The sequence below is a fragment of the Trichosurus vulpecula genome, chromosome 7 (assembly GCF_011100635.1).
Source record: "Trichosurus vulpecula isolate mTriVul1 chromosome 7, mTriVul1.pri, whole genome shotgun sequence".
Classification (NCBI taxonomy): Eukaryota; Metazoa; Chordata; class Mammalia; order Diprotodontia; family Phalangeridae; genus Trichosurus; species Trichosurus vulpecula.
The window spans coordinates 228,428,137-228,572,315 of record NC_050579.1 but is presented as its reverse complement, the minus strand read 5'-3'; the positions used below and the strand labels follow the sequence as shown (position 1 = coordinate 228,572,315).

Below are 144,179 nucleotides of genomic sequence, written 5' to 3'. Positions count from 1 at the left end.
AAACAGCTTTTTGATTGGTGAAATTATAACCGCAGTTGTCTAAAACAAAAAGTAAATGTCATACCTGTTGAAACACCAGGTTTTAATGGATCGACTGCTTTGAAGAAAGGGGCATGACTGTTACATGCGTACTTGTGGTTAAACACCTCAGTTTTTTCATCTGGAAAATGAGGGGGTTGGCTCAGATTAAGGGTTCTTAACCTTTTATGTGTCATGGGCCCTTTGGGAGCCTGGTGAAGCCTATGGATCCCTTTTCAGAATAATTTTTGGGGTCTACATTCATAATTGAAGGAGATGCTAAATTTTAGTTAGAGGGTAGTGAAAAGAAAGCTATCTTTTTCCCATCCAAGTTCATGGAGCCTCTGGAATCTGATCTTGGACCCCTTGGCTAAGAATTCCTATCCTAAATAATTTCTAAGGTCTTTTCTCCCCATAAGGATTTCTGCAATTTTACTGGAAGCATTCACTGAGAGCATGCTTTATTTGGCCTCACAGCTTGGGTTAGAGCAAGGACTCAGGTTTTAGGATTTATGGAAAATCAGTATTTTGGAAGCTAGCACAAGCATGAGCTTTATTACAGCAAGTAGGTCAAAACAAAGCATACATATACACACGTATGTGACATACATACATACCCTATGTGACAATACAGAGAGAGACACAGATTCAGCAACACAGCTAGCCAGGGTCACTCCCATAAGGAAGAATTAATTCATGGAGAAAAGCTCTCAGGAGGAGTACAGGCTCAGTGTGGGGTCTGAACAGGGAAGTTTTAAACCTTAAAGATGGTCTTGGTTGAGAACAGGTAATAGATGCCAGATATGGGAGAGCACGTTCCTAACTAGGGGGAAGCCGAAGGATCAGTTAGGAGGGTATTGCAATAGCATAAGAAAGGAGGGATATGGACCTGAACTAAAGTGGTGGTTGTGTGAGTAGTGAGAATGGAAAAGACATGAACTTGTTTATGGATTAAAATTGAAAAGTTTTGGCAACTGAATGACTATGGCTTATAAAAGAGAATGGTGAGACAAAGATGGCTTCCAGGGAAGTCTGGGTGACTAAAAGGAGGTGTCCTTAACAGAAATAGGAACGTTTGTAAGAGGAGTAGGTTTGAAGAGAAATGCGAATTCCACTTCAAACATACTGAATTTGAAATCCCTATAAGACATCCAGGTAGAGATGTCCATCTGGCAGATGGTCATGTAAACCGATACTCAGGAGAGAGGTGAGCCCTGGATATAAAGATCTATGAATTATCGCATTTAGCTGTATAATCTCTCGTAGATTTTATGCCTATTTTTTTTTGCAAAAAAAGTGGGGTGTGACCATCATGCAAAGCTTTTAAAATATGCCAGTATTACTTAGAAATTGTTAATTACTAAACTGCCTTTGGTGCAAGATTAGAATGCACAGAATACTTGTGAATATATATTAAAATTGAATACTGACAATGCTCATGCACTGAGAATTCTAGGCTCTGAGGCTGTGAGAGATAAATGCATATTCATAGGCCGCTGATGAATACATTGCTGCTCAGTTTACCTTTTAAATGGTGTGATAAACAGAATTATATCATCAATGATGATTATGCAATGAAAGGTCTCCTTCAAGATAGAAATCAATATGGCCCATCCTCTCCTTCCTCATTCTTCTTCAGAAGAAGCAATACAAGGACACTCTCAATGTCTCTCTAAAGAACTTTGGAATGGATTGTGTGACATGGGAGATGCTGGCAAAGGACCGCCCAGCATGGTGTGTCTGCATCGAAGAAGGTGCTGTGCTCTATGAGTGAAGCAGAATTGAAGTAACTCAAAAAAAAATGTGAGATGGACAAATCTAGAGGCATCTCCACGCCAAATGTTCATGTGAACTATTTGAGTTCATGTTGGTTGGATCAGCTACAGTCAGTCAGATGCACTGTACTTTGACTCCAACATGGTGTCATTTTGGTCCTCTTCATATATGAAGGACAAAAACCATGGTTTTTAAAGCCAACCCAGATACTGGATTCCTACCTTAAGTGCTCTTGTCACCATTACATCATGTGTACTAAGTTAGCTCCCAGTTGGAATTCTTTGATAAACTACAGTAATTAGACCCACTTTAATATGGACTTCAGTTTTAGATACATTTGTTTATAATTATATATTTATATATTTATTTTAAATATATTTATTTATTACATATTACATATACTATATATTATTTATATATAATTATATATTTATAATATATAAATATGTCCAATAAATAATATATCATATATTAATACATAAATTAAATATAAATATTTAAATAAAACTTCAGTTTTTGTTTTCTAGGAAGACAGTCATTCTTAATATTGTTTCTTGGGCATGCTAGAAGAAGTCTGAGTTGTAGCCTGTAGAGGAATGAGACAGTGGTAGCAAATTTGAGCCCAGGTCCTCAGATTCCAAATCCAGTGCTCCATCTACTATAGTCCTATTTTCAACTATATGCAGAATTGGCATACTACTATATAGATCTAGATAGAGAAGCCATTTTGTGTGAGTCTGTGTAGAGGGTCATCCCACTTCTTTGGAGGCTTCCAGCATCTTCAACAATGCAGATCACAGCTTCAGACCTAGAAATAGTAAAAAATAATGGCCTGTGGACACTCCAAATTCCCAAATGGTTGTCACACAGACACTATACTTGATTCCTCAAGTCTTCATTCGGAGCATGACTCATATAAAATATATTCCTGAGAAAGCCTGGTTATCTGGTTTCTGAGCCCAACAAAAATTAGAAGTGATAAACTATAAGGGAAAAAGAAAGAGCATGTATCTGTGGGGAATACAGGGTGAGAGAGGGCATGGCAGTGAGTGACAGAAGTGGTGACTACTGACATCACTCTGAGAGGGGAGAGAAAAACATGGATATTGACAGGGCTCTGCGTCATTGAGAAAACATGAGATGATTTTAAAGTCCCGATTAAGAAGGGAAGGAAGTTTGTAATATATTTTTAAAATATGTCCATCCAAAATGGTCAAATATTTGTTTTGTTTTGTCTTTTGTAGAGGTAAGCTTCAGCCACCTGAAAAATTAACTGCCCCAGTCCATTGCAGTTGCTTCGAATACTTGGAAATCGTTCCCAGAAGAGGCAGACCAGCCAGTAATGCAAAAAAAAAAAAAAAAAGCATTAGTTCTTTGTTGTGTGCATAATTTAATTCAGTTCAGAGAGGGCTTGAAGTCTGAAATAGCACACTAGGGGGTGGGCAGGGGCAGCCAAGGAATACACCCAGGAGGAAAAGATCAGAATTTAATCTGGGAGGTTGAGTCAACACTGACCTCTCCTAATTTGAGTGATTTATCCTTCATTCATGAGGGCAGCTCGGGGCAGTGGAAGACGCATGGTGGATCCACATATATATTAGGACATTCCATTTACCCCAGCAGCAATGACAATCCAAGCCTGGATTATGCATTTCAGAGGGAATCTCTAGTAGGTACGTTTGATTGGTTTTCTGCCTCTGATCTCTGAGGTCACCTGCAAGGAGCAGAGGAAACATAAGAGATAGGCTAAAATTATCTTTTTTTCCCATCAGTATACTACTTCAGGAATTTATGTTGAAGTAGGTGAGTAAGAAGGGATACAACATGTAGACAGAAAAGCAAATAAAAGGTAATTTGAGGAGGGAGAGAGCCTTAGCAATTGGAGGGTATCAGGAAATGGTAACTAATCTAAGCCTTAAAAATGAGGTTTCTAAAAGGCACAGGCGAGAAGGGAGTGCATTCCCAGAACAAGGTCTAGAGATAGGCTACAGAGTGCCAAAGTAGGAGGAACAGCTAACTGGAACATAACACATGTTAACCAGAAGAATAGGAAATAAATCTGGAAAGGTAATTTGCAGCCAGGTTATGGAGGACTTTAAAATACCAAACATTTTAGTCTAACTAGGAATAGGGAACCATTGACGTTTCTTGAGCAAGGGAAGGACATGGTCACCACGGATTAAGAAGATGATTTAGTAACTACAGGGAGGATAAATTGGAGATAGGGAAAATCTGGAAATAGGGAGACCAATTAGGAGGCTGTTGTATAATTCAAGACAATTCTAAAAGACTTACAAAAAATGTTATCCATCTCCAGAGAAAGAACGAATAGAGTCTGAATGCAGATCAAAGCGTATATTTTTAAAACTTTCTTTATTTTTCTTGGTTTTTTTAGGTCTCTGTTTTCTTTTGTGTCATGGTTAATATAGAAACATGTTTTACATAACTGCACATGTATAATCTATATCAGATTGCTTGCCTTGTCAAGGAGGGGGAAGGAGAAAGAGGGAGGGAGTGAATTTGTTACTCAAAATTTTTTTAAAAATGTTAAAAATTGCTTTTATACACAATTGGAAAAAAATAAAATATAATTGTTTTAAAAGGAGGCTATTGTAATAGTCCAGGCATGAGATAATCAGGGCCTGAACTAGAGTGATGAGCATATGAGTGGAGAAAAAGAGATAGGTATGAGAAATGTTGTCAAGTCAATAAACATTTATTAAGTATTTACTATATGCCAGGTACTGGGCTAAGTGGTAGGGATACAAATACAACCAAAAAGAAAGGTAGCCCTTGCCCTCAAGGATCTTACATTCTAATGTAGGGAGGCAACACACAAAAGGAAACTGGAAAGAGTGGGGGAGGGGGAGAATAGACGTATCCATGCAGAGGAATGGTGGTGAAGCCTAAAGAATGAAAGATGTTTGGTCAGGGCCCTTCCTCAAAATGGAAGTTCTAGGAAGAAGTCACCAATGAGTGAGAGATGATGGAGGCTCCAAGTGTAGACAGCTTTCTCCAGGAGTTTAGCTATCTACAGGGAGAAGAAATATAAGATCATGAGAAATTATAATATAATGGAATGGAGTATATGTAATATAAATATATAAGACTAAGAAGAAATATAAGCTAGCGGGGATATTCTGATCAAGTGAGTTTTTTTAAGGATGAGGGAAATGTATGTGTGTTAGTAGGCAATGGGAAAGTAGCCAGTAGATAAGGAAAGATGGAGGATTAGTAAAAAGAGTAGGTGTGATAATGGAGGCAAATTGTTGGAGAAGACAGGATGGGATGAGATCAAGGGTACATGTATAGGATTTTGCCTTAACAAATGTAGGGCCACCTCTTCATGTGAGACAGGAATGAAGGCAAAGATTGTGATAGAAGACATTTAAGTAATGTCAGGTGATAAAGGAGGAGAGAAGAGGGAGCCCTTAGAGAATGGCTTTAATTTTTTTGGTGAAGGACATTGCAAGGTCCTTTGCTGAGATGGGGGCAGGGGTAGGAGAAGAAGAGTTTCTGTGCAAGGCTAGAGATGGGATGAAAAGGTTTGAAATCACTGTTGTAGTTAGTGAGACAGAAAATTGCTGGGTCTTGAAGAGTCAGACATGACTAGAAACAATTGAACAACTAAAGAGTTGAGAGGAAACTTTGTGTAGAAGAAAGAGGAATCAGAAACCAGTTGTAATGTTAATGTGATTGAAGATCTTCCCCACCCATTCATAGGCCTCATAGTGGAGCCCCATAAGGGAAACTTGATTAGGGGAGCCCACATCTTTTGCTAATTTCTAATTAGGCACTGGGTCACAAGGTTTGTGATGCCCTCTGGCTCTAAAAAAGGGTATATATACTCTGAGGTTAGCATTTTGCTTTGGAGCTCACTCATGGGAAGAATGTGTGATTTGGCCAGATAAGATTTGGGTAGTCATTATGGAGCATACCACCCCACCACACACTTTGAAAAACCCAGGTGTTGGTGCTTTTCTCTCTGGTAACTATGCATGTATCGTTATGGTCAGTTAGAAGTCCTGTCGGTTTTTATGTCTCTGCTTGTAATTTCTGTTTGTATTTTCTCTGAAGTTCAGGGTGCTGACTTCCTGTGAACTAAGTGAATGGTATATATGTTTAATTAAAGTAAGATTGTTGACCCCTTTAAAATTGCTTTTCTTAGAAAATCAGATCAAAGAATCTGTGCTAGCAGCCCTCTTGTGTGCTGGTGCTGTTGGTCTTACACCTCCACAGCAGCTGCAAGTAGCATTGCTGTTACACCAGTTATAGCTAGGATGTGTCCATGTTCATAGGATCCTTGCTGCATGATTACGGTCACGTCACTAAACCTCTCAATTCTCCAGACAGGTCTCTTATATTATGAGTCACAGAAGATTTGATAATTTACAGCTGTGCATTGAGTTTCTACACTAGGATTTCCCGCCAACTACCTCCCCAGAACAATTTTGGGCAAATCATTCAATCTCTCTGGGGTTCTGAGGAAACCTAGTTTCCTCATCTTTAAAATGAGGGAGATGGACTAAATGACCTATGAGATAATTTTTAGCTCTAGATCTATGACCCAATGAACCTATGGAATTCTAAGATTCTCACTTCCTTCGTTCAGATCTGGCCTCAGACTCTTACTAGTTGTGTCACCCTGAGCAAGTCGCTTAACCCTGTTTGCCTCAGTTTCCTTATCTGTAAAATGAATTGAAGGAGGAAATAGCAAACCAATCCAGTATCTTTGATCATAAAACCCCAAATGGAGTCACAAAGAAACAGATATGATTGAAAATGACCGAACAGCAACAACAGAATACCTGGTATTGGTGAAGGTCGCTAGGCATGCAGTATCTTTAGGATGCATGCAGGTTTCCATAAGTGCAAGAAGCTAGAGTGTGAAAGGTAAAAGTCTAGGATGAAGGAAGGCTTGTTAACAATAGTTGGAATTCCACAGAGCGTAATGGAAATGTGGGGAACAAGGAGGTTAGGGCTAGGAATGAGTCAGAGAGAAGTGAAGGCGGAAGTTGTAGCAGGGGGAGAGGGTTTTTTTTTTTACCTTGGTGGGTTGTGATTTTGAATTGTAGGAATTAGGGAAAGATGAAGTGAGTGTTTACAGGGAAATACCATTTGACTGAGGTCCCACTTTTCAAGGTTTCCTGATTATTATAGATCATAGATTTAGAGCTAGAAGGGGCCTCAGAGGCCATTTGGACCAACCCCTTCATTTTACAAATGAGAAAATTGAGGCCCAGGGAAGTTAAATGACTTACTCAAGGTCATGTAGGTAGTAAGCATCAGAGGCAGGATATGAACTTAGGTCCTCTGACTCCAGAATTTGTGTTATCTTCTGCTGAGCAATGATATCATCCTGTTCTCTCTTCCAGTAAAAAGGAATAGGAGATGCAAGGGGATTGATTAGTTTTATGGGTTTGGAAAAAATTCTTTGCAGCATACTTCCTTGTTAGGAATTTCATTTCCAAGATATATAAGGAACTGATTCAAATTTGTAGGAATGAAAGCCATTCGACAATTAATAAATGGGCAAAGGACATGAATAAGCAGGTTTTAAAAGAAAAAATCCAAGCTATCAATAACCATATGAAAAATGTTCCAAACCATTAATAATTAGAGAAATTAAAATGAAAATGACTGAGGTTTTACTCCAAACCCATTGGTTTGGCAAAGTTGACAAAAAAGGAAAATGAAAAATGTTGGTGGGGCTGGGGGAAAACAGGCATGTTAATGGACCAGTGGTGGAGCTGTGAATTGGTTCAATCATTCTGGAAAATAATTTGAAATCCTGCCAAAAAGTTATTAAACTTTTGATCTAGCAATGTCACTACTAGGTCTATACCCCAAAGAGACCAAATGAAGAGAAAAAGGACCCATAGAAACAATATTTATAGCAGTTTGTGTGTGTGTGTGTTGGCAAAAACTAGAAACTGGGGGAGGGAGTATCCATCAATTGGCAAGTGGCTGATCAAATTATAGCATATGAATATACTTGAATACTATTGTGCTGTGAGAAATGATGAAAATGAAAAGGATAGTTTCAAAGAAATCTGAGAAGATGTGCAATGAGACTGCTTTTTTGCACACTCAGATTATCCTATATGGAGAAACCCACATGAGAGATGCCAGGGACCAGAAAGAAGACATTCTGTTTCCCTATCCCGTGGGTCAGAACAGCTTCTTTCCTTGGGTTACATACATCCAGAACAGATGGACTGGGAGAGTTGTCTCTTTTCCTGGCAGTATCCAAAGAATGAAGGTCCTATTCACATACAGCATAGACACAGTGAACAGTGGTAGGAGAGGGGAAGGACTACCTTCCCCCCTGTCCCTTTCAGGCCCTGTGGCCTTGGGGTTTTGGTTGGGTCTGTTTCGTTTGTCCTTTCAGTTCCAGATGCAGACAGTGGATTCCCCAGATTTGGACTCAAATCTTGGCACGTTTGGAGGAGGATTCTAAGCTGGTTATTGCTGCCAGACTAGCAGGGAAGCCCTGAGAAGCCAGTGTGGGCTTGGGATTCAAGTCCAGGATGGCTTTGGACTCAGAATTTTGTGGGAACTGAGTTAAGCTGTGACCTAATCACCCTCCCCAGAGACTAAGGTGCTATAAAGGGGGATTATGCATCCCCCCCCCATCTTGGGAGGGTTTATCTATAAATCCGTTCTTATAATACCTTTGAAATGAATTTGTTTTTTAGTTTTTTTTGGCAAAGATACTGGAGTGGTTTGCCATTTCCATCTCCAGCTCATTTTACAGACGAGTAAACTGAGGGAAAGAGGGTTAAGTAACTTGCTCAGGGTCATACAACTGGTGTCAGTGGTTAGACTTGAACTCTATCTATTGAACCACCTAGCTGATCCTACTGCATTAAATAGAACTAAGGGGCAGGGGACCCTTTGAAAGAAAGGGAAGTGAGGATTTGGGCCATGAAAGAGACTAGAAGCCCCCAAATCTCTTTAAGGGTACCAGAGAACCTTGAGGGAGGGGGGAATTGTAATGCACCTACCTTCAGGCAGTAGGGGTCAGGGTGGTCGCTGCTCCACTTGCATAAAATGATGCAGAACAATTAATACAATAACAGCAACATCGTAAAGACAACTTTGAAAGACTTTAGAACACTTGATCAGTGGCAGTGACCACTCACAATTCGGGAGAACCAATCATAGACATGCTACCTACCTCCTGACTGAGAGGTCATAGACCCAGGGTACTAAATGACACATACATTTTTTGGACACAGTCAATATAGGAATTTGTTTTCCTTGACCATGAATATTTATTCCAAGGGGTTTTTTTTCTTTTCTTTTTTAAATGGGGGGGGAAGAAGAGAGAAAATAGGTGGGATTTTTTTCAATTATAAAAAACAAAAGATACCTAGTGATTGGGTTCCTAGGAACCTGCCTGAATTCACTTGAATCAACTTCATTTCCTCTGCCTCATCCCAACATGGAAGGAGATTATGCACACCCAGAAGATATCATGTGTGCATAGAAGGCATAGAAATGTGCACTGAGCTGCTGGCCTAGTCTAGTCAAGTGGTTGGGACAGTGTCCTTCCTGCTGGAGTCTGGGCTGGGAGGAGTGAAGCATTGCTGTTTTTCTCAGCCACTTTGGTGAAGCAAGGCAGAGCAGACACTACTTCCACATATGGTAGTCGATTCCAGGAGGAAGAGGAGGCCTCCATATTCTTTTTTGTTTGTTTGTTTCGTTTTGTTTTTTGGAGGGGGGATGGCAGGGCAATTGGGGTTAAGTGACTTGCCCAAGATCACACAGCTAGTACATGTGTTTAAGGTCATATCTGAACTCAGGTCCTCCTGACTCCATGGCCAGTGCGCCACCTAGCAGCCACGAGGCCCCCGTATTCAATTCTGGAGAGAGGTCAGGGCTGGGACCTTACCTTCCTGGGCCTAGAGAAGGTCAAATATACATGCTACAGTTGTCACTTTTTCAGGGCTACCAAATAACCTCCATTTGAATGAATGAAGCATTTATTAAATGCTTACTATATGCAAAACACTGTGATAAGTGTAGGGGATATAAATAGAAACAGAAATTAGACAGTATCTGCCCTCAAGAAACTCACATTCTGGTAGGGGAGACAATATATATGGAAGGTTTTAACTACATGTCAGATCAAAAAGTTCCCTGAGTTTTAGAGTGCAGGGCAAAGCAGATTTTAATGCCTCTTCTCTGATGTCATTTCCAAGGGAAAAATCATATGTTTCTGTTTGAATCTGTGCATTATCTATGCATTAGCTTTGAGGGCTTGTTACACAAACTCAGGAATCAAAAAGCCTAGCAGGGGTGGGGAACCTTTGGCTTCCAGGCCACACGTGGCCCTCTAGGTCCTCAAGGTTGGCCCTTTGACTGAATCCAACTGTATTCAATTGGCTGTACTTGAGGACCTAGAAGACCACATGTGGCCTGGAGGCCGCAGGTTCCCCATCCCTGTATCCCCAAAGGTTATATAGTATAGTGGGAAACATTACTGACTTGGGATCAGGCAGGCCCTTGGTTCAAATTCCGCCTCAGACATTCGCTTTTTGACCAAGAGCAAGTCACTTCAGATTCAACAAATATTCATTTAAGTGTCAAGTAGTCAAAAAGGAAATAGCACCTACCCTCAGGAAGGTTACATTCTAAGGGGCCTCAAATTGGGACAATAATACTTGTGGAGCATACTTACCACGGTTGATGTGAAGATTAGAGAAGATTTAGGTAAAGCACATTGTGAACCTTAAAGAGCTTCGAAATTTGGGGGCATTTCTTTTTTTCTTAACTTTTTAAAAAAATTTATTTTTCCCCCTGTTACATGTAAGAACAATTTTTAACATTTGCTGGGTTTTTAAAAGTTTTTTCTTTTTTTAAGTTTTGAGTTCCAAGTCTTTTTATCTGTCCCTCCTTCCCCTTCTCACTCCCTAAGGCAGGAGGCAATACATGTTGGGCATTTTTTTTAAAACTGGACCTGTGACTTCATTGGTATAAGGAAGTCTTAGTGAGGAAACTTCCTCTGTCACTACATATTGATGCCTGCTCTGAGACCTTTAGTCCTTAGAAAGTTAGTTGCCTAGGATACTGAAAGGTTAAGAGGATCTGTATGGGACAGAGACATTTGATAATTATAATAGCTAGCATTTACCTGGTGCTTTAAGGTTTCCTAAAACACTTTACATCTATCATCTCATTTTATCCCCATAATGATCCTGGGAGGCAGGTGCTATCATTACCCCCAGTTTACAGATGATACAGACAGAGGTCAAGTGACTAACCAGGCTAGTAAGCACCTGAGGCTGGATTTGAACTCAGGTCCTCCTGACTCCCAAGTCTAGTGTTCTATACCACCACAGAGGCCAATTTTCTATTCATTATTCACATCGCCTCTAAGTCACTTTATATTATTTACATAGTGCTTAACAGTATTTTGAAATGCCTTGACATTATCTATGTGAGAGTGCTCCATAGTTCAAATTTCATTACAACAGAAATCCTTTCATAATGAAAACATTTCTAGAAGCAGAAAATGATCCACCTACTTCAGTTAACATACAACACAACCAATTCCAGACCAACAAAAAGATTTCCTTGCATTCACTGAAAGTTGATATGCTTACCTAGGATTTTAACATCTTTTGATGATGTTGACCTTGCCACAAGTGGCCAACTCTTGATACTAATGCTAAGCTTTGTGATAAAGTGTGGGGGAAACCCTCTCAAAAAGCCAAAACATCTTGGGAGCAGAAGAGAGCCATGGGGAGATTCGGAAACAAAAAATGCCGCTTGATGGCAGGTGATAGATGGCTTCTCAGGTGATAGGTGACTTCTCAGCAACTCAGACATCATGAAAGACGCTACAGAGTCAGATGGCTGACACACTTAAAATGTGTATTCATTCTAATTGGCTGGGTGCCCCTCTCCATTAGTATGGCCTTTATGCAAAGAAGACAGCCTCCTGGTTCTCAGAAGCTAATGTTTCCTCTCTGTCAATGACCCTGTTTAGCTCATGATGGGAATTTTGTCCCCATACGTGTCAGTTTTCAAAATTCTCCTCCTCTTTACCTCCCCCAACCCATACAAATTAGAAAGAGTAAGAAGAAGAGTCCCCTTGGGCTAGGCAAGTATCAGGAGTCATCAGTCTGAGCCATTCACTTCTTTATTCTCTTGGGTATCTCTTCCATGTACAGAGGTCCCATTGACAGCTCTGGCTGGTCCTTAATAGAGCCAAATTCAACTACGGAAAAGATGAGTTAGGTTTTCTTGTGTAACTCTGGGGGAAGTCGACTTTGACAAGCTGCTTCTGTCGGACTCTAATTCCAGAACTGCTTTGGAATAAAGAGGCAGAAATAAAAAGAGTCTGGTGTTTAAATCCTTGGGTGTTTGCTAGAGTTCTCTGGTTTTGAAGAGAAACCACTCCTCCCACCACCGCCCTCTTTAAGTCAGCTCAACAAGCACCTCCTGGTTTGTAAGGGAAGCCAGGAATTTATATGCAAACCATTCAGATGGAAATAAATGGACCATAGAGCTCTCCGATGCTATTTTAAAATACATACACATTCAGTCTGTTATGGTAGTAACTGTGCCCTAAACATATGTAGCTAAAGGAAGGGCTGGTCTCGAAAAGTCTCCATAGTTTCATTTTGTCTTATTTTCGTTCTAGAATTGTAGGGAAGGGGCACAATTTAAAATGTTCAATCAGGCTTTCACCATCCAAACCCTTTCCACATTCTCAGCACCATTGAGTTCTGAAGGGACCTTATGTTTTCATTCACTCATTCAACAAATATGTGAGTACCTTCCATACACAAGTCACTGTACTAAGAGCTATTTAATTTGAATATCCAATAAAAAAATCTTTCAATTCATGGTCACATTAGGTTCCCTCAAGAATAATATGTCAGGCTTAGCTATTCTCAGCGATACAATGATCCAAGACAATTCCAAAGGACTCATGATGAAAAATGCTAACCACCTCCAGAGAAAGAATTGATGGGAGTATGAATGCAGATTGAAGCATACTAATTTTCATTTTCTTTATTTTTTTTCACAGCTTTTTTTTCTTTTGGCCTGTTTCTTCTTTCACAATGTGAGTAATATAGAAATACGTTTTACATGATTGCACATATATAACCTTTATCAAATTGCTTACCATCTTAGGGAGGGAGAAGGTGAGGGAAGGAAGGAGAAAATTTGGAACTCAATTTTTTTAAATGAATATAAAATTTTGTCTTTACATGTAATTGTAAAATAATAAAATAGTAATAAAAAAAGAATAACATGTTAGGCCTTCAAGATGGAATGGGAAAAAATGGCTAAGTGGATGATAATGTGGAAGCAATCACCAAGGCTGGTATATTCAGAATACTAGCACTTCCTCTCTCTTTTCATTTTTTTTTGGAGGGGGGGAAGGCAGGGTTAAGTGACTTGCCCAAGGTCACACAGCTAGTAAGTGTGTCGGGTATCTGAGGCCCCATTTGAACTCAGGTCGATGCTCTACTCACTGCACCACCTAGTTGCCCCACTTTTTCTCTCTCTTTTCAAGCAATGAAGATAGGCTTTTGAAAGTCAAAGACATTTGCCAAGTCCCCCCAGCCAAGCCTACAGAGTCTTTTTTTTTTTTGAGATACTCATTTGTACCTCATCTCTAAGAGGAGACCTTGTGGAAGCTGTGTGAATGCTCTAACACCAAATAGGCGACAGTTGTTTAAGACATTAAAGTAAATGTGGCCTTTGTGTCAGAAGTTCTAATATGACACAGCCAAAGTATACCTCAGGGGATGGGAGGGAGGAATCTTCCACATCTCTGGCTCATTGCTTTTACTCAAATAACCTGAGAACTTCAGCAGTGGGTGTTGTCATAAACTCCCTGGTAAACGCATGGTTCATAAGCCACAAAGGAGAAGATTTATTTAAAGATCAATTAAAACAAACAGACCTCATCATTACAGTTTATAGAAAAATGACAACTCCCCCTCCAGAGCCTTCCCATGAGGGGGGTCGGGAAGCTGGTGGGGGCACGGGGGGGTGGGGGTGGGAATCACAGTGGCTACTGCCTTTAGTATGGTGCTCATTGTGTCTACTGACCACCTGCCTACTCCATGGTGTAGCTTACTGATCAATCTGCGTGTTTCCACAGCTGATGCCAATGGTGTTTCTTCCCTTTTCCATGAAAGTAGCTCCCTGTTGGTCAGCTAGATAGCTTAATGGATAGGGCACTGGGCCTGGAGTCAGGAATACCGAAGTTCAGATTTAGCCTCAGTCACTTAACAGCTATGGGACCCTGGTCAAGTCACTTAACCTATATTTGCCTCAATCCACCAGAGAAGGAAATGGAAAACCACTCTAGTTATCTTTGCCTAAAAGAAACAAAAAATCCCCCACGGACATTATGGTCCGTGGGCTCGTGAAGAGTCAGATGTAACAACTCTATCATGGGCTTCAAAAGGGAAATTGCTTCAGATACTTTATTGTTATCTTCAGATAGCCTATCGAAATCTTCCTTTTATAATGGGTCCTATAACCTCTGGTCTCACGTAAGGGTTTTTCCAGGGTAGGTGAACACAGCCCCTCAAAGCAGTTATACATTCTCAGTACTGGATCGGGTCATGGTGACTCCACAATCTAATGTCTTTTCTTTCCGAGTATGTAAACAGTGTCTTTCCTGTCTGTGTAAATACCTCCCACAGATCTAAGGCTCAGGTGAACTCCCTATCCCAACTGTCCTTTTTTGAACCCTGAGGCCCTGGGGCCTGCTTCCTTTCACCTATGTGGTAAGAGGAGGGAACTGGAGGAACCAAGTAATCCTCCTGCATTATAAATTACTGAATATTACTAATATTAATACCATTTCCTGTGCGTGTCTTAGTTTGCCAGGTTATGAAGGGCAGTAGGTATGGGGATAGGGGGAGAAGCAGGATGTCAGGAGATTTTTGCTTGGCTATATGTATTCCTTTTCCAGCTCATTTTACACAGGAAGAAACTGAGTCAAACAGGGTTAAGTGACTTGCCCAGGGTCACACAGCTAGTCAGTGTCTGAGGCCAGATTTGAACTCAGGAAGATGAGTCTTCCTGACTTCAGGCCCAGCACTCTATCCCCTGGGCTACCTTGCTTTCCAGGAACATGGTTAATATGTAAGTATGTTCAGCACAATTTCGTACGTATAATGGATATCATAGTTCCTGACTTCTCAGTGGGTGGGGGAAGAGATTGCAGGGAGGGGAAGAATTTTTAACTGAAAATAAAAATAAAATTTTTTTAAATTAATTCACCTTCTGGATCAGAAGGTTATGTTTTACTTTTGACTATTTCCCAATTTGATATCATCCTCTCTCTTAACACCAGTCCCACCCTTGAATCATTTTTTGTTTTCCTGTTGAGTTTGATATATTTCTACAGTGTGTGTGTGTGAGAGTGTGTAATCAATTTTCCTTTGTCCATCTCAGATAAAAGGAGGATTCATCTGGTACCTACTGCCTTCACCTCTTCCACTATGTTTGTATGCTCTTCACTTGTTGTCCCACTCATCATCATTCCTTTTGGGACTCCTTTGGATTTCTCCATGTTTCTAGGAACCTCATCATTGGGAATCTTGTCATCTGTCAAGATCAATTCAGCCTTGGTACAGCCTTGATCAGTACCCTCTGACCCCCTGATTGGAGCTCCGAAACATCCATTAAAGGAGGAGACCCGGGTCAGCCCCTGCCTCATTTTCCACCACCTTCACTCATTTGTAACTGACTGACCAGATGACTGACTCTTCACCCACCTTAATTATTAGAAATAGCAAGTTCTATCTCCTTCTTTCTACACCAACGTATTCCTTTTAATCCTCCCTTCTCTTTCTTCTCTTAAAACCTTCAGAACAGAACCAATCCACTCTCAGGTCCTCTGTTTTTCTTAATGAACTCCATCGATACCCTTTGGAAAAGATGCTTATTTTTCCTCCTATTCACATGTAGCACTCACTCATAAAAAGGTCCCTTCCAATTGCTCAGATAAGTTTCCCTTTCTCAGTTTTTCTTGACTTTCGGGTGCTACAGCAGATAGAGTGCTAGACCTGGTAACAGGAAGACCTGGATTCAAATCAAGTCTCAGACCCTGGGCAGGTGAATTAACTTCTACTTCTGTAAAATGGCGGTGATAATAGCCCCTACCTCCCAGGATTGTTGTGAAGACAAAATGAAGTATTTGTAAAGTGCTTTGTAAGCCTTAAAGGGCTATATAAATGCTAACTGTAGAGCACCAGGCTTAGAGTCAGGAAGACTCATCTTCCTAAATTCAAATTTGGCATCAGATGCTTACTAGCTGTTTGACCCTGGAGAAGTTGCTTAACCCTGTTTGCCTCAGTTTCCTCACCTGTAAAATGAGCTAAAGAAAGAAATGGCAAACCACTCTACTATCTCTGCCAAGAAAACCCCAAATGGGGTCATGGAGAGTCAGACACAGCTGAAATGACTGAACAACATTATTCCCATTCAGCGTTAGCATTTTGATCTTCAATTTCATCATTGTGGATCTTTCCACTAATACATACTGCATGAGCTCTTCAGATAGAGGACCCGGGTCCAAATTCCTCCTCGGATGCTACCTGAGCCACCCTGGACAAATTACTTAATCTCTGGAGTTAACCTCAGTTTCTTCACGTATCAAATGAAATGATTCAACGAGATCAGGGGTGAGGAACCTGTGTCCTTGAGGCCACATGTGGCCCTCTAGGTCCTCAAGTGTGGCCCTTTGACTGAATCCAAACTTCACAGAACAAATCCTTTTAATAAAAGGATTTTTTCTGTGAAACTTGGACTCGGTCAAAAGGCTGCACCCAAGGACCTCAAAGACCACAGGTTCCCCACCCCTGGACTAGATGGTCTCTCATGGTCCTTCCTGCTCCAGATCTATTATTTATCTTTGCTTAGTAGGCAGTTTTTCATAAGTGGCTGTGGCCAAAAAATATTTCATCCCCTGGTGGCAACTTCCAGCTGCTAAGCCTCTTGGCTGGGTCCTTAGGCAACAGATACACGGTCTGTTGCTGGGCCCAAATTCAAAGCTTTTTACAACTTGATAGGTCCTGTCAGAGCTAATGGATGCTTCATGGACATAGCCCAGGCTCATTTCTACTCTCCACCGAGGCCTTGGTATAGAATTCAGAAGGAGATATTATATTTATTGGGTTAGACTTAACTTGGCTACTCGCTGGATCTGTGATCTCCCAGCTGATCTCACATGACTCTTGTCTGGCAATGCCTTCGAATAAATCCTCCACAGGCTATCTCTCCATTCTGCTATGTGACTTGCCCAACTCCTTTGCTGGCCATGTGTTTTTATGATAATGTCATTTACACCTATCTCCTCCAAGGCTCTTTGTTGCTAATATGCTATAGCCTCTTCGTGCCTATCCTGCATCTCTCCTTTGGCCTTTGAGTGAACTGTAACATTATTTTTTTCAGGACTGTGGTATTACCCACAGCTCTAGTAGATGAATATTGATGCTAAAAAGCTAGGCTTTTGTTTCAGACAGAAGCCTGGGAGTCATTAAAAGCACTGCATCATATTCCCATTGCAATCCAGCCCAATTAACCCTGAACAATTAGTATCATTAGCATATATAAAATCATTTAACATACATTTCAATCCAATGCAAACTGAAGTGGGACTTCAGATTGTAATTTGTGTTAAATGATTTTATATATGTGAATGACTCTAATTACTAAGGTTTACTTGGAAATGGGTTAAGAAGAGAGGCCCTAGGAGAGACAAATGGCTCTGGGTCCTGGTTCCCATAGAGGATTGAAAGTAGGACCCATGTTTTCCAGTGGGAAGCACAGAATAGTTAGGGAAGAGTGAAAGGGCTAGTTGGAAAGCTGAGATCTATAGAGAAATTGTACTAATGGGACTTTCCAAATTAAATCAATTTGCACATAGTTATTAAGTGCCTACCATGTGCTAGACAGGGGCAACTAGGTGACTTAGTAGATAGAGAGCTAGACCTGAAGTCAGGAAGATTCAACTTCCTAAGTTCAAATCTGGCATCAGATACTTCCTATCTGTGTGACCCTGGGCAAGTCACTTAACCCTGTTGGCCTCAGTTTCCTCATCTATAAAATGATCTGGGGAAGGAAATGGCAAACCACTCCAGTATCTTTGCCAAGAAAACCCCAAATGGGGTCACGAAGAGTCAGATACAATTGAAAAATGACTGAACAAATAAAAAAAATGTGCTAGATATTGTGCTAGGTTCTGAGGATACAAATACAAAGAATGAAAAAATCCCTGCTGGCAATCAGCTTGCATTCTAAGGTGGGATACAAAACATAAATGTAAACTGAATATATAAAATTGTTTAATAAACGAATTACTTGAATCAAAAGGAATTTGGTTGGGAGGGCACTGACAATTAGAGAAATCAATTAGTCAACAGCTGTTACCATGTGCCTCTCATTGTGCTATATAGGAAAGGGTTCGTGCAGAAAATTATTCCTGAGCTTTACCTTGAAGAAGGAAGGAGACTGTATGATGTGGGGGAAGAATATTTCAGGAAGAATGGGCATGGACATGGGAGATGGAGTGTTTTGAATGAGGAGCAGAGAGGAGAGTAGTTTGGTTGGATCACAGAGTGCTGGGAAGGGGAGTAGAGCCCAATGAGTCTGGAAAGATTGGTTGAGGCCACGTTACTTAGGGCTTTCAAAGTTAAACAGAAGGGTTTCTATTTAGTCCAAGAAGTCATAGGAAACCAATGGAGTTGGGTGAGAAGGGAAAACATATGATCAGATATGCTTAAGGCAGGGCTGTCCAACCTTGGGTTGTCTTGGGGCCACGTTAAAATAAAATAATTATTCGAGGGCCACACCCAGAATAAAAAATACAGTACACTAATAGAAAGTGGGGGGACGCGAGTCATCAATATCACAGGTGAAAGCAGGAAGCGCGTGAAAGCAAACACAAAACAACAAAGTGACCACACGACAGTATAAAGGTAGGTACATACTGACTAGTCTGCACCATAGGGACAGAATGCATCCCACAGATTGATCAAAAATTCTGTGTGATATGTTCTGTCTGTAATACTGCTTAAAAACACCAAATAAAATTAACATAAATAAGAGTATTTATTAGTGATGGAATTAAAAAATCTAATATGCATTCCATGCAAATTATTATTTTATTTTTTCACTTGTGAAAATTAAAACCCACAGGCGGGCAGCATAAAATTGCATTGCGGGCCACATGGCGCTGGCTGTATTTTGGACAGCCCTGGCTTAAGGAAAATTATTTGGTGGTAGTATGTTGGATGGACTACAGTGGTAAGAGACTTGAGTCAGGAAGATCAAATTGCTTGCTGTTGCAAGGATCAAGGCAAGGTGATCAGGGTCTGAACTAAGGTGGTAGGTGAGTTGATTCAAGAGAGGTTGTGGAGTATGTTGTTGTTCGTCCTTCATTTCTGAAGAGGACCAATGATATCACAGGCGATGTCTAGACTTTCAGGTGAATTGCATTTAAGTGAGGCAGAGTTGCACAAAGTCATCAGACTCACTCTCTCTTGCAGAGTCATCCAGCGGCAAGACAAAAATCAAGATAACTGTTAATGGCCTAGGATGCAGTGGACGACCTTGGTGTCTATGATGTCTGACCAAGCTCTAAGCGCTCTACAGGTCCTGCTTTAGCCAACTTCATGTTCTTTGAAACAAATTGTTTTCATCTGCTCATCCTGCAGGAGAAAGTCTTCATGTGCTTGGGGTAGACATCCTCCTAATTCACTGATGGGTTTGAAGTCTGTTGGTTACCCTCAACCTGGGTTCGCATATAAGGTATTCAGGGAGGACTAGCACCTCTGGTGTGAGGGTTTCCTGAGCCCTTTTCAAGGCTGCTTATCTACCTTTGGGGCTCACCTGTCACTCAACTCTCACCTGTGGCTCCAAGAAGCTACAGCATGGGCAGGGGCCTCACCCTGGTAAACCATCTCAGCAGAGGGGGCCTCCAAGTTTTACAGAACAAATCCCTTTATTGAGGGTATTTGTTCTGTGAAGTTTGGATTCAGTCAAAGGGCTGCACCTGAGGACCGAGAGGGCCACATGTGGCCTTGAGGTTGCAGATTCCCCACCTCTGGGCTAGACTCAGAAAGTTGGTCAGACCAAGAGAGAGGTAACTAAGTAAGATACTTCTCCCAAACTAGACCCAATCTACCCCATGGGCTTGTCATTGGCTAGGTGCCCCTCTCCATTAGGACTGCGTATAATGAAACAAGCTAGGTTTGTGGTTCTCCTCTATGTCAATAAAATTGTTCAAATGCAGCCTACCTGTGTATAATGCATCCCCTTTTAAATCCTCCCCAATGTAAAATAGATTTCATTACAATCAAGAGTATTGGTCTGAAAACGCACAAATGCTGAAGGCCGCCTATAGGCAGAAACGTTGTTGCTGAGTTATGGTGTTTGAAAATCATTACTGAGTGAACTACAACTATTAATGGAAAAGTCAGAGGGCCCCAAGGTTTCTGGGTACCATATAAATTGGAAATTAAAAGGCACTTTTTAAAAAAAATAAAAAATCATGTATTAAAGTCCAAAAGTCTTGAGGCCTCTATTTTCTCAACTGTGCTACTTCTTTCCTACCTGTGTGACCTTGGGCAAGTCATTTAACCTCTGGACCTCGGTTTCTTCTTCTGTGAAATGAAGGAGTTGGATCAGATAGCCTCAGAGACCCCTTCTAGCTCCAAGTCTATGGTCCTATGACTGCTAGATGATGGCTCAGGTTGACCTTTTTATTCTATAAGAGGTAATCTGGAGTGTGCTCCAGAAAGCACATTAGGCTTGGAGTAGGGTGAGATTTGAGTTCAAATCTTGACATTGGCATTAACTGTGTGCCCATAGGCAAGTCATATAACCTTAATAAACCTCAGTTTCCTTATCTGTAAAATGGGAATGCTAATGCCTAGAGTACTTACCTTATATAACCATGGTAGGGCCCTATTGAGATAGTTACTAACTGTAACTATTATAATACTCTCAAATGGATCTGTGGTCTCATTGATTTTAGCAGTTTCCTCAAAAGATTGCAGCCCACCCACCCTTGCCCATCTGGTGCAACTCTTGTCCATGTCCTCCTTCAAGTTCACTATAGGAGATCCACCCAACCTTTGGCAGGGAGGGGAGCAGTTCTTCCATTCCTCTAGACATTAAGAGGTTACCATTGGAGCACTCAGGCTGTCCACTTGTTACTCTTTGCTTTTGCGATATGACTACCCCATCTTCTCTTCTGGTCACGTTGCCTTACTGATATCTTTTACTCTTGTCGTTCAGAGTTCTTCGCTGGTCATACATTGCAGCCTGCTTTGCAGGCAGTGTGTCTCCTTCCATTACCTTCTACATCATATTCATTTTAATTTTTAGAGATTGTTGTATCCCATGTCTCACGGCCGTATAGTAACACTGGTAAAATGTTGTTATTCAGAAGACGGTGTTTTGCTTTCATCAGAAACTGGGGTCAGTAAAGGAGGCAATTCAATGGACTCTCCTTTTCCTATTCAACTCTGGGCCCAACCAGTTGGTTGTCTATCTGTAATGACTAATCCAGATATGCTGAGGGACAAGGTGCTATAGGTTTTCTTTCCAAATGAATGTTGAAATCTGGGCAATGGACATTCTTCATCCACTTTGTCTCTGATGTATGGATAGTTAGGCTAAACTCCTTTGAGTAATTACAGATCTCTTCCAAGAGACTTTGCAGTGTTCTGGAGCTTATCGAAATTAGCACAACAATGTCATCCACAAATAGGTACATCTGGAGGAACTCAGCATCCACAGGGAATCCCACTTGGACCTGGTCTCTGTACTAGATTTTTTTTTTCCATCATAGTGGTGAACACCCTTGACAAGTTTAAATTTCCCTATTTTATGATGTTTATAATCAGAGGTAATGTTTATGATCGAGGGTCACTGAACAGGATTTTTTCTGTTATTATATCTTCTAAGGAACCTTGAATTTGTGTATTTTAGCCAGAGCAGATTGCAGGAGAACCAAGGGAGGAGGGAGGATGGGAGAGAGAATAGGGGGCCCTCACTATGCCCATTATATCTGTAGAATAGGAATCATAACACTTTCCTCAGAGGGTTTTACAAATTCTAAAATGTGACCTAGTAGCTATTTTTATCATATTTGTAACCCATGAAAAACCTGGCACGGAGTAGATAATAATGCACCCTGAATGGTTGAATGAAGAGGACTCATAGGCTAAATTGGATCTTTGATTTTGCATCTCAGAATGTATTAGTTTATTTGGGTAGTTGAAGCATGCATGCTTGTTCATTCTCAATAAAGAGAAATGGATTTGGCTGCTTCCCTCACACCCAAACATATTCTCTTGAGTGATTTTGATGGATGGATGGGAGGCATTTTGCTGTAAAAAGAGTCTGTAAGGTGGAGTTTTGTTCTGCCAAATCAAGTGTTTTTTTTCTATTCAGGCACAATGTGATCTTATATTAGCTACATCTTTCAGTTAATTGTGAGATCATAACGATGTGGTCTGCTATTGAATGTCTCTTGTGAAAGCCTGCTTATTCCCTAATAATAGCTCCATAAAGGATGTTCTCAATCCATGTATAGAGGACTCTCATAAAGACTTTGTACAGATGAGAGAGAACGAGAGGGAAGGCAGACGTTTTAGTACTTACTGAAGGGGTTTTTTGGCCACTTTTTTTGTCACTGTTAATGAGGACTGAGATTTTTTCCATGTCTTTTTTGTATCTTTCCCTCCCATCCACAATGATGTCACCTCCAGCACACACACACACACACACACACACACACACACACACACTCTCTCTCTCTCTCTCTCTCTCTCTCTCTCTCTCTCTCTCTCTCTCTCTCTCTCTCTCCAATCTGGTTGCTTTTCCCATCTTGTTCTTTTTATGCTATGTGCTAGGTACTCTGGTGAAATGCAAAGATGAATACAGCAGCTTAATTACCCCCTGCCCTCAAAAAGCTTATAATCCAACAGGAGAGGTAAGGGGCAGTCAACTACAATACACACAGTATGTGATAAACGCCATAGGAATGGTGCAAGCAAAGTAAAATGAGAATTCAAAGGAGGGAGACATTACTGTTAATCTAGAGGAACCAGGAAGGCTCTTTTTTTAAAAAGGTGGCATCTGTTCTGGACTTGTGAAGGATGAATTAGGCTTCATATTCGTAAGACAATTTCATTAAGAAAGGATTTTTGTATTTTAGCAGCACTGGTCTTAATCCTTGCTTGGCTGATTTTATATGGAAGGGCTTCGGCAGGACCTGAGCCCTGGAAATTTAAAAGTTACTTGGTCTAGTTGTGGCTTTTCATGACTGTCCTAGAGCTCATATGCTGACCTGGATTGTGGATTTTGTATCTAAGAATATATTCGTTTATCTGGGTAGATAAAATATGCACCTCCTTTGTTCTTAATAAGGAGGAATAGATTTGGCTACGTCTCCAGTGCTCAAATGTATCATCCTCTTAGCCCAGGAGCAGGCAGGGTGGACAGCTTTTTCTGTTGTAGGTTACCTGGTGACTCTTAATGTTGATAACCGAGAGTATGGGGAAAGGTGCAGCTGGAATGCAAGAGCCAGATTTTGAAGCACTCTCAATCTCAAACCACGAGGGACATTAGCAATCAAAATTTTTAACAAGTCAGGGAAAGGGATTATATCCTGAGGGTAAAATAATAGAAAAAAAACAAAACCCTCTTATTTTTGCGATTGTTGTTATTTTATGGAATTGACTTCCTTGTTCTCTACTCAGCACATAATCAGGAATCCTCTTCATTCATCCATTCGAAATGCATCACCGAGCAGTCGCTACTGGTATGGTTGTTTGACCTTCATTCTCAAAGGGGACCATGAGCCGCTAGGTGTTTTAAGGCTTGCAAAGGTGCTGAAAACTTGCTCACATTTGCATAACATCTTAAAAGGGTTTGCAAAGCACTTTATATACACTATCTCCTTTCAGCAGCTATGGTAGGTGATATTATCTCCCTGTTTTACTGATATGAGTACAATCAGGGCTGCCTCTGTTGCCCCAAACCCATTCTGCTTTGGATAGAGCACTGACCGCCGGAGCTGAGCTGGACTCCCATGGGTGACTTCTGCTCTGGGCCACAAGACCTGACTCAGCACTCAGGGATTTGGTGCTTTCTCTATGATGGCAGAAGGAGGAGGGGGTTGCAAAGAGGACTGGTCGCTAATGTAGGAAGAGCTGCTCACTCAGTAAAATTTAAAGAGAGAAACAATTTCTTTTTTACTCTCTTCTTCCTTTCCTCGAAACATATGGCATGGGGCAGCTAGGTGGAATAGTGAATAGAGCACCAGCCCTGGAGTCAGGAGGACCTGAGTTCAAATCCAGCCTCAGACACTTGACACTTATTAGCTGTGTGACCTTGGGCAAGTCACTTAACCCTGATTTGCCTGGCCCTCCCACCCCTCCAAAAAAAAAAATATGGCATGGAGCTATTGAACCATTTTCTTCTCTCTCTTTCTCTCTCTGTTGGTCTCTTTGTTTTTCTCTCTGTGTGTCTCCATCTTTATTGCAAACTCCTAGGCAATAACTAGGTCTGCTGTCCACGTGTGTTGACTGGATGAGCCTGAGTCTGGTGTGGTAGCCATTCAGATTTGAAGGTCTTTCCCACCTATTGATAGGCCATGTGACCTGCTTGTGTCACAGGAAGCCCAAGTTACATGGTGGGAGAAGCATCCTGACAGGAAAAGGAAGTTATGTCACTGGAAATGGAGAGAGAGAGAGAGAGAGAGAGAACACGAGTAGTCATGGCTGCTAATGGCCGCCGTCATGATAGGTAGGGCTGAACAGACTGACTTAGCTGTACTGTGAGTTTGTTTTTGGGAAGACCCCAGCAGGGGGTCAGAGAGGTTTTGGGGTGGCGAGGCTCCATGTTGTGATATTGTGTATTGAATGCTTTACTGCTCTGATAGATTGGGTAGATGGCTTGTGGGATAGGGTTCTCCGGTATCTGAATAAATGGCTTACTTCTTCTACCTTCCATGTGGAGAGTCTCTTATACTTTGCAATGCAGAACTACGCAGGCATTTTGACAATTATCATCTACATTGTTTTGATTGCCTTACTGATACACCTGGGCCTCAGGACCCTGGCTGTCTCCATTTTGTTTTTCTCACCCTGAGCATAGATGACCAAATAGTGATCCTGAGACAGACGTGTCTAGTCTTGGAGGCAACCTCCTGAGTCCAAAGAGTTGGAAGCTCCTACATCTGCCATTTGGAACTAGCCACACTAAGGCAAATACTCCCTGCAGCCATGATAGTGCTCTTCAGAGAAGATAACCACTGACGGGAAGACGAACCCAAGTTCTGGTCTGCCTTGCCTGAAGATACGGACCCCAAGGGAATGGTTTGGACAGTGCACAGGTGAAGGTGAATTGTCTATTCAACATTTTCACCAAGTGTCTCATGTTTTAGCATTTTAAGCATTAACCTTCTAGAAGAGTTTAATTGGAAGCAAAAATAGCCCTGGATTTGGGATCAAGGACCTAAAAGGTCCTTGCTTATTAAAGCAGGGTCCTTGATTCCAAATCCAGTACTATTTTCACTGTACCATGAAGCTGATGTGTGAGTTGGTTTGTCTTGTTTCAGATTTAACTACTATGATCTTTTGAGGTTACAAGAACCCAGGGACAGGAACTCAAGTAAGTTCCTTATGTCAGGTACCCAGAATCTCACTCAGCATTCTCTCTACCAAACAGGAGTCACATCTTCCTTTGCATTCACGGAAGCATAATACTGTCCCTCCTTTACCCTGCCTGGGTAGGAACTAGTTTACACGTGTATTCTCTTTTCCCTTGGAAATCAGCATTAGAAAACTAACTCTTTTGGTCTGGCATGTATGGGACAGTAGGTAGAAAGGAAAGAGGAAACAAATGCTGGAAATATACACCAGGATAGATCAGGCTTGGTCAAGAGGTAAACCAAAAAGATAAAGGCCAATGGTGCAGGGACTCCACTACTAAGCATACATCCTAAGGAGGCCTGAGACAGAGGGAAATAGCCCATATTTTGAAATAGATAGATAGATGGATAGATAGATAGATGATAGACAGATAGATAGACACACACATTTGTATATATCAGCACTTTTTTATAGTAGCAAAGAAGTATAAGAAAAATAGCTGCCTTTCAATTGGGGAATGGCTGAACAAATGGTGGTTTATGGATAAAATGGTATTGGCTGGAAGAAATGAAGAATATGAAGTATTCGAAGGAACTTGGAAAGGTTTAAATGAACTAGTACAGACCAATGTAAGCAGATCCAGGAGAATAATTCACATGATGACCACAATAATATAAACACTGGAAGACTTCAAAATTCTAATCTGCACAATGACCAGTTGTGATCAGAACGCTAATTGTGAAGCATGTCTTCCACCTCTTGTCAGACAAGTGGGAGAATATGGGGGCAGAATAAGGCATTCATTAGGGGTTCTTAATCTGGGATCTGTGAACTTTTAAAAAAAATTCTGATAGCTGTATTTCAATATAATTGATTTCCTTTGCAAGCCTATGTATTTTATTTTGTGTATCTTAAAAAATTGTTCTGAGAAGGGGTCCATTGGCTTCACCAGATTGCCAGAGGGTCCCATGACACAAAAAAGATTAAGAACCCCTAGCATACATCATCAAACGTGGCCAATATGTTGATTAGTTTAGTTTAACTGTGCCTAATTCCTGGTAGGGAGTATTTTATGGCAGGAGAGATTAGAAAGTAACATCACTGTTTAAAAAAATGTTTAAAAATGTTTTAAAAGGTTTGTTAATGTTAAAATGTTTAATGTTTTAAAAAAGTAAAATGAAAAAGGAATTTTTAAGTAAAAATTTAAAAAGTGAAATAAAACATTTTGGGGGAAAAGCTATAAAGTGAGACATCAAATCGCTGCAAGAAAGAAGTCTACTGCCTTCAAGGATGGTACAACAAAGGCGCTTTACCTAAGGCACTCCAATAGTTCTCTTACTCTGGAGAATGGCCCAGAGAATGAATGGGGGAATGGATAATGGGGAGACAACATTCAGCAGTGGGGAAGCCTCTCTGTTGGGTGCTTAGAGTATTTGTCACCATTGCATAGATGGACCTTTGATCTATAGAGATGATCTGTAGTCACTGGTAGCCCTTCCAAGAGGCACCAGCTAAGCCAGCTTTGATAGGATGGTGGTATGGTGTTAGTAAGGTGGATTTTATTGTCAGTAAAGTAGATTTTAGTGTGTGTAAAGTGGATTTTTGTTATCATTTCTTAGAGTTGTTTCCCAGGATCTTTGGGCATAACAACCTCAGTTTCCTAGGATCCATGGCCATAACAATCTCTGTTTCCCAGGTATTAGATATGAGTTCCCAGGCTCATGGTTCAAAACATCTTTACCATGCTTGTGAAGCATTATGTAAGGATAAATAATATAAACATGTGTGCTGAAACTGTAAACATCCACTGGGACTGCACAGTGAGATATAGGGATGAGGTGATGTAAACTTGTGAGGCTATATTGGCTATATATTGCTGGCAATATGCCTTCTTTGTCTGATGTCCTATAAAATAGGTGGTCAGTTCCCCAGCGAGTTGGGGAAACTTTATGGTTGAATGCACAAGCTGGAATTCTGTGTGCCTTGATCAGCCCCATCAAGGCTTGGGAGAGGGGAATCTGGGTTTGACTCAACTGGCCCCCATTGAAGTTTAAGGGAATTTAGGGGAACCCTTTAGGGTTGAATGCACAAGTTGTGCCTGTCTCGATTGACCCCATTGAGATGTAGGGGTAGTTGCCCCCCCTTCTTGCCGGCCCCTGCAAGAAGGGTGATTAGGGAATGCTATAGGAGTTTGTGGTGCTTCTGTTATCAGCAATGCTGTGTTAGAGAAGACTAGACTAGAATAAAGCTTATTATTAACCCCTTTGAAGCCATCTTTCCTGTCTGACCAGATCAAGAATGAACCTGTTAGAGGCTGGAGTCCAAACCTCCAGTGCCTCCTGTGTGTTATTTGTCTAACATATGGGATGTACCTAGAGAGAATGCTATGTATGTGCACCACACAGAGAAGGGCTTTCTCTGCTAGTCTTACTTGGAACGCCAAGGATTGATGAGGAAAAACAGTCCAATTACTTGACTGTTGTTTGAAGTCAAATTGGTGCCTCCCTGGAACTCAGAATCCAGGAGCCTTCTTAGTACAAACCCCAATTGTATATTAACTTTAGCAAACTTAAAAAAGGCAAGACAACAGAACAGATGCAACATGGGCTATTTTTTAAAATAAAAGTTACTTGTAAGAAGAGAGAGCTCTCTGATCCTCAGTTTCCATAGCTGTAAGATGCAAGAGGGTGAAACAGATAACCTTTAAGGTTCCTTGTAGCTCACGATCTATGATCCTATACCTTCACTGGAAGCTGCCTATGGGAGATCACTTCATTATGTGAAGTGATGGATCAGATAGGTAGAAATTGGCAAGGAGAGAGTGCAGGGGGACATGGAAATCATCAACACAGCATCCTATCCCCAGTCTGTCACCCTGTACTCTTGATCCCAAGCCAGCAAACCTGTCCATGAGTAACCTAAGACAGGGCTTTAGAATTAGGCATCTCAGAAGTCTCTATGGAGATCTTTGTCAAAAAAGAAACTTTCCTAGAGTTCTGTCTGAAGAGACATCTTTGCGAAAGGGAATGACACAGAAGCATCCGGTTACAGCTTGGCTACAAGCTATACCAGTAACAGGGAGAGGCCGCAGTCATTTCCTATTCATCTCATCAGACCTCAGAGCTTTTAAAGCTTCACTAATTGAAAGCTTAAGCCTCAAAGCCAACAACATTAACTACTTGGCTACTGGAGAAATATACAAAAAAGATTCCTGATTTGAATTCTCTCTACATTAAATCATGACACATTAAAAGGCAGCCAAAAAGAGGCAGAGTTAGCCAAGAGTCTGGCTAAGCCCACACTCCGCCCTCACTTACCTTACCTCGCAGATCCTCCAATGTTCATTCTTTTTTCCAAAAGACAATTTTTTGGATCCACCACAAAAGACTTGTTAGAGCAAGCAGCTTCTCTAGGAAGTAGGGAGAAAGGTGAGAGAATAGAATTGTCTTTGTCCCTTGGGATTACTGTACTTCAAGGTTTAATACAAGAATAACCTTAGGAACGAAGTCCCCCTTGTCCCCCCTGTTGTTATCCTGTCTCTGAAATTATTTTGTATTTGCTTTATAGACATATTTAGTTACTCATGTAGCTTGCTTAAACTCTAAGCGCCTGTAATTTAATGGGGGGGGGGTGTAAGATCTTCCCTGCCCATTAATAGGCCTTATGTGGAGCCCATTAAGGGAAGCTTGCTTGTAGGAAGGTTCACACACCTTTTGTTAATAAGCTAATCAGGCAATGAGTCGGGTTGTGATGCCTTCTGGTTCTGAGTCTGTTAGCTCAAAGAGTATATATCGTGAGAGGTGAACTTTTGCTTTGGGGGCTCAGTTGTGAGAAAGATGTGATTCCCTGGTCGAGACTCTGAGTGACTGTATGTTCAGAGCTCCCTGACTCCTCGGAGGTAAAGGCTCTCTCCATTCAATGGTGAATGTAAAGCTTTGTTTCAGGCAGCAGAGCCCTGTCTGTTGGTCTTTGTTTCTCATCTCTGGGTATTTTTTTCTGTTTAATTAAAGATCATTGACCCCTTTTAGGTTGCTTTCCTAGTAAAGCAGATAAAAGAACCCACACTGGCAGCCATCCCGGGTGTGCCAGTGTGGTTGTTATTGTAGCACCCCATCCCAACTCTCTGCTCTCAATGACAAGTCAAGTCTCCACAGTTTCCATGTATCTCTCCTGCAGGGTCCTAGGGATACTCCTGAGAAATCAAGAGGAATTCTCTAGGGCCAGTGGCTTGAACACCCCACTGGTATGCTTCTCCCCAAGACTATCAGTTGAAAACCAATTTAGTTGGTTAGCCTTAAGCAGCTTTTAGAAAAGGGTATTTACTCAAGTGGTGTGGTGAGAGGAGTCTGGGGACACACAAGTATTTACAGAGACCCGGGCAAAGTGGGCTCAAGATTAGAAAGCAAATAGAGCAAAGGGTAATACAGCTCCTAGCTGCTGAAAGCCCTTTTCTTTCCTTCGTGAGATCTTCAAAAAGGTCCCCTTAAACAGAGTGAATCTGCATGCATCTCTTCTTGATAGACAATGCTGTCAGATGATCTGGGAATGTAGCTAGGGTACCAGTGGGGAAGTGGGAGGCCCAACGTCCTCTGGATTCTTTTAAGCTGCAAAGGTCCTACTCCAGGAAAGGAGGTGGGGGAGGGGGATTGGGGGTTGGGAAGAAACACTTGGCTAAGACCAAAGCTGAGGCCTCTCCTTCTCCCCAAGGTGGTGATGTGATGGAAAGACACACTTGCTTCAGTTTCTCAGGTGACTCCATTTCCCTAGCTTGATAATTTATGGATAACCCCAGGGGTATGCCAAGTTTCCTCAAACCTGTGTGAATATGATTATTATGTAACTTCAGTAAGACTTCCCTGAACTTACTCTAAAGCCTATGATTGATTAATTTCTTAAGCATCTTATCATCTACTTTAAGTGAGGTGGGAGAGAGTAAACCAATCAACCCCACACTCACACCCATCCATTTCCAGATAATTTTTCCTCTGTAGAATGTAAACTTCTTGAGGTCTGATACCATTTTGGGTTGTTATTGCTGTTTTTTAAAATTTTGTGTGCCCAGGACCCAACACAATGCCTTGCATATAGTAGGCACTTAATAAATGCTTGTTGAATGTCTATTTTACAAGGATACATATATATATATATGTATATATATATTCAGAGATCAATGTATCATAGGACTCAGAGTTAGAAGAAACCTTAAAAATCATCTAGTCTAGGGGCCTGTATATGTAATATATATGCTATATGATAAAATATATGAACTTAATTTAATGAAATATATAACATTTATTACATAATTTTAATATATAGTTGACATTTTTTGTTTAAAAATGTAAAAACTATTCTTAGCTTGTAGGCCACACAGAAATAGGTTAACAGGTTGAATTTTGGCCTGTAGTTCATAGTTTACCAAGCCCTGAACTAGTCCAAACCTCTCATTTCACAGATAAGGAATTTGGCGATGTGACTAATTATAGGGATACCAAAAATTATTATATCTTTTTATAAAAGTTCATTAAAAAGATGTTGCTCCTTAAAACAAACCAATTGGGATTGATTCTCTAACAATGTAATTGGGGAGGCGGGGACTGGCTGATGATGGCCTAGTCTTTAAAACATGCCCAGATATTACCTGCCTGGCTTTCGTTCAAATGACTATATGAAAATTTTGGAAAGCTGTTTTTTAGACATGTTTTAGACATGCTGTGTGATAATTAAAAAGTCTTCTAATTGGCTATGGAGCTGGAAGACTCGATAACTCAGCAGGTGCTAAACCAGAACTGAATGTGCTCATCTCCCCATCTCTGCTCTTTTCCTTGGCAGCTTTGAGTGAGGGGGATTGTTTTGATCTTCTAGGTACAGCAAAGGACAGCGGACCTATGTCCCACTAGGGCAAAATACGTCCATGAGCACAGGGCACTTGTGTTTATTTTGTGTTTGTTATTTTCTGGTTTTAGGCAAATGAGTATTCTGAGATCGGAGCGCCCAGGGGACCTGGCTGAGTATGAGAAATCCAGGGATTTCATCAAAGGTCCCAGTGGTGACTGGAGTTGGCAGCTATTCGTGGCTGTCAGTTGCAGTAGTGGTAAACAATAGAGGAAGTACCTAAAGATGAATATGGAAAAATAGTCACCTGAATATGGTGGCAGCCTCAGGAATCATGAACCCTGATAGTGAGAGAAGAACGAATTATAGACTCTAGAAAGGCATTGATCCTGGGAACCCAGAAGAGAGCTATACTTAAGCAGAACTTCATGAGGACTCCACAAAGGGAGAAAATGATGTCCAGGGCCATGAACAGGGAGGTACCTTTGGCTACGTGTGTTCTCATTATGTATATCTTACTACCATTGTCTTTTAAGTTTGAACCTTTTATCCCCATAGACCTTATGTGCGAGGAATTATAGTGCTCTTTGTTCAGGAGGAAGATTTTGTACTGACCATTCCTGCTATACTCAGTATCTCTTTCTAAAAAGATAAGAGAAGCTCAAATGGTTGATTGATATTAGGGAGTATACCAGTGGGGGCTCAGGAGCAACAGTGTTAGAAGCCACAACTCCTCAAGGTTACTCTTAGAACTCTGGGAGAGAAGTGATAATAATAACTGAGCCTTTAGGGACCCCAGACTGGGAATGTGAGAACACTTATGCTAAAAATTAAATGCTCTATGGTGTTTTTTTAAGCTATTGCCTCTGACACACACTTGCTATGAGATTTGGGGCAAATAAATTATCCTCTCAGTGCCCCAGGCAGTAATTTAAGACTATGAATTGTAGAGCAGATGCTGACCTGAAATGTTAGAGGGAGTTTCTTCATCAGTAGTTCCCTATACTAATAAAATTGTGGAATTAAAATTGTCCAACTTACAATAAAAAGAGACTGAGATAGAGCTCTGAGCTAGTGACACTTTAGTGAAGTAGACCTCAGATCTTCCTCATGATCTGAGATGGCCCCCTCCTTCCAGGGCCTTATTTTTATAAAGTTTGATACCAGATTTGATACCTAGACATTCTGAAGAGGCTATACAAAGTATAGAATCTCATTGGTTGATAGATCTTGCTTCATGGGCCAAAAAATGATGCATCAGCTAAAAATGGTATGTCAGCAGTGGGGTCTCAGATTGGGCAAAGCAGTGGTCATAAGATGGTCACCTGCTCATGTTGGACAAGAGAGAATGGTCTGGAAGTACAAAAATAAGTAATTGAGTCACCTCCTCTAAGCTGGGCTTGGTCACCATAACAAGAAAAAACAAGGGTGGAGAGCTTCCTATGATTAAGCAAGTGAACTTACTATCTGCAGCTCATAGCCCTGGGGCCTAATATACAGAACTTATAACCACTACCCCTGTGAAATCACATCAAATTGATTAATACCTATTGGAATAGAGAAGGGGTCCAAATGAATTAATTCTTGCAAAATAATAGGTTTGATCTAAGAACAAAAGACTATGTAATGCACGTAGTTATTTTTAAGGTCCCTCAATATCTCCACTGACTCATAATTAAAGCAAACTTGTATATGTTTCCCCTTATAGTCAACCCTAATGGATTCTTTGGTGAACGAATAGTTAACATGTTCTTTATTTACAGGTTTTCATGTATTATCATGCCCTGTATTTTGGTCTCAGCTTTTTCCCTCAAGCTCTTATTAGCATGTTTTTCAGGCTACCCATGTTTATTTTTGTCTGATTCTCCCTGGAAAATGTACTAAGGAGGTTTTGCTATCATTTAAGAAATTCATCTTTTAATAAGTGCTTTTCTGGGATACCTCTACTAAAATCCCATCTTGGAGGATTACCCTATACTCAAAGTGTTCTTGGATTTTCAAAGGCTGTGTCTTTGAAGTCCCAATTCTAACATTACTAAGCTAGAAAACCTCAGAGATACATTGTGGGCAGCTAGGTGGCACAGTGGATGGAGCACTGGGCTTGGAATCAAAAAGACTTATCTTCATGAGTTCAAATCTAGCCTTAGATACTTACTAACTGTGTGACCCTGGGCAAGTCACTTAACCCTGTTTGCCTCAGCAACTCATCTGTAAAATGAGCAGGAGAAGGCAATGGCAAACTGCTCCAGCACCATTGCCAAGAAAATTCCAATGGAATCACAAGGAGTAGGACACAGCTTAACAATAAGAACAAAGCTAGAAAATCTGAGTGAAGGCTTATTATCATCAAAGGGCTAGTTCAGTTAATTAGGAAACTCTCTTCACCAGAAAGCTGACCGCCACTTGAATTTTTTCCCCATTAGAGCAGCTGATGACACTGTCTAGGACAGCTTAGAAAAACAGTTGTGATCTGAATTGGTAAAAAACCTAGCCACTCTGCTAAAATCACAGATCTTTGAAGTATTCAGCAAAGTCACATTAGCATAAAGTTAAGAGGTGGATTTATCAGCTCAGGAATCAATGATTCCTTCAAGTGGACCACGTCTGCTGAGTTGCCAGGTGTTACCATAAAAAGAAATTTTTTTTTTAAAAGAAATTTAAGGAGCACAAATCTAGCAGCTTGGCCATCTTGTCTATTCTTCCAATCTGGGGGTGTTCCTAAAGTCTGGACACATAGGTAGTTGATGGCAATGTGGGGTTATTGCGTTGAGTTCACGTGAATCTTACAAAGCGCCTCAGCCTTTGCATCACAAATGATGGAAATCATATTGAAGATGTTATTTGTTAATATTCCAATTAAATAAAAATTTCATTCATTTCAGTTTTTGAAAATATGCATTTTTGCCTATGTGTCCAGACTTTAGGAACACCCTGTATATTTCGTGCTATATATTTTTATGTATGTGCTTGTTGTCTTTTCCATTAAAATGTAAACTCCTTGGGAGTTGGTATTGTTTCATCCCTTGTATTTGTATCCCCGCTGCCTCATACAGTGCCCATGCACGTAAAGAAATGCTTATTGGTTGATTGAGATCCTCATGGTATCTGAATATGTGGTACTCACAATTTGTTATATAAAATTGGTAATTTTTTGTTTGTGTTTCTGATGCAAAGTGTTAAGAAGATATGGTTAAATTCACCTTCCCAGAGTGATGTAATGGATAGAGAGCTGGTCTTGAAGTCTCAAACCCAAGAAGACCTAGGTTTAATCAGCTAACAAGCATTTATTAAACACTTACTATGTAATAGGCATTGTGCTAAATTCTGGAGATACAGAGAAAAAGCAAAATCGGTCGCTGCTCACAAAAAGCTTACATTCTAACGGAGGAGACGTTACAGGGAGTCCCAGAAGTCTTAGTACAATTTTAAGCTTTTGTAATATAATGCTGTCTACCCTGGCCCTCACTGCCTGAAGACCAAGTATGTTATATTGCACTCCTTCCCCAGGGTTCTCTAGCACCCTTAAAGGGGTTTGGGGTATCTAGACTCTCCGAAAATGATTCCAGCCTTTTTTGAGGGTATCGTTACCTCAAGTGTAAAGGGGTTCCATTGAACCGCTAACAGTCCTTTTTACAAAGGAATACTTACTTCAAAAGGTATAATCACAAATTAGTCCCAACACAAGGGGCCAAATCCCTGTTCCCTTTGTACCACTCCAGTCTCTGGGAAGGGGAACATTTATAGCTTAGCTCATTTCTTATACAGAAGTTCCAAATTTGAAACCCCTCTGGGGCCCAAGTTCCAGGTACCCTGGTTTTTCCAGGCTTCCCTGACCATTGAGTTGCCAGCAATATCCCACCTGGAATCGGGCTTCCCAGGTCACCATGGCTTGAACCCCAAAGTCCAGGAGAATCACCACTGGCAATTGAAACTGATGACAAATGCCACAGAACAGAAACAAATACCCCAGCCAGAAGGTATGCAAAAGAGAAAGGGGGGAGAAGGATCCTCCCATTGAATTCATGGAGCCTATGCTGTGAGTGAATTGGAATCTTTACCCTGTGGAGCAGCAAGAAAGAGTGCAGAGGAAGAAGAGAGCTGGTCACAGTCTGACCAGTTTTAAAGATGCAACCAAGGTCATCAATACCATACGGTAGGAAATGGCAGGATGCCTCCGTGTTAGGAGATCTGAACACACCCAAGTCAAGCCCCCTCACAATAATTTCAGAAGTATAAATGCTCTAATAGCCATTTAAAAGCTTAATTATTTACATCTCTTTTATACTTATTTAGTTTTTAGGAATTTTGAGTGTTTTTAATTTTAACAAGATGGGAGACCTTGTCATTTACATTGCGTTTTCAGGTTTTGAAGATACTTTCTCAGTAGAAGAGGTCCTCTTGCTTGGCCACCTCCATTACCTGCAATATCTCCATTAGACTTTTTCTTGTGGGGCCACATCAAAACTGTCATGTATACATTAAAACCTAGTTTTAGAATGATCTTAAGGCTAGCATTACAGATGCAATCCTTTCAGTCTCTGAGGGGCAGCCAATGAAAGTTTTTACAAAGTTCAAAAACTGACCAGGGCAATGTATAGCACGAGATGGTGGTTATGTTGAATTTTTATAAGAAACACGTCAATATTTTAGAATTGTGAATAATCTCTCATGTTTAATTTTTAAAAAATTAAACTTAAAACATTTTTTGAAATAATAAAGTTATTAAAGGTTAAAACTGCACTAAGATTTTTGGAACATCCTATATATAAGATAAATACAGTTTACGCACAAGATAACCTTAGAGGAATAGATTAGTTTTCTCTGCAATCTAGGTTAACTTTTTAAAACATCCCAAACATCCCAAATTCAGCAGGAGGACAAGTAGAGAACGGTAAAGATTGTAATACCCTTAATATTTGTCTTTTACTCTCATGTGAGCTACTTTTATGGAATGATGTTCAATATGGTTTGCCCAAATACGATGAAGTTGTCAGTGTTTATTTTCCTTATGTGTCCAGTCTAGCAAGAAGAAATCCATCCTTCTATCAATATTACTTTAAGGAAAAAGAAGTAACTGGGAAGAGCCAGAGGCTCTTCCTTGCTTTGCACATGCAAACATGGTATCAGTTAAGAATAATTATTTTCTTTAAAAAAAAAAAACAACCTAGGTACTATGCAGAGCAACTCCAATCATGAAAATAAAAATTCTCAACATCTGAAAAAACATTACAGAGGATATAACGAAGAAACCCATGAACTAAGAGCAGAGCTAAGCCCTGCTCTGTCCAGAAGCACTGAGTGACCACAACCAGTCACACAATCTTCCTTTGCTTCAATTATTATGCCAGCTGCAAAAAGCAAACATCACATTATTATATTGCAGAGTAGTATCAAGGGATAAAAATGGAATAAATTCATATGGCATCAGTAACCATGATGATTTTATAGGTATTATTTACTGATATACCATGTTCCATATTTATATAAAATATAAATATATATTTAGCTTTTAAAGTTCTTATACAACTTGGCACCAACTGATCTTTCTACACTCGGACATTATTTCCTTTCTCGCATTCTTGATCCAGCCAAATCAACCTTCTCTGCTCCTCACATGTGACTCCTAATTCCTTGTCTTTGCACTGGCAATCTCCCATACTTGGAATGTATTTGATCCTCATCTCTACTTCATGGAATCTTTCTCTTCCTTTGAGATTCAGCTCAAGCACTAGCCTCTGCATAAATCCTTTCCTGATCCCCCAAATTGCCAGTGCCCTCCCTCCCAAGCTACCTCATATTTAACTGCTTTGTATAGATTTGTATTTACTCACTTTATATTTTTGTTGTATATATTTTTATATATGGTTGTTTTCTTTCCCAGTAGAATGCAAGCTTCTTGTGAGTAGGAATTGTTTTGTTCTTTGTAGTAGCATCTCTTAGCCCTGTGCCTGGAACATAGTAGATATTTAATTCATATTTGCTGATTGACTGAGATCCTCATTATGCATCTAAACATGTGGTACTCCTAGTTTCTGTTATATAAAATTGGTAACCTTTTTTTGTGTTTCTGATGCAAAGTTTTAAAAAGATAGGATTAAATTCACCTTAGTTATAATATCACCTTAGTCACAGAGACCTGGTCTTCAAGTCAGGAAGAGTGGGGTTTAATCAACAAGCGTTTATCAAGTACTTAATATGTGCTAGGCACTGTACTAAGCTCTGGGGATACAGAGAAAAAGCAAAAATAGTCTCTGGCCTCAAGATGCTTACATTCTAATATGGAAAAACATAGATGTAAGTTGTTCAGTTGTTCAGTCGTGTCCGACTCTTCATGACCCATGGACCATAGCACACCAGGTGCTTCTACCCTCCACTATCTCCTGAAGTCTGTCCAAATTCGTGTTTGTTGTTTCCATGACACTCTCTATACAATCTATCCTTTTTCCTTTGCCTTCAATCTTTCCCCACATCAGGGTCTTTTTCAAGGAATAGTTATATACAAGATACTGTTAACATGGGCTCTGTAATGACTATACTAACCTGTCAGAGTTATACAACAGCTAGCCAATCAGAAAGACTTCTGAGGTATAAAATTGCTTGACGTACCGGTGATCCTTTGCGAATGAATTCTAGCCAAATTTGGAGATGCTTGTAGCAATCAGAAACCACAGAACTAGGTTTGACTAGTTCAAGGGCAACCATGAACAGAAGCTGTACAACTTTCTAAACATGCTGCTGCCTGGCTTATTGTGTCTACAGATGGCTTCTCCCTTAATGTGCTTCTCCCCACCTGCCCAAAACCTCGAGAAACTATATTGTCTCACTGTTTTCCACTCCCCTTTGAGCAGCTAAGAACTCTCTCACTCACACTCTCTCTCTCTCTCTCTCTCTCTCTCTCTCTCTCTCTCTCTCTCTCTCTCTCTCTCTCTTTCTCTCTCTCTCTCTCTCTCTCTCTCTCTCTCTCTCTCTCTCTCTCTCTCTCCCTCTCCCTCCCCCCCCCACTTTGTAATCTGTGATTATTGTGGTCTAGGGGTGCTTGGAACCCCGATATACAGGAGTACAGAACTGGGGTCTGCCTTGAAAGAATTCTATCTCTCAAGTCTTCTTTCAGTCGGAGATAAGGTTTATTGTGTCACCAACAGAAATGTGCAGGATTCTAAGAATCTGTGGATTTGATGAGGTTGGGACTGATATTTTTATACAGAAAGACACCTGGATGCAAGCTAGGAGTGCCAAGTAGCCTGAGGTGGTCAGGAGGTGACCAGAGAAAGGGATCTAGACAGGATTAAGGAGTGTCAAGTAAGCTAATTAAGTAATCAAGGTAGGCTGGAGTGGACCAGGTGCCTTGGGTGGAGGCACCAGTGATCTGGGCTACTGAAATATATGGGAAAATTCAGAAAAACCGTTGCTTTCAAAGACATGGTGTTTTAATTTTAGGGGTTCAGATCCCATCCCCATCAGGATCAGACTCTTTCAGGTCTTCCTTTAATAATACATACAGAGTAGATTCAAGGTTACCTTAGAGGGAAAAACATTAACAGCAGAAGGGAGCCAGTAAGACCTCTGGCAGAAGGTAGTATGTGAATTGAGTCTTTTAAGAAGCCAGGAATTCTAAGAGACAGAGATGAGAAGAGTGTGCATTTCAAGCTTGGGGAACCACCTTTTTTTACTGATAAAGAAACTGAGGCTCAGAGAATTTACCAAGAAAGGGAAGTTATGAGATTTTTCTAGGTAGGTGACATTTTACTTTCTCTAACTGATAACCAACAGTGAAAAGAAGCTCTAGGTTAGGGCAGGGGTTCTTAAGTTGGGGACTGGGTTTTAAGAAATAGGATAACTCTGTGTGAATATAATTGGTTTTCTTTGTAATACTACGTATTTTATTTTATGCAAACAAAAACATTTCCCTCCATCCTATCCTGTCTCCCTTTATTCAGTTTCCTCCCTTGACCTTGTCACTTTTCAAAAGTGTTTGCTTTTGACTATCTCTTCCCCAAATCTACCCTCCCTTATATGGGCTTCACCAGACTGTTAAAAAGTCCATGACACAGATAAGGTTTAGAGCCCCAGTAGAGTTCAGTATATAGAGTCAGTAATTAAAAAACAAAACAAAATAAAACTCTGGCTGGTGACTTCAATGATTTCTATTAAAACTTAAGGCAAAAGAAGAGTACTACTACAATTCAGCTATTTGACACCTTGAACAAGCTCCTCCTATAATTCACAGGATCTTTCTCCTAGAGGTTATCTGATACTAGTGGGATCCCAGAGAAAGCTACTTTTTATTTGTTAATGTAGCCTGGCACAGTCTGAGTTGGCTCTTTTGATCCAGAGGGCACGCATTCTTTAAAAACTGCTGAGAAACAAAGCCCCTCCTGATGTGATTGGAATAATCCCACCCAGAGAATAAAGGGAGTGAATTGAGAGGGCTTTGTCAGCTTGGAGATAAACTGGGAGCTTTTAAGGGAGAGATGGCCAATCTTAATATCCAGAACCCAGGATAGATGTCAATTTTGGGATGAGGTGAAGAAAGCAGAGGCAATTTCTAAGACTTGGCAGAAAAATTGTTAATATTAATTTTAATATTACCTGTCACTCCCCCTCAATGATCCTAGTAATGTCAGAATTGTAGTAATGTCCTTGCATTCTGATTTATGAGATATTTTAGATTAGGTTGAGCTAAGCCATAGCCTAAGTCCCACTCTGGGACCTTCCCTTGGAAACAAAGCTAGCTTGAGCCAGACCAATGTCCAAAGTAGTTTCTGATAGCCTTACCCACTTCAGTTTGGATTCATGGCACGAAAGATAAAACAGCCAGAAGGAAGTGGTTTTCTTTGCTCAGATTGTCAAGAGTGGCTGGCGTCTCATGACCAGGCCTTGCTACTTAATGTGATGCCCTCCCCCTTTTCTCCTAAAAGTATAAGAATCTTTCATGGGTAGCTTGTTTGCTATTCTGCTGTCTCCACTAAAGATGCCTTATTCCCATACACACTCAATTAGGTATCTTACCCCACAGGAAAGTAGGGGGAAGGGGATAAAAGGGAGGGGATGATAGAAGGTAGGGCAGATTGGGGGAGGAGGTAATCAAAAGGAAACACTTCTGAAAAGGGACAGGGTCAAAGGATAAAACTGAATAAAGGGGGGCAGGACAGGATGGAGGGAAATATAGTTAGTCTTTCACAACATGGCTGTTATGGAAGTGTTTTGCATAACACTACATGTGTGGCCTATGTTGAATTGCTTGCCTTCTCAAGGAAGGTGGGTGGGGAGGGAAGAAAGGAGAGAATTTGGAACTCAAAGTTCCAAAAACAAATGTTCAAAAAAAAGAGTTGTTTTTACATGTAACTGGGAAATAAGATATACAAGCAATGGGGTATAGAAATCTATTTTGCCCTACAAGAAAGAAGGGGATAAGGGTGGGGGGGGGGTGACAGAAGAGAGGGCAGACTGGGGAAAGGGGCAATCAAAATATATGCCATCTTGGGGTGGGGGAGGGTAGAGATGGGGAGAAAATTTGTAATTCAAAATCTTATGGAAATAAATGTTGAAAACTAAAAATTTTAGATAAAAAAGGAAGGCAAGCCATATGATACCCATTATACACTTGAAGTCATGTAAAACATATTTCCATATTAACAATCTTGCAAAAGAAGCAATAAAGATAAAGAAACCCCCAAATAAAGATGCCCTATTCCTCCTGTTGAAAGGAAAATTCTTCATTTGGGCTTTTACCCTAGTTAACAAGGCAAAACTCAGGCCAAAGAAAATTAAAAGGATTTTATTAGAAGTACATCAAGGAAGGAACACATTGACAGGCTGATCTCTGAAGATCAGCAATGGCTTCAAGGTGGGAACAGCTTTTATAGGTAACTTTAAGACAATCCAGATAGATCCCCCTCAGCATAAGAGGTTAGGCCCTTGAATCTCAGTTCCTCCCCAAGGTAGCTAGATGTGACAAAGAGCAAGTAATACAAAAAGCTGCAGACTTAGAGTCTCCTTCCCTACCAGAGCTTATCCCAACACTTATTGATAAGCAGGACTGGGAATAATGGGATGCTGAGTCAACATAACTTTCAACACTCCACTTATGAGTTTGATTTATTTCAGAACTTGACAGACTCTAGATGTAAAAGGGTCCTCAAATGCCATGTAGTCCAACCTCACTCCTTTTTCAGATGAAGACATTGAGATTAAGTACCTTAGCAAAGGTCACACAGATAGGAAACATCTGGTTGTTGTCTGTTCTCAAAGAGGACCAAAATGACATCACTATGTTAGAGTTAAGTTACAGTGCGTCCGACTGTGGCTGATGAGACCGATACAAGCCTGGAATGCTCTACCACAGGTCAGGCACAAATATGTGAACATTTGAAGCGGATTCTCTAAATTTGCACATCTCGCTTTTCTTTTGAGCTACTTTGATTCTGCTTTGTTCGTAGAGCACAGCACCTTCTCTGATGTGGGAACACAATGTCTCCCATGTCACACAAGCAATTCCAAAGTTCTTAAAGAGAGACCTTGAGAGTGCCCTCACATTGCTGCTTCTGACCACCAGATGAGTGTTTGCCCTGTGTGAGTTCTCCATACAACAGTCTCTTAGGCAAGCATACGTACATTTGGCATTTGAACAGCATGGCCAGCCCATCATAATTGTACTCTCTGTATTAGAGTTTGAATGCTTGGCAGTTTAGTTCGAGAAAAAACCTCAATGTCTGGTATCTTATCCTGCCAGGTGATCTTCAGAATCTTCCTAAGACAATTCAGATGGAAGGAAACATCTAAGCTCAAATTTGAACCCAGGTTCTCTGACTTCACAAGCAATAGTCTTTCCACTAGACCACACTGCCTTACATATATGTAGCCCAGAAAAGGAGAAGCGAGGAGTTGAGTCCAGTGGACAGTTAATGTCATAGAAGTTCAGCTCCCGGTTGAATCTTGGTATTCATGGTGGAGATAACCTCAAGAAAGGGAAATTCCTGATCTGGCATTTCATTGATGGGAGTATAAGTTTAATTATAAGTAAACTGGAATTGGAACATTGAGCTAGACTATAAGAAGAACTCTAAGGCACAGCAACACCACATTTACCCAAAGAGGACGACATCAACCTAATGGCCAAGCAAGAAGACAGGGGAGACCAACGCAAAGACGTCACCAGATGGGATTAGCCACATGTAGAAACCACTGAGAAGAGTGAAGAGGACTATGATGTTGTTCAGTTATGTCTGACTCTTTGTGACTCCTTTGGGATTTTCTTGGCAAAGATACTGGAGTGGTGGCCATTTCCTTCTGCAGCTCATTTTACAGATGAGGAAACTGAGGCAAAGTGACTTACCCAGGATCACACAGCTAGTAAATACCCTAGGTCAGTTTTGAACTCAGGTCTTCCTGACTTCAGAGCCAGCATTCTATCCACTGCATCACCTAGTTGCCCAAAATATTGACAATTATTTTTCCCCTTTTAATTCTGCTTTAATTACAACTAAAATAGAGCGTATGAAGAATTCAGTGAGAGAGAACAGGTTTACCTGAGTAGATTAAATGGTACTTCTGAGTTGAGCCATCTTGTTTGTGTCCTATCTTAAATTATGCCCTCACATAGGGAGAGAAAAGCCTGTATTCTGGGACAAGCTGTGTGTCATCACAGTTCTCTCCTAATTGAGCTGCTGGGATAGAAGATGGGAAGGTGATCTCTGCTGCTCCAAGTAAGGGATTTCCAACTCAACTTCAAAGAATGTGTTTTGGGGCCTTAAAGGTATCGCTTCATTTCAGTTCAGTTGGTCTTGCAGATTTGAAGACAGCTTCTTGCTGACGCTGAAGATGAGTTGTTTGTGTGCCTCAGTATCACAATACTCTAAGTTTGAACCCGCTCTGCCCGCCTTCTCTAGTGTGGACTGGGGAGGGAAGAAGACAGTTTGGAACTTAAAATGTAACAAAATAAATAAATTTTAAAAATTTTAAGGTTTTAACTAGGTTTATGGGGTGAATGTTTTGTGAACTATTATTCTTTCTATGCCATGTGAATGAATAACTTCAATAAGAGCTAACTGAATCTATTGGCTGGTTATTGATGGGGAGCATGACAGGTGCTTGTGAGCTATAGTGTTAAAAGTGCAGTATCATAAATTTACCATTAGGACTTGAGAGCTCAACCTGTGAGTGTGAGTACAAATAATATCTGACAAATAACATCTGTAAGTATTCACTTCACATGTCTACTGTGAGGCTGAAATAAGATCATATAATCAAAGCACTTTGCAAATCTCAAACCACTATATAAATGTAAGGGGAGAGGGCTTGATTCCTGCAACCCCAACTTTTTATAGCAATGAATGTCATAGAATAAAACTATGAGGTGTTAATGGGGCATTTAACTGTAAATAATATAAACTCATCCTTCTAGAAGGGATGCAAATGACCTCTCTGACTGGGTCAAGAGAGGAACAGTGCGTAATTGGCTGAATAAATAGAATTGCCCATGATTCTAGGGAAGGGATTCTTTTTTAAAATTTTATTTATTTTGTTCTGAACTTAAGAAATAAATCAAGCATTTCCATAACATACTAGGATAGAAAAAAAAGATGATTGTACATGAAATGGCAAATCTATTATGTACAGTTTGATGTTCCCTTTAAATATATAATAAAGATATCATGTCACATTCTTTTTTCCCTCCCTTTTTCCCTTCCCCCCAACACAGGGCAGGGATTCTTAAGCTTTTTTGTGTGATAGACCCCTTTGGCAGTCTGATGAAGTCTATGGACCCCTATTCCAAATGTTTTTGAATTCATAAAGCAAAATACATAGGATTGCGAAGGAAACATTATATTGAAAGGGAGTTAGCAATTTTTAAAAAGCAATTTCACAGAACCTCTAGGTTAAGATGTTAAAATTTAGGGCTTTTAAATTGCTAAAACTTGGATTAATTTTAGTTGTTCTTCTCCAGGACCTTGTATACCAAGATCTTACTATAGAGATCTCCTCTATAAGGAATGATGAGGTGAATTTCTCTGTATGTCTTTTTCATACCAGCTGTGTAGGTTCAAAGAACTACTAGGCCAGCAGAAGCTACTGCATCCAGTGGGGAGTACATTCTCCAGCCAGATGCAGACACAGAAAGACAGTAACCTGAAGGAGGAAGCAGTCTCAAGAAGAATGGGCCCTGGAGATTGAGAGTCAGGCTGTGAAGGGGAGTGGCCTCTGGGGAACCAGCTTGAAGACTTTCTAAAGAGAGAGAGGGCTTCTAGGCCCCACAATACATCCCTGCAGTTGTAAATTGCTTTGCTATGCACATAGCCTACAAGTGTGCCTCACTATCATTATACCCTAAGCTTGAGCCCATTCTGCCCATAAATACTGTGTCTATTGGTAGAAAAGTACACCCATCAAATGGTGGCCTTCTCTAGTGCAGGCTGAGGAGGGAAGGAGGCAGTTTGGAACTTAAAGTGTAACAAAAATAAATTAATTAAATTTAAAAAAAATACAGGTTTATGGAGTGAATGTTTTGTGAACTATTATTCTTTCTATTCCAGTGGAATAAATCATTTTGATAAGAGCTAATTGAATCTCCTGGCTGTTTATTGATGGGGAGCACAATGATGGGTGTTTGTGAGATGTAGTGTCAAAAGGGCAGGACCATTAATTTACCTTTAGGACTTGAGGCAGCAGCCATCTCCTGAGGGCTCAACCTGTGAGTGTGAATATAAGTTGAGGGAGAATTTCAGAAGAGATGCTACAGAAATATCAGCTGTTACTATACAGAGCTTCCAAGTTAGCCAAGCACTTTATTTACATTATCCATCTAATGAGATAATATTTGTGAAGAGCTCTGCACAGTGCCTGATACATAGTAGGCGCTTAATAAATGCTTATTGCCTTTCCCCTTATCTCACTTGACCTCCACAACAGCCCCACAGGGTAGGTGTTTCAAGTATTAGAAGTCCTAGGCTACCTCTGGCTAGTCATGTATGACTCAGGGCTGACGGGCTTGGCTATTGGGATAGGATGAAACAATCTCCTCATTGACTACTGAGCAAGAAGATGGAGCAGCTTCATCATTGCTAATGCACCCAAGTTCTAAGTCAGGACACATGGTTTAACTGGAGGCAGGAAGGCTAGTTCTGTACATGCCCTGTTGCATCCCCATTTACAGAGGAGCAAACATAGACTCATGGTAAGTGGTTTGCCCTGAGTCATGTGGAGCTTGTAAGCGGCTAAATGTCTTCCTGACTCCAAATCCAATTCGCTATCCACCATTCTATAGGTTTGCATAGGAGTGCATATCTATTCATGCTTAGGACTGATCAAACAGCATTTATACTGTGCTTTGGGTTTGCAAAGCACTTTGCAAATATTATCTCCTTCTATCCCCACAACAACCCTGGGAGTTAAGTGCTATTATCACTCTCATTTTGTAGAGGAGGAAATGGGCAAACAGATTGTAACGTGCCCAGGGGTCACACAGCTAGGATCTGAGTCTGAATTTGAACACAGGTCTTCTGACTCCAGATCTAATGCTCCATTCACCCATCTACCTAAGAAATGATGAGAAGAGGGAGCTAGTGAAACCTGTAAAGACTTGTATGGAGTGAATCGGAATAAAATGAGCAGAACCAGGACAATTTGAACATAGCCATTGTAAAGGAAAGCAACTTTGAAAGACTTAACTCCGAATAATACAATGTTGTAACAACAAGGTTACTTGCGGCTACTGTCAAGGTGTAAGGCCAATAACACCAGGACACAGGAGGGCCACTAGCACAGATTCTTTGATCTGCTTTTCTAAAGGAAAGCAATTTTAAGGGGTTAACCATCTTACTTTAATTAAACATACATATATCCTTCACTTAGTTCAGGGGAAAAAGTCAGCATCCTGAACTTCAGAGAAAATACAAACAGAAAGTACAAACAGAGAAAATAACATGAATCAACAGACAGGCTTCTAACTGTCTGACCATAGCAATACATACATAGTTACCAGAGAGAGAAGCACCAACATCTGGGTTTTCAAAGCCAGGGGGCTCTTTAACGGCTATTCAGTCTTGTCTGGCCAAATCACACAAACACTCTTCCAATGAGTGAGCCCCCAAGCAAAATGCTAACCTCCAAGTATATAAACATACATACATACATACATATATATATATTTTTTTCTTCAGGGTCAGAGGGCTTCACAACTATGTGAATCAAACTCATGTGACTTAGGCTGTCTTGTGACTTAAGTAGGTCATCAAAGACTCTTGATTCAATAAAAACTCTTGATTCAAACAAAGGCTAGACTCAATCAAAGACACTTGATTGAAAAAACAGCAAAAAGTCCCACTTTGCTTGCCATTACAAATGTCCAACCCTGACTCCAAGGGACCAATGATGAAGCATGTTCCCACTTCCTGACAGAGAGGTGATGGATTTGAGTTGCAGAATGAGACATATTTGGATCTTTCCAGTGCTCAACTTTTTTTTTTTGCTTTGTCTTAAATGTTTATTGGTGAAGAGAAGTGATAGTGCTGCACATCACCCTGTACCACCCCCAAAAAGGAGGAAAAGAGAAAAAAAAGAACATCAATGAAGCATTACAAGAATAAATGAGAGAAGATTTAGAGGGAGACATGGATAAGCAGGACAACTTTGAAACTAATGTTGTATTTTTTCTATACTTTAAAAAAGGAAACAAGCCAGATGTAGTAGAGATTTGAAATCCTCATTTTTTCTGTTTTATTTTTTTTTGTACATGGAAATGTTCATTTTTGTTGGTTTGTCAAGTTCAGAATAAAAAAAGGGCAATGGAAAGAAGACATCTCATCCATTAAGTGTCCCAGACTCACTAGAAATGGATTATGAATTATAAGAGGATATCTCACGCTGGAACTATACTTTACTACATACTGAGTCTTTGTGGGGTTTGGAGTTATTGCAATTTATTGCTTAAAGAATATGCAGGATATCTCAAAAGTCTTAGTGTCATTTTAAGCTGAAAGTTTTAATAAAATTTTCTTTTAATATATATCGTTTGTCCTTCATTTCTGAAGAGGACCATGACATCAAGAAGATGTCATGACTTGCAAATGAATTGGATTTAACAGAGCTGTGCAAAGTCACCAGCCTCACTTCCTCCTCCGGAGCCATCTGGGTCCAGTGGCAAGATATAGATCAGGGACAAGCCTTTGAGGCGCTGCCTGAAGCAGATGCGCCCTTGAGCCTTGGGGGCCCCATTCCCTCTCTCCCCCGCCTGTGGGTGGGTTCCTTGAGGCCACGGGTCCTTACCTGCCCAGGTCCTCCGAGGCCTGCCTGGTGTGTGGATCCCACAGGCTGGCAGGCTGAGCAGCTGTGGCCAGTTCATTTGACCAGTTCTGACTGAGCAGCCTGCCAAGTCATCAGAGAGAATCTTTGTAGTGACCGGGATCATCTTCTGCAGGAAACTGTAGCTGTTACAACTTTGAGGCCCAAGCCCACTGAAGCATGAACAGAATCTACAAACTGGAAGTGTGTTTCAACTTCTTCATTTTGAAAGTCCCTTCCATGACACTTCCATCATGCGAGAGCGCATGACTCGAGCAGTGGAGAATGGAACCATTTTTATGCTAACTCCATGACCCCTGTCACTTTAGGAGGTGCCAGATTTTGAGGGTCATCTATATGGAAAACTGTCAAGGGAGCCAGCTTTGACTCAACTACCCCAATGGCAATCTGTCAGTTGCCAGGCGCCTCCTTGTATGAAAATCACTAGCTCTTCCTCCATTAAGACTATGGGAATCCTGGTCATCAACGGTACTGCTAGAGCTGATAGAAGCCAGAAAACTTAATTCTGGTGGATAATTGGTATTCCATGGGTCCTCAAAGCCACACATTTTATGAACTGTTCTTTTCTTCCCTTTAGGCTCTGGACCTCACCTCCTGAGGAGAAAACTGTGTAGCAATAATGGCCTTTGATGATACTACTTGGGTTGGAAGACACTAGCAAACTTATTCTGGGGCATAATAGGCCTGGCAGCAATTGTGGAGGTGGTCGCCATGGTGTGCCTCTGTCGTGACATTGGGAAAAAAGCCAACCTGGACCCTGTGTCTCTGGCAGCCTGTCAGGCAACCCCAGACCTTGCAACTTTTGTGACCCAAGATTTCTGCACTTAAGAGGAACCTGTAGAGATGTGGACATCAACCTCTTCACCCCAGAAACTCCTTCCCCACAGACTGAACGATGGATCTGGGAGAAGCTTCTTTGATTTGATTGGCTTCCTATCCCTCCATTCTCGGCCTCAGAGATTCTGGGGTCACTTGGCAACCACAAGTTTTAGTGGCCAAGTCTTAAAAAAAGATCTCCTTGTCATCTTCAGCCTTTAACCCAATAATAAAAGCAGGCAGTAGGGGGAAGACCAGGCCTTTGTGTTACTACTAGACCTGGAAGAAACTTCAGAGGAAAAACCCCTGCCCCTCCCCCCCATCATAAAACTTTGATTTTACAAGGATTGTAGGGATTCTTTGGCACTTTGGACTATATTGGCCGCCTCTTTGATGTTACAGCAAGTTTGACTGCCTAGTAACAAAGCAAGGTAAAGAGACTTTATTCAAATTCCTGCTAATGAAACAAAATAAAAGTGTTCTACATGTGGTGTGTGAAAAGAAAGATATAGATCAGGACAACTGAAGATGGCCCTGATAGTCAGCATGAATATAGATGGGCATTGGTTCACATTGGACACATGACACCACACCTCTACTTCTTCCACTCCAAAGTAACCCAGACTCTTGTGTTCCAGGCATTTCTGACACAGGGGAAATGCTAAAATAGGAGAAAAATGTTCTTAGAACATACTTATCTACCTCAATCCTGGTGTCCTGTGTCTTGTTACTCTCTCTACTTAATGTAGAAGGTTCTAAGTTTGGAGTGCGTGGAAGATCAAGTGTGTAAATGAACTCTATTCACACACAGAGGCTAAAGAGAAATCTAATATCTCACATTTATATAATGCTTTAAAGTTTGCAAAGTATTTTACATACATTATTTCATTTGAGCCTCACAATAACCTTGTCAAAAGGGTGTTACTATTATCCCCTTTCCCAGAAAAAAAATGAAGCTGTGGGTCAGAGAATTTAAGTGACTTGTTCACTGTCAGATAGCTAAGTATCTGAGGTGGGATTCAAATCTGCCTCTGAATTCAGCACCCTATTCCCTTCAATATACTACTTCTTGTACTGTTTTTAATGTCAAACAAACATACTTCACCCATGTTCCTTAAAGATCCTAGAACCACATCTCTTCACCTAATATTATCTACATGACAATGGTCTGCTGTCACTATAAGCTAGAGATCCAAGGAGATCAATGAGGAATAGCTTGAGCATCAAGCTAGGTAAGGACAAAAAAAAATGCAGATATGAATAGACATGTTGGGAGTTAGAGTGACTACCCTTTGGTTGCTGAAAATCTCTGCCTCAGCACTGCCTCCAGATAATACTGATCATGGTTACTGGTTACCATGGACAGAAACACTAATCATCTCTTTTACTATAGAAGTTCCCAGGAAGTCGGCTTCTACTAGAAATTCTACTAGATTTCACTATTGAAAAGGGCTTTAAAGGATCTCAAAACCCCTTGTACAGAACCAGCCATTTGTAAATAGCTATAGACAACATCTGCAAGGGTCAAGTTCTTTTCCTGATAGAGTATTCCTGAGGTGATAGACTCCAACCGAGATAGTATCTTCAGCATCCTGTAGGAATTCTGAAATCTATAGTGATTATCCCACAGTTTCACATGATTCCCAGGTCACTGTCCAAGTGGAATAGCAGATAAACTAAATTACTTATTCTAAGCCTGGGAAAAAGTTAATTTTAGAGTCAATATTTGCCCCAGGTGGTTCATTTTTGTACTTTTTGTCTTCCTAATGCCTAGTATAGTACCTGGCACATAGTAGATGCATTATTATATAATATGTATAACATAATAATTATTACAATATCATATATTATTATAAGTGTTTATTGATTGATTGGGTAGAGGGAATCCATACAAACTAAACTGTGTTTACATATTCATGCATATTATATGTATATATATATAGATATAACTATAGATGTCTATAGCTAGCTATACATATATACATATACACGTTTGCAACAGAATTCAACTCTGCCCACCTCCTTCCTCCCTGTGTCCCAGAAAACCAAAAGGCAGAAAGAAGTTTGCTCTAAGTAGGAGGTAGTGTGGCAAAGCTTTCTGTGCTGATACAGAGCTCAGTCAGAGAACTGAGGCATGGAGGTAACTGGGGCAGGGCACCAGCATGTGTATGGTGCTCCACTAGTCCTTTAGGAAAGGGTATAGGCAACCAGCTATTGTCAGCTCCATACTCCTAGAAATCACTTGGGGCAGAGACTGAGGTCAGTGAAATGTGAATTCCCCGGTGTGAGAAGAGGCTGGTAAAAAGATTGAAATTGGGCAGCTAGGTGGCGCAGTGAGTAGAGCACCGGCCTTGGAGTCAGGAGGACCTGAGTTCAAATCCGGCTTCAGACACTAGCTGTGTGACCTTGAGTAAGTCACTTAACCCCAATTGCCCTGCCTTCCCCCCTCCAGAAAAAAAAAAAAAGATTGAAATCACCAAAGATCTCAGCATAAGCAAATAAACCAATAGGGAAGATATAAATAACAGAAGGGAATATGTCCTCCAAATCAGATAAATGAGTACAGATATGTATGAGTAAATATTTGCAAGACAAAAGAAAATTAGTCAACACCTGAATCAATCAGAGGACCTTTGTGGATTCTCAAAAGCACATGGAACCAGAAGACAATATTCCTGAATGGTTTAAAGAGAAATTAGAATTGTGAAATCAGATTTTATGACTTGCACAGCAGACATTGTTGGCAGAATAGAAAAACTTGAATCTACGTTGGCGGTAAACCTCCCCGAAGAAACAAAAGGAAGAACAACTGACTGGGAATGCTAAAGGGTGATCTGGAAGAAGAGAAACAAAAAGAAATAGAACTAAAAGAAAACAAGCAAAACATTGATCTTGAAGACAGGAAGTGTAGAAACAATTTAAGGATTATTGATCTCCCTGAAGAACAAGACAAGTAAAAAAAATCTAAATACCATAATGCAAGAAATAATTTAAGGAAAATTGCCCAGAATTTCTGACCACAAAAATATGGTACTAATTGAAAGAATCCACAGATCATCTCCAGAAGACATTCAACATTTTTTTTTTACTTAATGATGCAGAATGTACCATTGTACATTACACTAGATTTAAAGTCAGAGGACCTACGTTCTTCATATCCTCACTCAGCTACTTGGGGTCTGTGTAACCTTGGGCAAATCACTTAACCTCTCTTGGCCTCAGTTTCCTTATCTGTAAAATGAGAGTAGACTAGATGACCATCTAAGGTCTCTTCTAGCTTTAAATCTATAATCCTACAATTTTAAAAATTGATACTATGGCATTCAACTTTGTAGAACTATATCCGATAAACTATTCCTTATGGAATTTAGTTCAAACTCTTTTGCCTGGCCTTCAAGGCCCTCCATAACTACTATAATTTCACTCTCCCAACTTTATCTCTCATTATTCTTCTCTATGTACTCTAAGGTCCAGGCAAACGGGAGTACTCACTGAATAGCCCTTTGATATCTTCCAACTCTACGTCCCTGCTCATACTGTTCTCCATTTCTCCATCTGGTAGTGTCCTCTCTTCCTAGCTACCTTGTATTTAACTATCTTTATTTAATTTATGCTTATTCTGTATACACTTATGTAACAGGGCATGTTTAAAGCTTCCCTGCCTGCTCCTGGATAGCCATTTATGCTAGCTAGTGGACAAGAGTCATACACAATGAAAAGGTATGGATGGGATACAATCTATACTGTTTAAAAGGAATACTGATTTCAATGGATTATTCATCACAAAGCATCTCCGGTAAATTTTGTACCACTAACATAATGCTCTGTAGACAGTAGGTGCTTAATAATGTTTATTGAATTGAACTAGATAATAAGATTCTTAGAGGCAGTAACTATGTCTTTCATTTCTTCAGATTTCAAGAATATTCATCACAGAGTCTTGCACATAGTAGGTACTCAACCAATTTCTGTGGGTTCATGTATTGGATTGATTGTCCACTTGGGACGTATATAAGAATCATACCTCTTCAGGGCAGGGCATATGAATATGTCTTCAGGTTGTGGTATAGAAGCAAACATTTTTCTGGAACAGAATATAATTTTTTTATATACCTGGAACTGTAACTCAGTTTTTCCATTCGTTGCTCAAGTTTGGTTTAACTGGCAATTTTGTTCTCACTTCTTTCTGAGACCATACCTAAGTTTTACTGCCATGTTTTGATAATGTGATTATAACCCTGAGTCCAGCCCATGAGTGTTAAAACAGAGGTCTCAGTGCCACCTGCTGTCTTTCTAGGGAAAAGAAAGCAAGAAAGTCAACTACTGGCTTCATTTAATCTGCTGAACTGGAAATTCCATTGGCACTTTGAATTAATCTTCAGCTTAGTAATTGCTGTGTATTTTTTTAATTTATAAATGTTTTTCCTCCTTGGAATTTTATTTCTTAAATTTGGTTTAAGTATGCCATTAGCAATTTGCCTTTTGGATGAGAATTTTTTGTTTTTATCTGTTTTTCCCTTTGTTCTTTGCTTCATCAAAATTCAGTATTTATTAAAAACATCCATTGTACGGAATATTTTTGTTCAATGACTTGAATCTTTCTCCCAAACTCTATCTTTTAATTACATTCCAGTTGGTTGTGTCCAGCTCCCCGATGGACTAATCTCCATTTGGGTTTCTGATTATCAACTCAAACTCAGCATATGCCCAACTATATATAGTTCATAATAAATGTTTGTTGAGTAAAGCATCATGGGTAGGAAAATAAAGAGTTATGATGTTTGTTCTCAGGAAGGTTACAGTCTAGTTGGAAGACAAGATATGAACATGTAGTAAAAGTGAATAATGCCATAACAGTGAAATCACAGTTCATAGAGTCACTGGCCATTTAGTCCAACCTATAACTAAACAGATATGCCTTTACAAAAGCTCAATACAGCAATGCAAAAGGTACCATTTAAATGTATACAATCAATTTTTAAGAAACAGTATAATAAATGCTATGAGAGCTCAGAAGAGAGTTATCACTGCTGGATGGAGTGATCTGAGAGGATCCCATGGGAAGAAAATACATTTCTTTTTCTTTTCTTTTTTAAAATTAGGGCCTTGTTTTTACATCATATTCATTTTGTATTATATGCTTCTTCATCTCTACCCTATCCATTGTAATAAGGCAGCTAGGTGGCCAAGTGGATAGAGCACTGGACTTGGAGTTTTCAAATCTAGCCTCAGACACCTATCTGCTGTGTTATCCTGGGCAAGTGATTTATCCTCTGTCTGCCTCCACTTTCTCACTTGCAACCTCCCAAGGTTGTGTTAAGGACAAAATGAATAGGTTGCAAACTTGAAAGTACCATGTAGGGGCAGCTAGGTGGTGCAGTGAGTAGAGCACTGGCCCTGGAGTCAGGAGGACTTGAGTTCAAATCCGGCCCCAGACACTTGATATGCTTACTAGCTATGTGAGCTTGGGCAAGTCACTTAACCCCAATTGCCCTGTCTTTCCCCCTCCAAAAAAAGAGAAAGTATTATGTAAATGCTAGTTATTACTGACAAATATTTTTTAAAATTCAGAAAACTATCTGATATATCAGCCACATGTGATGTGTTCTAATACTATACATGTCATAATACTGTACATCAATGTATATTCTATAACGAAAAGAGAGAGATACATTTTCTCAACTTTTCTTTGGGGCTTAAATTTGATCATTATGATTATATAATTATATAACATTATGTAATTATATATAAAATATATTTGTTTAGAATATATAATTATATAACATAATTACATAGCATTCTACTTTATTTTCTTGTTTTTTTATTTTCTGTTTTGGACTCATTGTATATATTATTTTTTCTGGTTCTACTTACTTTGCATCTTTTCATGTATCTGTCTTGCTGTGCTTCTCTGAATTCTTCATATACAATTTGTTTAGTCATTCCCCAATTGATGGACACCTACTTTATTTCTACTTTGCTACCATAAAAAAGTGGGGTCATTTTGAATATTTTTGGGTAAATGGGACCTTTCTGTCTCCACTTTCTTGGGGAATATGATTGTGGAATCTCTAGGCCAAAGGGTATAAACAACTTTTTTTTTAAAGCATATTCCAAATTTCTTTCAAGAATAAGTGAATCAATGCATCCTATTATACTATGAACTCAGAACTCCACCAATGTGTATTAGCGTGTCTGGAACCCTTTCAACATAGTCATCTTTGCCAATTTGCTGGATATGAAGCGAAGGCTCGGAACTGTTTTAATTGCATTTCACTTACTATTAGTGGTTTAGAACAGTCTTTCATATGGTTGTTAATAGTTTGTAATTCTTTTGAGAATAATAAGTTCATATCCTTTCACCACATTTCCATTGGGGAATGTTCCTTGAGGTCTTATGCATTTTATTTCATTTCCTAGATGCTAGATCTTTGTCAGATACATTTGTGGCAAAGGTTTTCCCTATTCAATGCTTTCCCTTTTTATACTCACTGTATTGATTTGTTAGGACAAAAGCTTTTCAACTTCATGTAATCAAAATTATCTGATTTATCTTTTGTGATCTACTCTGTCCTTAGTGTGGGTAAGAATTCTCCCTCTAGCCATTGTCCATTGTTGTGAAAGATACCTGCAACTATTTTCCTCCAATTTAAAAAAAAAGATATGATATTCTATAATTAAGCTATTTTTTTTTAAAGAATGCATAGAATGTGGAGAGGCAGAGACAAGGAAAGTAGTCTTGTTACAACTGCCATCCTAAGGAAAAGGAAATGCCTCGGTAAGGTTAAGTGGGATAAGAATAGACAGTTTAGTCTTGGAACACGTCTTTTCTTTTCCCTCCTCTTCTTTCTCTTCTTTCCTTTTTCCTTCCCTCCTTTTTCTTCCTTCCTTCTTTCTTCCTTTTTCTTTGTTCTTCCCTTCTCTCTTCCTTCCACTTTTCCTCCTTTTCTTTGTTCTTCCCTCTTTCCTTCCTTCTCCTTCCTTCCTTCCCTTTATCTTTATCCTCCCTCCTTTATTTTTCCTTTTCCTCTCTTCCTTTCTCTTTTCCTTCCTTCTTTCGTTTCTTCCTTCCCTCCTTCCCTTCCCTAAAGAGGTCAGAGCCAGATTACTTTTAAAATACTAGATTAAGGAGTTTTTTTTATCTTCTTCTTAAGGCAGTGAGGAGTCACTGAAGGTTTTTAATCAGGGAACTGACATAGTCAGGTTTGTGCATTAGGAAGCTTATTTGGGACACTGCTGGGTGAATAAATGACCACCATTCAATGGCAGAGGCAGAGTGGTTGTAAGGGAAAGACCATTAGATTTGGAATAAGACTTAAATGTGAGCGTCATTCATTCCACTCACTACTAGACAAGTCAGTATATCTCTCAGCCTCAGTTTTCTTAACTATATTCAGGGATGGGTGGGACTGGGGGGAGGGGATGAGGAGAATACATTGTCAGGGCTGTGGTGCAGAAGCACTACACGCTATTGAGAGCTTTTTAAGTTTTAGCTATGAGCCCCCGCCTCCTGAGCTGCAGCTAGTCTGAGGACCTGGGTTTGAATCCTCATTTGCATCACTTCTTCGACCTCGCTGAGCCTCAGTTTCCTCATCTGTAAAACGAGTGTGTTGGATTAGCTGCTCTCTGAAGGCCCTAAATCTCTGATCCTATGCATAGCACAGCATAGAGCTTGGAGAACCAGGGCTCCCTCACGAGTGTCCCGGTTACAGTACACACAATTTCCGTGTAATCCTGGAACTCTTTCCCAGCCCCAATTTATCTCCACCAGGGGGCACCCACCCCCTCCGCTGTGTCCAGCAGCGAGCTCCGAGGCCCAGAGTCGGGCCAGGCCGGGACTGGATGCTCGGGTACGGTACGATACGCAGTGGCCTGGGAGAGGACTGTGGGCACGCGGCTGCCCATGGAGACAGAACGCGGCCCGGGACGTGTCAGGGACAGACCCTTGGCCCGGGACGTTTTAGAGATAGACCCTTGGCCGGGGAGGTTCGGATTCCGCCCCCGCCCTCTCCCGCGGCCCGGGCTTCGGGATCCGGTACCAACTCGGCTCCCTTCCCCTTTCGGGCGGGGCAGCAGTGACTGGACCGCGAAGCTGGAAGGAAGGAGAGGGAGCATGCGCAGAGACAGGGGCGGAGCGCCGGGAGGAGGAGGAGGAAGGGAGAAGGAGAGTTCGGAAGGTGCTGGAGGCGGGATCGACTGCAGGGCGCGAGGTAAGTAAGCAAAGTAAGCCTGAGCTGGTGGCTTTTCTCTTCTGCAGCCGCCTTGCTGTCCGTCTATCTGCAGGCGTGGGTCCGGAGGGCTAAGTGCGGCCAATCCCCGTCGTCCCCCCTCCCCCGCCCTTAGAGTCCCCTCACGTGGGGATGCAGCCCCCGGTTCGCCCGCCGTGCACCTAAATGAAGGAGGGGGTGCGCTAAGCGCAGAGCAGCGGCACCTCGCTTTTCCCCCACGCAGCGAACGAGGCACGCAACCTCGCAAGGGACGGAAAGGTTTGTGCGGGACGGACGGTCGGATGGTGGCCGGGTGCGTTCTGCGGCCGCGGCCCCGGGAGCATCCTCACACCCGGTCCGGTTCCCAGGGAGCGCACGCCCCCGGCTCGCTCTTTCCTCGCAGACTTAGCAGCCCCTCGTTTTTTCCTCCTTTACCCCGCCCCCCTTCCTGGAGCAGACACGACCCGTGGTGTTAACCAGACCTGCTCTCGTACCAGTTGCAACACACCCTGCCCGGCACGGGGTTATTGCGGAGAGGGTAAAGGGCATCAAAGAAGGAAGCCGACAAACTTCCCTGGCGAGGGAGGGACCGGGATCCCCCGGGGAAATGGACCCGTCTGCAGGGGCCGGGGACCGCTTTCTAGCGCCAGGGACAGTTTCCCTTCCGTTTCATTTTCCCGACCGGTATAAACGCAGGACGGTCAGCCTCTTCGGAAGCACCGCCGCCGCTCCGCTCTCCGTCCGGAGTCACAGAAGCGCCGGCACCACATCCCCTCCTTCGGTGACTCGGGGTCATTTGTCGCACCATCCTCTCCCTCCTTAAAAGCAGCTTATGGGCAACTCAGGTGTATCCGCATGAGCCCTCAGCGGAAAGTGGGGGGGAGGGGCGAGAAAACCGATGCCCCTTTGTGGGGTTTTCTGTGCCCAAATAAATCAGTCAACCAACAGTTAAGTTCACGGGTCTTAACTTCCCAGTACCTTAGAATAGGGCATTCATGATAATGATAGCTAGCATTTGCAAAGCGATTTTAGATTTTGCTAATCTTCAACACTAATTTAAATACTTTATTTTATAATTATATAATTAACTTTAATATTAAATAAAAATCCTAAATGCTTCATATACAAGCTACTAAAGCTTAAAGCTGCATTGAGACTTTTGGGCCACCCTGTATTATTCCCATTTGAGCCTCACAACAACTCTGAGGTAGGTGCTGTTATTTAGTCCCATTTTACAGATGAGGAAACTGAGTCAGCGAGATGAAGTGACTTGCTTGAGTCACATAACCAGTGTCTGCTGTAGGATTTGGACTCCAATATTTACAACTCCAATTCCATCGCTCTGTCTAAGCCATGGAGCTGCCATTCGGTTCATTTGGGAGCCAGGGAGGCCAGATCTTGCAGAGAGAGCTAGGCTTTGGGTAGTGACTTTTGCAGGATTTCTCCAAGTTTAGCTCTCAGATCCAACATTAAAACAGGAACTCCCTTCGAGGACAGATCTGGCCTTATGGATGTTAATTAAGGATGAGGATGTCCAAGGGTCCTGGTTTCAGTCCTCCTCAGGCGCCTCCAGTGAATGTTGGCCTATCACACACCCCTTCTGGGTTCACTTGCCCGAATAAACGGCTTTGAATATGCTGAGCCTGACAGTTTTGCGGAGGAACAAGAATTTCAGTATAGTTGGTGGTAGTAAGGGATGGCAGAAATCGTGTCTTAATTATCTGTATCTCCCCAGCACATAGGACAGTGCTCTGTACACAGTGGGTGCTTAATAAATGGCTATTATGGAAAGCGCCCTTTTAGACCGGAGGTCAAGAAACAATCCTAGATTCTAATCCCGTTTCTGTACTAATTGTATGTACTCTGTGATCCCTAATCTGACTAGTGATAGTAATAATAGCTGACATTTATTATAGTTCTTCAAGGTTTGCAAAGACCATAAACCCACCACTTAACTGAAATCATTCTTTCCAGTATTATCAGTGACTTCTTAATTTGTCAAACCCAGTGGCCTTTTATCAGTTTTAATTCTTGACCTTTCTGTGGCATTTGACTGCATTTTTCTGGACTCGCTGTTTTTCTCTTGGCTGTTGTAATACTGCTTTCTCTTGAAAATCCCTTAGTTTCCTTCCTCCTCCCATAACCCAAATGTGAGTGTCACCCAAGGTTCTCTCCTTGATTCATTTATCTCTCATCTTTGATGAATCTAGTCCAGAGGTGGGGAACCTGTGGCCCTCTAGGTCCTCAGGTGTGACCCTTTGACTCAATACAAACCTCACAGAACAAATCCCCTTAATAAAAACATTTGATCTGTAAAACTTGGACTCAAGTCAAAAGGCCACATCCAAGGACCTAGAAGGCCACATGTGACCTTGAGGCCACGTGTTCTCCACCCATGATCTAGTCCATCTATATCGCTACAGTTATCATCATAATGCAGATAACTCCCGTATCTCTATCACTAGGTCCAACCTCTCCCCTGAGGTCTAGTTTTATATTTCCAGTAGCCTGTTGTCTATTTCCACCTAGATATTCCACCTGTATATTAAATGTAACTAAATCAGAACTCCTTCCCAACATCTGCCTCTCATCTCAGCTTACCAGTTTCTCCCAGTGGCACCAGCTTTCTTCTAGTGTCCAGGCCCCAAAACCCTACCATCAATCATCTTTGACGGTTTTTCCTCTTTCCTATCACTTTTTACTAATGAGATTGGCGTTCATATAGCAGGAAAAGTTAAGTCTGAGGGAGGACTTGTAAGCATAGCAAGCCTCAATCCTATATGGGAGGTATGTGAAAACTTTCTTTGGTAGAGTTTCTGATAGCTATGTTGGAGTTAGATGAGACCTTGGAAGGCGAAGGAACGGGGTTTGGGGTGGGGGGGAGAAGTGCTCTAAGACAGCTTCTGTAAAAGGTGGGCTGCATTGGTGCCTTAATGTAATCAGAGCATTTCAGAGCTGGAAGAGGCCTTCTAAGGGAACCTAGAAGTGTGTTCATGGTAGTTTATATCTGTGCCCAGTACTAATGACCACTTAATCCCCATTTGGGATCTTATGGGTAATAGGGCCAGAAGGAAGGGAAGATGGGGAGAGTCTGATAAAAGATCCAGAAGCTCTCTAAGTGTTTTAAGACCTATGGAAAAGTTTAGGAGTAACCCTAGGGCAGCTAGGTGGCACAGTGGATAGACTGCTGGGGTTAAGAAGACTTATCTTTCTGAGTTCAAATGTGACCTCAGACACTCACTAGCTGTGTGACCCTGGGCAAGTCACTTAACATTGTTTGCCTTGGTTTCATCATCTGTAAAATGAGCTGGAGAAGGAAATGTGAAATCACTCCAGTATCTTTGCCAGGAAGACCCCCAGTAGGGTCACAGAGAGTTGAATACGATTACAAAATGACTGAGCAACAAAAGCAGTAACCTAAAGAGTTTAAATTTTTAAAATTAATATTTTTTGGTTTTATATTTCCTTCATTTCCCAAAATATTCTTCTCATTCTCCTAACCAGAGAACCAACCTTATAACAATTAAAAAAAATAAAAAAGGTTCAGCAAAACTAATGTATTAACCAACCGTGATATAATGTGTAGTGTTCATATCTATAACCTTCCCTGTTCTGCAAAGATACCAGGAGGCAAGGTGGCATGGAGGAGGGATACATTGTTATATCTCTTTTTGGGAGGCTAGATTTGGTCATTATAATTATATATCATTCAGTTTCTTCTTCCTTCTTTCCTTCCTCCATTCCTCCTTCCCTCCTTTTCTTCTTTCCTTCCTCTGTTCCTCCTCCTTTCTTCCTTTCCTTCTTTCCTTCCTCCGTTCCTCCTTCTTTCCTTCCTTCTTTTACATTTACATTGTTACAGTCACCGTACACGTGATTTTCTTGGTTTTGCTTACACGTCATTTTGTTCTGCTTCATCTAGTCTAAAAGTTTAAACCCGATTTGTCCAAGTCAGGGGAAGCTTACTTTCCAGCTCGGTACCACAACCTATTTAACTTGGTCCTGAGACTTCTGGCACCCTCAACTGCGTGGAACAGCCAGGAAAACCCAGAAGGCCTAGAAGGAGAAGCAGAGCATCAGAGGACAGACTGTGAGGTGATTGTTTGGTTTGCGGACCAGGATGAAGTAGCCTAGCCTGTGTGAGCTCGTGACGTCTGTCAAAGCCAGCCACCCTTGGAGCCAAAGCTACAAGGCACCAGGCAATGGAGAAGAAGAAACCAGTACTAATAGGGAAGAGGTAGATTAGCAGAAGTAGCAGCAGAGATGAAAAAACCACTGTGGGTGGTGAAAAGGGACACCAGACAGCTGAGGAGAGGGAATGGAAGAAATATTTAGAAGCACACAAATTGTGGGGAAACTCACGCTAGGGACCAGCAATCTTCCATGCTTCCATAGGCCCTTATGGGTATCATTGTGTTAGGGTACCCCCCCAAACTCTACAGAATTTGATATTTGTAATGATGGCCTGGCATCACAAAGGAAAAGTTAAAGTGATATTCTTCCACCAAAGTCCTCTGGAGATGCCTTCTTTTGGCACATAGATGGCCCTGGGCTCCCACTGTCACTAGAGTGCAAGGTCTGGCAAGCCCTGACTAGCGGGAAAGGCCTGAAGACAGACTATGTGTCCATTCTCTGAGGACCATTCTAGCCAAGTCTAGAGAGTCTTCTCACCCAAAAGTTGACCATTGGGTGATAAGTTCTTTATTTTGGGTTTTTTTCCCAACCACACTAATTCATGAAGAGACTTTCTGCCAAGACATAGAAGGACTTACAATCTGCATTGGTGGAGGGAATATCCACACCGATGAAATCATGGATTCTTGAGGTATGCTTTGCTTACTAAGGCAGAGGAGTGTGGAGTGCATTTTGTAGAGTTTTCTATAAGAAAGACATTTTAAGTTTTGACAGTTGGCTTATCTGGAATCCCAACTCTCTTGAATACCTCATTCCTGGATGTTGCCAGACAAGAGAGGTGTCATTTCATATGTTGTAGGGAAGGGGGTGGTAAGGAAAAGAAGGGTTAATCCTAAGTATTTACCTACACTTTTCTTTTTTCCATAAGCAAGCTTCAAAAATTGTCGATTTTATTTTGTGTGCCTATTTTATTTTATTAATTATTTGTGTGTCTGATTCATATTTCCCTGTTTAGAAAAAGTTCTTTTTTAAGTTTTATCTTATTAATCCTCTTCATTTTCTCTGTTTCTTTAGACGTGTAACCATGAGTATCGACTGGATTGGTTTTGGATATGCTGGCATATTAGCATTTGGAGGCATTCTGGGATATCGTCGCAAAGGTAAATTCTAAATTTTAAATCTAAAGGTAGTTTTAGGAATCAGAGTTTGCAAGAACAATATGAGAACCTGTGGATAAGACAAAAAATTTAGAGACTTCTCAGTTTTAATGTTATCTTCAATACTCTTTAAATTCCCTAATTATCAGTTAGAGATCGGATTTTTTTTTCCTACTAAGACTGGTGGGGGCAGTTAGGTGGTGCAGTGGATAGCTCACCAGGCCTAGAATTAGGAAGATCTGAGTTCAAATTCAGCGTGAGACACTTAACCAGCTGTGTGACCCTGGGCAAGTCACTTAACCCCTATTTGCCTCAGTTCCTCATCTGTGAAATAAGGATACATTGGAGAAAGGAATGGAAAACCACCCCAGTATCTTTGCCAAGAAAATCCCATGGGCAGGTCCATGGAGTCACTAAGAGTAGGACTCCAGTGAACAACAAACAAGACTGATAGGAAGCTTAGTTAATGAATGTTGGCGTGGCACATTGATAAGGAAAAATACTTTGGTGCCAAGTTCGTTACTGTCTTGTTGCTGGTGTCCAAAAGAAAGAAAATCCAGCTCTTTGGAAAATTTGAAATGAAAGATAGCCAGTATCAGAATTTTATTTTTAATATTTTTATATAATTATGTGTAAGGTAGTAGAGTTGGGAGTCTGAAGACCAGGGTTCAAATCTAGTCTTTGACATTTAGACCTTGGGCAAATTCCTTAACTTCTCCAAAGGTCTCAGGTGACACTAAGACTTAATTCGTCCACTGATGAGATCCTGGATTATTTATTTTGATGGGCATATAACTGAACAAGGCAGATTGTCTTGAGGAAGATAAATTTATAGGCAAAATGTTTCTTATTTTTCTTATCACTTCCTGCTCTTTTGTAGAAGTGGAAAAATTGAGGCTTTTGGTTTTTTTTTTCCCCTGGGGAGTTTTTATATTTCTCTCAATTTTGGTATGCTAACGAGTTTTGAGTAAGGACAAAGTAGCCAGAGTTAGATGTGAGAACTTGCTTTTTTTTTTTTTTAGAGATCTCTCAGAAGACAAGGACAGAAAAACCACCTGTCTTCTATAGTTGTAGTTACTTCTCCCTTGGAGGCTATGGAGATAGATTAAAACGAATGATTCATCGCGTCCCCTTTGTGCCCTGTATGTTTATGATTAAAGCTATTTTTTCTCCTATTTTTGATGTATTTGTTAGAAGAATGAAGAAGCCATTGTAACCCCTGTTAATGATTGTACAGACTTTGAAACTTCATAGATAATCATCTGTTTTGAACTTCAGAGAAATCAAATCCTTTGCTTGGCCTAGTGGATAGAATGCTGAACTTAGAAGGAAGGAAGCTTTTATTATTTATTAATATTTATTTAATATGTAATATTTACTTATTTATTATTATTAATCACCTACTATGCGCCAAGCACTTAATAAATATTATTTCATTTGGTCCTCACAACAACTCTGGCAAGTAGGTGCTTCTATTATTCCCTTTTTACAGTTAAGGAAACTGAGGCTGAAACAGGTTAAATAACTTGTCTAAAGTCTTACAACTTTTAAGTCCTTGAGGTTGGATTTGAATTCAGGTCTTCCTGACTCCAGGTCCACATAGGTGCCTTTGACTTAGCATCAGGAAGAATTGGATTTGAATCTTGCTTCACATTACTTACTGTCTTTGTGACAGACTTAATTTCTCTGACCCTCAGTTTCCCTCATTTTCCATAAAATTAATGTGATAATAGCATCTACCTCACCCAGTTACTGTGAGGTTCACCTGAGAAAGTGTGTGTGAATTGATTTGCAAAACTTAAAATGCCTTATAAATGTGAAGGAATCATCACCGCCGAACTGCTCATAAAAATACGTTTTTTCCCCAGTCAGCAAAGTTTCCAAGTCATATCAGTTATAAAACAGTAAAGAGACCTGAGGGCAGCTAGGCAGCACAGTGGATAGGGTGCCAGGCCTGGAGTCGAGAAGACTCATCTTCCTGAGTTCAAATCCAGCCTCAGACACTTAGTAGCTATGAGACCCCAGGCAAGTTGCTTAACTCTGTTTGCCTCAGTTTCCTCATCTGTAAAGTGAGCCGGAGAAGGTAATGACAAACAACTCTAGTATCTTTGCCAAGAAAACCCCAAATGGGGTCAGGAAGAGTAAGACACAACAACAGGAGACCTGAATATTTAACTTTTTTTCCCCTTTCAAGTCGGATTATGAAAACCATTTATTCCTGAACTTCATTCGTTCTTTTAAATTCTTTGTTGCAAATGAGAGCTCCCGGGGGAAGCTTCATTCAGAAATGAAGAGGATATAAAAACAAAAAGACGTGAATAAACATTTATGTTTGAATGATCATGAATGGACCTTGCTTCTGAGGTTCCCTTCAGTTACTAGCTCCCACCTCCCCCAAATCATGCTGTATTTACTTCATATATATTATGTTTTTACCTATGTGTATAAGTAAGCCTATAGACTGTGGGCTTCTTGAGGGATGGAACTATTTTGGATTTTTTTTTCCTTCGCATCCCAAGCATCTAGGCCTGTGTCTGAGCCCTGGAAGTGTTCAATTGTTACTGTTGTTCCTCTGTCATTCCCAAAGAGGGCGAAACTTTGATTTACTCATGAATTGGATTTAAGGGAGGCAGAGCTGTGCAAAGTCACCATCAGCTTCACTCTCTCTTCCAGAGTACTGTGGCAAGACAGAAGTCAAGATGACTGGCGATGGCCCAGGATGCAAGAAGGATGCGATAGACAGAAAGATGGACAGGTGTAGATGATAGAAAGATGTGGTAAATAGACCAATAGAAGGATGCGATAGACAGAAGGATGGACAGATGTAGATGATAGAAAGATATGGTGAATAGACCAATAGAAGGATGTGATAGAAAGATGGACAGATGTAGATGATAGAAAGATATGGTAAATAGACTGATAGAAGAATGTGATAGAAGGATGGACAGATGTAGATGATAGAAAGATGTAAATAGACCAATAGAAGGATGCGATAGAAGGATGGACAGATATAGATGATAGAAAGATATAGTAAATAGACTGATAGAAGGATGCAATAGACAGATGGACAGATGTGGATGATAGAAAGATATGTTAAATAGACTGACAGAAGGATGTGATAGAAAGATGGACAGATGTAGATGATAGAAAGATATGTTAAATAGACTGACAGAAGGATGTGATAGAAAGATGGACAGATGTAGATGATAGAAAGATATGTTAAATAGACTGACAGAAGGATGCGATAGAAAGATGGACAGATGTAGATGATAGAAAGATATGATAAATAGAAGGATGCAATAGAAAGATGGACAGTTGTACATGATAGAAAGATATGGTAAATAGACAGAAGGATGTGATAGACAGAAAGAGATATAGATGATACAAAGATATGGTAAATAGACTGATAGAGGCATGCGATAGACAGAAGGATGGACAGATATAGATGATAGAAAGATATAGTAAATAGACTGATAGAAGGGTGCGATAGAAGGATGGACATATGTAGATGATAGAAAGATACGGTAAATACAGTGATAGAAGGATGTGATAGAAAGATGGACAGATGTAGATGATAGATATGGTAAATAGACTGATAGAAGGATGTGATAGACAGAAGTGTTGAATAAATACCAACTGATAAGTTGTTTTTTTTTTTAGCATTACCTTTGAAAGTTTATTTTTCTTCACGTATTTTAAATCTTCTACAAAAATCCTATCCTTACGCCTTGGGGTGGTGGGAGAAGGTGACCCCAGTGGTTGTCCGGGAACACAAAGCTTTAGCAGGCTGCATCCCGTGCTGAATAAAGGGCTTGAGCATGGGACTGGAGACAGATTATGTGTGTCTGTCGTCTGAGGTTCACCAGAAAGTGCTTTGGAGCAGTTGTGTTCTGTCTCCATGGAGAGACAGCGCACACCAACGCCGTTTCGTGAAATGGTGAAGCGATGTCATCATGTTTCGTATTTCTTTGATTTGAGTTTCTCTTGGTGACCCTCTGCCCTCCTTGTCGTTTCAGGAAGCGTTATATCTTTGGTTGCTGGTCTTTTCTTTGGCTTGTTGGCGGCTTATGGAGCTTACTGTATCTCCTGCAATCCCCAAGATGTCAAATTGTCACTACGTGAGTATTATGTTAGTCTAGACTGAGAAAGGGGAGTGTTTTTTTTTTAAATCAAGATCTTAGTATTGCACAAATCAGGAAACAATTCTGTATGACCAGGAATCAACATGGCGCAGCTGAGTACCAATTAGTATGAATAATGAATCTCATGAAGCAGCCTCAGGTATTCAAATTTACATTATTCAAAATTGTAATTATTGAAACATGGTGATTGGTTCCAACCCATTGGAAATAGGCAGTTTGAATTTGAATAACATGTCCTCTTCATGAGGATTTATTGTTCCCACTAATTGAGACCTAACTGAACAGTAGAAAAAGCACAGGCTTTGGTGTCGGAGAACTGGGTTCAAATCCCAGCTCTGACACTTCATAGCCGGATAATGTTTGGGCAGGCCATTTAAACTCCTTGGGCTTCAACTTTCTCACGTGAAAAATGAGGGAGTTGAACTAGATGGCCTCCAAGGTCCCTTCCAGCTCTAGATCTGTGACCCTAACAATGGGCACCGCCTCTCAGTAACCCCTGGCTCTCCAGATTCAAGTTCAAGGTGATCCCAGTGGTATAAGTAAAAAGCACAGTGGATTTAGAATCATGGAGCTGGGTTCCATCTTCCGTGTGACTGGGCTAGTCATTTAATTTCTCCAAGCCTCAGTTTCCTTGGGAGGTAGTAATATTCGTACCACTTCCTTCATAGGACTGTTGTCATATGCCATAAACACTGCCTGAAGCCTCCTGTAAATGTCAGTTGCTAAAAGATTGGACTGCAAAGTATATACTACCTGGCTCTTGGGCATGCTGAGTCCTATTAATTAGGCAGCTAGGCTATTTATTCTTCATGTATTAAGTTCTCCCAGGCGTTATTGTATTATAAAAGCCAGTCTTCTTTTCTTCCAGGTTTAATTGATTAATTAGGACTTCCTTTTCATGACATACCATTCTTGTTAAAACTCTATTCTTTTTTGGGGGGAGGGGTGTAGATCAGAGTCGCTTCTATGTTACAACTGTCCCATGGAAAAAATTTTAACTTTTTGCTATATTACTCCAGGTTAGCGATTTGAAAATAAGTGTTCTCTTGAGTATCGTGTCTAAGTATTGTGTAGAAGAGCCATTCAAAGATCGGACAAAAAAAAAACTTGCTGTGTCTTATGAGCGGGAGAGAGTTTTGGACAAATGAGATGATGTCTGTATTTTTTCATGTGTAACTGTAGAATTACTCTGTTGTAACTTTAGCTCATGGACTGGTTTGTTTTACAGTCACTGCCTTCTTTCTGGTCAATTTAATGGGCATAAGGTTCAAGAGATCCAAGAAACTAATGCCAGCAGGAATTGTAGCTGGCCTAAGGTAAGAAAATATATCTCTGTCCTTAATTTCCTTTGCTGAGATTCAGAAAGGATAGATCCTTGGCAATCAGCAGTTTCTAATTTTGTAAATTAAGCAATTCTGAAGGTAACAAGGTACAGTATAGGCCTTGGAATCAGAATGACCTGGGTTGAGTCACACCTTAGGCATGTGCTAGCTTTATGATGATCCTGGGCAAATCACTTGATCTCTCTGTGGGTTACACATGAGTTACCTGTCTGCATCGGTAGGGGGAGTTTCCATTCTGGTAAATTTATAGATGACTAAGTGTAATTTTCACAACAGCCTAGACACCTATGCAAGCTTTGAATTAGCATTCACTAAGTCATTCTTCTTAATTTATCAAACTAATTAAATAAAGGGACAGCTAGGTGGCACAGTGAGCACCAGCCCTGGAGTCAGGAGGACCTGAGTTCAAATTTGGCCTCAGACACTCCTGGGCAAGTCTCTTAACCCTGTTTGCTTCCATTTCCTCATCTGTAAAATGAGCTGGAGAAGGAAATGGCAAGCTATTCTAATATCAAAAAAAAAAAAAAAAGGAGCAAGTGAAGTCATATATGTAAAAGACACTTTGCAGACCTAAAGCAATATATGCCTGCCTGAACACACATGAACGTTTTTCAGAATCATGGATGCTGTGGTGAGTGAAATGAGAATGACCGACAGTTTTCACGACTGAGGATCAAATGCTGCCCTGCTACATTCAGCTTTAAATCTGTGTTCCTGTGCCTTGTCGTTGTAGTTTCGGTCATGCCCAACTCTTTGTGACCCTCTTTGGGTTTGATATTTCTTTTTCCAGCTCATTTTACAGATGAGGGAACTGAGGCAGACGGGGTTAAGTGACTGTAGCAGCAAGCGCCCTAGCATACCCAGGATGTCCCGCTAGCACAGGTTCTTTGATCTGCTTTTAAAGGGGTCAGCAATCTTACTTTTAATTACATTCACTGGTTCAGGGGAAGGGTCAGCACCCTGAATGTCAGAGAAAATACAAGCAGAGAAATTAGCACAAAGGCCCACAGACGGGGCTCTGATTGCCTGGATCGAAGCAATATTGCTATGTACTTCACATGTACCACTGGATCGAGAGAGCCTTTACAATATGGCTACTCAGAGTCTCAACCGGGAAATCAAAAGGTCCTTCTCATAAGCGAACCCCCAAAGCAAAATACCAACTCAGAATATGTATTACACTTCTCAGAGTCAGAAGGCATCACAACCTCACCACCCTCGTCACTCAGTGCCCAATCAAGTTAGTACCAAAAGGTGTGGAAGCCTTCCTACAAGCAAACCTCCTCGAAGCAAGCTTCCCTCCCCCAGTGGGCTCTGTGTGACTCAGGATGTACCACAGCTGTGAATTGGGCCAGAGCTCAGAGCAGGTCACATAGGCCTGTTAATGGTCGGGGAAGATCTTCCTGTTCCATTAACATTACAGTGACACGTCCAGGGTCACACAGCCAGTAAGTGTCTGAAGCCGTACTTGAACCCAAGAAGATGAATCTTCCTGACTCTAGGCCCAGCGCTCTATCCATGGTACCACCTAGCTGCCTAGGATCCTATGAATGGCGATTACCAATCTCTTTGTTCAATCTATGAATTGCCCACAAATTCTCACTTGAGAAGTCCCCTATTTAGGAAGTTGGAGAGTGTGTTGATAGTCAGTCACTAGAAGAGGTGTTTTTAACCTTCTCTTGTATCAGTGGATGCCTTTGGAAGCCTGGTGTAGCCTATGGATGCCTTCTCAGAGTGGTTTGAAATGCGTTAAGTAAACTACATAGGATTGCAAAGGAAGCCAATTGTATTGAAAAAAACAAAGTTCATAGACTCCCCGGTTAAGATTCCTTATAATAAAGTAAGGGAAAGCAACGTGGCAGTAATAGCATGCCAAATCTTTGGTGGGCAGAGAGGATAATGTGGCCAGTTACCCATGAGAGCTGTGTGGTTGATGGAGAGGTGGCAGCCGTCCTCCACGATTGCGGTGAGGAAGAAGGAACACGGTCAAAGGTCAACTTTTAAGGACAGGTTCTTTTTCACAACTGCCACGTCCTGATTAGCGTGTTACTCAAAATCGTACCACAGGTCATTGACCACTATCATACGGATGTGGGTTTTTTGGACATTTTAGAAATACTGTTTGATAAGGATGTCCTGAAGTATGTAGTCTCCCCCTTCTAAGCATACCTGTATTGCTAAGCCGCACAGGTGCGAAACTGTCTTATTCTTTGAAATTTTCAAAGGAGATTCTATAGCATCTCCCCCACTCCCCCAACAGATCCTATTTTCTCCCTTCCGTTAATTCAGAAAATTGGCTAAAATAACAATATTCCCACCAGTTATTTGAATTTGAAAGGAAGCAAAATTAAGAAAACCTTTTTTAAAAATTCATTTTTATTCTTTCTAATTTTCCTCAAAACTTTTGGTATAAACTGATGGGTATTGGTGAATTCTAGTCCCTGACTTCTTTTTATGGAGACTTAGTATCTGTATTTCTTGGTGCTAACCTGTTCCTACTTTTTGAAAAATCTTATTTTGTTGATATCTTCCCCATTTTTACATCACCTTCATTTCTGAATATGTCCTTTCCCCTTCCCTACTCACAGAACCATCCCTTGTGAAATTTTTAAAAAAGAGTTTGTACCTTATAAAAGCCAAACAACACATTAACTGTCTTAAAATACATGCAGTATTCCACACCCATAGCCCCTGCCTTTGCAAAGAAGGGATGGTGGTGCATTTATCAATTTTTCTTCTTGTACAAGCTTGTTTTTTTATAATTAGAGAGGGTTCCATTTTAGGCACAAAGGCAGCTAAGTGACAAAGTGGTTACAACGCTGGGCCCAGGGTCAGGAAGACCCAAGTTCAAATCCAGACTCAAACTTTTACTACTTGTGTGACCCTGGGCAAATCACTTAACCTCTGTGACTCGCCTCAGTTTCCCCAACTGTAAATCGGGGTTAATAATAGAAACTACCTCATAGGATGGTTGTGAAGATCAAATGAGATAATATTTGTAAGGGGCTTAGCATAGTGCCTGGCACATAGTAGGTGCTTGTTCCCTTCTCCTTTTTAGGAGTACCTTTTGTAAACTGAAATGTTATAATAACCAAATGATTAAATATTTTCCATGTAGAAATCCAGGGACAAGTCTATTTAAGGTCTTTCTGTGAAGCTGCCACAAATTCGTGTCCCCAGGATACCAGAAAATGAGACTGTTTGGATGAAAACCAGCCTTAGAGTTGGAAAGGCCTGGTTTCTTTTTTTTTGGAGGGGGGAAGGCAGGGCAATCGGGGTTAAGTGACTTGCCCAAGGTCACACAGCTAGTAAGTGTGTCAAGTGACTGAGGCCGCATTTGAACTCAGGTCCTCCTGACTCCAGGGCCGGTGTTGTACTCACTGCGCCAGCAGGCTTCTCCAAAGGCCTAGTTTCAAGTTCCACTTCTAATACATCCTGATTTTATGACCTCGGACAAGTCACTTAACACCCACCCCCCACTCTGTTAAGATTATAAAATTGAAGAATAGTTACTGATCTTTATTGATTGAGGAAATTGCCTCTCACTAGGAGCTCTCTCCATACCCGGGAAATCACAGGGCTGGTCTAAAATAAAATAAATTGATTGGATGGGCGAATAGCTGGGATTTGTCAGTCATCCGATATTTATTAAGTCCTTGCTGTGTGCCGGTCACTGCTTTAAGCCCTAATGATACAAAAAGGAAAAGCAGTGCCCTGGATGGGCTCGCGGTCTAAAGAAGGAGGTGGCGTCTAAACAGCTGTGTACGTATGGGATCTATACCGGGTAAATCGGGGAGAGTCTCAGAGAGAGGACACCCACATTAAGGGGAACCGGGGAAGGTGGGATTTCAGCTGAGGCTTGGAGAGAATTCTGCCCAGGTGTGTGGGAGGGAGAAGAAAACACTCGGCAGAGGGGGGGATTTTTGAGGCGGTATTAACAGCATTTATTCATTCATTCATTCATTCATTCATTCATTCAGTGAAGAAGCAGGGCATTCCCAGACACGCAGTGACCATCCTCTCACTCACTAGGCCAGGGCTGTCTAAAACGCGGGCCGTGCGCCCCCATGCGGCCCTCCCATGTCCACCACAAGCACAGAAATCCACACGAATGCTCTAGTTAAAGTGTTTATGTCCGGTTCCATGCCTGCAGTAGACACAGGCCCTGCGGGCTGCACTTTGGACAGCCCTGCGCTAGGGTGAGAAGATAACAGAGACAGAAATAACGTAAAGATGCACAGGAAAAAGAGTTCAATTCCTGCTGTTGGATTTAGCCGTATTTCCTGGAAGAGGTGGCATGTCCCTGACCTGCTGACTGGAGATAGTCCATAGCTTATATTTCTTCCTAAATCTCTTGATTTATTTTCCTAAATTCCCCTAAGATTTTCCATGCCGGTGTGCCAGTGAAGTCTGCACTCTCCCATGTCCAAAAGTCAGTTTAGTTTACAATCAACAAACACTTGAAGGCAAAATGTCCCTGACCCCAAGGAGCTCGTATGGTAATGAGGGTCACAACATGCAAACAGCTTTGTACCAACAAGATGGCTGCAGTGTAGCCCTGCGGTGTAGACTAATTACTTCTGATTTATCCTGTAGATAGCTTATCTGTATTCTATCTAGCATAATGTACTGTGACAGTATATTGCACAATTGTATGTGTTACATATACGTATATACACACACACATATATATAGACTCACGTCCAGTTTACCATATATACACATGTGCATGTGTGTGCTTACGTGTGTATATACACGTGTACTCATATACACGTGCACACATGGGTTTGTATGTATAAATTTAGGCAGCTGGGTAGCAAAGTAGATAGAGTGTTGGGGCTAGAGTCAGGAAGACTCATCTTCCTGAGTTCAAATCTGGCCTCAGACACTTAGTAGCTGTGTGACCCCGGATAAGTCACATAACCCTGTTTGCCTCAGTTTCCTCATCTGTAAAATGAGCTGGAGAAGGAAATGGCTAACCATTCTAGTGTCTTTACTAAGAAAACCCCAAATGAGGTCACAAAGAGTCTTATATAACTGAAAAAAGTGTGTGTGTGTGTATATCCTGTGTTATGTGTAACTCACATATATAACATTAGCATATACTACATAGACATTATACAGAGCACATATATAGCTAGCGTTTATATAGTATTTTAACATTTGCAAAACCCCTCACAAGCCTAGCACTCTGATCACCGTGCCCCCCAGCTGCCTCTGGACTGACTATTTTGTCTTCACTTTTTGTATCAATTATTTGCCCTCATGTTGGATTTCTTTTCTTTTAAAACAGCCTCTTGATGGTTTTGAGACTCGTCTTGATGCGCGCATGAGACTCCCCAGCGACCAGGGACGTAATTCTGATCCTTCCAACACAGCAGACTAAATACATCCTTTGTACTTGAAAGATAAATTTCAACAAAAAATGTCAAGCATCTGTAAGGAAGAAGTAACAGCTAGCAATCTGACCCTCCTCGTATTAGCATTAATTGACATGATTATTTTTTTTAAACCAAAAATTTTTTTCGCCTGCTTTCTAGTTGACAGTGATTGTTTCCTAAAGCGTACGTAACGCGTCATGTCTCATTGACCCTCATTTCCCCTTCTTTTATTTTTCACTGTAGAAGGTGCAAAGTCATTGTCCACCGGTATAAATTTTAAGTCTTTTCTATTTGTTTCCTCCAAACTCCAAACACTGATGTCACCAAACAAAAGTTTACATGACAATAACACTTGTCAGTCAATAGGATGCCTTACGTGTGATTTCACTAAAATACTAACTGATTGTCCTAGTCTCTGTTTGTCTTACAAGCTGCACAGGAAATACTTTTGTTCTGACATTTAAATTTTATTCCACCCTCTGCAGACACTGGATGTAGGAGCAGAGTGTAACTAGCATTCAAATAAAAGTTCTTCTATTTTAAATGTGTTTCCATGTCATTGTTTTGTGAGATATAAGTTTTAATTTCATTTGTGAGAAGAATTTAGTTAAACGAGAGAAAAAATAATAAGTGTGCTTTAAATACAATAATGGGCATCTAGGAGATGAAGTGGATAGAGCGCTGGGCCTGAAGACAGGAACATTCATCTTCCTAAGTTCAAATCTGGCCTCGGACACTTATTGGCTGTGTGACCCTGGGCAAGTCACTTAACCCTCTTTGCCTCAATTTTCTCATCTATCAAATGAGCTGGAGAAGGAATTGGAAAACCACTCTAGTATCTTTGCCAGGAAAACCCCAAATGGGGTCAGGAAGGATCAGACACAACTGAAAAGACTGAACACCACCACCACATACACTATAACATTTTATCCTCCTGTGAGGGGGGATATCATCCTTTCCATTTACAGAGGAGAAAAATGAGTCTGAGAAGGGCCTGAGTAACCAGCCTAGCGTCACAGAGCTAGTAAGTGCCAGAGACAGACATTAAACCCCCAGACTTCAAATCCAGTGTTCTCTCGATCAGGCCGTGCTGGATGTTTAGGCCAAAAGTTTCTCCATTTCTTCAGAAACCACTTTTCTGGGAATCAGTGATGAGTTTCTACTTTATTGTGGGAAATAAGGGTCACCTTATATAGCAAGGTTAGAGAATACTATTGTGCTATAAGAAAAACCTGGAAAGACTTCTATGAACTGATGCTGAGTGAGGGGAGCAGAACGGTAACAGCCACGTTGTGTGAAGACTTAACTTTGACAGACTTGGCTCTTCTCAGCAGTGCAAGGTTCTAAGACAACTTCAAAAGGCTCGTGATGGGAAATGCTGTCCACATCCAGAGAGAGAATTACGGAGTCTGAAAGCCGATCGAAGCACACTATTTGTGTTCTGTTTCTTCTTTCTCGTGTTTCTTTCCATTGGTTATAATTCTTCTTTATACATGATTAATGTGAAAATATGTTTAATATGAATGTATATGTAGAGCCTATATGAGATTGCACACCATCTTCGGGAGGAGAGAGGGGGAGGAAGGGGGGAGAAAATTTAGAACTGAAAAGCTTGTGGAACTGAATGTTGTAAACCAAAAATAAATAAAAGTCAAATGCTGCTTTGTAAGTCAGGTCAGGTCAGGAGAGCTTGGGCCTACTCTTGGCTTTGCTACTAACCAGCTGTGTGACCTTGGGGCAGTCATGTTTCCTCTCTCAGTTTGATTTCCTATTCTGTAAAACAAAGGGGCTGGGGCTAGGACACCTTTAAGATCCTTGACATCTCTGATATGCTTTGGTTCTAAGCAAGTCCCCTTGCAAAAGAAGAAAAGCTTGTCTGTTCATTTTAGTGTTGATGTCGTGTCTTTTGACTTTGGAAAGGCCTTTGATTCTGTTGTGCATTGCATAGACCTACCAGCGGATAGAGCCCTGGGCCTGAAGTCAGGAAGACCTCCTGAGTGACTAGCTGTGTGATCCTGGACAAGTCACTTAACCCTGTTTGCCTCAGTTTCCTCATCTGCAAAATGAGCTAGAGAAGGAAATGGCAAACCACTCTGTCATCTTTGCCAAGAAAAAATACGGTCATGAAGAATCGATCATGACTGAAATGACTAAACAACACCCCCGCCCCGTCCCCAATTGTAAAATTTTCATGTAAACTGTATTTTTTTACCTCAAGGAGCACAACTGATTATAAGACATTAGGTAGGCATTCTGTCAGTGGTTAAGTGTAGCATATAACTGAAAGAGATCAGGTCTTGGAACCAGCACTACCTAGTTCTGATAACTTGACCCTGGGTTACTGAACCTCATTTTCCTCCTCAGTAAAATCAGGGAATTGAGCAAGGTGATCACTAAGGCCTCTTTGGAGTCAAGGCAGGTGAACAAGCTCTTTTAAAGTCCCTGCTGTGTGCCAGGCATTATACTGAGCCTCCATCTCTAAACCCTGTGATTCTCCAAAACGGAATCTTAAGCTTTTATTGTGCCTTGGACACCTTTGGTGTCTTGTGAAGCCAGCAGATTCCATCTCAGAATGATTTTTAAAAAATTCATAATTGAAGGAATGTTGAATTTCAGTTAAAAGTGAACATAAAGGTGTAATTTTTCCCATCCAGGTTCATGAACCCCCTCCTAAATTCTATCTACAAACCCTTTGCGGGGGTCCGTGGATGCCAGCTTAAAAACCAATGATCTAGAACCTAAAGCAGTTTTGGTTTGTGTAAAAAAAATGCTGCAATAGAAATCTCTTGCCCTACAGGAAAATAGAGGGGAGAGGAACGGGAGAGGGGATGGTAAAAGAGTGGGCAGATGGGGGAAAGGGGTGGTTGGGGTGCATGCTTTCCTGGGGTGGGGGAAGGGGAGAGATGGGGAGAAAATTTGGAATTCAAAATCTTGTGGAAGTGAATGTTGAAAACTGAAAATAAATAAATTATACCCCCAAAATTGCTGCAAATCTGCATCTTTATATTTTTGGCAAGAGAACATTCAATGTTGTTCGGCAAAATTCAATTTAAGTTGATAAAAGTTAGGGAGGAATTATATAAACAGCATGTTAGCAAAGAAGTACTATGGTCGAGTGAAAAGCGTGCTGAATTAGGAGTCAGAAGTCCTGGGTTCAAATTCCAGTTCTGCCACCGATTTATCAGTGTGATTTTGGGTCACTTAAATCTCTCTGGGGACTCCGTTTCCTCATCTGCAAAATGAGAGGCTTGGACCAAATGACTTCAAAGGTCTCTTCCTCGTCAGTGATCGTGAACTAGATGCTCAAGTCTTCGACAGCAAAGAGTGAGAGTTGGAGATTTTTTTTACCACTTTTTGATATGACAAAAACGCATTGGCACCCAAAATCACCAAGCTGTGCTTCCCCATTTTGTGTTAGAGTTTTTAAGTAATACATGAAAAGTTCCAGCAGTCCCATGCCTGCTAGGCTGTTTCCTACGAGATGACAAATAATACAGTGGAAAAGCTCATTGGATCTGTAGTCAGAGGGTTCAAATCCCATTTATCACCCGTAGGACCCTGCTCAAATCATTTAACCCTTCTGGGCCTCAGTTTCCTCATTTGTAAAATAAGAGTTGGACTAAATGGCCTTGGAGATCCCTTCTAGCTACATGGTACAGTGGTTAGAGAGCTGGGCCTGAGTTCAAATCCAGCCTCAGACTCTTAGCAGTATGGCCCTGGGCAAGTGACTTAAAGTCTGTTTGCTTCAGTTTCCTCACCTGGAAAATGGATTGTTGTAGGGACCAAGTGAGATAATATTTGTAAAGTGGTTGGCATAGCGCCTGGTACATGTTGTTTAGTAGTTTTAGTCGTGTCTGACTCTTTGTGACCCCATTTAGGGTTTCTTGGCAAAGATGCCAGTGGTTCGCTATTTCCTTCTCCAGCTCATTTGACAGATGAGGAAACTGAGGCAAAAATGGTTAAGTGACTTGCCCAGGGTCATACAGCTAGTATCTGAGGCTAGATTTGAACTCGGGAAGATCTTCAGGTCTGACACTCCATATCTGCTGTGCCACCTAGCTGCCCCATGGTACATAGTAGGCACTACAGAAATGTTAGTTTTTATTATCTTATATATCTCTCAGTGAACAGGGCTAGTCCATATCCGAGTTGTAAGATCTGAGATGTTTTCCTTTGGTCTCCTCAGCCCCTTTTTTGTCTTCTCTTAGTGTACCTCTTCCTCAAGTGAGAGGGACTGGAAGTTACATGGGATGATGGTGATGAATGGAATCAATGGAATATTTTTTTGGACATCTACTGGGTGCCCGTTAATGTACACTTTGGGGGCTATAGAAGAAGTGTCCACATGGTCCTCGGTTCCATAGACAACTGTGAATATACCAGCCGGCATGGCACCTCACATAAGTGGCAGTGTTGGATTTTGGAGAATGTCATGTCTGGACTGGTTAGGGAGAGCTTTATGGTAGCCTTCAGGAAGACCATAAAGGACAGGTCAGAACTCTTCAGGTACAGGCTGGACTAGGGTCCTTACCAGGTCCCTTCCCACTCTGAGATTCTGTAATTCCAGAATCCAGGGTCCTCACACTGCTAGGGAGGGAGCAAGGTACAGTGGAAAGAGGGCTAGACCTGGAGGTCGGAGGACCTGGGCTCGAGTCCTGGCTTTGTCTTATACCACCTGTGTGATCTTGGGCCCCAAGTTAAAAGTGCCTGCCCTAGAAACTAAAATCACACAGTCAGCAAGAACTTACTAAGCACCTGCTACGTGCCAGACACTGTGCTAAGCTCTGGGGATACAAATCAAAGCAGAAAACCCAGCCCTTACGCTGAAGGCAGTCATATCCGAAGCAGCACCATGCAAACTGTTCAAACTAGATGTAAGCAAGATAAATTGGAAATAATCTACAGAAAGAAAGCAGTAGCATTAAGGGGGACCAGGAAAAGTTCTTGGAGAACCCAGGATTTTAACTAGGACTTGAAGAAAAATAAGGAGATGGAGAGGAATGATGGGGACGGACATGGAGGCCAGCCAGTGAACATACCTACAGTCAGGAGATGAAGTATTCTGTACAAGGGACAACAGCTTTTGGTTTGCCTAAAAAATTTTTGGGGCATTTGCACCTTTATGGTTTTATGTTTTTGATAAGAGAACATGAAAGTTCATTGGTGAAATTCAATTTAAGCTGACAAAAAAATTGAGGGGATTATGTAAAACAACATGAAAAGAAGGCTAGATTAAGAGTCAGAAGTCCTGGGTTCAAATTCCAGTTCTACCGTTTACCATTGATATGACTTTGGGTAAGTCATTTAAGTCCCTCTAGGCTTCAGTTTCCAAATGAAGTAGTACAACTAGATGGCCAAATTTATGATCACTATCTTAACCCTATCTCTCAAGATTGGAAGGCTTTGGATATCTGTTATCTAGGCTCCTTCAGTCAAAACCCCGTTTGGGGTTTTCTTAGCAAAGATACCAGGGTGATTTGCCATTTCCTTCTCCAGCTCATTTGACAGATGAGGAAACTGAGGCAAACAGGGTTAAGTGACTTGCCCGGGGTCACACAGCTAGTAAGTGTCTGAGATGGGATTTGAAATCTAACCCTCTAGTCCCAACACTCTATCCACTGCGCCACCTAGTGGCCTCATCATCTATGCTTCATTTTCTGAATAATTACATCTCAATAGGACTGAGTTTCAATGTGTGGGCTGCCTCCAACAGACTTTTGTCCCTAATTGTTGAAAGGCCTTTTCGATTATGAAAGGAATTCCAGGCATCCTAACCAGATAGGGAGGCGTGATCATTAGGGAAACTTTCACACTTCCAGTGAAATCACATTATTCACCAGGGTAGCTGTGGAGGTTAACCAGGTTAGTCATTTTAGGGTACCTGAGAAGGGTAGGGCCAGATGAAATGGGCACTGATTTCTCCCCAGTCAGAGCTTTCTCATCTTCACTGGGGAAGTGTAGAAATCTTCCCAGCTGTAGCTGCTGATGGCCAATTAATTCCCAAGAGCTGTAAAAGCTAAAAAGGATGTACGACATTTTCTCAGCTTTTTGTAGCTTCACATTTGGAACCTGAACTGAGCCCTGCCTGAAGTCCACTTGACCATCCCTCTCCTTCTAGGCCCTTCTCCAGACTTGTCTCCTCCCTTCTAGCTGGGTTTATCGTTATTCAGTTGTATCTGACTCTTCATGATTCTTTTTTGGGGTTTTCTCGGCAAAGATACTGGAATGGTTTGCCATTTCCTTCTCCAGCTCATTTTCCATATAAGGAAACTGAGGCAAACAAGGTTAAGTGACTTGCTCAGGGTCACACAGGTAGTGTCTGAGATGGAATTTGGACTCTGGTCTTCCTGACCCTAGGCCCAGTGCTTTATCCACAAGCTGCCCCATAGTAAAGTAGCTTAATAAATAGTGGGCACTTAATAAATGCTTGTTGATTATAAGTTCCATGAGGGCATGGACTGTCTTTTGCCTGCTTTTGTATCCCCACAGTTTAGCACAGTTCCTGGCACACAGTAGGCACTTAATAAATGCCTGTTCCCTTCCTCCTCCCCTCCCAGTCCCCATCACACCTAGGCCAGATGTGCAGCAGCTCCTCAGGAACCAAATCCTCCTACTGATCAGCCCTATAACTTTGACCTACAAAGTTGCTGAGCCCACTCTCTTTCACATATCCCCCACCCCAATCCCAAGGCAGTAATATTTTTTCTTTAAAAATGCTTTGTTTATGGCTGGTATTTTTCTTTTTTTCTTTTCACATCACCATTACTTTCCACTTTCTTTGTCACTCCCATTAGAATCCCCTCTCAGAACAAATAAGCGTACTCAAGTGAAATTGGTTTTGTGTTAAACTTTAGAGGCAGGGTGGAACATTGGATAGAGGCCTGGTCCCAGAGTCAGGAATTCCACCTCTGACACTGACTGCTTGTGTGACCCTGGGCAAGTCACCTAAACTTTTTAGCAATTCTAGTGGGCTTTTTTATCCCCCGCTGTGATAGATGGAGAACTGCACTCATGGAGTGAATCACCACCCTGAAGAAATCTTAGAACCTTTGTATTTTCAGGGATTTGAAACTTAAAGAGAAAAATGGAAATAATTTTTTGAAACTGGCCTCTACTGAATTGGTGTAGCCAGAGTGGCCCTTGTTTTCTTTGAGTGACTCAGTTTATCTCATTGAGCCTCACTGGGCCATACCTGGAAGCAGAGAACTTCCTGTGTGATGAGTCATGGGCCTGGCTGAGGGGAGGTGTTGACTCCAGAGCCATGCCCTATTGGGTGTTAACCTGGTCTACGCTAGGGGGAGAGGCCAACTCAAGAACCAATCAGCCCTGGTCATTCAGGTGGCGTTTGATGATGTCAAGAACTCTATAAGAGGGGAGAGGACAGCTTGAAGATCTCTCTTTCCTTTTGCGGTTGGTGTGGGAGCAGCGGGGAGCGTGACTCTGGGCCAGCCCTTGCTCTCGGGCCGAGCCCAGATGTTGATAACTATGAATTGTATTGGGTCTGTCTGTTGATATTTGTAATTTGTTTGTATTTTGGTTTTGAGGTTCGGGGTGCTGGTTTCTTTTCCCCCCGAACTAAATGAATGTTCTGAACTTCAGGGTGCTGGCTGTTTGTTCCCCTGAACTAGCTGACTGTAATCTATATTTGGCCTGTCTGTTGATGCTTGCCTGTCTGCTCCCCTGAACTAACTGAATGCTGGCGTTTTTTCCCCTGAACTAAATGAATGTTGTCTGTGTGCTAACTGAATGCTGGATTAAAGTAAGCTGGTCAACCCCTTCACCATGCTTTCCTTGTTTAAGCAGATAAAAAGAACCTGTGCTTTCCTGGCGTCCCGGCAGCCTCCTGGGTGCTGGCTGTGGGGGATCTTACGCCCCCACAGAAGCTGCTAGCTGGGTTGTTAAAACATTTGGTGACAAGGAAGGGATTCTGCCTTTAACAGGAGAGCATGGCGTTTTGGGGTGCTGGGTTGGTTGAATGTTTCCCTGTTTTTGAACTGCTCTTTGTACTTTGGAGCCTTAGGAACAAGGAAGGCCTGAAGGAAAACAGGTGGGTGGAAGTGCTGGGCAAGGTTTCCCAGGGGCTCAGAGCAGGAGATAATCCCTTCCTCCCAGGGCTTAAGCTGATAAGCCTGGCCCTGGAGGACTGTGCTGAAAAGGCCAATTTCTTGAGATTATATTGCACATGGAGTTTTGAAACAGGAGCAAAAGGGTCTTGCTCCATTGATAGAATAAACTTGGGAGCTAAGGTATGGGTAAAACAGAAGCCAGATGAAGTCATACTCGGAGGGAAGGTGACCTCGAGTGATTCACGGAGGAAAGCTTGTACATCTGGGGAAAGGCTGGGAGGACAATCCTAGTCTCCACCTAGGGTGGGATCCTCTTGGCTTCCTCATTGTGTTCCTTTTGAAAAGAAACATTTCCCACCTGAGTTTGGCTCTGATATTGGATCTTTGCATAACTGAAATCTCAACCAAACTGGAGATGATTTTATTTGAAGGATAATAGCCCATACTTGCCTACTTTTTTTTTTGTTGTTGTTCTTTGAGATGATTTTACTTGAAGGATAATAGCCTATACTTGCCTACTCTTTTTGTTCTTTGTTTTGGTTAACTTTGTTGCTAGTTCTGTCTCCTTTAGGCTTAAGTACCCTGCACTTTCTGGTGACTGCCTAAGCATGTAGTTCTTGGAATTCCTGCCAGCTCGATGAAAGAATTGACCTCTGGAATGGGACTCTTTGGGGCAGGCACAGCTCTACGTCCAATTTCAGCATGAAGAAGCTATGGAAAATGAGACCTTCACCCCTTACCCCAAGATTCTGAGCCCCAATTGTTCGGGGTGGGGGGAATGATGATAGTGCTCTGTGTACTTATTTTGTGTTATCCTTGCTATATTGCTTTATTGTTATGATATTATTGATCCTATGTAATGGATACAAAGATATAGGGGTGGACATTTGAATTATTAATAATTATTTTGGGATGATTGATTGAAGAGATTATCTGGCTGGGATCTAGGGGTGGATCACATTTGAATTGTAAACCAATATTTGGGAATGTCACTGAATGATATGTTTTGCTTTATTGTGAATGATATGTTTTAGTTTCCTGCATAATTGGATCACAATGTTCTAGGATATATAATTTAATTTAAATTATGATTGGATTGTGCATCCTAGAACATTGTGAGGGGTGGAGTGTAGCCAGAGTGGCCTTTGTTTTCTTTGAGTGACTCAGTTTATCTCATTGAACCTCGCTGGGCCATACCTGGGAGCAGAGAACTTCCTGTGTGACCTCTTCCGGGGCAGGAAGCCCAGAACATGCCTAGGATCAGAGAACTTCCTGTGTGATGAGTCATGGGCCTGGCTGAGGGGAGGTGTTGACTCCAGAGCCACGCCTTATTGGGTGTTAACCTAGTCTACGCTAGGGGGAGAGGCCAACTCAAGAACCAATCGGCCCTGGTCATTCAGGTGGCGCTTGATGATGTCAAGAACTCTATAAGAGGGGAGAGGACAGCTTGAAGATCTCTCTTTCCTTTTGCGGTTGGTGTGGGAGCAGCGGGGAGCGTGACTCTGGGCCAGCCCTTGCTCTCGGGCCGAGCCCAGATGTTGGTAACTATGAATTGTATTGGGTCTGTCTGTTGATATTTGTAATTTGTTTGTATTTTGGTTTTGAGGTTCAGGGTGCTGGTTTGTTTTTCCCCCGAACTAAATGAATGTTCTGAACTTCAGGGTGCTGGCTGTTTGTTCCCCTGAACTAGCTGACTGTAATCTATATTTGGCCTGTCTGTTGATGCTTGCCTGTCTGCTCCCCTGAACTAACTGAATGCTGGCGTTTTTTCCCCTGAACTAAATGAATGTTGTCTGTGTGCTAACTGAATGCTGGATTAAAGTATTCTGGTCAACCCCTTCACCATGCTTTCCTTGTTTAAGCAGATAAAAAGAACCTGTGCTTTCCTGGTGTCCCGGCAGCCTACTGGGTGCTGGCAGCCTCCTGGGTGCTGGCTGTGGGGGGGGGGGTGGATCTTACACCCCCACAGAAGCTGCTAGCTGGGTTGTTAAAACAATTGGCTAGCTCAAACCTGCCCCTGAGGTTTGAGTGAAGAGACCAAATACTTAAGAATCTATGATTCCATTATCTTCCTCATTCTATAGGTCTGTGGGATAAACTTGTAGTTTACCAAATTCTGGTTGTTGGGTTATTATTTTCTTCAGAAGCACAAAAGGCTTTTGGGTTCCATTCTTTGCCTATGTATGTGGCCAGAAAAACTGAGGGACAATACTATACAGCAATAAAAACTATTTTGAGAACCTCCATGTAAGGTACTGTATATGTGGCAGGGGAAATCCAGGTTGAATATGCATTTTTTCATAATAAGCCTTTTTAAATTCAAAATTGTTTTTCATTTTATTTCATCTTTATTTTTTTAATTTTTATTCAGAATAATTTTTTTTATTTTCAGAAATGAGTTTCACTCTTTTTTTTTCATTTCTTTTTTTGTGTGAGGCAATCAGGGTTAAGCAACTAGTGTAGGGTGATACAGCTAATAAGTGTCAAGTGTCTGAGACTGGATTTGAACTCAGTTCCTCCTGCCTCCAGGGGAAGTGTCATATCTACTGTGCTATCTAGCTGCCCCATTTTTTTTTTTCATTTCAACCTATGATCTCATAAGATCACAGACTTAGAGCTTGAGGGGACCATAGGAGTCAGCTAGTATGACCCTTTTATTTTAGAAATGCTTTATTTCCTTTTTCCTTCAGGCTCCCATCATGATAGCCTGTTGTCTTTTTCTTTGGGTATGAGAAAAATCTGTTTGCCTTTCTTTGTTTTAAACATTTGTTTGCTGATCTGTGTGTATCTTTTGGGATTGCATTTGAGAGGAGACAATTGAGGGGGAGTATCCCAGGAGAGGAGAGAGAAGGATTTAAAACTGAGGTGTTTCCAGAATGCTGTCTCTGCCTGGGGGCTCAGGTCTTAAGGGGGCAGGAAAGGTAGAAAATTATAGATTCTTTTTGTTTTATCTTTCTGGAGCAGAGAAAGATTTTGTTGTTGTTCATCTTCTGTTTTTGAAGAGGACCAATGACATCATGGATGGTGTCTTGACTTGCTCCAGAATTGGCTTTAATTTAGGCAGATTTACACAAAGACCTTAGCCTCCCTCCCTCTCTTTTCCAGAGGCATCCAAGTCCAGTGGTGTGATAGATGACCAATTAGAACCCTATTTTATTCCAATCAGTAGTAATCAGTTTGATGTGATTCCATAGGGGTAGTGATCATAAGTTCTGTATAGTAGGCCTCAAACTTTAATCCAATGATCATCGTGTTTACCAGTTATGAAGCTCACTTGTGCAACCACAAGAATGCTGACGAAGCTATCTCCATCCTATTCTGCTCAAATTCCATGTCCAAGCCTAATGTTGGTGGCTTGATATGGAAAGTCTCCCACTTTGCTTTTGCACCTTTACCCTCTCTTGTCCGACATGAGCAGGTGACCATCTTATGAACACTTAGTCAGATGAGGTGACCCTTGCCTTGCTCATCTTGTGACTACCCATCCTGACGTATCACTTCTGCCTGTCTTGAAAAGTCAAAATCAAAATCTACCAACAAATCAGATTTTGAAATTTACCATGCTTTTTTTGCGTGTTTGGGTATCAAATCCAATAAAAGTAAGGCCCTGGGGAAAGGGGGCATCTCAGATCCTGAGGAAGATCTCAGATCCACTTCATTGGAGGGAGCCATGGACCCTTTAGTAAAGTGCTATAGGCTTGGAGATTTGCCTCAGTGGTTTTTCCTTGCAGATTGGACAATCTTGGACCCCACACAAGATAAAAGTTAGGATGACTGGCAATGTGGCTACAGTGGATGACCTTGGCATTTTTGATGTCTGACCAAGCTCTAAGTGCTGTCAGCTTCATGGCTATTGGAAAAAACTGTTCTCATCTGCCCATTCTACCTGGGGAAGTCTTCACGTGCTTGAGGTAGATACCCCACTAATTCATTGTTATGGCAAGTAAAGTGGGATTTTTTGCTGTTTTTTACTTTTGGAGTGAAGTTTCTGTAATACATTAAGTGCTTAATATAATGGTAATGGATTAGGTCCTGCTTTGAGCTCTGGCCAGCTCAAAGCTGTGGTGCATCCTGAGTCACATAGAGCCCAGTGTGGGAGGAGCTTGCCAAAAAGGGGAAAAGGAACAGGAAGAGTGAAGCAGAACTGAGAGGAAGTAAGGTCAGAGCAGTTAGAGCTGAGAGAGAGAAGCTAGCATGAGTGGGCAAAGGAAGGAATTTTCCTGGAGGAACTTGCTTGTGGGGAGGCCTAACAGAAAGAATGTTTGGGATGTTGGTGCTCCCTCTGTTGATCTGTGTTAATCTCTCAGACCAGAAGCCCTGTCTGTTGATCTGTGTTAATTTCTCAGACAGAAGCCCTGTCTGTTGATCTGTGTTAATCTCTCAGACAGAAGCCCTGTCTGTTGGTCTGTGTTAATCTCTCAGACAGAAGTCCAGTCTGTTGGTTTGTGTTAATCTCTCAGACAGAAGTCCTGTCTGTTGGTCTGTGTTAATGTCTCCAACAGAAGTCCTGTCTGTTGATCTGTGTTAATCTCTCAGACAGAAGCTGTGTCTGTGGGTCTGTGTTAATTTCTCAGATGGAAGCCCTGTCTGTGGGTCTGTGTTAATCTCTCAGACAGAAGTCCTGTCTGTTGGTCTGTGTTAATTTCTCAGACAGAGGTCCTGTCTATTGATCAGTGTTAATTTCTCAGACAGAAGCCCTGTCTGTTGGTCTTCATGAGTGAATTGAGCTGAAGGGTGGACTGGCCGGGACCTGCCTAGGGGAAGGAGGCTTAGCTTAAGCCCCTTTTAAGAGCTGTTAAAGTGAATTGAGGTGATGGTATTGGTAAGGTGTGTAAATATTGTTGTAGCCCTGTTAAGCTTTGTTTTCCCAGAAACAGAAGCTGCAGGCAGGAGCCCCTGGAGCCTGCTATTGAAGTGGAGCAGTCCCCGATGAAGAGCAGGAGTGGAGAGCTGCCTGTCTGTGAACCTAGGCAAGAGCTGGAGTGGTAGGCCCACAGAGGAGGAGCCGTGGAACTTGGAAGTCAACCTCAAGTTATGATGAAAGAGGACTTGGACACTCTGTATTGACTGAGGAGATTGTAATTTACTGTGACCTAGGGGTGGATGGTGTGGTATTTTCTGCTACCCCTTAAGAATGTGTTGTGCTGGGAAAGACTTTAGCCTGAGACACCCTGCTGTGTAAACAGGTATTATGGGGAAAGCTACTGAATGCAGTGATATTGAGATATGCTATGTACCAAATGACATAGTGATATATATATATATTAGATGATATGTTTTGCTTAAGGATGTTGTTATGAATGTTATGCTTTATTGAACAATGTTTAATTTATTGCTGAATAAATAGAGAGTTCATTATACTATGCGATTAGACCCTTAAAATCATTCATAGCAGCAGTCCTCAAGTGTGCTGCCATGATTGGCATTAGACTCACCCAGGCCTGTCTGGATTTATACTGGGAACCTACTCCTCTCCACTCCTTCCATTTTCATTAAGTCAGTAGTAGAGTGGATTGGGAAGATGAAATAAGACTAAACAACTCTGCTTACCACTCCACCCTACCAGTTTTAAACTTATTTTGGGTTTGTAAGATTGAACTATAATTTATGACACTCAAACTTGAAGCCTCCCTAGACTCTGCCTCCAAGTGTTGATAAGTTTCTTCTTAGCTTACCTTGCAATGAGTTTTGACAAAATAATACACAATAGATTATCTGCTTGGAGAAATAAAAACACTGATTTTCTCCTGAAAATGCATCTGTAAGTTTACAAAACAAGGGCTATTTTAAAAGGGGAAATTTTCAAAGTTAACCTTCAGTTTTTTTCTTGATTGTATTAAAACTAATCATCATTTTTAAAATAGAATAAAACCATGATTAAATAGAATGTCATGAGGAAAAAGGAAAAGGGTATTTTGTTTAATTGAGATTTCTCATTAACTGGGAACTAAACAAACCTGTTTTCTGGTTTTTTTTAATGAAAATCTTTCTAAAATATGGTCAGATTGCTACCCTGCCTACATCCTGTACAGTGAAGATAACTGAACATTACTTCTTTTCTTGAGGATCCCTGAAAAGTATCAGGACAAGTATAAAAGATCTGCATCTAAAAGCAACCCAATGCATCATTTAGTAGGGTTCTTTTAAAAGAATCTTTAGTATCATCTTGTTTCCATATGATTTTCAGTTTTATTCCAAAAACTTCCATTTTCCAGAAAAGTTTGGATTAATTGAAATGGAGATAGCAGAACAGTTGAAAAAGCGTTGAATTTGGAAACAGGAGACCTGAGTTTGAATCCTGATTGTACCACCTTTTGCTCTCATGACCAGTAAGTCACTTAACCTCTCGTTCTCAATTTCCACACTGGTAAAATGAAGAGGCTATGTAGACTCAGTGCCCTCTAAGGTTTTTTTTTTGGCTCTAAGCATGTGATTTTAAAAAACCTTTGATTCTATGACCTTGAGTAAGATGAAGTTTTAATTAAACGAAATTTTATAAAAAGCAATGTAAAGATTAGGTTTTCCAATTTATAACAAACTCTATAAAGAGGCATCATATTTATTAGTTATTGAAACTAGAAATGCTGCAGGAGCACATCCTAGTATTTTTGTGGGCATGACTAGAATTCAGCTAATATGGTACTTGAGTACTTAAGAAACATGCCTTTTTCAAGCTTGAAAATCTTCTTTGCAGCTTCAATACCTGCATCATCCATTGGTGGCCTTCTTGCACTACCAGGCTGAAGGAATTTCTGAATCCTGGGGAGTTTGCTGACTCTAGCTTTGAACTCCTAAAAATGAAAAAAAATGACACCACCTACAAATGAAGCAATTAGACATGCACAATGAAGCAGGGCCCAGGGACGCTCTTGCCAAGATGCTTTGGAAGCTATTTCATCGTGTGGGAAAGCTGTGACAAGCATTTTCAGCCTCTGGGCAGTGATGTTTGAAAGTCTTCAGGAACTCCCTGCTCTGCAACTGCGTAGGGCCCCTGCTTTTCAATATGATATAATATAAATATAATAAATAGATGAAGAAACAAACCACCTTCTCTTTTCAAAATGTTTAAAGGTTTACTTCCTTAATTGCTGGAAAGGTTTGAACTCTGGGCTCACCAAAGGTCTTTGTGCCTACCATCTGAAAGACAACCAGCTACAATGACAGCCTCATCATGTGAAGGGTGGATTTTTGGTTTGGGCCACAGTGACTCATGATGACTATCTAAGGATTTGTGTCCTTGGAGGAAGGCTACACAGAGGAAATTCCAGATCTTTTAAACAAGCATGTATTGATTATGTGCTCATCATTGGGCTAAGCTCTGGAGACACAAAGAAAAAGCAGAAACTATCCCTGCCTGAAGGGAGCTTACATCCTAATGGAGAAGAGAACATGTACATCAATAGATATTTGCAGTATAGTGAACGCTTTTGATGGAATTACCTGCAGTTTAGGGAATGCCAAGAGAATATCAGACTTGCATTCTTCAGCCATTAAGATGAGTTCGAGTAGATGTACATCTGCCCAGCTCAGCTGGTTGCCAACAAGGTAATTTTTCCCATCTTTTAATACCTATAGGATCAATGACAAGGAGAGAAGGGAGAGAATTAGGGCATACTATTTGAAAATAGTATATTATTTGAAGACAGGATATTTTCTCTGGTTGTTCACCGTGCCTAGAACACTCTGCCTTGTCTGCTCTGACTACTGACCTCCCTGACTTCCTTCAAGTCCCAACTACAATTCCATCTTTTACAGGAAGTCTTCCCCAACCCCTCTCAATTCCAGTGCTTTTTCTTTTAATTATTTCCTATTTATCCTGTGGGCAGCTAGGTGGAGCAGTAGATAGAGAGCCAGGAAAACCTGAGTTCAAATCTGGCCTCAGACACTTAGTAGCAAGTCACTTCACCTTGTTTGCCTCGGTTTCCTCATCTCTAAAATGAGCTGGAGAAGGAAATGGCAAACCACTCTAGCATCTTTGTCAAGAAAACCCCAAGTGGGACAAGACTGAACAACTGTATTAGGCCCTAGCTCTGTGATCCGGAAAAATTCTCAAGGCCTCAGTTTCCTCATCTGTAAACGGAGTTGGCTGAACTACCCCTTTTTTCCTACATCAGTTGCTTCATGGTGCTGTAGTGCTTAGCATATACAGCCAATCCATGCTTCAGGTGATTCTTCCCCAATGGGCCTTGGAGTCTTTCCTGAGAAGACCTTAACTTAGATATCCCTGCTGTGGGGGAAGGTCTAACCCCTTTGAGCACAGTATCTTTTTCAACCTGGATCAGACACTTCAGTTCATCCACTCTAAATACGCTGCCCATTGTGGTTGCAGACTATCTAAGCTGCCCAAGGCCGCTAGGAGGTAAAGCAGATAGAAGACTCGGTCTGAAGTGAAAACCAGAGTTCAAATTCAATCTCTAACTCTAATGGTTGTGACCTTGGACAAGTCACTTCACCTCTGTCTGCCTCAGTTTCTTCAGCTGAAAAATGGGGATAATAAGAGTGCCTGGCACATAGGCGATGCTTAACAAATGCTCATTTCCTTCCTTTACTTTATTCCTCACTGTGCATTACTCCCTGTGAGAGAAATACTGTTACCAAAGAAAAATTTTTAAAAACAAAATTTTTTCCTTCCTCTTTTACTCCTTCCCTCCCTCCTTCCTTCCTTGCCTCCCTCCCTCCCTCCCTTCCTTCTTCAGAGGGACACTCAGGAATTGGTATCCAAGTAATCTCTTAATTTCTGATCATATCAGGAATTATTGAATGAGTAATTATTTCTCACAAATTACAGAAAACAGAGTGTTATCTCTCTGTTCATACCTGTCAGTGATCACCTCATATTTACCCCAAATCCTTTATAATATTCTTCAATACTTTTACAATTGCCTTGTTTTTATGGCCAAATTCTATTACTACATTTACAAATCTTCTTGGAGTTTTTCTTGGTATCCCTGCACACTAAATGCCTAAAGTCCTGACCTCCATTTTGTTCAATTCCATTTAAAAGTGTATTCAGCAAAGCGCTCATGCCAATGCAAACAAAAAACATACAGTAGTGTGTAGCAATGAAAACTACAAAGAATAGACACACACAAAAGCAATAACATACAATACAACAGGCATTAGCAATAAATTCAGGGCCACGTGCAATTCAACGACTATATAATGAATAACACAGAACTCCAAGCAGCACTTACTAACAACAGTCAATACCCTTGTAGGCAATAACCCACAGGCAGTCCTGTTGCATGATACATTTGGAATCCTACGGGAATCCCTGGGTTGGCCATAAAAATGAACCTCAAAAGAGAGCAAAACCCAGCAAACCCTGGACTGGGGGAAAGCACTTCCACTGAACAAAAGAGGGAGGAAACAGAGTTTAAAAAAAAGAAAAAGAATTGCTTTTTGATGAAATGAAAGATATTTCAGCCAGAAGGAAACATTTTTAAGCTCAAGGAAACGCACAAAATTTCATAAATAAAATTTACAAATCCTAAGGACAAGCTAAGGCCTTTTCTATCTATGGCAATCAGTAGAACATGTGACATATCTTAGACCCAGGTTACAGTATAACCCGATTCCCTTTTTTCCCCATTGTCCTTTACCCTTAATAGGAGACCGATGGGATCATCTGTTGACCAGATCTTCCAGTTGTGTTGACAATCTATCCTCAACAGCCGTCAATTATGGAGACAGTGCTCTTTCTAAAATCCTTTGTCAATATGACACCTTTTTTTTAAACCATGCACTAAACACCCAAATAGTTCTAAAGATATTCCCCTACAATGGATTCTGTGAATTAGCTGTCATCATCCGTCAAAACTGCCTGGCCTCTGGATAGCTATCTTTTCCATTGTGACAGAGACCTAGGCAGTTTGGGTAGTGACGCAACAAACTTCTGTTTGGCCACTGTTTAACAGACCAATGAACACTCATTAAATGTCTCCTCCATGCGAGGCAGTGTGTATGGTGATGGCCAACACCAACCTAATCTCTGCCATCCAGGAAACCGTGACCTAGCAGGAGGAGGACACTAAAATGTATATAGACAAATGTAATGTATGCCAAGTGTGACACACGGAGACACAAGTGAATATCTGTTCATTTCATGGACACTCGGGATCATATGATTTTGTTGGGGAAGAAATCTGAAGATCATCTGGTTCAACTCCTTTATTTTACAAATGAGGAAATGGAGGCCCATTGGGGTTCAAGTGAGTTGTCCAAGGCATACAACTAGAAAATAGTAGTCTGTTTTTTTATTATGTCATCCTGCCTCCTCTAATTCAATAAAACTATGGCCTATAACCTCACCGTCTAATCATTTAATAAAGAAGTATTATGGATGAAATGCAGAAGGGGAACATGGCATAGTGAAAAGAGCCCTCAACCTGAAATATGAAAGACTTTGATTCTCCCTCTAGCACGGCCACTTACTGGGTGACTTTGGGCAGGTCACTGCACTCCCCAAGCCTCCATTTGCTCATCCATAAAATGGGGGTGAAACTTGCACTGTTCACCTAAGAGGGTATTAGAAGGATCAAGTAAAATAATGCTTGTAAGGTATTTGATAATTGTGAAACATTGGATAAATGTAAGACACTATTGTTACAGCACTTAAAGCTTTTTCACAGCCTGACTCAAACCTCCTTTTCCAGTCTTAACTTTACGTTACTACTATTCACACAGTCTAACATGCAGCTAAACGGGTCTTCTTCCTGTTTCTCACACGAGGCATCCTACTTCTGGACTCCATGCATTTGCACAATCTGGCCCCCCTGCCTGGTATGTACTCCCTCTTTATCTTGACCTTCACACAATTCCTAGTTTCTTTCAAAGCTTAGATCAAAGGTCCTTCCAAATTCCCTAGTGCTTATTTGTGTGTGTGTATGTATATCTGTATTTATATAGCACTATCTGCCCAATATACACACATGCACACATATGTATGTATGTATGTATGTATCGACCATCTGCAGACAGGTGGCACAGTGGATAAGAGCACCTGGATTGGAATCAGGAAGACTCGTCCTCATTAGTTCAAATATGGCTTCAGACACTTAGCAGCCATGTAACCCTGGGTAAGTCATTTAACTGTTTACCTCCGTTTCCTGATCCACAGAATGAGCTGGAGAAGGAAATGGCAAACCACCCTAGTATCCTTGCCACAAAAATCTCAAAATAGGTTCATGAAGGGTCGGACATGACTAAAGTGACCCAACAATGTGTGTGTGTGTGTGTGTGTGTGTGCGTGTGTGTGTGTGTTTGTGTATGCATGTGCACACACACTCTCAGGTGTAAATGTTGCAGCCCCTCTAGACTGTAAGCTCTCTGAGGGCAGACTCTATTTCATTTTTGCCTTCGTGTCCTCAGTGCTGAACCATGTCTCCGGTATATAGTTGGTTCTTTAATAAATGCCTGTGGATAGCTTGAGGCTCTTGGTCTCCCTATGTATTTAATGGGTGTGTGTTAAATGATCTAGTTAGAGCTAAGTCTGTCCCAGAAGGGCTGGAATGAGCCAACTTTATAGATAGGTGCAAAAAATGTCATCCAACCCTTCCATTGCCATCCTCACAGAGCACTGCCACCAGCCCTTCCCACACTGACCAGTCTAAAAGGGTGCACAAGAACTTAAGGAGGACAGGACCAGACTAGCCATATGATTTTTAAGTGTAATAAAGGAATATTAATAAATGTCTCTCTTGCAACACCCTACACGTTGTGTTTTAAGCGGCTACCTACCTCCAGCTCTTTATGAATTCACAGGATCATAGATTATAGAGCTGAAGTGACCTTAAGAGTCATTAAGTCCAGCTCCCTTATTTTACAGATGAAGAAACTGAGGCCCACATAGGACAAGGGACTTGCCCAAGGTCACACAGCTGGTAAGCATCTGAGGCAGGATTTGAACCAAGGTCTTCCTGACTCCAAGTCCAGGACTCTTATCTACTATATGTTGCTGCCTTACTTTGTAAAGTTTAGGATACTGAGGTCCAGGGCTACTGAGTGATACACCCACATTTCCACAATTAGTAAGTGTCAGAGGCAGGATCTGAACTCAGATCCTTTGTCTACAGAGCCAGTGGTCTTTCTTCGGTACTATGGGCCTGCTAATGTTTCTGCATGGTCATCTGTTTGCTGAGATTGGAGGAGGGAAAGTGTTTGTAATTTCACTGACAATACAGGTAAATCACACTCTGCCTCATCGTTCCATACCTTCTCATACACTGGGAAGAATTTTTGCGTGGCTTTCTCGGTGATAAAGATAATGTTCTTCTCCCTCTCTTCGGGCAAAGCAAGTGGGAGGAACATGATCATGTCGTACAGATCTCTCATTCCTTCCACATACATGTCAATGCTGGAAAAGGAAAGAGGTGCCAATGAAAATAGGATTACTAACTCATTCTATTACTGAGAGACTGCAATCAAATGACGTATTTAAAATGCTTTGCAAGCATTAAAGCTCTTTTTACATATATCATCATTATTAAATGAGGAGCAAATAAAATATTATATGTGAAAATGCACTTTTAAGAGGATAAGTTAAGTTGTTGTTATTCAGTTATTTCAGTTGGGTCCAACTCTTCGTGACCCCATTTGGGTTTTTCTTGGCAGAGATACTGGAGTGGTTTGCTATTTCCTTCTTCAGCTCATTTTATATTTGAGGAAACTGAGGCAAACAGGGTTACGTGACGTGTCCGAGGTCATACAGCTAGTGAGTTTCTGATGCCAGATTTGAATTCAGGAAGAAGAGTCTTCTTGACTCCAGGCCCAGCACTCTATCCACTGTGCCACCTAGCTGCCCACACCAGCACATAGTAGGCACTTCATAAATACTTGTTCATGGATCAATTCATCCAGTATGGGTTGCATGGCCTCTCCATGATGAGTTAATAAACACAGAAGCTAATTTTTAAAGCATCCCCACTTTTTCATTGAGTTAATAGTGAATTTATGTATTGTTTTTGAACTCATCATTTTACAAATCATTAAAAATGATTTTAAAATTATAGTTATTCAAGTTTGTTCTCTTTTGAACAAGTCATCTATGTATCTGTGAGTGGGCCAGTCCATTACATATGAGCCTTAACACATTAGTAGGAAAGTATTCCCAGCATGCCCATTAAGTTAAGACTGAATGCCATAAACATAAGACCATTAGATTGTAAGCTCTTTGGGACTGTCTTTTGCCTCTTTTTGTGTCTTCAACATTAGCACAGTGCCTGTCACATAGCAGGCACTTAATCGATATTGATTAATTGATAAGCATCCTACAGAAACCAGGATCATTACTTTATAGCAACACTCTGCTAAGCAGTCAGAGATTTAATTTCCTCCTTTGCCCACACTTTGATGAAACCATCTACTAGAGATATATTTACATCAGCATATCTTAGACTTAGATCATTTGGGAGTCAAAAATTACACTTTCAGAACATGCAGATAAGAACATTCTGGCTTTGTCCGTTGTGTAAAAGGAGATATTTCCTTAACACAATTTCATTGAGAAGCAGGAGAAATACTAAAGAGCTGGCCTTGAAGTCAGGAAGACCTATGGTCAAGTTTTGCCTTTGACCTCTACTTGGTGGTGTGACCCTGGGAAAATCATTTCTCAGAATCATTGTTAAGTAGAAATTTCCTAAAGAAGGAAGGGTGGCTTCTATGTTGTCTTATAAACATGCAACGATTACTGTACAGGAGTTGCTCCTTCAGGTCCTTCCCATACAAGTTGTATTTTGTGGCTATATATCTCAGGATGGCTCTGGTTTGTACCATCTTCATTCCATCAATTTCCACCATTGGCACTTGTTCATACAGTAGTTTCCCACCTAGAAAAAAAGAAAGAGTGGCTTACTCCCCCTAATTAGAGTATGGTCCTAGAAGCACAGTTCTGGAATCAGAAGGAACCTTAGCAATTGTCTAGTTTAACTCTTTCTACAATAGGGAAATTGAGGCCCAAGAAGCATGAGGGACTTTCTCAAGGTCACATGGCTAAGTATCAGAAGCAGGATTGTAATCCAGGAGCTCTGATTTTAGAATCAAGGCTCTTTCTACTGTATCACACCACACTGTGTTCCATGGGGGGTTATTTTCATTCTAGAGACCCTGCCTCCCACCCTGCAAATGGGATTGTGCTTGCTGCCAAACAAGGTCCTTCAAGATTGTGAGTGACCAACTCACTCCCTTCCATGTACTGAGAGACACTGACCTCTTTGTTGTTCCTCAAACAAAACACTTCAGTCTTTGGAGTCCAGACGTTTTAACTGTGTGTCCCCCATGCCCAGAATGCTCCACCTCCTCATCTCTAGCTCCTGTCTCCCCTGGCTTCCCTCAAGTCCCAGCCAAAATCCCACCTTCTACAAGAAGCATTTCCTGATCTCCCGCTTAATGCGGTGCCTTCCTTGTGTGAGTTATCTGAGGTTTTCCCTGGATACATCTTGTTTGTTCATAACTGTTTGCTTGTTGTCTCTTCCCTGTTAGATTGTGAGCTTCTCTGAAGCAGGGGCTACTGGATTTTTTTCCACTGCATCTACTCTTATTTTTATTTTTAAATTTAATTAATTTTACTCTGAATTTAAGAAATAAAGCAAACATTTCCATAACATAGTAGAATAGAAAAAAGATGATTGTAAAAAAAGATGTTTTTGCCTTTCTTTCTATCCCCAGTGCTTAGTGCAGTGCCTGGCACATAGTAGGTGCTTAATAAATGCTGTTTGACTGACTGAAAGCTACTGCTGAAACGCCATTAATTAACAACAGTAGTTTTGACAGCCAACTATGTGTACTTCAGTATGCTAGGTGATATGGGTGATATACAGGAACACAGGGAGGATCTCTCAAGTTTTATCTATGATCTTTTCTGACAAGGGAACTCCCTGTGTGGGAACATCCACCACCAACCCAAATGACAACTTTCTGTAGGGCTTGGTCTATGCACTGTTTGATTCTTGACTAAAAGGAGTCTGCCTTCAAACCTTCTCTCACAAATTGGCATCTGCTCCCTCCTGCCTCTAGCCTCAAATACAAACTCTTCTTTTTGCATCCTAAGCCCTTCATGGTCTGTTCCAACCTGCCCTTCTAGCTCTTCTTCACACACCCTGCCTCCCAGACACACTGGCTTACTTGTTTTTCTGTACACACAATGTTACACCTCCTCTCTGCTTGCTTTTGTATGGCCTGACTTCCATCCCTGGAATGCCCGCCCTCCTTACCCCTTCTGATCCTGCTAGCTGCGAGCACCCACCTTCCCCTGAAGGTTACCTTTCCCCTGAAATTCCTTTGTATTTGAATAAGCTGTATCTTTACTCATATACTCAGCTATGTGGCTTAGTGAATATTGTGGATTTAGAGTTCCAACCCTGTCTCAGACATCTGCTAGCTGTGTAATCCTGGGCAAGTCACTAAAGCTCTCAGCCTCAGTTTGCTCATCGAGGAAACAGGCATGATGACAGCACCTCCCTCCTGAAAGTCATTTTGAGGATCAAAGCCAGCAAAAATAAAGATTGCTAAAATCTCTTTAAAAACTAACTCAACTTCTGTTCCTGGGTATTTTTCAATTTTCAAAAGATGGCTGTTCCTGAAACACAGCCATTATCAAGATACTTCTTTGCCCACACAAAAAACCCTCTGGTAATTCCCACATATCTACTCTTTTCTCCCATTCAAGCTCCCCTATGACCTGACTCCAACCTAAACTTTCCAGTCTTAAATCCCACCACTCTTTACTTCCACCATGATTCCTCTACAGAGGGTAAGGAACCTTTGGTGGATGAGGAAAAAAGCTTTACTTTCTTCCCTGATGTGGTTGTTTTGAAATTCAAACCCTCCCTCTGAGGTACAAAGAAGCACACTTGTGTATTGTCCTGTGTAATTCCACATCCATGTAACATACTTTGTCACAACTGTAGAATCAGAGAATTGTAGGGCTCTGAGGGATCTTAGAAACTTTCCATGTATTTTTTCAGGCAAGGCAAGGGTGGTTAATCTAATGTTCATGGACTGGTACAGCACAACAGCAAGGCTTTGGACTCACTCTTAATTAAATTCTGAAGTTCTTCTGCTGTTTCAAAAATCACTTCTTCAAACTAGAAAGAAGAACACATGAGGGTATTAGAACAATAGAATCATAGAATGTGAGATTGGCAGGGACCCTAGAGATCACTTAAGGTAACTAGGTGGTATCATGGGGAGAATACAAGAGTAGGAGTCACACAAAGATCTGAGTTCAAATCCTGCCTTAGATATTTACTAAATGGGAGACCCTGGGCAAGTCACTTAACTTCTCTGGGCCTCAGTTTCCTCATCTGCAAAAATTAGGACCTTGGACTAAATGTTCTCTAAGATTTCTTCCAGCTCCACATCCATGATTCTGATGCTCTCATCCAACATTTCTCAAACATTGCGGTCTCAGAACACCCATGATATTCTTAAATGCAATATTATTGAGGACCTACCCAAAGAGCTTCTGTTTATGTGGGTTCTATCTATCAATATTTGCCATATTAGAAAATAAAACTGATGAATTTTGAATATATTTTTCAATTCATTAGAAAGAAACCCATTACATATTAACATAAATAACATATTTTCATGAATGACTGTTTTCCAAAACAAATGATCAGTGAGAATGGCATTATTTTACATATATTTGCAAATCTTTTTAATGTCTAATCTTAGCTGCATTCTTAAATCTCTTTCTGCATTCAGTCTGTTGCAATATGTTGTTCTGGATGAAATATATATATATATATATATATATATATATATATATATACATACAGATATACATATACATACACATACATACATATAGAGATACAGATAGAATCCTGCTCCACACAGATATGTAATTGGAAAACGGAAGAGTATTTTAGTTGGGTGATAACGTCTTAGTATTATTATAAAAATGGTTTTGATCTCAAGGTCCCCCTAAAATGATCTTGAGGAACGTCAAACTACACTTTGAGAACCACTGTTCTAATATACCCTCCCCCCCCTTTTTAATTAAAAGATGAGTTTCAGAGAAATGCTTAATAGATTATCAATTCCTAGAGGGTACCAATTTGTAGTTTTTCATTTTTTTATCTACCCAGTGCCTGGCAGAGTACAATGTATAAGTCAGTACAAAGGATCTGTGATTATGGCAGTCATATTACGACTTCTTATGTAAGTGCTGTTGTCTGAGGCACACAGAAGTTGAGACTTGCCCAGGGTTATACAGCTAATAAGTGTCAGGGGCAATATTTGACTTCAGATGTTTCTAGTTTTAAGCCCAGCAGTCTGTCACTACAATTACTACAGGCTACCTTCCTATGCCTTTGGGGATGGGGGTGAGGGTCAGGGAGGTGTCTGGACTTGTGATTTCATAGATAGAGAAGTCTCAAATAGGCTACCTGCAAAAGTCCTGAGGGCCTCCCCAACCAGATTAAAATGTAAAATTAGATGCATATGATTTAGTGGTCCCCATTTCTATGTGAGTTTGACACTGCTGATGGAGGGAATTCTTGCCGAGGAAACCCCACCTACCAGACAAATGAATGACTATTCCTCAATGTATACTCTTAGAGTCAAAAGATCTGGGTTCAAAACTAACCTCTGTAGCTTACTATTTGAGTGACCTTGGGCAAGTCACTTAACTTTTCTGTGCTTCAGTTTCCTTATCCATAAAATGGGGAGCGGGGAGAGGCAGGAACTAGATGGCCTCAAGATCCCTTCTAGCTCCTCTCGTGATCCTATCTATGACTTACCCAAGGTCACACAGCTAATTAGTGACAGAGCCATAACTACAATCTGAGTCTCCTGACTCCCAGACCAGTGTTTTTCACTATGCCCCGCTGCCTAGTTAATATTGTGACTATCATTAATCACTGTGATTTCTGCTCATGGGCTCATAGATTGAGACTCTTAGTCTGTTTAAATGGCACCTAAGTGGTGTGGTGGATGGAGTACACGGAGTAGTCTTATTTTCAATCCTGTGACAGCATGGGGTCCTATGATTAGCAGAACTGAAGGCCCTCAGATCCTAGGACGCAGGCAGATCTGGAAGGGACGTTGGAGTTTATCTCCTCCAATCCCCTGAATTGGCAGGAAAGGAAACTGAACCCAGAGAGGTGAAGTGACTTACTAATATCATTTAGGACTGGGAGAAATCATTCATCACCACCTGAAAGATTATTACAATTTTTCTAGCATACAAACTTATTTATAAACCAAATTATTAATAACTCTAATTAACAATAAATAAAATTATTAATGTTTAAAAGTGTAGAAGCTTCGTGAAGACCTTAGGGAGGTGTTTTATATAATGAATCTGAATTTTCCCCACTCTCTACCCAAGAAAAAAGGAAGCCAGCAAAAATGAAGATTGCTAAAATCCCTTTAAAAACTAACCCAACTTCTGTTCCTGGGTATTTTTCAATTTTCAAAAAAGGTGGACTTTTAAATGAATAGCAACAGTAAGTAACAATAGCCAGGCAGTTAATAAAATAAGTGAGAATTAGTATCATCCTTTGTGTTATGTCATAGAAAAAAAAATTTTTAAAAGTCAAAGGTCACAGAATGTTAAAGCTAGAAGGGGATCTCAGAAATGATCTAATGGCAGCCCCCTATTCTACAAGTGATAAAGCTGAGACTCAGAGATGCAAGCTAAGGTGCCTAAGCACATCAAGCTAGGAGGTAGCAGTGCCGCCACTTGGACCCGCATCTGCTGAATCAAGTGCAGTGAGCTTTCCACCAGGCTCTGATTCTACTTTCAGAAGGAGAACTCAATCAATACTTAATTATCAAATTAAATTTGTCCTTCATGATGCTCATGTGTCTTAGTTCATTATTAAAAAAAAAAGATACTGATCACAGTGACTAGACCCCTTTCTGGGAGGGGGTCTTTCTGTAAGATCCATGTGACTTCTCCACTAGTAAATATTCACTTAGTCGGAAGAAAAAGAATAAATGTAAGAAATGAAGCCTCTACCTCCACCCCAGCAGCGGCCAAGAGCCAGCGCACAGATTCCATTCTGCCTCTTCCATCGAAGTAATGAAGTTTGGGCTTCGCAGCCATGATTTTCAATTCCTGGTTTTCTGAAAAATAAGAGAGAGCAATCTGACAGGGACCTAGATATACAAGCCATGCTTTTTGTAATCTTGACTCCGCTGGGGATACAGGAGGAAAGTCCAAACACAAGGGGCCAATGATTCAAAGAGCAGATGGGGGAGGCAAGAAGAGGGAGGAGAATCATGCGAAGGGCAGGATTGAAACCTCACATTTTCCCCCAGAGACAGGCTGAAGGCAGACAGGCATGGACCTATTTACTGCCTGAAATGTATTTGGTACTTTGGTGAGCAGTAAGTGATAAGCTTAACTTGGTCCACATAGGATATCTGAAATGTAAAGATGGAGTTTTTTTTCATTGTATAGTCTACTAGGATAGTTTTTATCATTATATCAAAGTTGGTCATCCAAATCTGGGTATCCTGGATCCTATATAACTCCCTTTTTTACTCCAGGTGTTTAGCGCTGATCGTAGTCATGCGATGTGGACATCCAGGGAATTCACCATCAAAACCCAGGAACCATAAATCAAATAGAAAAGTTTTCATTTAGAACGAATACCAAAATAAATCATATAGACTTGTGCTTTGATTTATGTAGCCAGCTCCCTGGAAAGGAAATTCCCTCTACCAATGGCACATCTGCCGTAGTCCTGGGACTTTTAGTCTGAGAATTGCCTGGTTAAGTAACTTGCCCAGGGTCATACAGCCAGCAGGAGTTAGAGGCAGGATTAGAACCCATGCCTTCCTAAGGCTGTAGTAACTTGTCTATCTCCATAGAAGACCTCTTTTCCTCTTCACTGTAAAAATCCATTCCAATAAAATATACCTTGTTACCTTGACATAAGGGCTCATTTCAAATTCACAAAGGAAATAACCCTAGACATAAAGAAACACAATTTCCCATGGATTCCCATGTTGCCAATGAGAATGGGAATATTAACTATAGGACTCGCAAGATCCCAGGGTTATGGCCCAGCTGGAATAGCTTTAATGGTTCACTTCCCAGACAAGTGTGTATGCCCCACTGATGTTCTGTCCTGTTTCTAGAGTTGCTGGAGTTTTCGTCTGGGACTGGAGTTTGGAGCTCCTTTTTCAGAGGAAGCATTAGCACCCTTTTGTGAGACTGTCCAGCCAGCATGCCTGGGGTTAATGCTGTTTTTAAGTCTTGTAGCTTAATGTTCAGCATCCTCCTTCAAAGGAATTCTCCAAGCCTCCCTGATATTTTGGGTTGGGAAAATAAAGTCCTTTTAGTTCCTATCAAGAATTTTGCAGATAAATGTCATGTTCCCATAGTAGAATTTATTGTGAAATAGATTGTTTTCATTTTTTTTCCTTATATCCCCAATATCAAGCACATAGTATCTTGCACACAAGAGAAACAATAAATATTTGTTGAAATGGAAAAAAAGAATTTTGCAGATAATGGCAGGGGCACTTTAAGTTATATCAAAACTTTACTAACCTTCAAAGACTCATTTTGGAACCTTATGTGATGTGAGGACAGAGCTAGCAATGCCATCCCTGCATTCCTCTCATTGGAGCCAAGACCCTGACCTTCTTGGTTGTTGTTGAGTCTTTTCAGCTGTGTCTAATGGCCCCATTCAGGATTTTGTTGGCAAAGACACTGTAGTCATTTGCCATTTTCTTCTCCACCTTCTCTTGCAGAAAAGAAACTGAGGCAAACAGGGTTAAGTGACTTTCCCAGGGTCACACAGCTAGTAAGTGTCTGATGCCACGTTTGAACTCAGGTTCCCCTACCTCCCGGCCCTGCACTCTCTCCACTTTACCACCTACCTGCCCCCCTTCTCTCCTTACATAACTTAATTTTCTATGAGTCAATATATCTGAGTAAGCAGAAGAATGGAATCCCAGAGCATTTCATTGTCTTTGCCAAAGTCGCTCATAGGCATCCTGAATTAGCCTTAACTCTGAAATTCCCTTATCTTATCTCAGTCTGGTGTCACTGGTTTCTATTTTTCATGTAAAACTTTGAGAACTTGCATAGAAAAAGTTAATGAAGGAACCCTATGTCATTTCAAAGGAGAAAGGCATCATAGAAGAGATGAGAAGCTATGAAGAGAGAGGTTGGAGGATATGGAAGGTACATTTTGTCAGTGCATTAGTTCCAAATAAAGTGTACCTCCCAAATTTGAGGACAAGTTTAGGAAACACCGATGGCTGAAGTTGGAAATAATAATAATCTTAGCTAGGATTTAGATGGTACATTAAGGTTTGCAAACTGCTTTAAAACTATTATCTTACTATTCGTTTTCCCATTTTGCGGATCAATAAATTGAGGCACGTGATGTTAAGTGAATGGCCCAGGGTTATATAGCTAGGATGCGTCTGAGATCAGATTTTTACTCAAGTCATCCCGACTCCTCCAAGTGCTTGGCCCCGTCCCTGGGTCATAGCGTTTCTCAGTTAGTTCAGCCATGTCCAACTTCCTGAGCACATTTGGAGCTTTCTTTTTAAAGATACTGAAGTGGTTTACCATTTCCTTCTCCAGCTCATTTTACCATAGAGGGAACTAAGGTAAATAGGGTGTAGTGACTTGCCCAGGGTCACACAGCTAGTATCTGAGGCCAGATTTGAACTCAGGAAGATGAGTCTTCCTGATTCCAGGTCCAGGGCTCTATCTGCTGTGCTGCCTAGCTCCCCTCACTGGTGCATAATAGCCACTTAATAAATGTTTTATTGATCGACTGACTCAAAATCCACTGTATCATCCTGGGGAACCTGTTGAACCTCTCCATGGACAAGGAATTCTCTAAAACTAAAGTCACAGAGCAGTTTAAATTAACAGATTAACCTCCATCTGCATTGGTGGTGGGAGCTTACTCAGGGGAAGTTTCCTATACCAGTAAAATCACAGGTAAAACCCTAACCCCTCTCTCCTTTCAGTCTCATTCCTCTCCCCCTCCTCGTATTTCCATCACTCAGCACAATGCCTGGCATATGGTAAGATTTCAGTACATGCTTGTTGAATTGTATTGAATTTTATGAATTCCATTTTCTTATCACCGGAAGCAAAGTAAAAGTGGTAACTAAAGTACAAGTTGATATTTCTCAACCAATAAACATTTATTAATTGCTTTCTCTTGGTTTATACTACGTGGAAGCCTTGGTGAGTTAGTGAGTAACCCTTCTGTAAGTCATTAAAAATACCTAGTTCTGAGCCTCAGTAAGTATGGATGGCATGCTAGAATTTTTCATGTTCATTTTTTTAATCATACTAAAGGTTTTTATGAGCTACAACAAAGGCAGGTCTCTGACATCAGAAGTAGATAACATTTGTGGCTTCAGCACAATTTTCAGAAGTAGAGTTAAACATGTGGGGGGATGTCCTGACTCCTGTTTAGTAAGCAAAAACAACAGGTGTCAAACAAAAGACGTCAGAAAATCAAAGCCAAGGGCAGCGGAAGCAGCCAGTTCAAACAAATCTTGAGATAGAAACCAGTATGCTTGCATAAGGGACCTTGGAGAGCCACAGAACTCAAATAATCCTTTCATTTGTACAAAAGAGCTTTTTTCAACTTATATTCTTCAAATGGAATTGCCCATTCGGTGACATCAAATTCTCTGAAGAAAGACTGAGTTCATAGTCCATATACATTAAGCATGATAGAATAACAGATCAAACAGTAGCTCTAAGGAAATAAAAGAAAATGAATCATGGAATTGTGCTATATACTGAATGTGTTGTACATTGAATTTCAACATTCCACCCAGGATAGGAAACCCCTTGTCACCTCATTGACTAAAGGTCATTCAACCCTTGTTTGAAAACTTCCAGTGATGGGTAAGTTACTCTCTTACAAAACAGTCTAATCCATTGTTGGACAGATAAAATTGCTAGAATGTTCTTTCTTACACTGAGTCAAAATCTCCCTCAAATAGTTTTCAGGTATGGTACTCGTTTTGCCCCATAGAACTATTCAGAATTTTTTTTCCTCTCCCATGTGATGGTTCTTCAAAAATTTGTCAAGAGCTCTCATGTTCACACAGGGTTTCCCTTCTCCAAACAAACATGGTATAGTGACATGATTCAGCCAGTTGCCCACAATGAACAATATATGGCCATCATAATTTGTATCAGGGGCTTTGCCCTGTCGATATGGTAGCACTGTTCAGGGGAAAAATGCTGAATTTGGAGCCAGAGGACCTGTTTCAATCCCTGCCTTTGCCACCTGTATGGCATGGGGCAGGTCGTTTAACCTCATTGCTTCTTGATTTCCTCATCTGAAAAAGGAGGGTGTGGGAATAGATAACCTCATTAATTAATATCTATTGGATGTAAAAACTTCCAACAACAATGGGTTATGGAGGACTGGGTGGTTTACTTGCAGTAAACAATGTTGTTTTCAGTCATATCCGCCTGAATATATAGTGACTTCATGACCCCATTTGGGGTTTACTTGGCAAAGATACTGGAGTGGATTGCCATTTCCTTCTCCAGATCATTTGACATATGAGGAGCTGAAGCAAACAGGGTTAAGTGACTTTCCCAGGGTTACACAGCCAGTAAGTGTCTGAGGCCAGACTTGAACTTAGGTCTTCCTGAGTCCAGGCCCAGCACTCTATCTACTGGGCCACCTTGCTGCCCACCCTTTTTGTAGTGCTTGACACCATATCTGGCACATAGCACTTAATAAATGCTCATTGACTGGCTGACTGAATAGCCTTCTAACTGGTCTCCTGGCCTTCAGTCTCTTCTCATTTCAATCCACACCCAGCTATCACAAGGAGTTTCCTAAAGTAGAAGTCTAACCAGTGAGTATCAGAGTCAGGATTTGAATCCAGGTCTTCCCATCTTCAAGACCCAGCCCTCCAACCATTAAGCTGCATTGCCTCTTGCTTGATTTATCCCAGTATACTTTTATCCATTACAATACTATCTGTTTTGCTTAATTTTTGAATCCAGAAAAAATGATTTAATCTGGCTATGGAAATCTACAAGCTATTTCTAATTCTTAATATTCAGATGATTTTAATAATATTATTACTAGGTTCAAGTGTGTGTTGGTAAATATTTAACAACATCTGGGGGCAGAGGGAGAGAGATCTATCCATGACACACTTTTCATATTTAATCTGCATTAATAACATTTAACATCATTAATATTTTCTCCATTACTTTCTTAATTCCATACAACCAACAAAACAATAAATCAAGCCCTGATTTGTAGCATTTGCCTATTTCCAAGGTGCAAACAATCGCATTGAAAATTTAACAATTGGCTCTCAGGAAGGCTCAGAACTAGCTCCAGCACATCCCTGACTTAGGTTCGAAGGTTCATTTTGCAGTTAGGTGGCACAGTGGATAGTGTCATAGGCCTAGAGTGGGAAAGACCCAAGTTCAAATCCAGCCTCAGATACTTGCTAGCTGGGTGAGCCTAGACAAGTCATTTAACCTTTATCTGCCTTACTTTCCTCATCTGTAAATTAGAGGTGATAGTAGCATTTACCTCCCAGGGCCATTGTGAGGATCAAGTGAGATAATAATTGTAAAGTACTCAGCAGAGTGCCTGGGAAATAGTAAGTGCTACCCAAATGTTAGCTAGTATTATTAATCCCAGGTTTTCTTATTTAACTCAAATTATACTTCCAGATGGTCTGAATATGAAGCTATACCTCCTTAAATATTTCCCAGGTAAACCATTATGTCACCAATGAGATAGATACCCACAGTGGCTGCTATGAATATGCAGGTGTATTCCCAGGTTTAAATCACAAGATATAACAGATTCTCTTCATTGAAGGTGAAAACAAAACATTTATTCAAACACCAGAAAGCCAAATCCACCATAGTAACCAAGCCTCCCCTCCATCAGGCCTCCCCACAAAAAAGCTTCCTTTGGCAAAATGCCCCTCTCTCATCCACACTAGTTGCTCCACTCTCTCTCTCTCCCTGTCTCTTCTCTCTCTCCCAGCTCCACCACATTCACACTTCCTGCTGTACCCATTCCTGCTCCAACCATTCAGCAAGATCCTCCCACCACAGGCTCCATGTGACCCAGGTTCATGTGACTCAGGCTTCCATGTGACTCTGGCTCAAAGCAGGTCACATGGTCCTATTAATGGATGGGAAAGATCTTCCCATTCCCATTAACAGAACGTTTGGCCCGAAGATCTTTCATGTCTATTACATAGGTCAAGGGAGTTTAGGGGTAACTGGTATCAACATAACTTTACAACAATACGACAGGGATAACACAAAATAAACACGTAAAACAATATCTTAGGGCAGGGGCTTGAGCACAAGCACTCCATCATTCTCCCCTCAAATGAATGGGACCCAAAATCCCTCGGGGTAAGGGGCGAACGTCTCTTCTTCTATAGCTATTTCCTGCTGAGATTGAACATAGAGCAGTCCCTGCCCCAAGAGGTCCCATTCAAGGGGTCAGTTCTTTATTTTTTTTTTTGCCAAGGAAAAAGACAAAGTTTATTAAGGATTCACCATAATGGGTTGTCTTAAGAAATCTTACCATTTGTGATGCTTGTTTTCACAAATGGGCCAGATTCAAGGGGGTCAGTTCTTTAGCCAGCATCTGGAGCTCGGTTGATGCCAGGTCAAGGGGTGACATGTCACAGTCTTGGATAGGGGGTAAATCCAGCTCAAGTAGTCAGTCATCTACAAGTAGAGGGCACTAAGCCTGCAGGAAACAAATTGAGCAAACAAGTTGAACAGACAAAAGCCAAAAATAATGAGACAATAACCAGAAGTAGGGTAGACATAGCATGAGCTGTGTTTCTGAAGTCCATAAACCCAGCATCATAGCCTTATTCATGGTAAAATATAAGAGTTAAGGGCACAATTTGGTAATCATCTTCTCCTGAATAAAAAACAGTTACGGTGTTATCTTTCTCATGTGCTATAATGTCCACAGTCTTTGGAACATCATCTGGCTTCTGTTTTACCCATACTTTAGCTCCCAATTTTATTCTATCAGTACAACCAAACCCTTCAGTTCCTCTGATAGTTATTTTGAAAAGAGGGTCAGTTTTCACAAGGGGTATGGTTTCACAAGGAATAATAATCACTTGAACTATTCTATCATTTTAAAAAAAATGTATAGGTTCTTCCCCTAAATTTTGGAATGCCACAATAATTTCTCCTAGATAATTAGAATCTATTACTCCAGCCAATACATGTATTTCTTGAGCTGCTAATCTTGATTTAGGTAATATCCATCCAAAATGATTTTTAGGGATTCTCATACATACTCCAGTAGAGATTTCTCTTATTTCTTTTCTATCCAACCAAAAGTCCTCTAAACAATGTAAATCATATCCTGCTGAACCAGGTCTTCTGGGATACAGTGCTGGGACATCTTGCCTCACAGTCCAATACTAAATATTTGAGATTTTGTGTGTTTGCTATTTTCTAATTTGCAGATTTGGGGTCATCATTCTGGCTAGAGGTGTACTTTCTCCCAATGATTTATTATTTAAATTACATAAAGCAGTAAACAAATGATCTTTCCAATGTTGATAAGAATTATTAGAACTTATCTTCCTTAACTATTCTTTCAATAATCCATTCATTCTTTCAATGGATAATATACAATATGACCTATGGATAATATGGAATAATTGTGGATAATTGAATAATATGGAATATGATATATCCATTCTATATTGTTTAATGTACAATTCTCTTCATTTCATTACCTTTGAAATTTGACCCATTGTCATTTTGAATCTGAATTGGGGTTCCGTAATACAGACTTATGATATCTAGAGTTTTACAGGTGTTTTTCTGGATTGCATTCTTATAGGGACAAGGCACTAGTACACCTGAATATGTGTCAACACAAGTACATATAAATTTGCATCCTTTATCTTGGGGTAAGGGTCCAATATAATCTATTTGCCAAATTTGGGCTGGGACTTTTTGCCTTCCTATCTCTCCAGTTACTACCCGAGGAACAATTCTTTCCTTTTCCAGTTGACATATATGACATTCCTCTGATACCTGTTTTAACAATGAGTGAGAAACACTAATACCTTGATCTTATGCCCACTGGTGTGTGGCCTGGACTCCTAAATGGCCAGTCGTTTGATGGACCCATTTCACTAGTATCAGATCATCAGTTGGCTTCAGAGTAGGAACAATATGTTGAGTAGCAATTTTTGCTAGACAATCAACATGTGCATCATATTTACAATCTGGTGTGGTGAGGGCCACGTGAGAATCTACATAAAAAACTGACAAATTAGTAACCAAAGACATGTCCCATATATCTTCCAAAAATTCTTTGCCCCAGACTTGTTTGCCATGAATTTCCCAATTTTGATTTTTCCACATGGGCATCCATGTAACTCATTAGCTACCACCCATGAATCAGTAAATATATCACACTGTCTTCCTTGTTCTGATAGTTTGATGTACTGCCATCAGTTCAGCATATTGACTGTTTCCACCTGTTCCAGTACTTTCCAAAGTCCGCCTAGTACATCCGTTATAGGCTACTGCTTTCCAATGTTTTTTTACGGCCCAAATATTTTTCTGTCCCATCAGTAAACCATGCATGTTTCTTTTGTTCTTCAGTTAATTCATCATATCCTTCATTCCATTTTACCGAGGACTGTACCAACTGTTGCTTTAGTTCAGGGGGTGTATCATTTCCCCTAGTATCTATGTTTGCTATAGATTCATGTAAAGCAGAAACTTCACTTTTGCCTGTTTTAGATCTGTTTTGAATGCACTATTTCCATTTAATTGTGCTAGCCTATTGTGCATGTCCAATTCTGTGGAAGCTGGGGTACTCATCACCCAGGTCATAATCGGGATTCCAGGCCTTAATATTACTTCATGGCCCAGAGTCAATTGTTCAGTTTCTACCAAAGCCCAATATACAGCTAAAAATGGGTTTTCAAAAGGGGTATATTGAACTCCATATGAAGGGAGTTTCTTAGTCCAACATTCTAAGGGTACATTTCAGCTTTGTTGTTTTTGCCATACACTCCAGTTTGCGTATTCATCCTGTACAGTCACTTGTAATTCCACCAGGCCACTTTGTATAGGCCATAAATCTAGAGCCAACTGTATAGCAGCCTTGGCTTCTTCAAAAGCTTTACTCCGTTCAAGTCCCCAGTCAAATTCATATTTCTTCCTTGTAACCTTATATAAGGGTTTCAAAATTTGTCCCAAATGCAGAATGTGATGCCTCCAATATCCAAATAATCCTATAATCCTTGAATCTTTGCAGGGTTAATTTCCCACCCTTTGCTTTTCATATGCTCAATTAAAAGCATCAAACTCTTCTCCACTTCTTTTACATTTTTTCCCTGTATCATAATATCATCTATATAGTGGGTAAGTTCTAATTCATCCAAATGTTCAGCCACAATCCTATGACAAATAGTAGGACTATGCAGATATCCTTGTGACAAGCAGGTGAAAGTATATTGTCTGCCCTGCCAAGTGAAAGCAAACTGGTCTGATTATTTAAAATCTTTTGGGATAGTAAAGAAAGCGTTGGATAAATCAATAACTGTGTACCAAGTCCCATCATATTTCTGGATCTTTTCTATTAATGTAACGGTATCTGTAAGAGCAGCATACAAGGGAGGAATCACCTTATTCCATTGTCTATAATCCACTGTCATTCTCCATGTTCCATATGACTTTTGGACTGGCTAGACAGGATTATTCCATCGAGTGGTTATAGGGACTAACACTCCTGCCTCAACATATTCCTTTATAATATTGGTAATTTCATCTTGCCCACCTGGCACATGATACTGATTTAAAGCAATTACTTCAGAAGGTTCAGGTAAAGTGATTGGATCCATTTTTATTTTATCCACTAAAACTGTATTGATTCCTATCTTCCTTACTGCAAATTGGTATCTCCCCTAAGGTAAATTTGAAGTCATACCTCTCAATATATCTATTACAATGATGTATTCAGGAATGGGTACAATTCTTAGATAATTTTCTTAGGTAATTTTCCAATTTTTATTGTTAGTTTAATTTGTGGGGCTGATATTTCAGCCCCTCCCGTTCCTGTAATGGTAATGAGAAGTCCATGTTTAAACATATCAGGGTTTCCAGATATAAGGGAAGCCTCTGCCCCAGTATCTATTAATGAGAAATGAGAAGGATGCGAGAAAACCATGAAAAACAAGTCAATGACTTGCTAAAGGAGACCCAAAAAAATACTGAAAAAAACATTGAAGAAAACAACACCTTAAAAAATAGACTAACTCAAATGGTAAAAGAGCTCCAAAAAGCCAATGAGGAGAAGAATGCCTTGAAAGGCAGAATTAGCCAAATGGAAAAGGAAGTCCAAAAGACCACTGAAGAAAATAGTACTTTAAAAATTAGATTGGAGCAAGTGGAAGCTAGTGACTTTATGAGAAATCAAGAGATTAAAAAACAGAACCAAAGGAATGAAAAAGTGGAAGACAATGTCAAATATCTCATTGGAAAAACCACTGACCTGGAAAATAGGTCCAGGAGAGATAATTTAAAAATTATTGGACTACCTGAAAGCCATGATCAAAAAAAGAGCCTAGATATCATCTGTCAAGAAATTATCAAGGAGAACTGCCCTGATACTCTAGAGCCAGAGGGAAAAATAGAAATTGAAAGAATGCACCAATCGCCTCCTCAAAAAGATCCCAGAAAGAAAACTCCTAGGAATATTGTTGTCAAATTCCAGAGCTCCCAGATCAAGGAGAAAATATTGCAAGCAGCCAGAAATAAACAATTTGAGTATTGTGGGAAAACAATTAGGATAACACAGGATCTAGCAGCTTCCACATTAAAGGATCGAAGGGCTTGGAATACGATATTCCAGAGGTCAATTGAGCTAGGATTAAGACCAAGAGTCACCTATCCAGCAAAACTGAGTATCATGCTCCAAGGCAAAATGTGGATTTTCAATAAAATAGAGGACTTTCAAGGTTTCTCGGTGAAAAGACCAGACCTGAATAGAAAATTTGACTTTCAAACACAAGAATCAAGAGAAGCATGAAAAGGTAAATAAGAAAGAGAAATCATAAGGGACTTACTAAAGTTGAACTGTTTTGTTTACATTGCTACATGGAAAGATGATGTGTATGATTCATGAGACCTCAGTATCAGAGTAGCTGAAACGAATATGCATATATATGTGTGCGTATGTGTATCTATATATATACATACATATATATGTATATATACATATATATGTGTATATATATACATATGTGTGAGTATGTATGTATATATGTAGGTGTATATATATATATTTTATATATAGACAGAGGGAACAGGGTGAATTGAATATGAAGGGATGATATCTAAAAAAATAAAATCAAATTAAGGGATAAGAGAGGAATATATTGAGAGAGGGAGATAGGGAGAGATAGAATGGGGTAAATTATCTGGCATAAAAGTGGCAAGAAAAAGTGGTTCTGTAGCAAGGGAAGAAGGGGCAGGTGAGGAGGAATGAGTAAATCTTGCTCTCATCAGATTTGACCTGAGGAGGGAATACCATACACACTCAATTCGGTATCATACCCCACAGGAAAGAAGGAAGAAGAAGATAAAAAAAGGGGGATGATAGAAGGGAGGGCAGAAAGGGGGAGGAGGTTATCAAAAACAAACACTTTCAAAAAGGGACAGGGTCAAGGGAGAAAATTCAATAAAGGGGGATAAATTAGGAAGGAACAAAACATAGTTAGTCTTTCACAACATGAGTATTGTGGAAGGGTTTTACATAATGATACACATGTGGCCCATGTTGAATTTCTTGCCTTCTTAGGGAGGGTGGGTGGGGAGGGAAGAGGGGAGAGAATTTGGAACTCAAAGTTTTAAAAACAAATGTTCAAAAACAAACAAAAAAAAGTTTTTGCATGAAACTAGGAAATAAGATACACAGGCAATGGGGCGAAGAAATTTATCTTGCCCTACAAGAGAAGAAAGGGGGATGGGATGGGAGGGGAGTGGGGTGACAGAAGGGAGGGCTGAATGGGGAATGGGGCAACCAGAATATACACCATCTTGGAGTGGGGGGGGAGTGTAGAAATGGGAAGAAAATTTGTAATTCGAACTCTTGTGAAAATCAATGCTGAAAATTAAATATATTAAATAAATTAAATTTAAATTAAAAAAAGAAAGTATCAATTAATGTTTCCTGAGGTTGTTAAACATTTACTAGCCCACCCATGGTACCAGATAGTGATAATGCTGCATTAGGCCTTTGATCATTCCCTATCTCTGATTCCTTATCATGGCATGGAAGTGACACAGGTCTCTTGGATACCATGCCATGGTTGCACAATTTCTGGAAGGTTCTACAGAACTTGAACAGTGTGGAATACTGGTAGAGGGATGGACCTTGTGTCTATGTTCCATAAACTAGCCTCGCTAATTTGAAGGTGTTCATTAGCAAGGTGGCTACAGGGTGATAGATTTTTCATCCTTACCAATTCTCAAGAACCATCTATCTATCAAGAAGCATTTACAATCAAGAAGCACTAAATATGAACCAGGGACTGTGCCAAGTCTTGGAGAGCCAAAGACAAAGTAATAATAGTCCCTGTTCTCAAAAAACTGACTTCCTAATGGAGAAATGACTTACATCATAAATAGAGTAGATGAATGACAGATGATCTTTGAGGGGAAGGCACTAGCAGCTGGTAAGACCAGGACAGGTATCCTGGAAGAGACCTAAAGGAAGCCAGGTATTCCAAGAGTCAGAGGCTGGGAGGAAAACCATTCAAAGTTTGGTGAACAGCCAGGACAAAAGCCTGGAGATGGGAGGTAGGAGTGACATGTGTAAACACAGAAAGTAGGCTGCTATGGCTGGATCATACAGAACATGGAGGGGAACAGAATGCAAGAATATTGGAAAGGTAAGAAGGATCCAGGCTGTGAAAAGCTTTGACTGTCAACCAAAGGACTTTATAGTAGATCTCGAGGGTTATAGGAAGCCCTTGGAGTTAATTGAGTAGGGATGTGACATGGATAAACCAAAGCTTTAGGAAAAATCACTTTGGCAACTGCATTGAGGACAGAGTGGAAAGGGGAGAGAAATGAGTCAAGGAGCCCAATTAGGAAACTATTGCCTTAGTGCAGGTAGAGGGAGAAAAGGGCCTAATTGGCATGCTGGCTGGGAACATCTGCAAGAGATTTTGTAGAGAAAGGAGTTATACGATTTATAAAATTTGGAAACTGATTAGATATGCAAAGTGAGTGGGAGGAGCAGGGGATCAGAGTGAAGCTTAAAAGCTGGGTGATAAGTGGAGAGGGTTTGGGGAGGAAAATGGTGAGTTCTTTTTTTGGACATTTGAGTTTGAGATGCCTACAGGACGTCCAGTCTGAGTGTGTAATAGGCAGTTGGTGAAATGGAACTGGAGCTCAGGAAGAAAAGTAGGAGAGCTGGATAGATATAGAAAGACCAACATATGTGGGTGTATCATAGAATCTCTTAATGGAGATGATCATTGTACCCATGGGAACTGATAAGATCATTGAGAGTATATGGAGAAAAGGACCCAGGATAGAGCCTTGGGGGTCAGCTGCAGTTAGTGGCAGTCACCTGGATGAGATCCAATAAAAGAGACTGAGAAGGATCAGTCTCACAGGTAGAAGGAGAACCAAGAGATAGCAGAGTCCTGAAAACTCCCAAATCAGAGAGAATCCAAGAGGAGAAAGTAGTCAGCAGTGTTTGATGTTACAGAGAAGTAAAGAACACTTACTAGCTATGTGACCCTGGGAAATGTTTGCCTCAAGTTTCCTCATCTGTAAAATGAGCTGGAGAAGGAAATGGCAAACCATTCTAGTATCTTTACCAAGAAAACCCAAAATGGGGTCCAGAAGATTTGGACATGATTGAAAAACACTATGTGTGTGTGTGTGTATGTATGTATGTATATATCCTATATTATATATAACTCACATCTATAATATAGCATATACTACACAGATAATATACATATATACATATATATATATAACACATATATAACTAGCATTTATAGAGTACTTTAAGATTTGCAAAGCTCTTTACAAATATTATCTTCTTTTTTTAATTTAAATTTATTTATTTAACATATTTGGTTTTCAGCATTGATTTTCACAACAGTTTGAATTACAAATTTTCTCCCCATTTCTACCCTCCCCCCCACTCCAAGATGGCATATATTCTGGTTGCCCTGTTCCCCAGTCAGCCCTCCCCTCTATCACCCCCCTCCCCTCTCATCCCCTTTTCCCTTCCTTTCTTGTACGGCAAGATAAATTTCTGTGCCCCATTGCCTGTGTATCTTATTTCCTAGTTTCATGCAAAAACTTTTTTTTGTTTGTTTTTGAACATCTGTTTTTAAAACTTTGAGTTCCAAATTTTCTCCCCTCTTCCCTCCCCACCCACCCTCCCTAAGAAGGCAAGAAATTCAACATGGGCCACATGTGTATCATTATGTAAAACCCTTCCACAATACTCATGTTGTGAAAGACTAACTATGTTTTGCTCCTTCCTAATTTATCCCCCTTTATTGAATTTTCTCCCTTGACCCTGTCCCTTTTTGAAAGTGTTTGTTTTTGATAACCTCCTCCCCATTTCTGCCCTCCCTTCTGTCATCCCCCCTTTTTTATCTTCTTCTTCCTTCTTTCCTGTGGGGTATGATACCCAATTGAGTGTGTATGGTATTCCCCCTCAGGCCAAATCTGATGAGGGCAAGGTTCACTCATTCCCCCCTCATCTGCCCTCTCCTCTCCTCCCACAGAACTGCTTCCTCTTGCCACCTTTATGCGAGATAATCCACCCCATTCTATCTCTCCCTATCTCCCTCTCTCAGTATGTTGCTCTCTCATCCCTTAATTTCATTTTATTTCTTTTAGATATCTTCCCTTCATCTTCAACTCACCAGTGTCAGCTCTCTCTCTTTTACATACTATACATATATATATATATATATATATATATATATATACACACACATACATACACATACATACATATACACATAGATATATACATACATACACATTCACTTACATATATACATAAACATATATATATATATATGCATATTCCCTTCAACTACCCTAATACTGAGGTCTCATGAATCATACACATCATCTTTCCATGTAGGAATGTAAACAAAACAGTTCAACTTTAGTAAGTCCCTTGCAGTTTCTGTTTCTTGATTACCTTTTCATACTTCTCTTGATTCTTGTGTTTGAAAGTCAAATTTTCTATTCAGTTCTGGTCTTTTCACTGAGAAAGCTTGAAAGTCCTCTATTTTATTGAAAGTCCATATTTTGCCTTGGAACATGATACTCAGTTTTGCTGGGTAGGTGATTCTAGGTTTAATCCTAGCTCCATTGACCTCCGGAATATCGCATTCCAAGCCCTTCGATCTCTTAATGTAGAAGCTGCCAGATCTTGGGTTATTCTGATTGGGTTTCCACAATACTCAAATTGTTTCTTTCTGGCTGCTTGCAGTATTTTCTCCTTGATCTGGGAGCTCTGGAATTTGGCGACAATATTCCTAGGAGATTTCTTTTTGGGATCTATTTGAGGAGGCGATCAATGGATTCTTTCAATTTCTATTTTGCCCTGTGGCTCTAGAATATCAGGGCAGTTCTCCTTGATAATTTCTTGAAAGATGGTATCTAGGCTCTTTTTTTGATCATGGCTTTCAGGTAGTCCAATAATTTTTAAATTATCTCTCCTGGATCTATTTTCCAGGTCAGTGGTTTTTCCAAGGAGATATTTCACATTGTCTTCCATTTTTTCATTCCTTTGGTTCTGTTTTATAATATCCTGATTTCTCATAAAGTCACTAGCTTCCACTTGCTCCAATCTAATTTTTAAAGTAGTATTTTCTTCAGTGGTCTTTTGGACCTCCTTTTCCATTTGGCTAATTCTGCCTTTCAAGGCATTCTTCTCCTCATTGGCTTTTTGGAGCTCTTTTGCCATTTGAGTTAGTCTGTTTTTTAAGGTGTTGTTTTCTTCAGTGTATTTTTCAGTATTTTTTTGGGTCTCCTTTAGCAAGTCATTGACTTGTTTTTCATGGTTTTCTCGCATCCTTCTCCTTTCTCTTCCCAATTTTTCCTCTACTTCTCTAACTTGCTTTTCCAAATCCTTTTTGAGTTCTTCTATGGCCTGGGGCCAGTTCATGTTTTTCTTGGAGGCTTTTGTTGTAGGTTCTATGACTTTGTTGTCTTCTTTAGGCTGTATGTTTTGGTCTTCTTTGTCACCAAAGAAAGAATCCAAAGTCTGAGACTGAATCTGGGCGCGTTTTCGCTGCCTGGCCATATTACCAACCAACTAACTTGACCCTTGAGTTTTTCAGTGGGGTATGACTGCTTGTAGACTAACGAGTTCTATGTTCCACGTTTGTGGGGGAGGTGCCAGCTCTGTCAGACCCGCACTACTCCTTCCCCAAGAACCCCCAGCCCGGGCTGGGCTTAGATCTTCAGCAGGCTGTTGCACTCCTGCTCTCATCCGCCACTTAATTCCTCCCACCAGGTGGGCCTGGGGCTGGAAGCCGAACCACGAACTCCTTCCACTCCCGCAGCTTTTCCCACTAACCTTCTCTGCAGTCTTTGGTGTTTGTGGGTTGAGGAGTCTCGTAACTGCCGCAGCTCACATATTCAGGGCGCTAGGGGCCCCATCCGCCCGACTCCAAGTTTGGTTGTTCCACGCCGCTCAGGCTGGGCTCTGCTCCACTCCGTTCCCAGCTCCCAGCTCCCAGCTCCCAGCTCCCAGCTCCGTGTGGAATAGACCTCACCCAGAGACCATCTAGGCTGTCCTGGGCTGAACCCCTGCTTCCCTCTGCTGTTCTGTGGGTTCTGCTGTTCTAGAATTGGTTCAGAGCCATTTTTTATGGGTTTTTGGAGGGACTCGGTACAGAGCTCACTCTAGTCCCTGCTTACCAGCCGCCCACAAATATTATCTTCTATATCAGATCTGGCGCCCTATCCACTACACCCTCTGGCCTGACTTTTTATCAATTATTTGCTCTTATATTGGATTTCTTTTCTTTAAAATAGCCTCTTGGCGATTTTGAGACTCATCTTGATGCTCATATAGGAATCTCTGTGACCAGGGACATAATTCTGATCCTTCCCCAACAACAGACTAAATGTATTCTTTGTACTTGAAAGACAAGTTTCAACAAGATATGTCAAGCATCTGTAAGGAAAAAATAACAGCTAACAAACTGACTCTTCTCATATCAGCATTAATTTACACGCTTTTTTAAGCCCCCCAATTTTTTTTGACCTGCTTTCTAGTTGACAATGATTGTTTCCTAAAGGGTACTTAACGAGTAGTAATCTCATTGACCTTCATCTCCCCTTATTTTATTTATCACTATAGAAGGTGCAAAGTCATTGTCTACAGCTATAATTTTATAGAGTTTAGTTAAACAAGAGAAAAAATAATAACTGTGCCTTAAATATAATAATGGGCAGCTAGGAGATGAAGTGGATAGAGTGCTGGGCCTGAAGTCAGGAAGGTTCATCTGAGTTCAAATCTGGCCTCATACACTTATTAGCTGTATGACCCTGGGCAAGTCACTTAACCCTGTTTGCCTCAATTTCTTCATCTATCAGCTGGAGAAGGACATAACAAATCATTCTAGAGTCTTTGCAAAGAAAACCTCAAATGGGGTGTAAAGCCAATCAGTAAGTGAAAGATCTTTACCACCCATTGAATAGGCCTCAAGTGGGGCCAACAAAGGGAGGTCTGATTAGAGACAGGCCAATACCCTTTCGCTAGCTATATGTGAGGCCCCAGGCTTACACTCTTTTGCTAGTTAGCAAACTAGTTTGCTAGTTTTCAAGACACACGAAGCCCTCAGGGCCCTAAGGTAAGTCGCTAAGAACAGAGCCAATGGTATATGCACTGAGTTCTAGTCAATCAGATGATGGTTAGGACTGTATAAAAAGAGAGCCCAGAACTGGGAGCAGCAGAACTGAAAGAAGCAGAGAGCGGCAGGATTCAGAAGCAGACATCAAGAAGATATTGAGGCAGCGACACAGAGGGAGAGCCAGCATCAAGAGTGCAGAGCAGAGAGTACTGAACAAGAGAGAGTTGTGAAGATTAAGGAACTCAGAGGCAGCAGAGCTGCTGCAGCTCTGCTGCCTCTGAGTTCCTTAATCTTCACAGGAGAGAATGCTGAGCAGAGTTAGGATTCATGAGTGATCTTTTATAGAAAGGCCCTAGAAGCTGGGGTGGGGGGTTGGAGTGGGGAGGCTACAGTATGGCTTGGTTCCTTACTATAATATTTTGTTATAATTTCTTTGTTACTACAGTGAGGTGGGCTTACCAGTTTTGGAATATTATAGCTACTATATCAAATTGGGAACATTGGTCCTTGGATTTGATCACCTGGAGTCTAAATAAATGTTATACTTCCTCTGCCTTCTGCCTAGAGAATTCCTTAAACTTTGCGATTCCAAACCACTCAGCCATGTCCACGGCCAAGGTCATGAATTTTGCCTTATGAGATCAGGAAGAGTCAGACACAAGCAAAAAGACTGAAAAACACCACCATATACATCAGAGTGGTCCAAAATACGGCCCATGGGCCACATGCAGCCTGCAGTACAATTTTATGCAGCCCGCCTACAAGCATAAAAATTGACATAAATGCTTTAATAAACGAAGCTGAGCTAATGCAGAGCTCTCACTAAAATGGCAAATCAAAATATATTGTCTATTGTTTCAATAAAAACTTTTAAAAGTGCCATGACTTTTGATAGCACTTGCTAAACCTAATTAAAGTAAGACTACAAATTAACTATTATAGTAGTGTACTGTATTTTTTATTATGGGTGCAGCCCTTGAATAATTATTTTATTTTAATGAGGCCCTAAGATAACCTAAGGTTGGATAGACCTGATATACATTATAACATTAGATCCTCCTCTGAGGGGGGGTATTATACTTTTCATTTTACAGAGGAGAAAAATGAGTCTGAGAAGGCCTAAGTAACCAGCCCAGTGTCATACAGCTAGTAAGTGTCAGAGACAGAAATTAAACTCCAAAATTTCAAACCCAGTGTTCTTTCTATCAGGCCATGCTGAACATTCAAGCCAAAAGTTTCTCCCATTTCTTCAGAAGCCATTGTTCTGGGAATCAGTAAAGATGGAGAAAAGTGACCCTTCCTTAGTTTCTTCTTTATCATGGGATCTAAAGAGCACCTTAAACACCCAATATTGCTTTGTATGTGTACTTGACCAGGGGTCAGGAAAGCTTGGGCCTATTCCTGGCTTTGTTACGAACCAGCTGTGAGACCTTGGGGAAGTCATGCTTCTTCTCTCAGTCATAACTGAAGGGATGCTAAATTTCAGTTAAAAGTTACTGGATATAAAAGATGTAATTTTTTTCCCATCCAAGTTCATGAACCGCCCCACTGAATGCTATCTACAAACTCCTTGGGAGTCCAAGGATGCCAGCTTAAGAACCCATGATCTAGAACCTAAAGAAGTTTTTGGTTTGCATAAAAGATTGTCACAAATATGCATCTTTAGTGACTTTATGTTTGGTCAAAAGAACATTCAATATTGTTTGGCAAAATTCAATTTTAGCTGATAAAAGCTAGGGAGGAATTATATAAGTAACATGTTAGCAAAGAAGTATTATGGTTGAGTGAAAAGAGTGCCGAATTAAGAGTCACAAGTCCTGGGTTCAAATTCCAGTTCAGCCACTTATTATCTATAAGTCACTTAAATCTCTCTGGAGACTCAGTTTCCTCATGTGAAAAATGAGAGGCTTGGCCTAAATAACCTTCAAGGTCTCTTCATCAGTCATCATGAACTAAATGCACATGTTTTCGACAGCGGAGAGTGAAAGTTGGGGATATTTTATAGGACTGTTTTGAGATGTCAAAAAAGAATTGGGCTTATGGCACCAAAGTTATCAAATTGTGCTTTCCTGACATGAAAAGTTCCAGCAGTCCCATTCCTGCTAGGCTGTTTCCATACCAGATGACAAATAAGACAGTGGAAAAGCTCATTGGATCTGTAGTCAGAGGGTTCAAATTCCATTTACTATCTGTATGACCCTGCTCAAATCATTTAACCCTTCTGGGCCTCCGTTTCCTCATTTGTAAAATAAAAGAGTTGGACTAGATGGCCTTGGAGATCCCTTCTAGCTACATTGTGCAGTGGATAGAGATCTGGGCCTGAGTTCCAAGCAGTATGACCCTGGGCAAGTCACTTAAACTCTGCCTTAGTTTCCTTATTTGATTTGGAAAATGGGGATAATAATAGCACCAGGGTTGTCGTAGGGACCAAGTGAGATAACATTTCTAAAGTGCTTAGCATCATGCCTGGTACATGGTATCATTTAGTTATTTCAGTCATGTCTGACTGACTCTGTGTGACCCCGTTTGGGGTTTTCTTGGTAAAGATACCAGTGTGGTTTGCCATTTCCTTCTCCAGCTCATTTGACAGATGAGGAAACTGAGGCAAACAGGGTTAAGTGACTTGCCCAGGGTCACACAGCTAGTAAGTGTCTGAGATGGGATTTGAAATCAGGGCTTTCTAACCCTCTAGTCCCAGCACTCTATCCACTGCGCCACCTAGTGGCCTCATCATCTATGCTTCATTTTCTGAATAATTACATCTCAATAGGACTGAGTTTCAATGTGTGGGCTGCCTCCATCAGGCTTTGGTCCCTGTTGTTATGAAGGGAATTCCAGGCACCCTAACAAGATAGGGAGGCGTGATCATTAGGGAAACTTTCACACTTCCAGTGAAAATCATATTATTCACCAGGGTAGCTGTGGAGGTTAACCAGGTTAGTCATTTTAGGGTACCTGAGAAGGGTAGGGCCAGATGAAATGGGCACTGATTTCTCCCCAGTCAGAGCTTTCTCATCTTCACTGGGGAAGTGTAGAAATCTTCCCAGCTGTAGATGCTGATGGCCAATTAATTCCCAAGAGCTGTAAAAGCTTAAAAGAATGTACACCATTTTCTCAACTTTTTGTGGCTTCAGATCTGGAACCTGGACTGAGCCCTGCCTGAAGTCCACTTGACCAGCCCTCTCCTTCTAGGCCCTTCTCCAGACTCATCGCCTCCCTTCTAGCTGGGTTTATCGTTATTCAGTTGTATCTGACTCTTCATGATTCTTTTCTGGGGTTTTCTCGGCAAAGATACTGGAATGGTTTGCCATTTCCTTCTCCAGCTCATTTTCCAGATAAGAAAACTGAGGCAAACAAGGTTAAGTGACTTACCCAGGGTCACACAGGTAGTGTCTGAGATGGAATTTGAACTCAGGTCTTCCTGACCCTAGACCCAATGCTCTACCCACTGTGCCACTAAGCTGCCTCATACTAGGCAGCTTAATAAATAGTAGGCATTTGATAAATGCTCGTTAGTTATGAGCTGGTTAAATTTTGCCTCCTTTTGTATCCCCACAGTTTAGCCCAGTGCCTGGCACATAGTAGGCGCTTGTTCCCCACTAATGTATTGTTGGTAGAGTTGTGAATTGATCCAACCACTCTGGAGAGCAATTTGGAACTATGCCAAGAAGGCTATAAAACTGTGCATACCCTTTGGCCCAGCAATAACCCTTCTAGGTCTGTATCCCAAAGAGATCAGACAAATGGGAAAAGGAGGTTAGCCAGGTTAGTCATTTTAGTCAAATGAGAAAAGGACCCACACGTCCAACAATATTTATAGGAGCTCTTTTTGTGGTGGCCAAGAATTGGAAATTGAGGAGATGCCCATCAATTGGTGAATGGCTGAACAAGTTGTGATATATGAATGTAATGGAATACTATTGTTCCACAAGAAACAAAGAGCAAGCCGACTCCAGAAAAACCTGGAAAGACTTACATGAACTGATGCTGACGAAGTGAGCAGAACCAGGAGAACATGGCACACAGTAACAGCAACACTGTAGGATGGTTAACTTTGATAGATTTAGCTCTTCTCAGCAATACATGGATCTAAGACAACTCCAAAAGACTCATGATGGAAAATGCCATCCACATCCAGAGAAAGAGCTATGGAGTCTGAATGCAGATAGAAACATAACATTTGCTCTCTCTCTGTTTTGTGTCTTCTTTCTCATAATTCCTCCCATTGGTTTTAATTCTTCTTTACAACAGACTAATGTGAAAATATGTTTAATATGAATGTATATGCAGAGCTTATATCAGATCGCATGCCATCTTGGGGTGGGAGGAGGGGAGAGAGGGAGAGAAATTTTGGACCTCAAAATTGTATGAAAGTGAATGAGGAAAATTAAGAATAAATAAATATTTTAAAAAATAAATGCTTGTTCCCTTCCTCCTCCCCTTCCTACCCCCATCGCACCTAGGCCAGATGTGCAGCAGCTCCTCAGAGACCAAATCCTCCTGCTGATCAGTCCTAAAGTTTGACCTGCTGAACCCACTCATTCTTTCACACATGCCCCTACCCCACCCAATCCCAAGGCAGTTATATTTTTTCCTTTAAAAAATCCTTATTTCTGGTTGATAGTTTTCTTCACCATCGCTTCCTGCTTTCTTTGTTCACTTCCACTAGAATCCCCTCTCAGAACAAATAAGTGTCCTCACACGAAGCTTATCCAACTCATTGGTCATATGTTGAAGTTTAGAGGCCGGGTGGAACATCGGATAGAGGCCTGGGCCCAGAGTCAGGAATTCCTATGTGTAAATTCCACCTCTGACACTGACTGGCTGTGTGACCCTGGGCAAGTCACCTCAGCTCTTTGGCAATTCTTTGGGCTTTTTTTTCCCCACTGTGATAGATTGAGAACTACACGGGTGGAGTGAATCACCACACTGAAGAGATCACAGAACCTTTGTATTTTCAGGGATTTAGAACTTAAAGAAAAAAATGGAAATAATTTTTTGAAACTGGCCTCTGCTGAATTGACTAGCTCAAACCTGCCCCTGAGGTTTGAGTGAACAGACCAAATACTTAAGAATCTATAATTCTATTATCTTTCTCCTTCTCTAGCTCAGTGGGGAAGATTTCATTAACTTGTAGTTTCTCAAATTCTGGTTGTTGGATTTTTGTTTTCATTGGAAACACAAAAGGCTTTGGGGTTGTATTTTTTGCCTATACATGTGATCAGTAAAACTGAGGGACAATATTACATAGCAATAAAATTATTTTGAGATCCGATATATAAGGTACTGTGTATGTAGCAGGGGAAATCCAGGTTGAATATGGGTTTTTTTTTCTGTAATAAGGCTTTCTTAAAATTGAAATTATTTTTTATTTTATTTCATTTTCCTTTTTTAAATTTTCATTCAGAGTAATTTTTTATTCTCAAAAAATGGATTTCACTGATTAAATTTTATTTTTAATTTTTACAAGGCAATGGGGACTGAATTATTTGCCCAGGATCACATAGTCAGTTTTAAGTGTCTAAGGTCAGATTTGAACTGAGATCCCCCTGATTCCAGGGGCAATGCTGTATCTACTGTGCTACCCCACTTTTTTTAAAATTTCAACTTATTATCTCACAAGATCATAGATTTAGAGCTCAAGGGGACCAAAGAAGTCAGCTAGTATAACCCTTTTATTTTACAAATGCTGAATAGTCAAGTGACTTGACAAATCAATAATTCTATATTTCCTTTGTCCCTTTGGGCTTCCATCATGGTAACCTGACATCTTTTTCTTTGGGCGAAAATCTGTTTGCCTTTCTTTTTTTAAAACGTTTACTTTGTCTATAAAAACACGGTTAACCCTAGGCATTTGCTGGTTTGTGTGTATCTTTTGGTATTACATTTGAGAGGAGACAATGGAGGGGGAGTACCCCAGGAGAGGAGAGAGAGAAATGTAAAACTGATATATTTCTCTCTGGCTCGGGGCTCAGAGTTTAAGGGGTCAGGGCTCCCAGAGCAGACAGAGACTGTTGTTAATGCTCATCCTTCGTTTTCAAAGAGGTCCAATGACATCCCTAGTGTCATAAGGAAGGCAGAGTTGTACAAAGTCATTAACCTCCCTCTCTTTTGCAGAGTCATCCAAGTCCAGTGGTAAGTGTGACAGATGACCAATTAGAATCCTATTTTATTCCAATCAGTATTTATCAGTTTGATATGATTTCACAGGGGTAGTGATTATAAGTTCTGTATAGTAGGCCTCAAACTTTAATCCAATATTCACCATGTTTACCAGTTATGAAGCTTACTTGTGCAACCACAAGAATGCTGATGAAGATATCTCCATCCTATGTTGCTCAAATTCCATGTCCAAGTCTAATGGGGTGGCTTGATATGGAAAGTCTCCCAATTTGCTTTTGTACCTCCACCCTCTCTCATCCAACATGAGCAGGTGACCATCTTATGAACACTGAATCAGCAGAGGTAACCCTTGCCTTGCCCATCTTGAAACCACCTATCCTGATGCATCATTTCTGGTTCTCCTGAAGAGTCAAAATCAACATCTACCAACCAATAGGATTTTGAAATTCACCACACCCCTTTTGAATGTTTGGGTATCAAACTCAATAAAAGTAAGGCCCTGGGGAAGGGAGGCATATCAGATCCTGAGGAAGATCTCATGTCCACTTTATTGGAGGGCGCCATGGACGCTTTAGTAAAGAGGTATTGGCTTGGAGTTCGGGCTCAGTGGTTTGTTTTTTTTCTTGCAGATTGGACAATCTTGGATCCCACACAAGACAAAAGTCAGGATGACTGGCAATGGCCCAGCATACAAAGGATGACCTTGGAATCTTCGATGTCTGACCAAGCTCTAAGTGCTCTCACCTTCACGGCCAATGCAACAAACTATTCTCATGTGCCCATTCTATCTGGGGAAGTCTTCACATGCTTGGGGTAAACACCCCCCACCCCGCCCCCACCAGACTCACCCAGGCCTGTCTGGATTTATACTGGGAACCTACTCCTCTCCACTCCCTCCCCCTTCATTAAGTCAGTGTTAGAGTGGACTGGGAAGATGAAATAAGACTAAACTCTGCTTACCACTCCACCCTACCACTTTTAAACTTATTTTGGGTTTATAAGATTGAACTGTAATTAGTGACACTCAAACTTTAAGCCTCCTTTGACTCTGCCTCCAAGTGTTTCTAAGTTTCTTTTTAGTTTATCTTGCAATGAGTTCTGACAAAATGGTACACAATAGATTATCTGCTTGGAGAAATAAAAGCACTGACATTCTCCAGAAAATACATCTTTAACTTTAAAAGACAAGGGATATTTTAAAAGGGGGGATTTTCAAAGTTAACCTTCAGTTGTTTTTTACCTTGATTGTATTAAAACTAATCATTTTTTAAAAAAGCAGAATAAAACTATGAATAAACAGAGTGTCATGGGGAGAGAGGAGTAGGGTATTTTGTTTATCAGAAATTTCTTGTTAACTGGGAACTAAACAATCTTTTCTTCTGTGTTTTTTTAATGAAAATCTTTCTAAAATATTGGCAGATTGCTTTCCTGCCTACATCCTGTGCAGTGAAGACAACTGAACATTACTTCTTTTCTTAAGGATCCTAAAGACTATCAGGACAAGTATAAAAAGGTTTGCAACTAAAAGGAACCTAATGCATCATCAAGTGGGTTTTTTTTAAAGAAATGTTTAGTATCATCTTGTTTTCATATGATTTTCAGTTTTATTCCAAAAATTTCTACTTTACAGAAAAATGTCGATTAATTGAAGCAGAGAGAGCACAACAGTTAAAAAAGTGTTGAATTGGGAGATAGGAGACCCAAGTTTGAGTCTTGACTCTACCACCTATTGCCTGCATGACCTCTGATAAGTCTTAACTTTTAACTCAACCTCTCTTTCTCAATTTCCACACTGGTAAAATGAGGAAGCTATACAGACTCAGTGCCTTTTAAGGTCTATTTTGCTCTAAACTTGGCCCTAAATATGTAATAAAAATTTTTTAAAATCTACCAATCTATGGCCCTGAATAAGGTGAAATTCTAATCAAACTAAGTTTTATAAAAAGCAAGGTTTTTATAAGCAAGATTTGGTTTTCCAGCATATAACAAGACCTTTAGGGAGGCATCGCATTTACTATTTATTGAACCTAGAAATGCGGCAGGAGCACATCCTAGTATTTTGGTGGGCATGACTAAAAGTCAGCTAATACGGTACTCGAGTATTTAAAAAGCAAGCCTTTTTCCAAATTGAATATCTTCTTTACAGCTTCAAGACATGCATCATCCATGGGTGGCTTTCTTGGACTACCAGGCTGAAGGAATTTCTGAATCCTTGGGAGTTTGCTGACTCTAGTTTTGAACTCCTAAAATGAAAAAAAAAAGACACCACCCGTAAATGAAGCAATTAGCCTTGCACAATGGAGCAGGGTTCCAGGATTTTGCTTGCCAGGACCCTTTGGAAGCTGTTTCATTCTGGGGGACAACTGTGGCAAACATTTTTACCCTTTGGGAAGTGATGTTTGAAAGTCTTCAGGAATTGCCTGCTCTGCAAATGTGTAAGGCCCCCACTTTTCAGATATAACACACTATTACATTATATATCATGTAATATAATATTATATAGTATAATATAATGGAATATAATATATAATATCATATAATGTAATAAATGTATGAAGAAATAGCCTTCTCTTTTCCAAATGTGTAAAGGTTTACTTCCTTAATTGCTGGAAAGGTTTGAGCTCTGGGCTCCCCAAAGGTCTTTGTGCCTACCATCTGAAAGACAACCAGCTACAATGAGTACCTCATCATGTGAAGGGTGTGTCCTTGGAGGGAGGCTACACAGAGGAAATTCCAGATCTTTTAAACAAGCATGTATTGATTATGTGCTCATCGCTGTGCTAAGCTCTGGAGACACAAAGAAAAAGCAGAAACTATCCCTGCCTGAAGGGAGCTTACATTCTAATGGAGAAGAGGACATGTACATCAATAGATGTTTGCAGTATAGTGAATGCTTTTGATGGAATTACCTGCAGTTTAGGAAATGCCAAGAGAATATCAGACTTGCATTCTTCAACCATTAAGATGAGTTCGAGTAGATGTACATCTGCCCAGCTCAGCTGGTTGCCAACAAGGTAATTTTTCCCATCTTTTAATACCTATAGGATCAATGACAAGGAGAGAAGGGAGGGAATTAGGGCACATTATTTGAAAACAGTATATTATTTGAAGATGGGACATCTTCTCCAGCTGTCCCCCATGCCTAGAACACTGTGTCTCATCTGCTTTGATAGCTGACCTCCCTGACTTCCTTCAACTCCCAACTACAATTCCATCTTCTACAGGAAGGCTTCCCCAACCCCTCTCAATTCCAGTGCTTTCTCTTTTAATTATTTCCTATTTATCCTGTGGTCAGCTAGGTGGAGCAGTGGATAGAGAGCCAGGAAAACCATCTGGCCCCCAGACACTTAGTAGCTGTGTGACCCTGGGCAAGTCACTTCACCCTGTTTGCCTCAGTTTCCTCAACTGTCAAATGAGCTGGGGAAGGAAATGGCAAACCACTCTAGCATCTTTGTCAAGAAAACCCCAAGTGGGACATGACTGAACAATAAAACTTATCCTGTACATAGCTAGCTTTGTATGTATTTGTTGCATGTTGTCTCTTTCTTTAGATTGTAAACTCCTTGAGGGCAGGGACTGTGTTTTGCCTCTTCTTGTATCCCCAGTGCTTAGCACAGTGCCTGGCATATGGTAGGTATTTAATAGATGTTTCTTGACTAACTAGGTAGTAACAATTTCTCTATTCATTTGTGTCCTCTTCTAAATTGTTCTCTTTGTGTATTTTTGCTCTTTTCAGTATACTATTCATTCATTCATTCAATAAACATTTATTAAGTACCTACTATATGCATGCTAGGCACTGTGCTAAGTTCTGGGGATGCAAAGAAAGGCAAAATACAGTCCCTGCTCTCAAGATGCTCCCAGGCTAATGGCAACGCATAAACAACTAGGTAGAAATGATATATACAGGATAAATTGGAGATACTCTCAGAAGGAAGGAAAACCAGGAAAGGCTTCTTGCAGAAGACAGGACTTTCCCTGAGACTTGGTGGGAAGCCAGAGATGTCAGGAGGCACAAATGAGGAGGGAGAAGCTTCCAGGCATGAGAGACAGGCAGGGAAAATCCTAGAGGGCCATGGAATGTTTGTTCCGGGATCTCTAAGGAGGCCAGTGTGAGGGGGCCGAGCTTTAAGAAGGCTGGAAAGGTAGGAAGGGCATTGGACCTAGACTACGATGGGATTTAAAAACCAATTGCAGTCCCTTTCTGTGTTACTGGAGGGCATAGAGAGCCACAGGAGTTTACTGGTTGGGTGCGGGGAGATGACATGGCCAGACCAGAGCTTAAGGAAGTTCAGTTGGAGAGCTAAGTGGAAGATGCCCTGTGCTGGGGAGTGACTTAAGGCAGAAAGACCCACCAGCAAGCTGCTGCAATCATCCAGGCACAGAGGACATTACAGGCTCTGTCAGTTATTTCCTGTCTGTCCTGTGTACAGCTTGCCTTGTAGTCATTTGTATGTTGTCTCCCCCATTGGATAGTATGCTCCTTGAGGGCAGGGTCTGCCTTTTGCCTCTTTTTGTATCCCCAGCACTCAGCAGAGTTCTGGTACATAGTAGTCATTTAATAAATGTTTATTGAAGTTTATTTATATTGAAAAGTTCTGGTTTGTTGAGTATTGTTAAGTTCATAAGAAAAAAAAAGTGTAACATGGCATATTCTTACAAGTGAAATAATTCCATGCCCCCATTACAGGGAGGGAGGGATGGGGAGAGAGACAGAAAGATGAGAGAGAGAGAGAGAGACAGACAGACAGACAGAGACAGAGAGAGAGAGACAGACAGAGACAGAGAGAGAGAGACAGACAGAGACAGAGAGAGAGAGACAAAGAGACAGAGACAGAGAGAAACAAAGAGAGACAGACAGACAGACAGAGACAGAGAGAGAGAGACAAAGAGACAGAGACAGAGAGAAACAAAGAGACAGACAGACAGACAGAGACAGAGAGAGAGAGACAGACAGACAGAGACAGAGAGAGAGACAAAGAGACAGAGACAGAGAGAAACAAAGAGAGACAGACAGACAGAGACAGAGAGAAACAAAGAGAGACAGACAGACAGAGAGAGACAGAAAGAGACAGACAGGCAGACAGAGACAGGCAGGGACAGAGACAGACAGAGGGTTACATAAGACAATTTTAAAACAAGAGCGCTGGGACAGGAGTTAGGAAGCCTGCATTCTTTTTGTGACTGTATTAGGCCCTAGCTCTGTGATACGGAAAAAAATTCTCAAGGCCTCAGTTTCCTCATCTGTAAACGGAGTTGACTGAACTACCTCTTTTTTTCCTACATCAGTTGCTTCACAGTGCTGTCGTGCTTAGTACATATAGCCAATCCATGCTTCAGGTGTTTCTTCCCCAATAGGCCTTGGAGCCTTTCCTGAGAAGACCTTAACTTAGGCCTGTGATATCCCTGTTGTGGGGGAACATCTGACCCTCTTGACCACAGTATCTTTTTCAAGCTTGATCAGACACTTCAGTTCATCCACTCTAAATACTCTGCCCATTGTGGTTTCAGACTATCTAAGCACCAAGTCAAAGCTGCCCAAGGCAGCTAGGAGGTAAAGCAGATAGAAGACGGTCTGAAATCTCAGTCTCTGACACTAACGGTTGTGACCTTGGACAAGTCACTTAACCTCTGTATGACTCAGTTTTTTCAGCTGAAAAATGGGGATAATAATAGTACCTACCTCCCAAGGTTATTGTATCAAATGAGAAAATATTTGTAAAATACTTAGCACAGTGCCTGGCACATAGACAATGTTTAACAAATGCTTATTTCCTTCCTTTATTCCTTTATTCCTCAGTGTGCATTACTCCATTTGAGAGAGAGAAATATGGAATTGCATAACTTTTTTAAAACAAAAGAATTTCTTCTTCCCTCCTTCTGTTCCTTCCATTGTTCCTTCTTTTCTTCCTTCTTCCTTCCTTCCTTCCTTCCTTCCTTCCTTCCTTCCTTCCTTCCTTCCTTCCTTCTTCCTTCCTTCCTTTTTTCCTTCCTTCCTTCCTTACTTCCTTAGTTCCTTCCTTCATCCCTTCCTCCTTCCTTCCTTGCTTCCTTCATTCTTGCTTTCTTCCTTCCTTCCTTCCTTCCTTCCTTCCTTCCTTCTTCCTTCCTTCCTTCCTTCCTTCCTTCTTTCCTTCCTTCCTTCCTTCTTCAGAGAGATGCTTACGAATTGGTATCCAAGTAATCTCTTAATTTCTGATCATATCAGGAATTATTGAATGAGTAATTATTTCTCACAAATTACAGAAAACAGTGTTATCTCTCTGTTCATACCTGTCAGTGATCACCTCATATTTACCCCAAATCCTTTATAATATTCTTCAATACTTTTACAATTGCCTTATTTTTATGGTCAAATTCTATTACTACATTTACAAATCTTCTTGGAGTTTTTCTTGGTATTGCTGCACACTAAATGCCTAAAGTCCAGACCTCCATTGTGTTCAATTCCATTTAAAAGTGTATTCAGTGAAGCACTCGTGCCAATGCAAACAAAAAAACATATAGTAGTGTGTAGCAATGAAAACTAAAAAGCACACACACACACACACACACACACACACACAAGCAATAATATAAGACAAGCATTATTAGCAATAAATTCAGGGCTACACGTAATCCAACACCTGTATAATCAATAACACAGAACTCCAAGCAGCACCAGTCAATACCTTTGTAGGCAATAAACCAAGGCAGTCTTGCTGCCTTTGGAATCCTACAGGAATCCCTGGGTTGGCCATAAAAATGAATCTCTAAAGAGAACAAAACCCAGCAAACCCTGGACTGGGGGGAAAAAAACTTCCAGTGAAGAAAATAGGAGGAAAATTTGAGTTTTAAAAAAAGAAAAAGAATTACTTTTCGATGAAATGAAAGATATTTCAGCCAAAAGGAAACATTTCTAAGCCTAAGGAAAGTCACTAAATTTAAAAAATAAAATTTACAAATCCCAAGGACAAGCTAAGGTCTCTTCTACCTGTGCCAATCAATAAAACACATAACACATTCTAGACCCAGGTTACAGTATAACCCGATTCCCGTTTTTCCCCATTGTCCTTTACCCTTAATAGGAGACTGATGGGATCATCTATTGACCACATCTTCAGGTTGTGTTGACAATTTGTGCTCAAGAGCTGTCAGTTATGGAGACCGTGCTCTTTCTAAAATCCTATTAACATCACACCTTTTTTTAAACCAAGGACTAAACTAAACTAAACAAGGACTAAAGATATTCTCCTACAATGGATTCTGTGAATTAGCTGCCACTGTTCCTCAAAACTGCCTGGCCTTAGATAGCTATCTTAGATAGCTAAAACATAGCTATCTTTTCCATTGTGATAGAGAACTAGGCAGTTTGGGTAGTTGCACAACAAACTTCTGTTTGGCCATTGTTTAACAGACCAATAAACACTCATTAAATGTCTCCTCCATGCAAGGCAGTGTGTATGGTGATGGCCAAAACCAACCTAGTTTCTGCCATCCAGGAAACTGTGACCTAGCAGGAGGAGGACACTAAAATGTTGCAGCCCCTCTAGACTGTAAGCTCTCTGAGGGCAGGCTCTATTTCATTTTGCCTTCATGTCCTCAGTGCTGAATCATGTCTCTCGTATATAGTTGGTTCTTTAATAAATGCCTGTGGATAGTTTGAGGCTCTTGGTTTCCCTATGTAGATAATGGGTGTGTGTTAAATGATTTAGCCAGAGCTAAGTCTGTCCCAGAAGGGCTGGAATGCACCAACTTTATAGACAGGTGCAAAAATGTCATCAGACCCTTCCATTGCCATCCTCACAGAGCACTGCCACCAGCCCTTCCCACACTGACCAGTCTAAAAGGTGCATAAGAACTTAAGGAGGACAGTACCAGGACTAGCCATATGATTTTTAAGTGTAATAAAGGAATATTAACAAATGTCTCTCTTGCAACACCCTACATGTTGTGTTTTAAGCGGCTACCTACCTTATCTAGCTCCAGCTCTTTATGAATTCATAAGATCATAGATTATAGAGCTGAAGTGACCTTAGGAGTCATTAAGTCCCACTCCCTTATTTAAAGATGAAGAAACTGAAGCTCAGATAGGACAAGGGACTTGCCCAAGGTCACACAGCTGGTAAGCATCTGAGGCAGGATTTGAACCAAGGTCTTCCTGACTCCAAGTCCAGGACTCTTATCTACTATATGTTGCTGCCTTACTTTGTAAAGTTTAGGATACTGAGGTCCAGGCCTACTGAGGGATACACCCACATTTCCACAATTAGTAAGTGTCAGAGGCAGGATCTGAACTCAGATCCTTTGTCTACAGAGCCAGTGGTTTTCCTTCTGTACCACAGGGCCTCCAATACTTCTGCATTAACCTGTATTTGCTGAGATTGGAGGAGGGAAAGTGTTTGTAATTTCACTGACTATCCAGGCAGATCACACTCTGCCTCATCGTTCCATACCTTCTCATACACTGGGAAGAATCTTTGAGTGGCTCTCTCAGCGATGAAGCTAAGATTCTTCTCCTTCTCTTCAGGCAAAGCCAACGGAAGCAACATGATCATGTCGTACAGATCTCTCATTCCTTCCACATACATGTCAATGCTGGAAAAGGAAAGAGGTGCCAATGAAAATATGATTACTAACTCATTCTATTCCTGAAACTCCAATCAAATAATGTATATAAAATGCTTTGCTTTGCAAGCTTTAAAGCTCTTTTTATATGTCATTATTATTAAATGAACAAATAAAATATTGTATGTGAAGTTGCTTTTTTTAAAGTATAAAGTTGTTGTTCAGTCATTTCATTTGGGTCTGACCCTTTGTGACCTGATTTGGGGTCCAGAGATACTGGAGTGATTTGTCATTTCCTTCTATAGCTCATTTTACATTTGAAGAAACTGAGGCAAACAAGGTTAAGTGACTTGCCCACGGTCACACAGTTAATAAGTGTCTGAAACCTAATTTGAACTCAGATAGATGAGTCTTCTTGACTCCAGGCCCAACAATCTATCCACTGTGCCACCTAGCTGCCCACACCAGCACATAGTAGGCACTTCATATATACTTGTTCATGGATTGATTCTTCCAGTATGGGTTGCATGGCCTCTCCATGATGAGTTAATAAACACAGAAGCTAATTTTTAAAGCATCCCCACTTTTTCATTGAGTTAAGAGTGAATTTATGTATTATTTTTGAATTCATCCTGTTACAAATCATTAAAAACAATTTTAAAATTATTCAAGTTTGAGATCCAAAGCCAATATTTCTTCTCTTTTGAACAAGTCATCTATGTATCTGTGAGTGGGCTAGTCCATTACATATGAGCCTTATCACATTAGTAAGAAAGTATTCCCAGCATGCCCATTAAGTTAAGATTGAATTCCATAAACATAAGACTGAGTTCCATTAGATCATAAGCTCTTTGGAATTGTCTTTTGCCTCTTTTTTTTTCTTCAGCAGCAGCACAGTACCTGTCACATAGTAGGCACTTAATAGATATTGATTAATTGATAAGCATCCTACAGAAGCCAGGATCATTACTTTATAGCAACATTCCGCCAAGCAGTTAGAGATTTAATTTCCTCCTTTGACTGCCCACACTTTGATAAAACCATCTACTAGAGATATATTTACATCTGCGTATTTTAGACTTAGATCATTTGGGAAAGGGAGTTAAAAATTACGCTTTCAGAACATGCAGATAAGAGCATTCTGGCTTTGTCCATTGTGTAAAAGGAGATACGTCCTTAACATAATTTCATTGAGAAGCAGGAGAAATAATAAAGAGCTGGCCTTGTAGTCAGGAAGACCTACAGTCAAGTTTTGCCTTTGACCTCTACTTGGTGGTGTGACCCTGGGCAAATCACTTGTCAGAATCATTGTTAAGTAGAAATTTCCTAAAGAAAAAAGTGTGGCTTCTATGTTGTCTTATGAACATGCAACGATTACTGTACAGGAGTTGCTCCTTCAGGTCCTTCCCATACAAGTTGTATTTTGCAGCTATATATCTCAGGATGGCTCTGGTTTGTACCATCTTCATTCCATCAATTTCCACCATTGGTACTTGTTCATACAGTAGTTTGCCATCTAGAAAAAAAAGAGAAGTCAAGTCAGTGGTTTATTCCCCCTCATTAGAGTATGGTCATGGAAGCACAATTCTGGAACCAGAAGTGACCTCAACAATTTGGGTGGTATACATGAACACAGGAAGGATCTCTCAAGCTTCATCTATGATCTTGTTTGACAAGGGAACTCCCTGTGTGGGAACATCCACCACCAACCCAAATGACAACTCTCTGTAGGGCTTGGTCTATACACTGTCTGTTTGATTCTTGACTTAAAGGAGTGTGCCTTCAGACCTTCTGTCACAAATTGGCATCTGCTCCCTCCTGCCTCTAGCCTCAAATACAAACTCTTCTTTTTGTATCCTAAGTCCTTCATGATCTGTTCCAACCTGCCCTTCTAGCTCTTCTTCACAAACCTGCCTCCCAGACACACCGGCTTACTTGGTTTTCTACACACACAACATTACACCTCCTGCTTGCTTGCCTTTCTGAGGGGCTGACTTCCATCCCTGGAATGCCCTCCCTCCTTACCCCTTCTGATCCTGCTAGCTGCGAGCACCCACCTTCCCCTGAAGGTTACCTTTCCCCTGAAATTCCTTTGTATTTGAATAAGTTCTGTCTTTAGTCATATAGGCAGCTAGGTGGCTTGGTGAATTGTGCTGGATTGAGAGTTCCAATCCTGTCTCAGACATCTGCCAGCTGTGTAACCCTAAGCAAATCACTAAAGCTCTCAGCCTCAGTTTGCTCATCCACGAAATGGGGATGGATGATGACAGTGCCTCCCTCCTGAAAGTCATTTTGAGGATCAAAGGAGATAATATTTGTAAAATACTTTGGAAACATAAATAGTATGCTGCTGCTGCTGCTGCTGATAATGGTGTTTGTGCATGATGTTTCCCCCTAAAGAACATAAGCTCATTGAGGGAAGGAACTATTTTATTTTTTCATCTTTGTATCTCCAGTGACTTAGATAGTACCTTGTACACAGTTAGTGCTTAATAAATGCTTGTTGATCAATTGGTTGATCCATTCCCCTCCCCCCTTCTTTAGTTTCCACTGCTATACACTAGGCCAGGGTCTCATCACCTCCCACCTACATTCTTTTTTTCCTCTTTTTTAAAATTAATGTATTTTAAGCTTAAATAGAAAAACTTAAATACACAATAAGAGAAGAAAAAGAAACATATTATAAACTTAAATACAAAATAAAGAAAGAAAACAACATTGTCATGGGCACAGTAGAATGTAAGGGAGGAATCAAAATATACAGCAATAAATTTCCCTTTCAAGAAAGCCTATGTAATAAATACTACGTGCTTGGTTGAGGGCTGTCCTTTGTTTCTTTGCTTCCTTGTCAGTTTTCTTTTGTTCTCTGCTATGTACTTTTTACTTTGTTCTTTTTTCCCCCTTCTTCCTCCCCTCCTCCAAGAAGGTATAAATTAGCACAGATATATTTATGTCTATACATATATACAGACGTTTACATGCCAACATACATATACACATATGCATATGTACACATATACGTGCATACACATATACACCTAAAGATGTATACATGTACATGCACATACATGTGTACATGTAAATGCACATACATATACTTAGATATCTATAATCGTATTTATATATAAGATTATATATTCACATGCATCTATCTGTGCAAGACCCTACTATACTTATTTGTCCTTTGCTTCTCTGAGGGTGGATGACCTCTTCCTTTGCAGGTCTGACTCTTTCCATATTTTTCTAATTTTTCCATCAATTATTCATTTCCTACACCACAGCAATATTCCATCCTTTTACTGTCTAGTTATTTTAAATAGTCTAAAACAATATGGCTTGATATGACTGGCCTATCATGTAGTTTCCCTGTTTTTCTCTTATGATTAAATCTATTTTAGCTCTAACTTTATCTGCCAGCCAGATTCTTTCATTGTGTCTCATGGGTCTCCATACCTCTAGTCTCTGTCTATTCCAAATCAGACCTTCCTAACTCATCTTCCTGAAACACAACCATTATCAAGATACTTCTTTGCCCACACAAAAAACCCTCTGGTAATTCCCACCTATCTACTCTTTCCTCCCATTCAAGCTCCCCTATGACCTGACTCCAACCTAAACTTTCCAGTCTTAAATCCCACCACTCTTTACTTCCACCATGATTCCTCTACAGAGGGTAAGGACCCTTTGGTGGATGAGGAAAAAAGCTTTACTTTCTTCCCTGATGAGGCTGTTTTGAAATTCAAACCCTCCCTCTGAGGAACAGAGGAACTCCCTTGTGTATTGTCCTGTGTAATTCCACATCCATGTAACATACTTTGTCACAACTGTAGAATCAGAGAATTGTAGGGCTCCAAGGGATCTTAGAAACTTTCCGTGTGTCTTTTCAGGCAAGGCAAGGGTGGTGAATCTGACCTTCATGGAGTAGTACAGCACAAGAACAAGACTTTGGACTCACCCTTAATTAAATTCTGAAGTTCTTCAGCTGTTTGCAAAAGCACTTCATCATACTAGAAAAGAAGGAGGACAATGAGGATATCAGAGCAATAGGATCATAGAATGTGAGCATTAGGAGAGACCCTAGAGATCACTTAAAGTAACTGGGTGGTATCATGGGTAGAATACAAGAGTAGGAGTCACACAACGACTGGAGTTCAAATCCTGCCTTAGATGTTTACTAAATGAGAGACCCTGGGCAAGTCACGTAACTTCTCTGGGCCTCAGTTTCCTCATCAGCAAAACTGAGGACCTTGGACTAAATGTTCTTTAAGGTTTCTTCCAGCTCCACATCAATGATTCTGATGCTCTCATCCAACATTTCTCAAACATTGTGGTCTCAGAACATCTATGATATTCTTAAATGCAATATTATTGAGGACCTACCCAAAGAGCTTCTGTTTATGTGGATTCTATCTATCAATATTTGCTATATTAGAAAATAAAACTGATGAATTTGAAATGTATTTTTCAATTCATTAGAAAGAAACCCATTACATATTAATATAAATAATATATTTTCATGAAAAATGACTGTTTTCCAAACCAAAAAATTAGAGAGAAGAGTGGCATTGTTTTACGTACTTTTGCAAATCTCTTTAATGTCTAATCCTAGCTGCATTCTTAAAGCTGCTTCTACATTCAGTCTATTGCAATATGTTGTTCTGGATGAAATATATGTGCACACATACACATACATGTATTTGTATATATTTTTATATGTATCTGCACCCAAGAAAAAGGAAGCCAGCAAAAATGAAGATTGTTAAAATCTCTTTAAAAACTAACCCAATGTCTGTTCCTTGGAATTTTTCAATTGTCCAAAATGGTGAGCTTTTAAATGAATAATAACGCTAAGCGATAACAGGGAGGCAGTTAATAAAATAAATGGGAACCAGTATCATTCTTTGTGTTACGGCATAGAAAAAAAAATCAAGCAGTCTTTGTAGGCAAAGATCATACCTAGAAGGGGATCTCAGAAATGATCTCATGGCAGCCCCCTATTCCAGAGCTGATGAAGCTGAGACTCAGAAATGCAAGCTAAGCTGCCTAAGGACAGCGAGCTAGGAGGTAGCAGTGTCACCACTTGGACCCACATCTGCTGAATCAAGTGGCAGATATATATACATATATATATATATATATATATATATATACACACACACATATATAGATATGGATATTTAGATAAAATCTAGCTCCACACAGATATGTAATTGGAATAGGAGTATTTTAATTGGTTAATAACATCTTAGTATTATTATGAAAATGGTTTTGATCTCAAGGTCCCCCTAAAAGGATCTTGGGGAACTTCAGACTACACTCTGAGAACCACTGTTCTAGTCCACTCTCCCTCCCCACTCTGCCACTTTTTTTAAATTAAAAGATGAGTCTCAGAGAAATGTTTAATGTTTAATTCCTAGAGGGTAACAATTTGTAGTTTTTCATTTTTGTATCTATCCAGTGCCTGGCAGAGTACACTGTATAAGTCAGTACAAAGGATCTGTGATTCTGGCAATCATATTATATAAGTGCTGTTGTCTGAGGCACACAGAGGTTGAGACTTACCCAGGGTCACACAACTAATAAGTGTCAGGTGCAAGATCTGACTTCAGGTGTTCCCACCTCTAGGCCCAGCATCCTGTCACCATAATCACTACAGGTTACCTTCCTATGTTTTTTGGGATGGGGTAGGGGGCGGGGAGGAATCTGGACTTCTGATTTCATAGATAGAGGAGAGAGGTGTCAAACAGGCTGCCAGCAAAAGTCCTGAGTGCATCCCCAACCAGATTAAAATGTAATGGGGAAGTGTTTATAAATAAAATTAGATACATATGATTTAGTGGTCCCCATTTCTATGGGAGCTTGACACTGCTGATGGAGGGAACCCCATCTACCAGGGCAAATCAGTGACTACTCCACAACATATAGTCTTAGAGTCAAAAGACCAGGGTTCAAAACCTTCCTCTGTAGCTTACTGCTTGAACAACCTTGGGCAAGTCACTTAACTTTTCTGTTCTTCAGTTTCCTTATTCATAAAATGGGGGGGGGGGGAAGGCATGAACTAGATGGCCTCAAGATCCCTTCTATCTCTCTATGCATAATCTCATGATCCTATCTATGACTTACCCAAGGTCACACAGATAATTAGTGACAGAGCCATGACTACAATCTGAGTCTCCTGACTCCCAGACTAGTTAATATTGTGACTATCATTAATCACTGTGATTTCTGCTCATGGGCTCATAGATTGAGACTCTTAGTCTGTTTAAATGGCACCTAAGTGTCGTGGTGGATGGAGTACACAGAGTAGTCTTATTTTCAATCCTGTGACAGAATGGGGTCCTATGATTAGCAGAACCGAAGGCCCTCGGATCCTAGGAACCAGGCAGAGCTGGAAGGGACATTGGAGTTTATCTCCTCCAATCCCCTGAATTGGCAGGAAAGGAAACTGAACCCAGAGAGGTGAAGTGACTTACTAATATCATTTAGGACTGGGAGAAATCATTCATCACCACCTGAAAGATTATTACAATTTTCTAGCATATAAACTTATTTATAAACCAAATTATTAATAACTCAAATTAACAATAAATACAATTATTAATGTTTAAAAGTGTAGAAGCTTCGTGAAGTCATTATGAAGGTGTTTTATATAATGAATCTGAATTTTCCCCACTCTCTACCCAAGAAAAAGGAAGTCAGCAAAAATGAAGATTGTTAAAATCTCTTTAAAAATTAACCCAACCTCTGTTCCTTGGAATTTATCAATTTTCCAAAATGGTGAGCTTTTAAATAGGCAGTCAATTAATGAAATAAATGGGAACCAGTATCATTCTTTGTGTTATGGCAAAGAAAAAAAATTAAGCAGTCGTTGTAGGCAAAGATCATACCTAGAAGGGGATCTCAGAAATGATCTCATGGCAGCCCCCTGCTCTAGAGCTGATGAAGCTGAGACTCAGAGATGCAAACTAAGGCGCCTAAGGACATCCAGCTAGGAGGTAGTGGTGCCACCATTTGGACCCACATCTGCTGAATCCAGTGCAGTGACCTTTCCACCAGGCTCTGATTCTACTTTCAGAAAGAGAACTCAATCAACACTTAATTATGAAGATGAATGGGACTTTTAACTTGTTCCTAAGACTCAGTTCACGCTTAAATAAAAATAAATAAATAAATAACGGTGATCACAGTGATTAGACCCCTTTTTTGGAGGGAGTCATTCAGTAAATTCCATGTGACTTCTCCACTAGTAAATATTCACTTCATCTGAAGAAAAAGAATAAATGTAAGAAATGAAACACTTACCTCCACCCCAGCAGCAGCCAAGAGCCAGCGCACAGATTCCATCCTGCCTCTTCCATCGAAGTAATAAAGTTTAGGCTTTGCAGCCATGATTTTCAGTTCCTCAGTTTCTGAAAAAGAAGAGAGAACAAACAATCTGAAATGTAGCTAGATGTACAAGCTGTCCTTTTTGTAGTCTTGACTCCACAAGAGCAAAGCCCAGATGCTCAGGGTCACTGATTCAGAGAACAGATTAGGGAGGGGATAAGAGGGAGGAGAATCATGTGAAGGGCAGGATTCCAACCTCCCATTTTTCCCCAAAACAGGCTGAAGGCAGCTAGTCAGGGATCTGGGTTATCGTGGATTCTATATCACTTCCTTTTTGACTCCAGATGTTGTTTAGTGTTGATCCTAGTCATACAGATGCCTGGAGTTAATGGTGTTTTTAGCTCTTTGAGCTTAATAATATTCAACATCCTCCTTCAAAGGAATTCTCCAAGCCTCCCTGATCTTTTGGGATAGGGAGAATAAATTCCTTTTAGGAGCTATAAAAAATTTTTCAGATAAATGTCAAATGTTCTCAAAGTAGAATTTATTGTAAAACAGATTGTTTTCATTTTCCCCTTATATTCCCCACATCCAGCCCAGCGCCTTGCACACAAGAAAAACAATAAATATTTGTTGAAATAAAAAAAGAAAAGAATTTTGAGCACCGTGTCAAGGGCACTTTAAATTATATCAAAACTTTCAAAGAGTCACTTAGGAACATTATGTGACGTGAGGGCAGAGCTAGTAACCTCACCCTGCATTCCTGTCATTGCTGCCAAGACCATGACCTTCTTGGTTGTTGTTGAATCTTTTCAGCTGTGTTGAATTCTCAGGACCCCATTTGGGGTTTTCTTTGCAAAGATACATAGTGATTTGCCATTTCCTTCTCCAGCTCATTTTACCTATGAGGAAATTGAGGTAAATAGGGTGAAGTGACTTGCCCAGGGTCACATAGCTAGTAAGTGTCTGAGGCCAGATTTGAACTCAGAAGATGAGTCTTACTGTCTCCAGGTTTGTCACTCTATCCACTGTGCCACCTGGCTGCCCTCACTGGCCCGTAGTAGCCACTTAATAAATGTTTATTGATTGACTGACTCAAATTCCACAGTATCATCCAGGGGAAACTGTTGAACCTCAACAAGGACAAGGAATTCTCTGAAACTGAAGTCAAGAGCAGTTTAAATTCACAGACTGAATTGCATCGGTGGAGGGAGTTTACTCACTGGAAGTTTCCTGTACCAGTAAAAGCACAGGTATAACCCTAACCCCCGTCCCCTTTTACTCTCTTCTACACCTCCCTGCCCCCCCCCCACCTTCATCTACACCTCCCTCCCTCTTCCCTTAGGGCACAGTTCCACGACTCATCCCAATGCCTGGGATATAGTAACACTTGCTGAATTGAACTGAAACTTCACTTTATGAATTCCATTTTCTTATCACAGGAAGCACAAGTGAAAGTGGTAACTACGGTGACAAGTTGATAGTTCTCAATCAATAAGCATTTATTAAGTACTTCCTCTTGGTTACACTATGTGAAAGCCCTGGGAGGTTAATGACTAGCCATTTGGTTAGTCAGCAAAAATACATAATTTTGAGTCTCAGGAAGTATGGATGGCACACTAAAATGTTTCATATTCTTTTGCTTTTATTGTACTGGAGGATTTTAGGAGCTATAACAAAGGCAGGTCTCTGACATCAGAAATAAATAATATTTATGGCTTCAGCACAATTTTCAGCAGTAGAGTTAAACATTTGTGGGGATATTCTGATTTCTGTTTAGTAAGCAAAAATAACAGATGTCAAACAGGAGAGGTCAGAAAATCAAAGCCTAGGGCAACTGAAGCAGCCAGTTTAGACAGATGTTGGGATAGAAACCAGCATGGATATACCATGCTTGCATAAGGGACCTTGGAGAGCCACAGAAATTGAATAACCCTTTCATTTGTACAAAAGAGCTCTTTTCAACTGATATTCTTCAGATGGAATTGCCCATTCAGTGACATCAAATTCTCTGAAGAAAGACTGAGTTCATGGTTCATATATATTAAGCATAATAGACTGACCCATCAAACAATAGCTCTAAGGAAATAAAAGAAAATGAATCTGGAATTGTGCTATATACTGAATGTGTTATACATTGAATTTCAACATTCCGCCCAGTAGAGGAATCCCCTTGTAGCCTCACTGACTAAAAGTCATTTAATCTTTGTTTGAAAATTTCCAGTGATGAGTAAGTTGCTGTCTTAGAAAACAGTCTAATCCATTGTTGGACAGATAAAATTGCTAGAATGTTCTTTCTTATATTGAATCAAAATCTCCCCCACATAACTTTCAGGTATAGTACTGGTTTTGCCCCATAGAGCTACACAGAATTTTTTTTTCCTCTCCCATGTGATGTGTCTTCAAAATTTTGGAGATAGTTCTCATGTTCAGATGGGTTTCTCTTCTCCAAACAAATATAGTATAGTGACAAGATTAAGTCAGAGGCCCAAGATGAACAATGTATGGCTGTCACAATTGGTATTAGGGGCTTTGCCTCATTGATATGATAGCATGGTTCGGGGGAAAAAATGCTCAATTTGGAGCCAGAGGACCTGGTTCAAACCCTGCCTTTGCCACCTGTATGGCATGGGGCAAGTCATTTAATCTCATTGCTTCTCAACAGGGAATAGATAACCCCATTAATTCATATCTATTGGATGTAAGAATTTCCAACAAGAAAAACAAGTCATGGAGGACTGGATGGTTCACTTGCAGCAAGTAATGTTGTTTTCAGTCATATCCGCCTGAATATATAATGACTTCATGACCCCATTTGGGGTTTATTTGGCAAAGATACTGGAGTGGTTTGCCATTTCCTTCTCCAGATCATTTGAGAGATGAGGAAACTGAGGCAAACAGGGTTAAGTGATTTGCCCAGGGTCACACAGCTAGTAAGTGTCTGAGGTCAGATTTGAACTCAGGTCTTCCTGAGTTCAGGCCCAGCACTCTGTCTACTGTGCCACCTTGCTGCCCACCTTTCTCTGTAGGGCTTAGCACCATATCTGGCACATGGCACTTAATAAATGCTTTTTGACTGACTGACTGAATAACCTTCTAACTGGTCTCCTGGCCTCCAGTCTCTTCTCATTTCAATCCATACCCAGCTATCACAATGAGTTTTCTAAACTATTAATGTAACCAATAAGTGTTAGAGGCAGGATATGAATCCAGGTCTTCCTATCTTCAAGGCCCAGCCCTCCAACCATTATGCTACATTGCCTCTTGCTTGATTTATACTAGTTCATTATAATCCATTATAGTACTATCTGTTTTACAAATTAAACCATCCTGTTCAATATTTGAATCCAGAAAACAATAAATTTAATCCAGCTATAGATATCTACAAGCTATTTCTAATTCTTAATATTAGGATACTTTTAACAATATTGTTAGTAGGTTCAAGTGTGTGCTGGTAAATATTTAACAACACCTGGGGAGGGAGATATACCCATAACACATTTCCGATATTTAATCTGCATTATTAACATTTAACATTTTAAATATTTTCTCCATTACTTTCCTAATTCCATACAATCCACAAAACAATAAATCAAGTCCTGATTTGTAGCATTTGGCTGTTTCCAAGGTGCAAACATTCACACTGAAAATTTAACAATTGGCTCTCAGGAAGGCTCAGAGCTGGCTTCAGCATGTCCCTGATTTACTCTAGGGGATTCTTTTGGAAGTTAGGTGGCACAGGGGATAGTGTTGTAGGCTTGAAGTAGGAAAGACCTGGGTTCAAATCCAGCCTCAGATACTTCCTAGTTGTGTGAGCCTGGGCAAGTCATTTAACCTGCATCTGCCTCATTTCCCAAATATGTAAATTGAGGTGATAATAACATTTACCTCCCAGGTCTGTTGTGAGGATAAAGTGAGATAATAATTGTAAAGTGCCTAGGAGAGTGCCTGGGAAATAGTAGGTGCTGCCTAAATGTTAGCTATTATTCTTAATCCCAGGTTTTCTTATTTAACTCAAATTATACTTCCAGATGGTCAGAATGTGAAGCTATACCTCCTTTAAAATCTCCCAGGGAAGCCAAATAAGGAGAAGACACGTATTTTGCAGAAGACGTGAAATAAAAAGAATGCTAGATCTAAGGTCAAGGACTTTATATTAGATCTCCAAGGTTATAGGAAGCCCTTGGAGTTAATTGAGTAGGGGTATGATACGGGCAGACCAAAGCTTTAGGAAAAATCACTTTGGCAACTGAGTTGAGGACAGAGTAGAAAGGGGAGAGAATTGAGTCAAGGAGACCAATTAGGAAGCTATTGCATTAATCCAGGTAGAGGGAGAAAAGGACCTAATTGGAGTGCTGGCTGGGAATATCTGCAAGAGATTTTGTAGAGAAAGAAGTTAAAAGATTTATAAAATTTGGAAATTGATTAAATGTGTAGCGTGAATGAGAAGAGCAGAGGCTGAGAGTGAAGTGCTACACATAAACTACTCCTACATCT

General features: G+C 40.7%; 3 protein-coding genes and 1 long non-coding RNA gene across 7 annotated transcripts; 2 read left to right on the top strand and 2 right to left on the bottom strand.

The window, feature by feature from the left end:
• Positions 1-56,189: 56,189 nt before the first annotated feature.
• Positions 56,190-73,300, top strand: TMEM14A (transmembrane protein 14A). 4 transcript variants are annotated; one of them, XM_036768593.1, is made up of 6 exons: positions 56,190-56,245; positions 60,522-60,694; positions 61,808-61,893; positions 65,907-66,008; positions 67,261-67,348; positions 72,669-73,300. In XM_036768593.1, exons 3-6 carry the CDS (start codon positions 61,818-61,820, stop codon positions 72,706-72,708), a joined length of 306 nt encoding a protein of 101 aa, XP_036624488.1. In that variant the 5' UTR covers positions 56,190-56,245; positions 60,522-60,694; positions 61,808-61,817; the 3' UTR covers positions 72,709-73,300. The 4 variants fall into 4 exon arrangements, with proteins under 4 accessions (XP_036624488.1, XP_036624486.1, XP_036624487.1 ...); XM_036768592.1 differs by lacking the exon at positions 56,190-56,245 and adding an exon at positions 56,535-56,605; XM_036768591.1 differs by lacking the exons at positions 56,190-56,245; positions 60,522-60,694 and adding an exon at positions 56,523-56,605.
• Positions 73,301-87,282: 13,982 nt separating this feature from the next.
• Positions 87,283-99,951, bottom strand: LOC118856671 (glutathione S-transferase-like). The gene is made up of 6 exons (XM_036767085.1): positions 99,790-99,951; positions 96,853-96,904; positions 94,516-94,648; positions 93,036-93,177; positions 88,263-88,391; positions 87,283-87,613 (listed from the first exon to the last, which is right to left on the bottom strand). Exons 1-6 carry the CDS (start codon positions 99,874-99,876, stop codon positions 87,443-87,445), a joined length of 714 nt encoding a protein of 237 aa, XP_036622980.1. The 5' UTR covers positions 99,877-99,951; the 3' UTR covers positions 87,283-87,442.
• Positions 99,952-112,659: 12,708 nt separating this feature from the next.
• LOC118856670 lies at positions 112,660-126,030 on the top strand. The gene is made up of 4 exons (XR_005010877.1): positions 112,660-112,721; positions 124,439-124,622; positions 125,229-125,322; positions 125,956-126,030. It is a non-coding gene; the product is annotated as an uncharacterized LOC118856670 (long non-coding RNA).
• LOC118856669 (glutathione S-transferase-like) lies at positions 125,391-140,294 on the bottom strand. The gene is made up of 6 exons (XM_036767084.1): positions 139,659-140,294; positions 136,312-136,363; positions 133,740-133,872; positions 132,245-132,386; positions 126,719-126,847; positions 125,391-126,052 (listed from the first exon to the last, which is right to left on the bottom strand). The coding sequence occupies exons 1-6, from the start codon at positions 139,743-139,745 to the stop codon at positions 125,882-125,884; spliced, it is 714 nt and encodes a 237-aa protein (XP_036622979.1). The 5' UTR covers positions 139,746-140,294; the 3' UTR covers positions 125,391-125,881.
• Between the last annotated feature and the right edge of the window lie 3,885 nt (positions 140,295-144,179).

What these genes read in the sequence shown, in the direction of transcription:
- TMEM14A (XM_036768593.1), top strand. Translation starts at nt 61,818, where the DNA reads ATGAGTATCGACTGGATTGGTTTTGGATATGCTGGCATATTAGCATTT. An exon ending in AGATGTCAAATTGTCACTAC is followed by an intron (nt 66,009 to 67,260) that starts GTGAGTATTATG and finishes TTTGTTTTACAG; the next exon opens with TCACTGCCTTCTTTCTGGTC. An exon ending in GGAATTGTAGCTGGCCTAAG is followed by an intron (nt 67,349 to 72,668) that starts GTAAGAAAATAT and finishes CTTTTAAAACAG; the next exon opens with CCTCTTGATGGTTTTGAGAC.
- LOC118856671 (XM_036767085.1), bottom strand. Translation starts at nt 99,876, where the DNA reads ATGGCTGCGAAGCCCAAACTTCATTACTTCGATGGAAGAGGCAGAATG. An exon ending in TGGCCGCTGCTGGGGTGGAG is followed by an intron (nt 96,905 to 99,789) that starts GTAGAGGCTTCA and finishes TCTTCTTTCTAG; the next exon opens with TTTGAAGAAGTGATTTTTGA. An exon ending in GACCTGAAGGAGCAACTCCT is followed by an intron (nt 93,178 to 94,515) that starts GTACAGTAATCG and finishes TTCCTTTTCCAG; the next exon opens with CATTGACATGTATGTGGAAG.
- LOC118856669 (XM_036767084.1), bottom strand. Translation starts at nt 139,745, where the DNA reads ATGGCTGCAAAGCCTAAACTTTATTACTTCGATGGAAGAGGCAGGATG. An exon ending in GACCTGAAGGAGCAACTCCT is followed by an intron (nt 132,387 to 133,739) that starts GTACAGTAATCG and finishes TTCCTTTTCCAG; the next exon opens with CATTGACATGTATGTGGAAG. An exon ending in TGGCATTTCCTAAACTGCAG is followed by an intron (nt 126,053 to 126,718) that starts GTAATTCCATCA and finishes TTTTCATTTTAG; the next exon opens with GAGTTCAAAACTAGAGTCAG.